Source organism: Cinclus cinclus, chromosome 6, assembly GCF_963662255.1.
Source record: "Cinclus cinclus chromosome 6, bCinCin1.1, whole genome shotgun sequence".
In the NCBI taxonomy this organism is placed as follows: domain Eukaryota; kingdom Metazoa; phylum Chordata; class Aves; order Passeriformes; family Cinclidae; genus Cinclus; species Cinclus cinclus.
In genome coordinates, this window is record NC_085051.1 from 4,196,989 (window position 1) to 4,341,167 (window position 144,179).

At 42.0% G+C, this 144,179-nt stretch overlaps 2 protein-coding genes across 10 annotated transcripts; one reads left to right on the forward strand and one right to left on the reverse strand.

The window, feature by feature from the left end:
• Positions 1-22,876: 22,876 nt before the first annotated feature.
• Positions 22,877-45,439, forward strand: DKK3 (dickkopf WNT signaling pathway inhibitor 3). The gene is made up of 7 exons (XM_062495009.1): positions 22,877-23,035; positions 24,939-25,076; positions 25,591-25,674; positions 39,778-39,870; positions 41,209-41,353; positions 43,365-43,521; positions 44,679-45,439. Exons 1-7 carry the CDS (start codon positions 22,877-22,879, stop codon positions 44,917-44,919), a joined length of 1,017 nt encoding a protein of 338 aa, XP_062350993.1. The 3' UTR covers positions 44,920-45,439.
• Positions 45,440-46,862: 1,423 nt separating this feature from the next.
• USP47 (ubiquitin specific peptidase 47) lies at positions 46,863-97,534 on the reverse strand. Of its 9 annotated transcripts, none has more exons than XM_062495564.1 (28): positions 97,304-97,534; positions 79,963-80,166; positions 78,992-79,105; positions 77,762-77,900; positions 76,242-76,338; positions 75,605-75,750; positions 74,742-74,821; positions 73,795-73,944; positions 67,671-67,766; positions 67,428-67,580; positions 65,890-66,057; positions 64,019-64,150; positions 63,266-63,342; positions 62,898-62,953; positions 62,244-62,356; positions 61,281-61,385; positions 60,076-60,283; positions 59,550-59,665; positions 58,529-58,648; positions 56,514-57,297; positions 54,615-54,790; positions 54,377-54,457; positions 53,241-53,356; positions 52,419-52,537; positions 50,836-50,966; positions 49,457-49,504; positions 49,238-49,368; positions 46,863-48,239 (listed from the first exon to the last, which is right to left on the reverse strand). In XM_062495564.1, the coding sequence occupies exons 1-28, from the start codon at positions 97,340-97,342 to the stop codon at positions 48,065-48,067; spliced, it is 4,074 nt and encodes a 1,357-aa protein (XP_062351548.1). In that variant the 5' UTR covers positions 97,343-97,534; the 3' UTR covers positions 46,863-48,064. The 9 variants fall into 9 exon arrangements, with proteins under 9 accessions (XP_062351548.1, XP_062351549.1, XP_062351547.1 ...); XM_062495565.1 differs by having other exon boundaries at positions 65,890-66,054; positions 78,992-79,108; XM_062495563.1 differs by having other exon boundaries at positions 78,992-79,108.
• Positions 97,535-144,179: the final 46,645 nt, after the last annotated feature.

The window sequence follows — 144,179 nt, forward strand, 5'->3', positions numbered from 1 at the left end:
GGCACTCCTGACTTTCACACAGGAAGCCCACATTTACACTAAGCCTGTTCACCCTTGAAAAAAAACAAGTAAGACACTGATAATCGGGCAAAATCAGAGCACAGAGCATGACAAATAATGTTGAACATTGAAAAGTCACAGCAGTATTTAATGTTTTATGAAGAATTTAAAATCTTCCAGTAGCTTGCAGTTAACATTCTGAAATCTTTTCTGGGTTAAGCTCTGCTCTTGTCCCACTGGTAGATTTTGTTTGTACACTTTATACAGGATGATCCAGTGGATTAGGAGTCACTGGTTATCCCCATGGGAGAAGATTCTTCACCTGGTTAAAGCTGATTCTTGTTCCCAGCACTGCTGGGCCAATAAGGCAGAGCTGTTGATGCGCACTGAGCAAACAAACACCAAGTTGTGACCAAAGCTGTTTGTGGAACAAGCAAACAGGACAGCTGTGGTGGCACATGTGACATGACAGAAGGATGGTTCTGCACAGCAACAGGACTGTGTCAGCTGGACAGCCTAAATTTATACCCAGCAGCATCAGGTTTCAGATATGCACCAAAACCACCTACATGTCAATATTTATTTGGCCTTTTGCATCTGTGGATATGTTTGAAAGGACGAAAAATGCTCAGGGACAGCAGATGCACCGAGTTTTAACCACAGGTCCTGTCTGGGTAAACTTGGCTTCTCCTCTCATCTTCAACAGGATGTAAAAGTTTTTAGAAATGTTTCTTCTCTGTGAGGAAGACTTTACTCATGTGATTAGTGGGTTAAGAGGTAAAGATTAATGACTGCAAAATGCTTTGAAATCCAAGATGAAAGGTAAAGGCATTGTGCAAGACTGATTATTTTACACCAGTTGATACCGTTTGTTCCTGATGATGTAACATAACGAGAAAGGAAGTACTCTTAAGCTAGACACCAAGGTCTGGCAAGGGAACTCGGATTTTGGCTGCCACAAAGCTTTCATGCCCCTATGCTACACAGCTACATCACAGACCCTGACCACAAAGGAGAAGTGATAAAAGGCTTTTTCCCCTAGTGTTTTTAGCAGAACTAATGTGTGTTTGTGATGGGTGTGAAAGTGCTTGGGTACACATGCACACCATGTAACACATCACAACAGGGCTAGCATCACATCAAACAAGACAACATCCTTTCTGGAGGTCTGAAATTAGTGGCAAACCTCATGGGGAAAAAGAAATACCCTTTTTTTTTTTTTTTTTTCCCTGCACAAAACGTCTTTCAGTCCAGCATGTTGCTTTCCTTTCCTGGGCCTTCAGCCTTTCTGGTGCAATAGCAGATTTGCAACACACAGATAAAGGACCCACCACAAGAAGAAGAGATTTGGGGTTTTTCTTGTCTAGGCTTCAAGCACCTGGTTCTCAGACATTCAGACCATCCCTGTCCCACTGCAGGTCACCCTGTGTCTCCTGCCAGCAGGTGAAAGAGAGCAGAGCCAGATCTCTGCCTGCATTACCCCAGTTCTGCTTGCTACAGCAGTGGAGCAGTGGGGAGGTCCTCCTGGTGCAAGCAGTGAGGTCAGGGGGAAGGATGCAGTGGATGGAGGTGGTCCCTCCCTGTCCCTGCAGCATGACCCACTTGTGCCAGACTGGCACTGGCAAACCCTGACACTTCTCCAGGGCACGGCCTCACACGCTGTGTGAGCAAATCCATCTCAGCACGTGTGTGCAGCCACACAGGGGAGATGGTTACACTGCCCTGCATTCGGATTGTGGAAGCATGAGCACAGGGAATGCTCCTGGAGGCACTGTAACCCATCAGAGGGTGTCAGCCCCAGCAGGGTCAGCTGCTTCCTGCAACGTGCCCTGGATGTGTCAGACACTGGACTGGGCTGGCAGGCAATCCATGCCTTCACTGGCTGCATCCTAATCTCCTTAGGATGGCTCTGATACACTGGTCACCAAAATCTAGGGCAGCCTTCTGAAGTGGCTGGGTCAGGCTCTAATACTCCTTTAGATCATAATCCTGCCAAGATTTAACATTTGCAAATAACTTTATCATGTGAGTGGTTAAATGGGGTGTTGGAGGGCCTGGGTCAGAACTGGAGCATTCAACAGATTCCAACTTTAGGTATATCTGTGAAGGGTGCAGCAGAAACAAAGGGAAAAAAGTCAGGGTGGCTGCTGAGAGAATCTGGCTCTCTTGAATATGCAGCATTTCAGGACTTGGGTATCAGCTTCAATTCACCCACAGCTATTCACTGCTATCAGCCTCAAAGGATTTTAATCAGCATGCACAGCTAAGTAAATCTGCAAGAGACAGGGACTGGGCCATAGCAGCCTTTCTTCTAACACAAATATTCTGCACTCTGCCCTGACCCAATGCCTATTTTAGTGTTTTACCATTCTTGTTTCTAAGCTTCCTTCTTTTTAAACCTTCCTCCTCCAAACTCAGCATGAAAATGCTGTGATGCTTTCACCTATGGCAACCGCCAAGATAAGGCTGGAAACAGGAGAGCTGAAAGAGAGAAGTTGCTCTTTAATTTAAAAGCTGAGCAATGAATGTTTGCAGCCCTCAGCTGAGCTAGGCTACCCTGCCCTTGCCACCTGAAAAATTCTGGCTGTGGTTTGGCCTCTTACCTTCTGTGCAAAGCACCGAAAATTTAATTTAAGGGAAAAGGAGTTGCATTTCTTGAACAAGTTTTGTGTGTTTATTTTGGAGGAGGGAGGGAGGGAAAGAGGGAACTGAGTGGAAAAAGGTGTCCAAACAAAATCTATTCTATTCTATAGGTGTGTCAGGTGAGAAGGGGTTTTTTTTGTTGTTGTTTTTGTTTGTTTGGTTGGTTGAGGGTTTTTTTGTCACTGCTAGGTTTGATATTGGATAATTAAGAAGGTTATCCAATTTTCCATGAATATTTCTCCCTGGGGATCTGCTACAGCCCTGCTGTGTTCAGGCTGGTGTTTGTCATTCAAAAATCTCTTCCCTGTTGCTTACACATCTTCTCTCACAGGGAGAATAAACACTCACAGAAAAAATAAAAGTATTCTGGAAAAAAAAAGAAAATAGGGAGAAAACAACTGCTTGGACCTGGAATCTGCTTTATTCAATTTATGTATGAAGGATGAATGCCAGGTATTACATTTTTTTTTCCACTGTAATATAAAATGAGCCCAGGGAAAAAACCAACAGTAATTAATGCTGGTTTTGTAGATCAGTGTGCAATTAAGGTTCAGGTACTTAGAGGAAGAAACACTGGGCAAGACCAGAGTATGAATAGTAAGTTTACAAATTCCTGCCTGTCTGAAAACTGTGTAATTGTTCAGATACTGAAGAGTGCAGTATGAAGGAACAAGCTTTAACATGCAATTAAAAATCTAACTTTGTTCAGAATCTGCCCTTTATTTACAATAAATAAATTTTTACATAAATAATAAATTACATAAATATACATAAATAAATATTTTTAATTAATTTGCAGCAAATAAATAAAGGTTCCCCTCCCCTGGTGGAGGGAACATTTGGTGCAGATGTTTCTTTAGCAGCCATCACTTCCCGTTGTCCTTCTGAGCACATTTCCAACCCTTGCATAAGAACTCAGCTCTTTTTGTGCAGGCTACAGAGATACAGGGCTTGTAAAACTGAGCTAGTGAAATGGGAACTGTTCCACAGCAGCATGTGAAATCTGATTTGAGTCCTGATAAACAAATAAAATCCCTCCCCTCTCATTACAGGGGGTTTGGTGCTAAATTAAAGGTTTTGAACAAACCTTCACATTAAAGTCGTTCATTCAAAGCTTCAATCCTAAGGTCCTGGAAAGCCACACAAGTCAGAAATGCAGGAGTAGAAGCTAAAAGCAAAAATGTCAGAATATAACAAAAGAGCTGACTTTGCTAAATTACATCTTAGAGTCCACCAAGATCCCACAGGTACTTCATTCCTTGCAGACTGAAGGTCTATAGTAATACTTCCCCAGTGCGTTAAAAAAACGCTCCTAAAATTTAGTTTAAACAAATGAAAAATCAAGGCACTAATCGAAGTATCTTTCTATACTTTCTGTCAGAAGAGAAGGAGATGTTACCATTATGTGCTGCACAGAATTCTGTGTCAGTTAGGTTAGAACTGAAAACCTGAGTGCAAAGTTATTTGTTTAAAATAAAGGTGACAGGGTATAAAAATAGGTTGCTGTTTTCAAGCCACACAACAGCTTGGAACAAAAAACAGAAACTCTGATCCAAGCAAAACAGTGAACATTAAGGGTTTTTTTACAATTCTATACATCATAAAAAAATTTTATTTTCAAAAAGCCATACAAACCCTATTTTTTCCAGTCATTCAAATACAGTGTTCATTGTCGGTGTTTCCCAGTAACTAGAGGCCACACTCATTAAGTAGCTCTGATATTCCTGGTTTAGAAAAATTAATAAGCAAGAGATCATCTCACCAGCCCATAAATACATTTGATTTTTATAGTCACTGGCTAAATTATTAGTCACATTCCAGATGTGACTACATGCGTTGGAAACTACCATGTACCTAAGACAGCACAGTCAGTATGTCTGAATAGTCATCAAATTCCTAATCCAAAATGTTTCAGTAATCCTGACGTGTTGCTTGTCTGCTAAAAAACAACAAGCAAGTGTGCATTAAATATCACTGCATTTTATAATTATGGCCCTAGTCTGAAGCTTTCTCACAAAAAATATGCCTCTAATTTGTTTTTCACATAAAATGGAGCAGGTTATTAAGCGCTTTTCAGCAACCACAACAGCTTAATAGGTAAGGTATTTTCATATTTATTTTAAGGTAAAAAAAAATCCAGAAGCTGGAGCTCAACAAAAAAAAAAAACAAAAACCACCAAAAATCACTCTCATGATATTGTGAAAAACTATTGATGAGACATGGAAAAATGAACTGATAGAAGGGCTTTAAAAAACCTGCTTATTTAGTTTAATCCTGGCATGGCAAATAGCCATTTTAGCAGGCATGATAAAAGGCTCTTTTATCAAAAGGAATTAAGGGAAGGCAGGCAGGCTGAACAACAGAGTCCTGAGACATCAGAAGGGAAAAGGAAACATTTTTTGCTGGCCTGCAGGAAAAAGAAAACCTCATCTAACTAAGCAGCTAGGAGAAAAGGCAGCACGTGGGGAGCTCGAAGGGTTCCATCCCTGGTACAATTTTATCAAATTGGTTTTATCAAATGGAACCTGGTTGGGCAGGTACATGGGGACAGGCAGCCACACTCTGTTCCTGCTGCAGGGAACAGCCCAGCAGCACCAGAGCTGAGCCAGGCACACCTGGTTTGGTAAAGCTGCAGTTTCCTCTCCCTGATCCCAAACAGCTTTGTGGATGTGACAGCAGCAGTGTTTGTCCTGGAATTCCTCCTTCTGCATCTCAATCGCCCTCCCTTGTGTGTGGCTGTGACAGCAGCAGTGCTTGTCCTGGATTTCTTCCTTGCTGCATCCCTGGCCATTGCTGTGAGACTCTCTGAGCTTCTCCAAGGCTCTGTGGGGAGCAGAACAAGGGGTTCTGTGGGGCTTTAAAGGATCTCCCCAATTCCCTGAGGAGCTGCTGTGAAGGTGAGCTGTGAATGCTCATCCAGCTGTGCTCCTCCCCACATTCACCACAGCTGGATTTCACAAGAGCCACTGGGGCAGAGTGCATCCCCTGGGTTTCAAAACACTTGCAGAATGTTTAGGTCTAATTCTTTAAGGAGGATTTAATTTTTTTAATGAGTCTGAGTAAAATCATTAGCTTCCAGAGTGGCACAGGGAATACTTTGGAAGATTTTAAGAGGTGTGCTCCAGCACAGCACAACAAAGTCACACTTGTTGGACACGTGATCTCAGAATAGAGAGACCTGTTCTTCTAATACCTCTACTGCACAGTGTGTTTTTAAAATATTGAGCAAACCAATCACACTGATCGATTTTGCTGCACCAGAAGTTATGCACAGATTTTTTTTTTTCTTTTCAATATAATTTATATTCCTTTTCATGTCATGATTTTACCATAAACACCCATACTAAAGTGCCTTCATGCCTGGAATCAAGTAAGGAATTACTCTGGAAAGTGGAAAAGTGGGAATCTTTAGCCTTTGGAGCCAGGTCCTTCTCAGTGTTCACTCAGTATATGTTGGAACCCTGGAAACTGGGAGTTTTGAACTTCCTGTGCTGTCAGGCACTGACCCCCAGGAAAGCACTGCTTTTGACCTGATTCCTTGGAGAAGGCTGCCAAAATTGAATAAGAAAACTGGGATTATGGGGCTGTAGCTTGAATAGAGGTGTGTAATATCACATGGTAAAGAACTTGGAATTTGGGGTTTTAGAATATAGTGATAGATACGGAGCAAGGTGGAGGTTTTAGGGTGGAGGTTTCTTTTCTTTTTCACTTTCTTCTTGGTTTCAGGTGATAGTTTTTGGTTGGATAAAAAATGCTGCACTACGGGTCCCGGGTGTTTGGTCATTGGGTCAAAAAAAAAAAAAATTTAGGTGTTAGTTTTTAATTGGACTGTTTAGCCTTAAAAGACCTTGTAACAAGAGAGATACATCACCATTTCTTCATTTTTAGCTTGTTAGCTAGAACTCCTATTGCACTCACTGTAATATGGATAAGAATTAATAAACATCTGAGTCCTGCTAATCCAATATCAAAAAGAATGAAAACAAACTGTGGCTGCAGCCAGTGGTGCACTACATTTTCTGTTCTCACCAGCACATTTTATAGGTCACTGTTTGGCCAATGAAACATAACATGCTGTTCCTTCACCACTTCCCCCTGCCCCCCCCTTTTTAAAATTGAAAACAGGTATCTTCTTCCAAGCTAAATACTTTTAACCACTGAACTTCACAGAAAAGGAAGGTCACAAGCTGACTCATCAGCAGGCTGGGCTCATCAAGAGCCTGGACAAGACATCAGGGCACTTAAGTGATAAATGCCAGGTACACAGACATTCAGCACCCAGGGAAACAGGTGTATGTGTTCCTAAGGTTTCCTGTGATTTATGAAGTAATAAACACATTATGCCAGGCCAAAATGTCCTGGGCCTGATCTTCCACTGCTTATGATCGTGTACATGTGTACACATCTACAGTCTGTGCCCGGAGTGAGCTCTCCAATAAACCAGAGCAGAGGGTTCATCTCCCTTGGTGTGAGGCATAAACACACAGCAGGTGACTTTGGGAAGCTGACCTGCTGAGCTCACTGACACTGAGAGAGACAGATGCTAAAAAGAGTCTAAGCCCTTAGCTAAACAATTTGTATTCCAAGCATTCAAACTACAGAAAAACTGTCCTTTGCAGTTACTATTTGGCACCACCAGCTGGATGCTCTAAGGAACTAAAATCAAGGGGTGTTTTTTTGTTTCTGTTTGTTTGTTCGTTTCTGCTTAAAACTGGAGATACCAGCAATGTGATCCTTTGTAGTTCGGTACTTTATTTTGCCTTGCTGGTAATGTATAAATGCCTTTATGCATGTCCCTTCTGCACAAGAGGGGGACCCTGCAAGAAACAGATGAAAAGATTCTGTTCAGACCCTGCAAGAACAGAGGAAAACTGTTATAAATCAACATATCAGCTCACAGGGGTTTTTACAAAGGCCAAAATTGTACTTTGTTACTGTTACAAGTACTCATAATTCATTTTGTTGGTGTGATATACAAGGTAAGCACAGTAGGAGCAGAGCACAGCATTCAATTTCTTTCTGTAGCAGAGGTGTGTGAGCTGAGGGATGCTCAGCCTCAGCCCTCAGCAAGGAGCAGTGCAAACACATCAGTGACCCAGCAGTGTTCTGCTGCCCTTGCCCCTCTGCCAGGGCTGCTGAATGCCGTGGAAGGACATAAAAAGGAAATAAAATAACCTCCTGCCAATCCAGAGCAGGTGTGGTGGTGGCAGCAGATTGCATCTCTGCTCCCAGTGCTGGGGGCAAAACTCCTGTGCACAAATGTCCATTGTGTCCAGAACTGCATCCTCCTCTGCTTGCAGGGTGAATGCTTCTGCTGCAGGCACTGCCAGGGAGGGTGAGCAGCTACATGAGACACCAAGTGTTGGAACCCAAATTCAGCCTGGGAGTTCAGAACTTTCTGTGCTTCCTGGCACTGACCCCCAGGAGAACACTGCTTTTGACCTCAGACCTTGGAGAGGGCTTCCAAAATAAAGTGACAGAGTTGGGATCACTGGTGTGTAGTTTGTGTAGAAGTGTGTGATATCACGTGGTGAAGGGTTTGGAATTTGGGGTTTTAGAATATAGCAATAAGGATGGGACAAGATGGAGGTTATTGGGAGTTGACTCTTCTTCCTTCTTGTTCCTTCTTCTTCTTGGTAGTGGTTGTAGTTTTTGGCTGGACAGAAAATCCCACAGTGCGGGTCACAGGTGTTTGGTCATTGGGTCAAAAGTGTAAATATTATAGATGTTAGCTTTTAATTGGACAGTTAGGCTTTAAAAGACCTTGTAACAAGCAAGATACAGCTCCATTTTCTTAGCTTGTTAGCTAGGGGTGCTGCAGAACTCACTGTACTATAGATAAGAATTAATAAACATCTGAGTCCAAATAAGAAAATCGTCTCTAGTGCTTCAATCCTAACTCTGAGCGAAGGCAGAGGAAAAAGAAACTAGCCACTAATATCCAAGTTTTATGTCCAGGGAGCTGGAAATGACCATCCCTCCTGCCAGGTGTGAACCTGGAGCTCCCAGACAATTTCCCTGCTGGGACTGAGCTGCTGTGCAGGCACACACAAAATGCAGCCCTCAGGAACCAGGTCAAGTGGCACAGTGACAAGAACTGGGGATGGAAAAGGCTTAGAGAGGCTGAGTCAGTCATCATAAGCAATGATTAACTTCGGGGCTCTCTGCTTCTGGCATTCAGATCATGCAGAATCCAGGGATTAGTGCAGTGCCGGGCAGCCTCTTTCTTGTCTGGGCCCTTCCCTTCATAGCAGGCACCAAGGAGAAGAGATCCAGCCAGCAGGGGGAAAGGTGAAAGCTGAAAATGCACAAAAGGTGCTCACGATAACTTCTGCCTCACTGTAAGCGCTGCTGTGGCTGCCAACAAATAAGGGATAAAATTTGGCACAAGAGGGGCCCAGGGCTGGAATGGCAGGAATGCTGCAGATCAGGATTGAGGTGCCCTGGCAGAGCTGCCCAGAGAAACAAGCCTGGCACCTGTCCCTGGGTGAGCTGGGGACAGAAATCCTCTGTCCCTCAGCCACAGCCTCCAGACCTGCAGTGTAGAACAGCACCCTGGGGACTGCAAACCCTCTGGAGGGAGATTTTCCTGCAAACCCTCTGGAGGGAGATTTTCCTGCAAACCCTCTGGAGGGAGATTTTCCTCAAAGGGAGAAACGTGCATGCACAGGACAAGCCAGCTGAGTAAGAAAGCAATATGTATTCATAAATGTGTTTGTGGGGAAGGATCTTTCCTGTTCTTAGGAATACGTGTATGTGTAGAACTAGGTGTGTTCTGTGTGTTGATAACAGGATCAGCATTAAAGGGTGTGACAAGAGAGATAAGGACTTGTTACAATTCCAGCCACCTGAGTTGCTGCATGGCTCATTCCAGAAAACCTTCTGACTTTCTACCTGGAGTGTGCTGCTGGATTTAGGGCAGAAATTCCCAGCCTGGATGGGATGATAAAGGACGTGAAACCTTTCTGACAAATATCAGCAGCAGGCATCTGATTAGTTAGATGTCATTATTCAACCATGCTTAAATAACCATTACATCATTGCAGCCACTACTCTTTTCTGAGGAAGACAAGTAAGAAAGCAGTAATTGTGTGACCATTGCATGAGGACTGTACTTGCTTTGGGACTGAATGTACTGCAGTTTTTGCCATGCTCTATTCCTTCCTGAAATATTCCTCACTAAGCCCCAACTTTGTTTTAATGTCAAAACTCCCACTGATTTAATGGGTCTAGGAAAAAAAAACTTTTTTCCCCCCAACAGCTAAGAACAGCTCCCTCAAAAGACAGGGGAGAGAGTAGATACAAGATTTTGTAGCCATGTTTCTCATGAGGGTAATACTGTATTTTCACCTTTTCACAATAATTTGTCTTGAAGACAGTAACAAGAAAGCAGAAACATGCCATCTCTCAAACCCTGATAAACTCCTTCTTCTTATGTAAAATATGTCCTAAGAAAAGCATTAATTGTGGGGAGGGTATGTCAAGCCTGAAAACTTTTCAGCATTTTTTATTTATTTTAAAACTAACTCAGAAAATTTCTGGACAAACCACCAGAGATGTTCTTGTGGGTTTTAGGGATAATGGACCCTGCAGTGAAAAAGGCAGATCAGTCTATAACGGAAGGTCCATATTAACTATCACACGTGGCTTTGGAACACCCATGTAAAACTGGAAATTATTTTACAGACTCTGGGAGGTTCCTAATTTCCTCTCTCTTGAGGAAAGTAATAGTTGTGCAAGTGCAGTTGAAGCAGAGGCCAGGCAGTGCCTCGATGTGTCCTCAACCCACTAGATGGGGACATTTCCATGGGACACTGCTGGCTCCTGGCAGGGCTCAGCCTGCACCAGCCCCAGCTCATTCACCCCTCACTCACATCCTCCACTTTTGGGCAGCATCAGCCTTAATTTGTCACAAATGCTAATTCAGGGCACTATCAGACAGTTTGGGGCAGGATTTCTGTTTAAAGAGCAGCCAATTCAAATACGTTTTTTTTACATGAGACCAGGTGAGCATGTTCCTATGCACACATAGATGTATCCAAGAGCCTGGATGGAGTGAAAACCCCATTGCTCCTTGGCTGGAGTAAGTTCTACACCCTTTGAAAGTCAAGCAGCTCAGATACGTGAGACTTCGGGCACAGACTAGTTTTTCAGTGGCCTTCTGGTTTCTGTTAAAACAAGATTTAAACTCAGTTGTGCATTTCAGAAGTGTTTGTGGAATACTTCTGAAGGGTTTGCTGGAAAATCAGAAACTTTCATTTGGTGTATGTGGAAAATCCTTTTCTGCAGCCCAGTATTTTTCAGTCTGTGAGAATCTGGTCTCTGTGCAATGGAAACAAGGCCTACATGGGGTAGTTATTCTGATAATAAGAAACTAGAGAAATGTTGGGTTTTATGAGGTCCTTTCTTCTTTACAGGTGCTAGCATCAGAACATGGAAATATGCCTTATTTTCACTCTGTGTTGCACAGTGTATTAGTTTGAAGGCAGGTGTTTGCTAAGGAAAGCAGAAGCCTCCCTTTGAACTGAAAAATGTGATCCCTCCTTCCTACAGATTATGATGATTTTGAAACTAAGGGAGCTTTCAGACACAGATATGGGGGTAGGAATAACAGTTCTTTACTAGTATATCTAACAAGACAAACAAGAACAACAGCAGCTATGAAATTACCCACAAACAGAACAGTAACTCAGTCCCAGTGTTTTTTGGCTGCAGGCACCTTTTCCCTGAGCTGCAGTTCCCGGTGCTGGGGGCGGGCAGGTCCCGCAGAGCTGCAGGAGGGCTGGGGGTGATGGCAGAGCTGTCCCAGGGGGAGAGAGAGATGGAGAGAGAGCCCTCCGCTCACGGTGTGGGTCCCAGTGCTCAGCAGAGTGCTGGATGGTGGCAGGTTCCAGCGAGAAGGCAGCAGGGCAGGGTCTGACAGCAGTGAGGATGGCTCCCGACGCTGGGATGGCAGGGATGGGGCTGAGGCACCGATCGTCCTTCTCGTCCCAACTCCAAGGGGGAAATGGGGAGAGCCAGAGCCTTCCGCTTCCTCTTCTGGATGTTTGGATATCGAGGGGTTTCCCTCTTCCCTCCCCTCCCCCTTGTCACCAGGGCCCACTCAACAGGTATCTTAGCATGACAATGGGGAAAATTCCACAGAGGGAAAAGGGAAAGAACCAACCCCCAACACACAGATTTGGAACCCTCATGTCAGGCAGTTCTAGAGAGCGATGAGGTCTCCCCTCACCCCCTTTTTTGTCCAGGCTGCACACATACAGTCACGATTTTAAAAGATTTATATCTTCTTTTACGAGCATTTCATCTGTGCTCTCTGCCCCTCTGCTCCTGATTTGCCATACCCAAAATAACTGGAGAACAAATTGTTTGCTATTTCTTGAAGTCACTTACACTTAAAATGGTCTTTCTTTCTGTGAGCCTCAGGGAAAACAGGTCCTACATGAGCTCCTGCATGAACCTCACACACTCCACAGCACAAAACAAATTCCACAGACCTCGGAAGTCACCACAAATACCATGGAGCTGAATCACTGCAGAAATGTTATCTTTGTTAACTATTTATTCCCTAATGTTATCTTTGTAACTATTTATTATTCCCTCTCACTACAAGCTGGATAAGAGCACAGGAACCCACACCTCACTATCAGCAGGGACACACTGCTCCGGTTTTTGGTCTCACCTCTTTTCCATCTTGCTGATAACTATGGATTTTTGCCAGCTGCAAGTAGTTCTTGGCTGGCATTTGAGAAAGAACTCATCTGGTGACTGGGGAAAGTATGTAGGGATGATCCACCAGAATAAATTAACTCCATGGTCTCTGCTGTATTTCTGTGACACCACTAGCTTTTCTTTTAGTATCAGGCGCAATTCAGATTGTCTGAAGTAGTTTCTTCTGTCCCCCTCTTAATTTGTTTTTTTCGAAGTATTCCAAGTGGCAAATTGGATGCATACTTTAGGTTAGAGTACGTATAAAAACTCCCAGCCCGCAGCCCCATCTCCATGCTGGTACCACAGCAGAAGTAAGAAAACTGACAATGCACCCACAGCCTGCAGTTTTTCTGAAATCATCAGTCAGTTATCAATGCAAGTTTAATTCTGGACAACTTCCCAGCATCAGTGCTATAACTGCCAGAAATCGCTGACCAAGACAAGCTAAATAAAATCTTTATTGTAAAGCAAGGTGCTGTCTGTAGCATCACGTTTGCAGAGGAGTGTTTGCCCCGTTTATTTTCATTTTTTATCAGCAAATTTCTGCTTCCTCAAACTGTAACATCCCATTCACTTAAAACAGAAAGTGCTGTGGGGACCACCTTATGTCTCAGTTGGATACACACCAGTGGAAGAAAAGAACCAGAAGCTCTGTTTTAAGGCTTTTCTCAATACTTCCATGCTCTTTTGCCTTCCAGCCCTGCAGAGCTGAAAAGAAAGTGGTGCACAGCAGCTGAGAACCAGCCAAATGAATTATAGACAGGAGTAAAGGCAGTCACCATGAGTCACTTTTAACACTGGCATTTACAAAAAAAATTATTGCTCGTTAGAAAATACCTTTGTTGCAGCTTTGTTGTGTTCCACACTGCAAATATGACCTTCCCTTATGCTACCAGTGTCATGGTTTGTGTTGTCCAACAGCATGTAGCACAGCTCCTTATCTCACAAGCATGTCTTGATCATTCCCACCACGGGGGAGAGAGGGAAACAGTTTCAATCAAACTCCTCAGAGCCTACAGCTGTTAGGAATGTCATTTAAAAGCCATTCTCACCAGCTGTGAATGACCAATGGCATCAGCCCAAGCAGAACTAGCTCTGGGCAGGTTTAGGCTCAGCACTGAGCTCAGTGGGTCAACCTGCAGCCCAGCCCTCCCAGCCTAACTTCAGTTATCCCAGAAGATAGCCCTCCCAGAGGGAGGCTGTGACTGCAATGGAAAAAGAAAAATCAGAATGGGTTCAGTATTACAGTGCTGAAAAGGCAGATCACTTAGGGTGAAACACTTCTTCCTTCATGACTGACCCAGTGCAGGCAGCAAATATATACTGACCCACTCACCTCTGTGAATTATGCATATTATTTTGCCAACAAAACCTTGAGATAGATGGCTGATTAAGCTATCTTTTGCCCCAAATGATGGCAATATTGCAGCCTTCTGGGAAATGAGACACAAAAGTGTCTGTCCCTTGCTATGTCTGCATCACAAGTACATCCCAGAAGGATGAGGGATGTAGCAGGATCAGAAACTGGGCTTAGCTTTGGCAGGACTTAGCAGATCAGTGATGGTGGAAGTGTTTGTCTGTCTGGGAGCAGTCAGTCAGAGATACAAGCAAGGCTGCAGTCTTGGGGAGTGGAGAAGCTGAATTGTGAAGGTTTTATTCCAGCTCAGTGACAGTGACATGTCCCCAGTGAGTTCCTGGCCATAGGGCTGCCTGCCTGAGGCTGGTTCAGCCTAGGGAAAAAGTGAGGAACCTTGCAAAATCATGAGCCTTGAAATATGGAAGGGTGTAAAAATCAGAGATTCCTTGTATGCCCAGAGTAATTTTCATTCTGATAAGGAGAGAACAGAAACTTCTGGTGGCAGCATTTACTTTATTACTCATTTATTTCTGCAGCAATATGTGTTTTCATGGCACATATATAACAGAATTGTCAGATGATATAGGCCAGCTTAAAGATTACCAAAACCCAAATAAATAAAACCTGTTTTTATTTCCTTCCCAGATTTTGTTCCAGAGTAGAGATGATAGCAAAAAAAAGAGAAAAAAAAAACAAACAAAAAAACCACCAAACAAAACAAAACAAAAAAGAAAAACCAAGGGAAAAAAAAACAACAAGAAAACAAAAAGAAAATTGTTCTTAACACAAAATTGTGCACTGCAGGAATTGTTTCCTGCCACCACCACCACCTTGGAGGTCAGTCAGCTCTCTGGGATCTGTGGTGCTGTCAGCCCACTTTGCTGGTGCCAAATGCCTTGTTGGGTCAGGACAGGCTCTGGCACAGTCAATATTCCATTGCTGCAAATGGAGAGGTAGCTAAAAGCTGAAGCATTCCCTGCAGCAAGCACAAAACCTTATGGTGAATGCACAGGTTTCACTCACGTGGTGTAGGAAACTTCCAACATGAAGCACTCCACAAGGGGCAAGGAACAGCAACCTGTTGATGTTCAGAAGCCCAGAAAGATGCTCAAAGATGCTAAAATAGAAAGTATATGAAAAGACTCTCAGAAGAACTAACACACCTCCAGAGGCCAGGGAAATCACACTATTCGAAAACAGAAAGCTCAGAACTCCCAAACTTCTAAATTCTAACATCTTCCTAGGTGAAAAGAATGTGCTTTGTGTCACTGGCCCAGAAAAGGGCTCAGTCCCCCTGGGCAAACCCTCAGTGCATGGTTGCACTGTCCTTGAGGAGAGGTCTCACACTGCTCTGCCCCCCTGATCTCATCCCCACAAAGTTGCCATGGCTGGTTTTGCTGCAGGCTGACAACCCTGTTGGTTCATTGGTTTATTTTGAAGAGTGACTGTGTTTGAATCAGTCACTGATTGCCTGACTGCTGTGTCATACATCATGTTCCCTCAGCTCCCCCAGATTCTCTCTCTTTTGAAAAAATGGTGATTTCTTTTACCCCACATTAATTTTTGAGCAAATCCTGGTGCTTCTTCCTGTCTTGAATAAACCCATAATAAAGTGGCCATTGTTAATGCTTTTGAGACGTTCTTGATGAATTTTCTTCTCTGATTAATTGCCTTCTCCCCACAACTTGTACTTCTTTCAGTTATTCCCTACAGCTGATGCATATCCTGCTTTTCAGCAGGCATTGTGATTCTAATGCTTTTTATTTGTTTAAAGTTCAGTCACATCATCAGCCTTTCTTTTATTCTTTCTGACAGCCTGTTTCTAATGGCAAATCTGGTGGCACAATGCAAACTCTTTCCAGCTGCCATTCATTTCCCTGTGCTTGCACAGGTATGAGATAAGCACCAGAACACATCTCCAGGCTGGCAGCCCTGTGTCTGTGGCTGAGATGAGCACCAGAACACATCTCCAGGCTGGCAGCCCTGTGTCTGTGGCTGGGATGAACACCAGAACACATCTCCAGGCTGGCAGCCCTGTGTTTGTGCTGAGATGAGCACCAGAACACATCTCCAGGCTGGCAGCCCTGTGTTTGTGCTGAGATGAACACCAGAACACATCTCCAGGCTGGCAGCCCTGTGTTTGTGCTGAGATGAACACCAGAACACATCTCCAGGCTGGCAGCCCTGTGTCTGTGGCTGGGATGAACACCAGAACACATCTCCAGGCTGGCAGCCCTGTGTCTGTGGCTGGGATGAACACCAGAACACATCTCCAGGCTGGCAGCCCTGTGTTTGTGCTGAGATGAACACCAGAACACATCTCCAGGCTGGCAGCCCTGTGTCTGTGGCTGGGATGAACACCAGAACACATCTCCAGGCTGGCAGCCCTGTGTTTGTGCTGAGATGAACACCAGAACACATCTCCAGGCTGGCAGCCCTGTGTTTGTGCTGAGATGAGCACCAGAACACATCTCCAGGCTGGCAGCCCTGTGTCTGTGGCTGAGATGAGCACCAGAACACATCTCCAGGCTGGCAGCCCTGTGTCTGTGGCTGGGATGAACACCAGAACACATCTCCAGGCTGGCAGCCCTGTGTTTGTGCTGAGATGAGCACCAGAACACATCTCCAGGCTGGCAGCCCTGTGTCTGTGGCTGAGATGAGCACCAGAACACATCTCCAGGCTGGCAGCCCTGTGTTTGTGCTGAGATGAGCACCAGAACACATCTCCAGGCTGGCAGCCCTGTGTTTGTGCTGAGATGAGCACCAGAACACATCTCCAGGCTGGCAGCCCTGTGTCTGTGGCTGGGATGAACACCAGAACACATCTCCAGCCTGGCAGCCCTGTGTCTGTGGCTGGATGCTGGTCCCCAGCAGCCTGTGACCCTCTCAGCTTTCACCATGCAGCCACATGTGTTCTGATAAATGTTCTGATAACATTTATGGCAAATCTCTTTGCCCTGCCCTGCCCTGCCCTGCATAGCTCCACCATCTGCTGCTAAACCCTCTCCTGGCAGTGCTTATCATTTTCAGCAGCATTTTAATGTCAATGACAACCTCCACATTGCAGGACCTTTTGCCAGATGGCTTTGGTGGCATCACTTGTTTATTTTCACAGTTCTTGCAGCAATTCTTATTTCATGCCACTCCTCCAGCCTATTTTATCTCTCCTTTGTGAAGTCAGTGTCACCTAGGTTTTGTTTTGCATGGGGCTGGCAGCCCCTGTTCTTTCACTGTGACCACAAAAATTCACTCCACAGCAGCACTTTGTGCTGCTTGTATCCAAGCATTTCAAAAGAACTTGTTTTAGTTTTCATAGATCCTTTCTGATTCTTAAACACAGGACTTAGGGCTCCATCAAAAGTGGAATCCACCCTTGTATTGAACTCTACAGAAATATTTTATTTTTAAAAAAATCAGTATGCTTATGAAAAACTTTCCCTGTAGAAGACTCAGTCTCAGTTCTGTTGTTTTAATAAATTTGTGGGATTTTTTTGTATAAACATTAAAAATTTGGTGTAGAAACCTTCAAAGAATACAACAGTCCATTGTTTTCAATTAAAAAAAAATCTCTGAATTTAAAAGAAAATACCTTAAAAATGTTTTTTGTGTGCAACAAACTTGTGCTAAAGTTAAAGAAGAACAACAGTTCCAATAGGTTGCAGATAATGTGAACTTACAGGGGGATGTGCTTCAGGGTTGGCTTTTTTGCAGATGATATTCCATATGGATTATGAACTTTGCCCTCCATATTTCAATAGGAACTTATGTAAGCATCTTGCCAGGAAAATATTGGGGAAAAAAAAGGTGGAAAAAGGTAGCCAAACACACAGCAAAGTGCTAAAGTAAAAAAAACATACGAATGAAAAAAATGGATTGTATAATGACTCACAAACTCAAGAAAGTCGAGATGGAGGGGGCAGCAAGATTTCCTTAATGAAATGCATTTCTTTGTTCTGAACCCTCCAGAAGAAAGGTTTTTTTTGACAAAGACCATGTGCAAGCTGAACAGCAGTGTGGCAGTGACTTTGGACTGGCTCTTGCAGCTCTGAAGATCCACAGTCAGCTGGGAGCAATGGCTTGTGCTGGCCTGAGCTAAGGGATGAGAGCATCTCTGGTTTATGGATTTTAAAAGCCAGATCTTTCCAAATGAAGGATTCCTGTGTTTTTGTAGCCTCAGGGAACCAGCCAGCTGGGACTGACTAACCTTTATTGTGGGATTTCTGTTCTCTTTCATGTGAGATACAAACTTACCATAACAACCACTAAAAACTCTGTGCCATGAAACAGTAAAAAAAAATTTAAAAAAAAGGCAGCAATACCCATCCTTGGAGGAATACTAATTCAAGCCAGCTTCAATTTCATAATGGAAAGATGTACAAAATACCATCATTCAGAATGGCAGGCAATTTTACCCTGGAAATGCTGGAGTTGTTCCTCTTACATGGGTATAAATAATGGCAAATCTGCTAAAATCTGTGAAAGTACAATGCCTAATTTTGGCTTGGATTCTGTTCTGGCTTCTGTGAAATTAACAGAATGTGATGTTAGATACACACACGATGAAATATATTCAAGACATTTAAAATACCAAGTGGGAAACCAGAGTATATGAATTACTTTTTTACAAGGTTTTATCACTTTGTGTGCATTTTTCTTTATTTTCAAATGGCAAGGATATTAAACTAAGTATTGACTATGTAATAAATAAGAAAATTTGAATAACAGCACTCACAGTGTATTAATTAGAAAGATCAATTTTTTTTTTTAGGCCTTAATGAAATGTAACTTGTTTTTTGATGATTTAATATATAATTTTCTATTCCTCCTGACTTCATAAACATTTACGATCAGGAGGTACAGCTTCTGTATTTCACTCTCAGTTTTCTTAACCACAAAGCCTTAAAAGCATGAAATACTACCACAGTCCTCACGAGGGTGTTTGTGGCTGTGCATTATCAGTGGAGACTCTCCCCCCTCTCCAGGAAAAACATGAGCACACTTCTGTAAAAAGAATTTACATTTTCATTCATCAGACAACACTTCCTGGGAAGTTGGAAAAAAAAGTGGCATGCAGGAATTTTAAAGTGCAAACTGACTGTATAGAACGACAGAATCATTGGGAAGGGAAAAGATCTTTAAGGTCATTTAGAGTCCACTAAATCACATCCCCAAGTGTCACAACCCCACTTCTGAGTGGACAATATATCTGAGAAGCAAAAAGATTCCTGTCCACGGATTTATGCATTACAAGTAAAAAGAAATACTTTCTTATACCTTTCAAAGCCTTGTTGCCACACCACGTTATTTTTAAATGGAGGCAAAGTGTAATAGTGGTGGCGTTTTGTATTATTTAATTAGTGGTTTGTTTGAAGTTTTATTTTCTTCTTATTTAGAGTCAGGATTAAAAAACATATGAAGGAAATGATTTTTTATTTTGTGTTTGGGTTTGGTTGTTTTTTAAATTTTATTTGAAGTATAGAAAGTTTAGTAACACTTCTGGCCATTAGCCATGAGCGAAATGGAGAGTGATTTAGTTAGTTATAAGGTGGTTTAAAACTAAATAGTTCAATAGAGAAATAATACTTATATTATTTATATTTTTAATTTAATAATAAAATTTCTGTGATTTTTAGTGCAGTATTAATTGTTTAATTAGAAATTCTTATTTGAAACTATGAAGAAGGAGGAAGAATACTGAATGAGATTACTTAAAATTTTTCATTTTGTTTCATATTTATTATTATATCATAAAAACTTTACATTTTAAACTTCTTACTATGTGAAATTATACACTTTTATTTAATCACACACTTGTGACTTTATTATTCAAATTTGGAAGCCTTTTTTAAGGCTTCAGGTCAAATGCAAGGCACACTAAGGAAAAAGCACTGGGGATTTGTTAGGTCTTCACCAGTTAAAACCTGGAGTACCTTGAAAGGAAAATGCAGTCCACAGAGCAATAAAAACGAAGTCAAAGTATATTCCTATTTGAGATGTATAGCTGCTACCTTGCTGAATAATGAGCTGTTAAAAGTGAACAATATCTGTATTTGCACAATTCTATTTTTCCTGAGTAAAGTACAGCTGCCACACGAGGGCTGTGTTTGAAGAAAATATCAAAGAGCTGCTGTGTGCTGGTAGGTCAGTGTTTAATGGCTCCCTCACACATAATAATCTAACTGCCAGGAAATTTTACACTACTCCAGTAACTCAAAGCTCTTGTCTCAGCATTTACAAGTTTCCATACTGCAAAGCCTCACGCGAGTAGAAAAGCATTCTTACAACATCTTGTTATTCTTTTATTTTCCTGCAGCTGATCAATTGATTGATTATCCACAGTAAAATTGTTGGAGAGGGTAGAGAACTGTTAATTAAATTGGTAAAAGCATGTGCAAAAGAACCCCGGATGTTTGAAAAACAGAAAGCAGAATATAATATACTGTGTCTAAATGAATAAACAATGTGTGGGAAAAAAATAAATCAAAGATGTACGGCCCCCTACCCTGCTGCTTTCAGGAACATGGTCTTTTGTCTCCAGGCTCATCCAGGCAGAAGGTGATTTCTATTCTCCAGAATCACTGATTCAGATGATGTCTTTGACAAGAGTGCATTCCCTGTGACAGGGGGCTGGTTCTGCTTCAAATCTGCCTCCAGGGGCTTGTGTGGACACTGATCTAAGTCTTACAAATCCCTTTTATGTAATGGCTATGAAATGTGCTTTTTCTAACTATGTGTGTATATATTCTAAGATTATCCTGTCTCATTATGCTATTTCTAAATTAATAAATTAAAGCCTAAGAATAAACTTTACCTTGGTGAAAAGATCATGTGTGGTTTTGTGTGATGTATGGGGTTTTTTTTGTGCTATATGTGAGGTGCTTTTTAGCTGCGGTAGTTTGCCTCAGAAAAAGTTCAGCTCTCTGGGCTGCACCTTACCTATAAAATTTTTTTATAGTCCAAAACGTTTTCTCTGACATCCTTTACCTACATCATTTTGGACAAGACTTTACTCCAGTGCAACATAAGAACCTACTATGCATTGTTTGCTTTTATACAGAAGCAGCATTTTCAATAGACATTACTTTATTTCCTACTGTAAAAAAAAAAAAAAAAAACAGGAAAGAGAGCCTGATTACAAGGGTTCCTTTATATTAAATAAAGATGAGTTTGGCTTTTTTTTTTCCTCTCTCTCCTTTTTTAAAAAAATTATTTATTTATTGGAGAGGTTGTCTCTGTTGCTTTAATCATACAAGATAAAAATAGTAGAACAAATGACCAGAAGAAATGATAATTACTACAAACTCCTCCTGACCCCCAGTCATCCTGTTTAGAGTGTAAGTCCCTCTGGAATTCATGGGAATTTGAGGCCCAAATTCGCAAAAACATTACAGAGAAATATCTAGCTTTTATCTCTCTGATGACCCTTGGGAATCTGGGCCTCAGGCATTTTATTAAATTTCTTCATTGTACCTGATCTAACATTTAGTTGCTGCTCAAAGCTGAGTTAAAATTCTAGCTGTTACCCAAATGTCACCTGTACATTGTCAATATTATTAAGCCGATTTGAGACAGAGGATGACCTGGAAACCTAACCACAAAGGCAGAGGTGGAAAAAAGAATACCTTGTCTAAATATTTCTCTGCCAATACAGTTCCATATTGGCCACTTCTCCTGCAATGTGATGGAACACAGCTGAACTTTTAATTGATAACAGTTCTTATTCCTTACATTGTGTGGTCCAAGAGGTTTGCATCTAAAAAAAAATATGTCAAACTTTTGTACTAATAAGCTAACATTCATGGTGTGTCCAGGACAAAACTTTGTGTGGTTTTGAACACTGAACAGAAACAGGACGTGTTCAGCTGGGAGACTGAGGAAAGGGTTTAATCCCCAGCTCTGCTGCATTTCTGCCGGCGTTCAGAGCTGCCTGAGGCTGCCTTAGCCTGCCGGGAGTGCTGGGTTTATACCGGTGATTATTGTAATAATGCACTGGCAGGACATTTTCAGGACTTCTAATAGTTTACTCACCATTGCCTCTCACCCAGGCTCCAAAATAAAGTGGGACTTACAGGACAGTTCTATCCTGGCACAGTATACTGGAGCTGTGAGCTGACTGCAGCAAAAAATGTCCTTGCAATTCTTGGGGTACAGCACAAGGAAGGAAAACGACGTGGAAACTGCGGGAGACACGCACAGATACAAAATTATGATGCTACCTGAATATTTTTTGAGAAAAATTGAAGGAAATCAGTCAGCCAGAGTGGGGTGCTGGCCAGCCAGACGCAGGTAACCACTGTCACCCCCCTGAGCCGAGGGCTGGAAATCAAAGCCTGTGACGGAGGTGCCAGCAGCTCTTCCCATTAAACCTATCCAAAAAACACCGAGACGACGAAGGTCTCGGGTCTGAACGGGAAACTCGCGCAGTTCCTTTCCCGCAGCATCTCCTCGCGTCTTTCAGCATCCTCCCCCTGGCAGGGCGGGGGCTGCTACTCCTCCCGCTCCATTCCCGCTCCATTCCCGCTCCTGTCCCTCTCCATTCCCGCTCCATCCCCTCTCCATTCCCGCTCCATCCCCTCTCCATTCCCGCTCCATTCCCTCTCCATTCCCGCTCCTGTCCCTCTCCTCCCGCTCCTGTCCCTCTCCATTCCCGCTCCTGTCCCTCTCCTCCCGCTCCTGTCCCTCTCCATTCCCGCTCCTGTCCCTCTCCTCCCGCTCCATTCCCGCTCTATTCCCGCTCCTGTCCCTCTCCATTCCCGCTCCATTCCCGCTCCTGTCCCTCTCCTCCCGCTCCATTCCCGCTCTATTCCCGCTCCTGTCCCTCTCCATTCCCGCTCCATTCCCGCTCCTGTCCCTCTCCATTCCCGCTCCATTCCTGCTCCTGTCCCTCTCCTCCCGCTCCTGTCCCTCTCCTCCCGCTCCATCCCCTCTCCTCCCGCTCCTGTCCCTCTCCTCCCGCTCCTGTCCCCCTCCTCTCGTTCCTCCCCTCTCGCTCCGCCCGCCTCGGACTCGCTCCTCCCGCCGGCGCTGTGCGCTCGGGGACAGCGGGAGCTCAGGGACAGCGGGAGCTCAGGGACAGCGGGAGCTCAGGGCCAGAGGGGGTCAGGGACAGCGGGAGCTCAGGGACAGCGGGAGCTCAGGGCCAGAGGGGGCTCGGGGCCAGCGGAATGCGGGGCTGGGCGCTGGTGGCCGCGCTGGTGGCCGCGCTGTGCGGGCCCGTGGCGAGCGGCGGGCGGCGGCGAGCGGCCAGCCTGGGAGAGATGCTGCGGGAGGTGGAGGCGCTGATGGAGGACACGCAGCACAAGCTGCGCAACGCCGTGCAGGAGGTGAGGGCAGCGGGGCTCTCTCTATTCCCCTGTCCCCTCTCCATCCCCCGGGCCGTGCAGGAGGTGAGGGCAGCGGGGCTCTCTCTATTCCCCTGTCCCCTCTCCATCCCCCGGGCCGTGCAGGAGGTGAGGGCAGCGGGGCTCTCTCTATTCCCCTGTCCCCTCTCCATCCCCCGGGCCGTGCAGGAGGTGAGGGCAGCGGGGCTCTCTCTATTCCCCTGTCCCCTCTCCATCCCCCGGGCCGTGCAGGAGGTGAGGGCAGCGGGACTCTCTCTATTCCCCTGTCCCCTCTCCATCCCCCGGGCCGTGCAGGAGGTGAGGGCAGCGGGGCTCTCTCTATTCCCCTGTCCCCTCTCCATCCCCCGGGCCGTGCAGGAGGTGAGGGCAGCGGGGCTCTCTCTATTCCCCTGTCCCCTCTCCATCCCCCGGGCCGTGCAGGAGGTGAGGGCAGCGGGGCTCTCTCTATTCCCCTGTCCCCTCTCCATCCCCCGGGCCGTGCAGGAGGTGAGGGCAGCGGGGCTCTCTCTATTCCCCTGTCCCCTCTCCATCCCCCGCTGGCCCCCGGCTCGGTGCCCGCTGGCCCCTGGGGTTCTCCCCGTGAGCATCCCGGGCCGGGAGAAGGTGCGGGACACGGTCCGGGTGGAGCCCAGAGTGAGACCGTGACAGTGCGTGTTGAGGGGAGGAGTGTAGGGAGAGTTAGGGTATCCCAAACCGGGATTCAGGGCTGCCAGTGTCCCGAAAAGCTTGCTCGTGATGTAATTGTGTGTTTTGTTCTCAAATTGCTGGCCCAGGAACTGAGACCAGACCCAAAGCCGTTGTCTCACATGGCTGTCAAAACACCTTGTCCCTGCACTCCCCTTTCTTGCATGCTTTTTATTCTCCTTCCTGTTAAGAATCTTCCTTTCAGGTTCTCTTTTCCTCTCATTCAAAAATACTTAGTCTACAAAAACCTGTGACTGACAACCTGCTGGAGAAACAGACCCTGGTTTACTCTAATTTGATAATTTCTGAACTTTTACTTTCATCTGGACCATTGCTGAAATCTACCTCTGTCACCCACTTGATTCAAACTGCAAACACATTGAGACAAACCATTCATTTCAATGCTGCAAAGATGTTCAAGGATGTAATCGGCATTTCTGCCTGTTTTACTCTGTAGTCAGTTCTTGATGAGGAATGATCTGTGTGCAGCACAAAGTGTGAATTGTTCGAGTAGAGTCTTAGGGGATAAATGGTTTGCTCTTAGAAAGATTTGCAGCTGTTACTTAAAATAAACAGACACTCCAAAAGGAGAGATTTTGTCTTAGGAAAAATCCTGTTGTTCATCCTGGTTGAACTCCTGGCCTCCTAGCTCTGTTACAGCACCTGCAAAAAAAAACCAAAAAGACACGATTTATTCTGGTGTGTTTACAAGATTCACACGCTTCCTCCTCCCACAAAGGCAGTAGGAACTGAAATAGAGAATTAAATTCTGGATAAATGTGCACCCTCTTCTATAGGGCTGCCTCTGTTGACTGCAGGGGGTTTTTGTTTCTCTCTCTTGCCAGGATATTTTCTCTCCTTTGTCTGAATGGAAAGTCTGCCTGAAGTTTCCAGCAGTTTCCAGTGAAGAGCAGGCAGCTGTGCTCTCACTGACCCCAGCCTGTGCAGGCACAAAATTGCCCGTGACCCTGCACACCTTTTCCCTTGCAGGGGCTGACTTTGGCTTCACCAGCCTGGAGCTCCAGGGTTTAGCTCAGCCCTGTTTTTCTGGCCCGTTGAAAGAGCTGCTGCAGGCAGTGTCTGTCACAAGAAGCGTGGTTTGGTCTCCTTGGTGACATTTTTGCTAATTTTCAGTTGTTTGTTTGTTGTGTTTTTGTTGTGGGTTTTTTATTTTATTTTATTTTATTTTTTACCTTGGAAGATGGAAGCTGAAGAGGAAGGGGCAAAAAAGCTGTCAGAAGTCAGCTTTGAAGACTTACCCCCCAACTACCACAATGAGTCCAACACAGAAACCAGAGTGGGCAACAGAACTTTTCACACTCATCAAGAAATTGATAAGGTATGAGGAAAATTTGTGCATGGTGAGCTCTCTATTCTTACACACCTTTTCTTCAAAAAACAACCCCCCCAGTGTTACATGTTTATTCACAAAATAATTTGGAGTGTAAATTTTCCTGATGATAATTACTGTGGGGTTTGATTGTTATCTTCTGTGCTTGACCAGTCACGGAGTTAAGGACACCTGTCATGAAAGGTTAGTGTGAAATAACAATTTCCTTTGAAAAAGGGACTGCTAAAAAATAGGACACAGCTCCAGCTCAATAGGTATCATGGGGCACAAAAACCTAACTGCTTCCTGCTCCGTTGGCTCCTTTACAGTGTCATTTTAAATAGACAAGGAGCTAGCTCTGTCATCTGCTTTCCCCCTCACAGTCGGGTTTATTAAGAGTGACAGCAAAATGGGGAAAAAAGGTGGGGGTGGGAGTGGGTTAATTATTGCAAGATGTAGGACTGAGAGTAACAAAGGACTAATAAGAACTGTAGTTTGATATTTTGTTCTTTTCCTGTATCAGGTTACAGATAACAAAACTGGAGCAACAGTTCTTTCTGAGACCGTCATTACATCCATAAGAGATGAAGAAAACAAAAGGAATCACGTAAGTGAGCACATTTCTTTCCTTTTGAAAATCAAACAAATACTTTGGGTTCCTTGTTCAGAAGACTGTGACAGAGTTCACCTAACAAAATTTTGGAATGTTTAGAAACACACAAACCATTGGGGTAAGCAGTCAAAACTGTTGGTATTTTTTAATCAGTTTAACTTAGGAATATTATGACTTAGAAACAAAGTGTCAGTGTTGTGGTTAATAGACATGTTAGAATATTCAATTTGTCTGTCAAATGTAAATGTTAAATAGCACAGACAGTTACACAGCCCTTTCCAGTGAATGTGGATAAATCCTTAGCATAACAGTGATCTTATCTTCCGTTAAAAAATCTGCTTCATGGATTTTAACAGTTGAAAATAAACCCAGATCATTTATTTGTGAGGAATCTTAGGAACAACATATGGCTTTATTTGCTTTTCAGCCTAACACAGTGATGGACAACTGATTATGAAATGTCACTTTGAGGAGAAGGGAGAGACATGGGACAATAAATCCCCCTCCCCTCAAAATATGGTTGTTTAAGGAATCTCAAAGGAGTTTAAAAGATCAAGAATATTCTTTACCGGAGTCTTGCAAGTACAGGTATATTTGCTAAACATCAGTAGTCACATGAGAAATTCAGCACACACCACTACTTTAAAAAACAGGGGGTTCTTTGGTTATGGCTTTCCAAAATGAACTCATTTTTTTTTCTGCTCTTACTAAGCCTGGGCTTGCCAGGTTTCCTTTGATAACTGGCTTCATCTGACTAATGGTTTGTGGTTTGATTTACTTCAACATGCCCTGGCTTTTTTTAGAGTAACTTACCCCCAGTTCTTTCACAGAAGCAGCTCTGTAACTATTTTATAAATATAACTATGGAAATTATTTTATACATACAATTATGGAAAAACTACGTCAGTAGTTCCAATTCTTAATGGACACAGAACCTGAAATTAGTGCCTCTTTTCTAAAGTTTTCCCTCTTGCAGCTCATGTTTTTGTACTGTTATTTAAGTTTGAAAATGGCAAGTAGCAAAATATAGCACACACAAGAAACTTTTTTTTGACTATTTGGCAAAGCCTGTAGCTTAATGAAAACTCGAGGCATGAAATAAATTGTAGCTATTCTAAACTACAGCTGATTTCATACAAAGTGTTAACATCCTACACAGCACTTTTTAATAATGACATTATGTGTGATGAAGGCAATCCAAATGGGGTTTTATTTTTCCAAGCAAACACGATCATCATCTTCAAACCCAGTGTACTTCTTAACCTTCTTAGCACTGCAGCACAACACCAGTGGTGTTTCATAAGATGTTTGCCTTGCCTGTGGTGTCTAAGAATTCTTCACAGCTGTAAAAATTATTTCTAAAACAACTTTCTCCAGGGTTCATGCAGAGTTCCTTATAAGCTTCATATGTCAAGGTACAGCTGCTTTTTCCACATGGGAAGTTTGCCTCACTGACCAAGTCCTGCTGCACCCAGAGCTCACACTGTTCTTGGTGCTCCAGCTGTGGGATTTGAGGGCTGGGTATGGATTTTTGTCAGGTTTGTGGTGGCAACCCAGATTTCCTGCAGCTCTGGAGCAGGAACAGCCTGAGCTGGTCCCACATCCAGAGCTCACACTGTTCTTGGTGCTCCAGCTGTGGGATTTGAGGGCTGGGTATGGATTTTTGTCAGGTTTGTCTCTGGAGCAGGAACAGCTTGAGCTGCTCCCAATACTCACCAACACCCCCTGGAACAGAGCTGCAGTTGCTAATGCTCATTCCCCCCTCACATCCATCCTAAGCTTTCAGCACACCCACAGTACAAACACCTGATTTAGAGGTTGCCAGCTTGGAGGAAAAGCAGCCCACAGATGTTCTTGGTCCTTATTTAAGGAGAGCGTGAAATTAATGTGACCCAGGGATGCATAACACCTCTAAATCTGGAAATGCTTGCAACCTTTAAACACTGAGGATTAATATGAATCCCTTTTGCTATTAGAAGGGCAAAGAAATGTGGCAGGAGTAATGCAATTAAGAATTGGGAGGTTTGTGTTATAGCAAGGAAAAAAAGTGGTGCTGTGGAGAGATCTGTGAAGCAGAAAGAAAATTTTGTCCAAATTAAAAGGCACAGATCTGTTGCTTAGATCTGTAAAGTTAAGGTATTATAAAGTATTGGGAAATGAGTTGCAGAAAGCTTTTGCACTGGGCCCTGAGTTGTTTTGATGTGCCCAAATTTTCATGCCTGGAGTTTGTGTGACGCTGTGACGTGTCCCAGTCATGCTGCAGACCACAGAACAACAGTGGTAGAAGAGTGACTGCACTGCTTTAACAGGCTCAGTTTATAGGCTTACCTTATGGAAGTTAAGGATTCCCACAGCTCCTGCCCTTTAGGTACAAATTTGGGCAGTAAAAAGAATTTTCCAAGCACTGTCAAAAACCACCTGCTCTGAAATTCAAACTCTGTATAATTTATTACTGCAGTAATTTGTGATAGCTGGAACCCTACACCTCCTCAGTCTACATTTATTTTCTGTGCTGAGTTGTAAGCCTCTGAAGTCACTGGAAGTTTTTCACGTGACGTTTTTGGGCTTTGAGAGATGGCACGAGAGCCTTCTCAGGAAGGCTAGGATGTGTCTTCATTGCAACAATAAATCCATTATTATTATCTATTATTGGCTGGAACGAGAAATCCAGCAGCTTAGTGAAAACAGGTTGTGCCTGCATTTTAAATTGCACTGCTTGCACCAATGCACACACAAATAGTGCGTGGAAATAAACGTGTACAAGTGTGTACCAGTACATAAAGTGCAGATATTGCAGAAATAGGAGGGAAAATCCTCCACACACACACACACACACACACACACAAGACTTTTCCTTCAGACCATTTCCCCCTGGCTGTGCACGGCAGCAGCATTCTCTGAGTGCTCTGGGTCTCTGCTGGCTCCTTGGGCAGTGCTTTTATGGTGTTTTGGTCTCCAGAAGGGGAGCTGGGCTCATGGCCATCCCTGGCAGTGCAGCCCAGCTCCTCAGAGGTGCTGCAGGGCTGGGAGGCCCCAGGACATTCCCAGACTCACACTCACTGTCCCAGATGTTGCTGGGGCCACCCCTGCAGATGTCAGGCTTCAGCCAGCAGCCTTGTGTCTCTACAGAGGCCAAAACAGGAGAAGGCAGCTGGATGGGCATCAAGCCTGTGGAGGGATTCACATCCATTTGTTCCTGGATTTGGGGCTCAAATACACTGTATTTTACTTCTCCAGGGAGCATTGGGGCGGTTGCAAATTAACAGAGTATTTTCAGTCAAAAGTTCAAGCACAGAGCGCAGTAAAAATAACAGCATTCCCCCATATCCTATGAAAATCAAAATCTTTGCTAGCTTGTTGGCTAGACTTGTTTCACTTGTGATACATTGGCCTAACCAAGGGAAAGCAAGGGTGAAAAATAAAAGGAAACAAACTGTGTACTGGTAAGGTTTGCTACATAAAGATTAGTTGCATTTCTTCTCACTTCCATTCAGAGCAGTATATTACTCTCTCTCTTCTAAGCTCTCTCTTCTAGTGTACCTGAGTTTTTTTCTTGTCTCTAGTAACATGACAAATAATTTTTAAAAGCAATGCCTCTTTTTAGCTAGGTTGTTTTTGTGTTTGCTTTCGTTTTGTTTTTTTTTTTTTTGTTCCAAGTTTTAATGGAAGTATATCTGTTAGCTTTCGATTCTCTCTTTTGGAAAGGATTTTTAATGATGCTGATGTCTGGGGAGAGTGAACCAGGGAACTGGGAGCATATAATGCATTTCTCAATTCCCTTTGGCACTGTGGAACAGATTCTTTTTGTTTGCTTGCCCTTGATGGCAGAGGCTGCTGAGGGCAGGGCTGTGCCTTCTCTTTGGTGACACAGTGCAGGTCAAAGTTTCTTTGTGAGAGGGTGAGGTGTGGCTCCGTGCTGGGCACACACCTTCTGCAAACACAGCAGCTACTCTCCCAGGGGTTCCAAGCACCAGCAGGTCCTCAGGAGGAGACCCTGGGATGCCCAGGGTCATTTCCCAGGCCCATTTCCATTTCATTTCCATGGTGAAGGCTGCTGTTTGCAGCCCTGGAGCTCTGGGCAGGCAGGTGTCATTGGGAAACAGCTTTTACAGGCTGACGTGGCAGGTTCTGGTTTACCTGTATAGACAGAATGGGTGGCATCCCTCTTGTAATAGCCTCATTTCAACCTTTTCTCAGCCTTTATCTATACAGTAGCAGTAAAGTAGTAAAAAGAGAGAAAACAGATCAGTTTTCCCCTTTTCTAGAGAAAAGCAGTGGTTTAGATGTGGAAGTTGCAGCTCTTCAAGCTCCCATTTCTCCACTGGTTTCCAGAACTGCCAAAGCAACCACTTAGTTCTTGTTTGGGCACCTTGTGTTTGATTTCACCAAACATGCGTTCAGCCACATGTGCTGGAGTTGCTCTCTCTCAGGCTCAAACTCCTCCAGGGAGAGGAGCTCCTACCAGTGCTCTGTAGGAAGGAAGATTTGGAAATTCAGAAGGAATTGAATGGAATTGAAATGGCAATTTTTCCATTAGCAGCACTGCAGGACAGGAGTCAATGGCAGAAATTTGAAAATGCAGCATCTTGGTGTTGACTTCTACTCACTGATGTCTCAGAGAGCACACTTGTTTTGGGCACACTTATATCTGGGTCCTGTTCCTTTGTTGATTTTTTCACAGAACTTTGGATCCCTGGTGACCTGCACTCAACAACCTCAAACTATCAATAGACACACTAAGTGCATTCCTGGGTTGAAATCCAGGCCTCTGTCTTGCCAAAAATCACGTAATATCCAAGTCTGGTAGGCTTTGTATATTCAATAATTTAATTCCCTGGTACTCTTAAGTTTGATTTTCTCTTAGCTGTCCAGCCTGCCCTGCTCCATTAATCATTGGCAGTCGTGCTCTACACAACACCCACCCTTTAGGTAATCCTTGGGGGAACTAGCAGGTAAGGCAAATTGTACTTGTTCTGGAGAGCCATGGCTCCTCAGGCAGGCGTGATTAGACATCCTCAACCAGTTCCTCCTGTTTCACCGACCCCCCTTTTCTTGGTTCCCTTTTCAGTTTTGGTCTTGGCAATGTAGAATATTCACACTTGGGGCAGGTGTGAATAGCTCATGAGGACAAGCAGCCTGTGTTTGTTAGAGTAGGAAATGATATGGAGAAGGGTGCAAAGGGAAAGAGGATTTAGCTGAAGACAAGAAGTATTGTTCAATCTGCCAGAAGGAGTTTGAAATTCAAGTGTCAGGTCTGATCCTGCACAGAAAAATTCCTCTGAGGAGGAAGGTGGGAAATGCCTGTGATTACCTGACACCTTCACACAGATCACCAGATCACCATCACAGATCACCATCACTTTGTTGTTGTTGTTTTTCCTCTTAAATGGTGTCTTAGATTTCCAGGCAAGCAAACTGATGCAACAGCAAAAGGGTTGCTCCTAATTAAAGGTATCAAGTCCTGCTCTCATTTGTATCAGTGGGATTCTGAAGCAGTTCAGATAACTTTAGTAAATTTACTTGGTTAGTAATGAAAAAAAATACTAAAAGAGTGACTAGGATTCCACTCATATTTTCTGTTTAGCTTTAAGTTGTTTGGGTTTTTTTGTTTTTTTGTTTTTTTTCTGTTGAGTTAAGGAAACAAAACTATGTAATACTAATAGATATTCCCAAAGTTTCCATTAGCAATTCCAGTCTATGCCTGTATTTTAGAATTGTTAAGAAACTTGCCAGATCCTCATGTGTTGTATTCTTATTCCTATTCCTATTCCTATTCCTATTCCTATTCCTATTCCTATTCCTATTCCTATTCCTATTCCTATTCCATTTCATTTCTATTCCAGCTAGACCCCAAAGAAAAAGAATATTTTTATCAAGATGGCTGAGAAGCCACCTCACCATTTTTGTCTCTCTGGACTATTACCCTTTGAGCAGCTAAATGCTGAATTTATCTTGTTGATAAATTTCCCCTCCCCAAGTATGAGCTCTGGCTGTAATACAGTGACAGTGGCCAGAACTGATCCCATGTTCTGGGCATGCTTAGTTAGAGCAGATTGTAAACCATCTTCTCTTTCAGGTAACATCCATTCAGGAGAGTGAATCTTTTGTGTGGGCTGGTGACAATTTCGTGATCTAGTGATGTCTGTTAAGAGATCATGGTATGGATTTTCTTTATTGAAGGTTTATCAGCAGTGTTTCTTTCCTCTTGCCATACACGTGTAGCAAATTAACCAGGAGAGGAAAAGCTTTAAAGCAAATGAGGATTCTTTTCCACTGGTTTTGATTACATGACTTAATCCATTGGCTCCAGCAGCTGCTTATTTGAGGTTTCAGCCAAAACCATGTTATCTAATTAAGCAGCAAGCCTTAGCTGGAAGGGTAACAACAGTAGCCAAGGCTTTAGAGAATACAGGCTACAGCAATGGATGGATAGCAGAGACATTTTGTCCTTTTGTTTTCTGTTTGCATCTGTTATAAGCTTGGAATGGTTGAAACAGATATAGGGGGTGCAGATAAATGGGTTAAAGCTGGTTGCACCTGTGTTGTCATAGGTAAGGTTGGCAGAATTGCTGTGGCTGGGAGGCTGGCCCAATAACTTAGATGTGCTGAGCCTGAGTCTTATCCAGCCTTTGCTGGGACTTGAGGATGGTTCGATTCTACAAAATCTGTGGAGTGATACTGGTTTTATACCAGTGGGTATGAGGAGAGAGAATGAACGTGATGGGTGATTGCTCAGCCTTCTGAGCACTTGTGGAGAGGCAGGAGGAGGTGTGAGATGTGACCAGTGTAGCTCCATGGTGTTCTGCACTATGATTTATTAAGCTGAACCATGGAAATGGAAGGAAAGTGGTGAATTTAAGTTGTTTCTGGTTAGTTCTGTTTCATCAGAGGTTTGGCAAATGTAAGAAAGAAACGAAAGAAGCTCTGTATAATGGTGGTTTGGAATGCAATGCCTGGAGAAATGAACTTCTGTGTCAGCTGAGTGAGGCTCCCTCCCGTGTGATTCACAAAAAGCATTTTTGGCTTCTTCTGATTGAGAATCTGCCTGGCCTGAGGGGCTGAGTCACTGGCAACACTGGGGGACACAACTGGTGACTGCATCCCCTGCCAGCTCCTGGTTCTCCCCCTCTGCAGCTGCACAGAGAGCCCCCCTCACCCCTCCTGCCTGTCCTGATCTTCCTTTCCTGCCTATCCTGATCTTCCCTGCCATCCTGCCTATCCTGATCCTCCTCTCCTGTCCTGATCTTCCTCTCCTGCCTGTCCTGATCCTCCCCTTCCCAGCAATGCCTTTCTGCCCTCCACCCAGCAGTGCATTGTAATACAGTAGGATTGCACTAAAGGTGCACAGGGTGGGTGGGAATTTTGGGGCTGTTTACTCCTTATTCTGTCTGGAAATGACTCAGAGCCTGAGTCATTTATTGAGGATTTATATCACATGAGGAATCCCTCAAACTTCTTCCTTTAGAAAGTCCAGGGGCAGAAGGAATATCTTAGGGTGTGTAGAGAGTTTGACATCTTGGTGTCAGGGAAAGGGCAGCCCTGTGGTTTCCTGAGTCCAAGAGATCTCACAGCTGTCAGCAAGAGACAGTTTTGGTCCCCTGGTAGGTGCTTGTCTTGGGCTTCACACGTGGTGGTAATCTGCAATACATTCATATGCTCGTGTCCCTTTTGGAAGGACAAAGAGTGTGCTGAAGACCCTTTTTAATTTCTTCCCCATTTGTGTTTGTTTAGGAAATGGGATGAATATTCATGAACAGTTATCCCCTCATGTGCTGATATCCTCTAGGCACATGATTTCAGATGAAAAATTAAATTAAGGGAATGACAAAATAAAAGAGGTTCTTTTGTAATCCCAACAAATGCCCCAGAGAGGAGGTCTTGACAAAGCTTCAAAGAGCCAACAGCTATGACCCAATGCCTGCTCCATCCTTAGGCAGACATGCATCTTGTGTTCACAAGATCCTTGAGTGCTGGAGATGATTTATTCCAATGCTGTTGCTGCAATTCAAACCCCTTCTTCTTCCATCTACAGCTCACAGAAAACAAACTATTCCATTCCTTCTGTAGTAAAAGCAGTCTTATACTGTCAACTCTGCCATGGGCAAAACCCCTTGAATGTGGATCCTCACCAATGTATTTCTGTTCCAGTATTATTATCTTTGGCAGGCACCTTAAACAGAATTAATATGTCTGTTGAAACCACAGACTACCAAAAAACCTACATTATATAGGAAGAATGCCCACAAGATTCAGTTCATAAGTTTGCAATCAGTTCAGTGAGGGATGGGGCACAGGCCAACATCCTCTTCTCAATGTGCTACTGCTCTTAATTTAGTGATGAAGATCAGCCAGCAGCTATTAACTTCAGAAATCTTGTATTCGGAGGCTCTTCTTTCCATCCAGCTGTTTCACATCCTCGCTGTGCACAGCTCCTCTGTTGTTTTGCTTTTAGGAATTGGCAGGGCTGACATAGTTCAGTGGTGAATCACAGGAGCTTTGTAGCTGCCAATTGTCAGAAGCAGCCTGGGTTCAAATCCAGTGCCCCAGAGCTGGGTCTGGGATCGCTGCTGCTCACAGATAATGGCACTTCAGACCTACAGAGGCTCCTGGAGCTCAGGGCATTTGGGATGGAACCCAGGATCTGTCACACCACAAGGGTTTGAACACATCTCCTGGTTATCACAGATCAAAGAGTTGCTGTTCTCCCATCAACACATCCACAGGTAAAAGCATCTCTCTCTTAGGACCATTAATTGTAAAATCACCAGGAAAACTTTATTTATAAACATGCATCAGTGTTTTAACCTCACATAAACAAACAAACACACAGATATTGACACAGTTCTTTTCTCCTTTCCTACATAGATAGCTTTTCATTTCCAGACTAAGTTAATTACTTGTCAGGTATATAATTTATGGGTTTTTCTACTAAATGTTAGTAGTTTTTACGTGCCCACCTTGATGCCATTGCAAAATAGGTTGAAATGAGTGCTTGGCACTGTGTTTCCTACCTGGGAGTGTTTGCAGAAGCTGCAGTCCTGCCAGGACCAGGCTATTGTTACTGAGAAAAGAAAAGGGTGAGGGAAGAAAATGAAGTGGCTGCTTCTGCAGAGTGACCTGCTGTTAAATTATTGCAAGGCTTAGAGAGAGATTTTTGACCAAGAGTAAACAGAGCATGATCTGAGAGAGCATCTAGGCATCATTTTTCTCATTATTCTGAGGCCTTTGCCAGGAATTTCTTTTGGTTTTGTTTCTTTGGGGTTTTTTGGATATAGTTTCTTCTTTCATTGGAGTCAGTCCGTTGAAGCTGTGGATAAGATGATATTTATTTCCTCCTGACATGGAGCATTAAGTGCATAAGGCTCTGGTCACCGAGAGGATCACAGTTTGTGTGGTGGGAATAAGCAGGGGGTGTAGGAAGGAATGCAGTTCTTACACTGGTGCTGAGCAGGTTGTGGGGTCACAGCCTGCCTTAGCAATTCTCTTTTTGACAGCATGTCAAGGCTAACCTGGCTGTGCTGCTTTGGGTACCTAAAGCCAAGCCCAAATGCCTTCAGGCCACCTTCAGTTGTGTCACGCACAGATATTTTACCTCTGTTTATTTTGTGTCACATGGAGAACCAGGAATGAAGTTTTCCCAAATAAAAGGTTTCTGGGAAACTGGGGAAAAGGAACGGGGTGAGATGAGCTCTGTGGAGGAGTTCAGGACAAAGCCAAGGCCTTGTGCTCTGCTGTTCATGAGTTGGGAGCTCAGCAGTCACATTCCTGTTGGACAGCCACCCAAAGAGCTGGGATGGGACCCCCAGCACAGCCTGCAGCTCGTGTCTGCTCCTTTTAGGATGTCTTTTTTTAACAGAAGTTCATCATTTTATGAGTGCTGTGTGCTTGGCAGGACAGCAGTGAGAGGTTTGCACTGGTGGAAAGTATTATAGAGGTTTTGAGCTATTTCAGGGCAAATTAATTCCTATCTCATTAAAGACAAATGCATTATGTGCTCTGTCTAGACAACTGAGAGATTAGGAACTGGAATGCTAGTGCATTTCAAATTAAGGCAGTAGTTTCCATAAAACAATATTCCATTCTATGTAATTCTGCCTTTTTTTAAGTACACATAGGATATAAAACAGGTTTTATGCTTCTTTATTTTCCCTGCTACTCAGCAGTTTTTGCCATCTGCTGCAGTAATGGAGGGCAGCCCTGCGTGAAACTTGCAGAAATTGAAACAAAACCTAGAGGGGGATTAGTAAATACAGAAATGTTAACTCTTAGCTGGCTGATTGCTGAGAGATGTCAGCTCCAGTGTGAACACGGCACTGCAGCCATGGGGTTGTTGTTATCTCATGGGTGAGCTCTGTGCTGCCTGGGGAGGATCTGCAGCTGTGCTTTGTGGAGGTTAACGCTGAGTTTTCCCTGAGTTACAGGTTTTTGAAAAGGGCATTGCTTTGAGTGAGGGGTTTTCAATAAACATGCGAAGGGGCTTTTGTTCAGAGAAGTTTTGGAGTGCAGTTGTCCTGAAATACATTGAGAGGTGCTCCCATTAATTTCCAAGGTTATCACTAAACATAATTTTCTAATTGTCACACCAATTGCTTTAGTGGCATTGCTTCCTGTGCTGGGCTCCTGCTGGGTTTGAGAGTGTCCTCACCTGTCCAGAATCATTGATTTTTGTCTTTATACCTGAAATGCACAGAGGGTTAGGAATGAACCCTTTTTGGAAGGGCTGTTCTGGCTTTCCAGCTGTGCAGAAAACAATCCTGCCTCTCCCCCTCAGCTCCTGCAGAAGTTTATTGGCACAGCCTGGATCACAATGACCCAGCAAACTGGGATTACATGTAGATTACACCAAGGGGAGAAGGGGTTCTCCTGCTTGAATCTCACTGCTCCCATGCCAGAGAACCACAGAAAAGCTGTGTATGAACTCATGACCCTGCCTTCCTCTGCTCTCTTGGGTTCTGAACTAAACTGTAAAGATCCCAGCAGAGAAAATCTCACTCCAGGCAGTCCCTGACAAATACTGTCTGAAGATATGAACAGTGAAGAGGGAACTTTGTGTAAAGTTTTCTTTGAAGAAGAGCTTTCTGAGAATGTGGAGGCAGGGCGAGTGTGAGTGGGGAAAGGGAATGGATAAATCAAATGCCAGTTGTGAATTTAAAATCAATGGGTCCTTTTTGAAGGTTAGACATCATTAGGATATTTTTAGTTTACCATTAGGGTTTTAATTAAGGATTAAGGGGAATAAGGACAAAGCAGAATGAATGTTATTTCAGGACATACTGTATCACCAGCAAAACAGCATTAAAAATACTGCCAGAGTGAGGTACAGAAAGCAGCTGGACACTGCCAGAGACAGGGGGTTTCTGTGTGAAAGCAGCTTAACCCTGGCCTTGCTGTCCTGCTTTCAGAACCTGAAATGGGGAATTCTTTGCTTGTCCCAGTTTTTCCTGCTGGGTGTGCTCTTTGGGCAGAGGGTGGGATGGAGGCACTGCCTGCAGGGCTGCCTGGGCACCTTCCAGCCCAGGGCTGCTGGGGCTGCAGGCTGGCACCTCACCCTGACACAAAACTCTTCTCTTTTGGGCCCTGTGCTTGTGTCAAAGCTTGTCCCAGCAGCTCTGACCAGCAGCACAGTCCTGCCCCACAGGACTGGGAGCTGCCACATCCAGCTACCACCAGCATCACTCACTGCTTTATTTGCAAATAAAATGGACACTCACTGTTCTATAGGAAAGCAATAATTTTTGCCATGATCTACCAAAGACAAGAAACCCGAATTTTCTTTCAGCAGCAATTGTTTCAGCATACTTAAGAACCTTTTCCGTGTTTTTAATTTTTTTTGTCGGGTGGGTTTTTGTTGGTGGTTTTTTTTCCCCTGTTGGTTTTGGAACAGATCCTAATGGCCAAATAGCTTCCAGGTGCTGCAGGATGTTCACTGCAGAGCACAGTATTATAGTAAGAGTCCACAGGATGCTGAATGTGTCCTTACAGGTACATGGCATGGGATTCTCCATCCTGGCCTCTGTGGTTGGTGGGTCCCAAGTACACCCACTAATAAACAGGCAGTGCTGCTTTCACTCTCTCTTGTTCTGTGAACTTCCAAACAGCAATTCCTCTGCCACAGCACTGGCTGGTGCCACCCCAAGATGGATTTCAGAGAGGTTACATCATTATCAGTGTGGCTAATTGTGCCTGTGACTTACCTGCCTGTGAACATACCTTGTATGCTCTGCTACACATCAAGCCAGCCCTCCTCTCCTCAGTTCACCCATCTGCTCCTGCAATGACAAAATATTCTGAGAAATAGCTTAGTTTGCACAATTCAAGTAAAAAATGGATTGTTCAGATTCTGTTTCAGCTGATGAAGATGTTCATATTTGCCCCTTGTCCAGCAACTATTCCATCCAAAGGCAGCTGAATTGGAAAAGTTCTGCTGCCTGATTAAGTAAGGAAAACCAAATAATAAACCAGTATGTGGTTACACATCTGCATGTAAGCACTACTGAGCCCTGCAGTAACTGTGGGTGTCTGGTGAGGTAAATTGGTGAGGAGTGGGGCACACAGTTTCACAGAGCACATATGAAAGGAAGCCTTGGCCATACCAGCAAAGAAAACCACAAAGAGATTTTTTTTTTCCCCTGACTGGAAATCCTCATTAAACTGAATATCTTAACTGCTGGGACACAATTCAGTAAGAGGAAAATGTTTTGTGGTGAGGGGCTCATTAATTCAGGAGAAAGCAGCAACTGGAGAATTGCAGCTTTGGTGTTAGGTGGTTTAGAGTAGAAAGAGAATTAATCCATGAGCTTAAAGCAGTCCTGGCTGGATTTCTCCTTTGTGGGGAAGGGCAGTTGGAAAACCTGAGTGCAGCCAGCCCTGGCTGTTTGCCTGAAAGAGGATGGATCAGGAATAAAACAGTATAGTCTGCTCTGGCATGGTTTACACAGGGCATTCATAAAAGCAGCTGACAAAGCCACAAACAGAGAGTTGGCCTGGAGGAGCATAGCTGCTGCAGAGAGGTGGCTGGCTGCTCACTTGGAGCCACAAAACCTCCAACATACTGTAGAACATTTGGATATTTGATCCACCTGATTATGTAGCAACAGAAAGGAAAAAAAATAACAAACAAAACCAACCAACCAACCAACCAACCAAACAAAAAAAACTGACCCAGAACACACACAGTACTGGGATAATGAAGTTGGAAAACATTGTGATCATTTATAGCAGCCTAGGCCTGGTGATACTAATTCCTTAAATCAGCTAAAATGACCTCTGAATTATAAACACACAACCTGAATGTTGAGGTGAGGATGTGAGAAGAGTCAGGCTCCAGAGTGTGTTTGACTTCTGTTCTGTGTTCTGGGCAATCAAACTGTGAGAACACCTGAGGTGGCCAGGATGGGGAGCTCAGACAGGGCTGATTCCTGCAGAGCAAGAACCCCCAAAATCTGAATCTGGACAGGGTCTGAAGAAAACAATGGGAACGTTCAGTAAGGGCTGCACAGATGATCTGCTCCAGCAAGTGAGATTAGTGTCTGCCAGAGAGCAGCCAAGTACTTACTTCAGAGAACTCAGGGATTCTTTTGTAATCCCTCTTCCTCTTCCTTTCCCTTTCCCTTTTTTCCTTTCCACTAACAATTGTACAAATCAGTGCTGGGGTGCAGGTGACTCAGAAGGGTGTTATGATTCATTCTTCTGTTGACTACATCCTTTCCAGCCTGGAGAAAAAACATAAAAAATGGCATTTTAGAGGAGAGGGTTGGTCACACAGTTTTTGAGAGGTGACCATTAGATGGGAAACACCCCCTCCCTGTGTGCAGACACATCGCTCTCAGTCTCTGTTCTCCTCACTGCCACAGGCTCAGGGGGTGAATTCACCCAGCAATTTGGGGCCAGGGGATTTAGATAAGCCAGGGAGAGGGCACTGCTCTGTTACAGAGCTGTGGTTGTACAAAGAACCCCAGCAAAAAAAAAAAAAAACAAAAAAAAAAACCACAACTTTTTGTCTTGGTTCCCAAATAAGAAATACGATCAATGAAGAGCCGCTGGTATTTCAAGGAGAGGCCTGAGTCTTGGCAAATCACACTTTTATCTTTCCTGCAGGAGTGTATCATTGATGAAGACTGTGAACCAGGGAAATACTGCCAGTTCTCCACCTTGGAATACAAATGTCAGCTGTGCAAGCCCCAGGACACAGTGAGTCCTGACTGAGATGGGGTTTCATGGGATCTTTGGAGACTCAGCACATTATTATTGCTAATGCCAGCAAGTCAGAATTGACAGAAAACAAGCTGCAAAGCTTTCTGCATGATGGTAAAACAATACTCATGTCAACATGGAGTAATTGAAAATCTAGATTGGGATGGCCCAACACCTACCCCCCTCCCCACATTTTCTTTGCAGCTCTCAGCGGAGCAGCTGTAGGATAAGGAAAGCAGAAACTGGATCCCAGCTACTCTTGTGCTGTGAAGTGAGCTCAGGCTGAAGGAGGTGGGATCAATTCCCTGATTGAGAACCTTAACAATTACAGAAAAAGAGCTTGTTTCTACTTAATTAGCAGGTGTTAGCAGTGCTTGTGGAGTCCCACTCCTTGCCCCGTGTTAGGCACTGCCTGCGGGATCCCCTGGAAAAGAAATTCAGGTTTTGTGTGGCTGCCCAGACAGGGCTTAACCCAGACAGGAAAAAGCTGCTGAAAGGCTGACCTGCTGGGACTCCTTAAGATTGTTAATCAAACAACCTGGAAAAGGAAACAAAGTGACACACATGGCTTTTATTAGGTTGATTTCTCGAGTGGGTGTAGTGGAAACACTGGAGCAATTGTCATACAAAGCAGCCTTCAGCTAGAGATCTGCATTTCTGATTTGAAAAAAAGATTTTTTTCAGAGAGACTTTTTTCAAAGATTCTTGGTTAACAATGAGGTGTGGTTCTTATTACAACTGAAAACAGATTTTAGTAAGACTTTTTATTTTGCTTTGCTCTTTGAAAACACTTCTTGTGATCGAATTGTAAATTCCTGACTGCATTTGACAGTGGAAAACATCAGTAATGTTCTCCACTGATGATGTTTCATTATTTAATTTTTGATTGCAGAAGAGAGAGCCCAGGGCAAGCTTAGAGCAGCATTTCCTGAATTACCAAAACGGGCTACAAGAGAGCTGGAGAGGGACACGCAAATGCACGTAGTGGTAGGATAAGGGGGAATGGCTTTAAACTGGAAGAGGGCAGGGCTGGATGGGATATTGGGCAGGAGTTGTCCCCTGGCACAGGGTGCCCAGAGCAGCTGTGGCTGCCCCTGGATCCCTGGCAGTGTCCCAGTAGATAGATGCTGCTGCTCTGCTGTGCGGGTTCCTGGCTGGCAAGAGTTCCACGTGTGTTTTCAGCTGGGAAGTGCAGCAGTTCTGCCCCAGCAGTGGGAACGTGACATGTTATTTAAATGTGTACTGCTGTGCTCAGGGTGCAGTGCTGGATGTGGCTATGTGACACCACGCCCTGAGTGCTCAGTGCCATTTCTGTGCCCTGCTTTGCCTTGGCAGCCCTGCTCCAGGGATGTGGAGTGCTGTGGGGAGCAGCTCTGTGTGTGGGGCCAGTGCAGCAGCTCCAAGGCCAGAGGGGAGAACGGCACCATCTGTGAGAGCCAGCACGACTGCCAGCCTGGGACCTGCTGTGCTTTCCACAAAGGTACCAGGGACACCTTCATCCCTTCAGCCTGTTCCTCCCAGCACTGATGCTGGGTTCTCCTTAGCCCAGGGGAAGTGGCTAAATCTGAACAGGATCAGCAACCTGTTCTCCCCTGGCCACTGGGACACCTCCACCAGAAAACCTGGATAGAATTAGGAGTGAGAAACAGCTTGATGGGTGCATGCTGAAAGCAAAGCCTCTTGCACACTAGACATGAGACCAAAAATGTGCATTTCTAAAGGGGACTCTCAGGCATTCACAAAAAATGGAGCTCTCAAATTTACACACAACAGAGCAAAAATGAGAGAATTAAAACTGTGCAGGAGCAACTAACGAGCTGGCTGAAAGTGGCTTCTCCTTCCTCCCAGCAAGCAGCCCATCAGAATCAGGCTGCAGATACATTCCATACTCTGAGTTCCAAGTGAGCCTTCCAGGGCATCCCACCATGCAGTGCTGCCCAAGAGACACAGGGGAACAATGTCCCAGATCGTGCCAGCCCACACGGGAATGAGAAACTTGATTTACAGAAGGAAGCACAGAGAAGTCTGAAATCCATCCCCAGTCCTGTCTGCTTGGAGTCCAGTTTCTTCCACGGCTTTGTACCCACCAAATTCCCTCTGCATTTATCACAGTTCACCTTCTTTCAGCAGTGACAGGACACAATTCCAGCCAGCTCCCTGCACCAGGTCCATACTTCCCCAGCTCTTTTTCTTGCTGTGAGCCAGAGCAGACCTCGTACTGATGGTTGGGCTTGTCCCACTTTCAGCCTGCTAGTGGATCAGGGAATCCCAGGAAAACAAAGCAGAAAGCACCAGCACCATTGCAAAGTGAAGAAGATCTGCTCAGCTTTCCCATGTGGATGTTGAGCCTTACATAGTGGACCTTCAGTGCTGAGTGAGTTTGGTTATGAAAGAAAAAGATATTGAGAAAATTATATAATGAATCAGTAGGTAAGAACATTGATGAATATTGACAGAATACTCTTATTAGAACATAAAATAGTGCTATTGATTAATCGCAATGAATTTTTTTTTACCCTATGGCTGTCTGCTTTAGCAGGGCTTTAGGCTTTTTGAGGTCAGGCCTTTCTGCAGCACTAGAGTATTGCAAATGATTGTCCTAATAAAGATGTGTATTTTTATATAAGACTGTAGTGAACTGTGGAGCATTTGCTGCTCAGTATATAATGTTTTGAAATTGGGAACTCATAGGTCATGTACACTAAAGCACATGTGTCTGTGCACACACACACATATATCTGTCTTTTGACCAAATCTAGTTAAAAAACTTAGATTTTGAATTCTTCTCATACCTTATCCTGCCTTATGAGGCGACTGAAGACAAGAGGAGGAAGGGAGGTTTTATAGGAACATCTGGAAGAGTTGAATTGCAGAGTGAGACTGGGAGTTAATGAGATGAGGAAACCCAAAGGACACAGCCTTCCTAAATAATTTCTTACATGGGCTGAAATTCAGCCCTGTGTAGAAATGAGGGTGCCAAGCCCTGGATGCCATCAGACAGCTTTGCCCACAGCAGAATTGATAAAATAAATTAAATGTCTGAGTTGTAGTTCTTGTAACCTCATTAGTTTCTGAACAGTTGCTCTGTGTCTGTAGCCTCTGCAAAGAAATAGAAAAACATAACAGAATTTAAGATAGAGAGGTATGTCTCTATTCAGGTTTCAAACCATTCATGCTAGCCATTGCAAAGGATTCCCTGTGATGTTAGTTTTGGGTTAGAAGGGTTTGGGATCTCCAAGGGCTGGAGCTGTGTTGTGCTGACTTGTCAGCACTCTCTGGGTGCCGCTGATCCTGCTCATTGAGGATGAATTTCAGATGTCCTACTCCCACCTAGTGGGAAAGACATGGCCATGGCTCCCTGTAATGTGAGGGGACTTGGAGAGAGACCAGTCCTGTTGTTTTATGTCCTGCATACAGAGCTGAGCACGGGCTCGCCCCAGCTGGGCAGACAGCTGAGGATTTCTCCTAAACTACCTCTCCTTGGCCTGCAGAGCTGCTGTTTCCTGTGTGCACACCCCTCCCTGACCAAGGGGAGCCCTGCCATGACCCTTCCAACAGGCTGCTCAACCTAATCAGCTGGGAACTGGAGCCCGATGGAGTGCTGGAGCAGTGCCCCTGTGCCAGTGGCTTGAGCTGCCAGCCCCAGAGGTGAGCACACACCTGGGCAGGAGAGCAGCCTGGAGCTTTGGGGTTCCGTTTCCGTGGTAAACAGCTGCACAACTCACAGATTCTGCCTCACTAGAAAGGGTTTGGACAGCTTTTCTCAGCAGCAGCAGCAGTGGAACCTCCTGCTTTGCCCCACACACTCTGACTAATTGAGTTTGGCAATACATTGGTGCAGTGTGAATGAAGTGTGTGGATTAATGAGGCTGCTACTGCATTTTAATCAGTCAGTGCTGCCAGCTGTTGAGATGAATCATTACAATTTCATTCTCTGCATACAGTCCCTGTCCACCAACTCTCTGTGTGAGACTGGCTTCTGTCAGAGTTTTGCTTGCTTTAGAATGTAAGATATCTTAAAGAAATTTTAATACAAGCTTTTCGTAGGTCATGCTTTTAATATTTATTTAAAAGAAGTTATGTGCATCATCAGCAGTTTCATTGGCAGAAAGTGAGATAATTTCAGTTCTGCTAAAAACATTTTCAGAAAACCTACATTCTCTATGAAATAGATTCTCCAAATTTGTTCCTACACTACCAGCATCATATTAAAGCCCAACAAGACATCACAGCTGGGATAGAGATGCAGATTAATATTTCTCTCTCCTGTGTCCGGCTCTATGGTTTTTCATGCTTGAAAAGGAATTGGGTCACATTTTGTTTCATAAATGTCATCTGAGGAAGCAAGCAGAGCTGATCACATCCTTTCAGCACCAAAATCTTTGCTAATGTGACATTAACCTCAGGAGCTCTGTTAGCAAATGTCAGGTCTAGTAAGAACATTTCAGATGAAGATACAGAAACACAGAAAGTAATTTGCGTGTGAATGTAGCCGAACTGCCCAGAATTTTCTAACTGAATTTTAAGATTCAAGTAACAGGTTTTTGTTACCTGTTTTTTTCGAGGGCCACTGCTCTCTCGTTTACCAAACATTTTGTGCTGTTAGGATGGCTGTATGTGGAAATCACATTAATAACCCTCCAGCTGTCAAGCATGTAAGAATGAGGTGCTTGTGAAGTTCAGCTAGGGTAGCTCCATGGTGCATTTAACATGTTTCCACATGGGGAGGGGAAGGAGAGCTCCACAGCCTGGCAGAAGAACACAGAATGATGTTCTGTATGACCAGATGTGCCTTTTCCCAACAGCCACAGCACTACATCTGTGTGTCAGCCGCCTGCCAATGAAACCCAAGACACTGAAAGAGAAGATCCCTTAGCCATGGATGAGATGCCCTTCCTCAGCCTGCTCCCCCAGGATCTCCTCTCTGACTACGAGGAGAGCAGTGTCATTCGGGAAGTGCGCAGAGAATTGGAAAGCCTGGAGGACCAAGCAGCCTTGAAGCCTGAGCCTGACTCAGCTCAGGAGCTGTTGGGAGATGAAATTTAAAGCCCAAGCGCCAGTTTAGTCAATTCTTTCTAGATTTTTTTTTTTTTTTTTGTTTAGTGTCTTGCTTCTCAGAACCCTGAACACACTGCTGGATAGAAGTGCAATAAACCAGGTCTTCAAGGAGCACCCTTCTCCGTGCACCAAACCTGCATGTCCCAGCTGCTGTGGCATTCATTCAGCCCTGGAGCAAACCTTCTGCCAAATGGGAACCATGGCAGTGCTCTTCTGGATCTATACTTTCCCCTTGTACGTCAGAAATAAACTTCCTAGTCCTTGTACTCATTAAAAAATACACACAAGCATAAATAATTTTAAGTTACTAGGAAGTGTAGAAGTGACCTTTGAGTAGGGACATTCAGAGCTGTTTTATTTCTGTAGGGTAAGAACCATCTACTCTGACACCGTTGCAGTCATAGATTTTTAAGGGATTTTTAAAGGCATTTTAGGGTTTTTTCTTTAGAATTGGTTTGTGCTTTTAACACACTTCATAGGCATAAAGCTGTGCATGTTACAAGATGTGATTATTCTTGCCATCTTAAAAGATCATTGATTTAAAAAATCAGTATCAAGCTAAGAGTAAAATCTGACCCCCCCAACTTCCCCAGCTGTCTTACCAGTTTGCTACTATGGCTCCTCCACTATTAAAGGTTTTCTGGCATATGGATTTCACCATCTGTTGTTGCACATGGTAAAACAAGATGTGAGGTTCTAGCCAATTTTTCATGGTGCTTCTTCCCAAATAATCCCTATTGCTCATGTCTAGGTTGGAAGAGCAGAGCACCAACAGCAGGAGCACCAACAACAGGTGTAGGACTGTGCTACCACTCTGCATATCTTTCATCACTTCTGGTGAATGAAGGCTTTTCAATAAATTCCTTGGGTACCAGAAGTACTAATTATTAGCCATTGTCATTATAAACAAGGAGGGTATTTCATGTAACTGTCTGAGTTTTGGTTTAAGGATTCTATGACCCGATCTCACACCAGCACACGCGTGCACACACACACACACACACACACACACACACACACACACACACGCACAGTGTCTCAGAGTTCACTGAGTCTCCCTCCCTTTCTATCCCTAATAAAATTATTGTGCTCTAGCTACAGCCCAATTACAGGAAGAGAAGGAATCAAGTGCCACAGCAATGTTCCTGTTTAGAAACACATCCAGGAGAGCAGTCATTGTCTGTAAATACTGCCCTCTTAAGGATAGTATTCTCCTTCCAAGGTCTTGGTGCTGCTACCCCCAGATTTAATCTCCACATTTTTGCCTTTCCAAAAGTCTGAGTTTGAAGAAAAGTCATGATCCATTTGGACAGGTAATTTCTTCTCTCTTCCAAAAGCTCCAAGGATGCTTTAGCAGTTTCTGTCTGCGGTAAATGGTAGTTTAATTAAGTACCCTACCTAAGGGATGGCATTTCCCTCTCTGCTCCCTTTGCCCCCACTTCCAACCTCACAGATTTTGGCCAAGAGGCAGCACAGAACAGGCAGAAGAGGAAGAATCAGGGAATGCCTGCAATGCCTCTGTGCAATGCCTGCTTTTCAGGCTGCCAGATTCCTCAGCATGTTTAGGTTGCTGCAGGCCAGCATGCAAGGAAGAACTGAAGGTTCTGTTATTGAACACCCCTTTCCCTCTGGAGCGAAATTTAGCTCCCAGTCATACTTGAGAACTTGAAGGTTTCACTGGTGAGAAGTTCAGTTCTGGAAAAGGAGACTCACAGTTGAAGAAAATACTGGTGTGAACATGAAGAGGAGCAGCAGCCAGGCTCTAAACCAGTTCCTGTAACACTCTGAACATGGAGGGGGTGTGCACATACACACCAACACACAGCCTTGCAACTCCACCACTGCCTTGGGGAAATCTGTATTTCCATGAAACAATTCCATACTTTTTAAAAATAAAAACCACAGCATTTAATGATTAAAATAACACAGCAGAATGAACAAATGTTTTATTGGCATGTTCATTGTTGTAAACAGCATCTGGCATGAAAAAGTTTACCAAAATCTTTTTGATTATTATAAATTAGGTGGTTTTTCCAAAAACTATGGAGAATTATTCTCTATTGATCTTTATGGACCAAAGCAAAGAATTGCTGTTCATAGGCTTTGCAATGAAATCATGTTGACTGCATCAGTCTTTGCACCACAGCCTGAACTACTGAGTTCATCGTTGAGGTGTTAAGAGGTTGCCCCAGTATTTGACTACACATAGCTATGGAATCAACTCTGGGAAAAACAAACTGACTTTTAGCAGGTGGAAAAGATGCAAACTTGTAATAGTCTTAAAAACAAAATGTACAAAAAGTAGCAGAACAGAACAAAAACTTCATTAACAAGGGGAAGTACAACCCTAAAGTACCCAGCATCGTCAAACATAAAATGAATACAAATTTAAATAGGCAACTCTGCTTCCAAATGTACACAACGCATGTTGATATGTGTAAAGAAATAGCATGGAAAATAGCTAACTGCAGTTCTGGTAAACGGACAGGGCAGATTTTATTTACACATCGAACGCAATACACTAGAGCTGCTCATCGGTAACCTATTCAAAACCACTCGACCTTACAACAGCACTTCTCAAACAACAGCAGCTGCCTGCCAGCAGCCTCCTGCAGACACCTCTCAGACCCCTGCTTTATGGAAGAGCTCTCTAAACCCCTACCCGTGCAGCACTCCACGCCCGGCCCTCCCCACTGCTCTCCTAGAACCGATGTGTTAACGTTTACTTCGGACTCTCTGATGAGGTAATGCGTGTATCAGTGAAACAAACAGAGAAAAGGATTCTTTCATGGCCTTTGCACAGCTTTTATTATTAAGCTATGGGTATCCTGTTGGAGGCTAGTTTCACTAGCTACTACGTGCACACTGTCCTCAACAATTTGCACTCGTTTCCCTCCCCACCCAGGTTTGAGCTCTAATCTTTGATTTGCACATCCCTTTTAGCTTTACAGTAACGTGACTCTAGTGCACGACATGATTGCAGTCCGGCAGTGCCCGCGGGCCGGCGCCGGCCGCCGTGCTGGTGCCAGCGCCTTACACCTAATGAATGTCCTGCCCCAAGGGCACTACGGTCCTACTGAACCTTCGGATTGGAAACAAAAGAAATTCCCCAGGGAAAATGCTGCAGCGAGTATCAGTCTTGAGTCAAATCTTTATTTGGTGCTCCATCCAGATAAATTTTTAGTGCTTTTTCTTTACGGGGGGAGTAGGTTACCCGGTGTCCAGTTTTCTGCAGTCTGCTGCTTTCTTTTTTCATCAGTTCATTTCTTTGCTCATCTGTTAATTCCATTAATTCTTCAGTTTTATCCCTAAAAATGTAAGCACAGGTTCAAATTCATATCAATACAGTAACCACAAGCAGACTTTTGATGTTTCTTTTGCTCAAGTTTTTTTGCTTTGTGATTTAGTAAAAGCCACAACTAAGCATACTACTTCTCAGGGATTGCTTTACTCTGCAGGAACGGGCAACGTGTCTAAATCTGCTTTTCCAGCAGAAACATTGAGTGTTCTGCCTGACTGCAGATCAGGGCAAGAAACAAGCCCACACTCCTCCATCTCTCATATTCCTCTTCTTTAGAGACAGCCACAGCTCTGCTCTGTTTTGGTCTCAGTGCCAGCAGCTGGAAGCTGTTACCAGTCAGTTGGAGGTGTCAGCCAGTCCTTACCAGATGTTCTCCCAAGCCATTTTCATCAGGACCAGCACATTATTAAACAGCTGTTTTGCCCCAGCTCAGGTGCCATTATGCAAAATGCCACAGCGATGTGTCCATGAGGTTTCCCCACCCACCAAGCTTAGGAGAAATGACAATACTCAAGTTCTCAGTCCTCAACTCCTGCCCTGGGCTACTGCCACCAGCTGATCAACCTTTTTCACATGAACAGATTTTTTAGCATAACAGGCTTTCTAGAAAGAATCCACACTAATTTCTCAAAGGAATAAACTTGGACAATAAAATCCTTGCTCTCCAAAACCTACAGCAAGACTCTCACTAAATCCATGTGGGACATGGCTCTATTTTAAGAAATTAAATCCAGATCCACACTCAAGCACAGCAGCTAGCTTTAATTTCAGTGGTTTGGGAGGGAAGATTGAGTAAAAAGGTGCAGTGCTCATTTTCTTAAAATCAATTAATATTCAGGCTTTTAGGAAGCTGAGGAGCACAAATATTTCAGCTGAATGTTTCAAACCTTTTCTTGAAGGTAAAAAAGAGTATTTTATGTTCCTGTCCATTACATCACTCCACAAATGTTAACCACAGCTTTTTTTTTTTTGGTGTGGTTTATTATACTGTAATGAAATACATACCTATAAAATATTACTGCACCATCATCACAAATGTACAGGGGCCAGACATTCAATGTAGATACTTTTGGATTCCAGTCCAAGTCTTGATGAATCTCTAGTATGGAAATGTCACATGGAAAGGTTCCTCTACCCTGAAAAAAGCAATTACTTAATGAATACAATAAAACTCATCATACATCTGTGCCATTAAAAGGTAAAAATACACAAATTCTTACTTACCTTTGCAAATTCGATGTTTTCTAAGGGTATTCCACTTATTTCACTTAGCTGTGAAGAGAAATGGTGGATTTAATACTGTTCCAAAGCAACATTACACAGTGCCTACATAAAATCAATAGTTGCCAAATCCAGAAGTCCAATTATCTGCAAGTCCTCCAGTGTACAAAATCACAGTGCCAAGTACACATTGTTAACATTTCTGAGGTTACCAGTGTGTGTCACAAGTGACGCTTGCTGTGACAGCATTTCATCACACTTCTCTTAACACCCAAGGAGAGACAAAGAAAGTTCATAGAAACAGTTCATTAATAACATTCAGGTTCCATGACAAAGAGACCAAGTGCCTTCTGTTAAACCCTGTGTGACATGGAAGGTGTTACCTAGCCACCCTGGGAGCAGGCACAGCTGGAAAATATGCATGACTAAGTCCCACCTCCACACATCTGTACTTCCTAGCAGAACTTCAAGAAATAAAATTGCTCCCTGCACACCAGGGAATTCTTAAGGCAAGAAAACAAGGGCAGTCAACTCTTTCTTCAGTTACAAGGGAGGAGGAATTCTTGACTACATGGAAGAACTGCAGTCGTAACTTTTTTCCTACCTGTGGAATGTAAGAAAGCAGCCCACAGCTTAACCTGTGTAAAACACAAACCCAGCCTGAGAACTAACACCCCATATTTACCTGTTCTCAGGGTCACCTACATCAGCACTTTTACTTGCCTCCTAACAACTGGGTATTGCCATGGTATAAATTAACATTTCTCCATGAGTGGAACCCTGTGATACACTGGATTAACAGAACAGTCTCAACAGGAGACACTCCTACTCCAGATTTCTGCTGGGATCACACAGGTCTGCTTACCCGTTAGAATACCCTGGCCTCAGGTAAAACCAAACCATACCACAGCCACGCTTCTTTCCAACCTAAACATACTTAAACCTACTTGGTACAGCAACACCACCCCTCAGCAACAGCTCTCAAATTCAAATAGAAGGAGGCTGAAAGGTTTCCTATTCTGGAATTACAAAACATTAGCTTGAAAAAACACCAAGAGGCAATAACTTAGCTTTTCTTTCATGTGTGTTTTTTGAGGATAAGGGACACAGGTACTATTAAGCTGCTTAAACTTCAAGATGTGACTTTTTCTGCTTGTATTCACCTGAATACTCTCAGACCAGACCATTGTTTGAAACTAAGAAGTAAAGTTTATAATTCATGTGGTTTGGTAATGGGATAGGATAGATTATCAATTCCTGGGGAAAAATAATAACCGTGAAACAAGATTTTTGGAGCTATGACATCTTTGTGCTTCCCACCACAGAACGTCAATAAGGCTCTTGGTCATCACAAGAAACTTGCATCATGTTACACATTTTACCTTCTCTTTTAATTCTTCAACACTGCTGCTTTCTAGTACTACTTCCTGGAAAGAATCTAATTTCATCTCTGATGGCCTCCACCGTCTCGATAAAACAGCAAGTTGTGACATGGATTTCATCTTTTCTACTCCTAGCAAAGAAAGAGAAATTTTTGTATTAACATCACAAAATATCCTATTTTAAATTAGGGTTTGTCCATAGCTCGAAGACACTCTAATATGGAAGACTGCCCTAGAGATACATGCACAAATTAAGTAACCCAGTGTGCTGCAAGCAGTTCACTTATTAAAAAGGGAAAGAGGAAAGGACTATGATTTAGTTGAAGTTTTCTGTTACCAGCTCCTTTAAAGGAATTTTTCATGGGCAGGATCTCCTTGAAAGCACAGGGCAGTTTTCCATAAGGCCCAGCTCAGTCACCCATAGCAGATCTACCCAGCCAGCCAGAGGCTGACTCCAGATCCAGCATCTACAGGAAACCTTCCTCAGCCATCCACTCTTTATTCGTGTGCTTCACTTCCTTCACCGAGTTAACTTCTACATTTCCCTCACCAACCCCACACTTGTAATTGAAATCTTCTTTCCACCCACCACCTTCAAAAGAGTTTAAGTATGGGCTGCCTCCAGCCTTTTTATGCCTTGCTCCAGGTTCCAGAGCTGTCTCTGGCTGACAGAGCAATACTGTTTCTAGTACAATTAGATAAGCAGAAGTGACATCCAAGGGCTGATTTTAATTTTAATTAGTCTATAATTTTATCACCTAGCATGCAGAATGTGTGGCTTAGACATTTATGTCTCACATTACAGGCTTGTTTTGCATGAAACTGTTGCAGAACACTTGGAATCTCTGTAATCTACAATCTATCTGTGAGTTAGGTGGGCTGCAGTGTCTAAAGCTGTATCTCCAAGACCTACTCACTACAAAAAAAGTATAGCAATTATCTAAATCTAATAATAAATAATCGAATAAACATTTTCAACTGCAAAGTCTGAACTGTAGGAGGAGCTGATACATATGTCCATAGGAATCTGCAGGCCTCTGCAATCTCCCAGGTTCATTTCAAATTTTGACACTTGCGTTGGCACAATTCTGTTAGAACTGAAAATAGCAGAACTGAACACAGCTGCCAAAATACTCAACTAACAGCTAAGTGAGACTTCTTAAACCAGGAATTCTTGGGAAGAAAATTCCTGAGTGAATGGAATTCACATTCTTCATCCACACATTAACTGCAGTATTTGTTAATCTAGAGGCCAGAGAGAGTGGCCTTTTTTTACCCATAAATTGTGCTTTTGCATTCAGGATCAAAATCTTAAGTGTATATACAAAGAAATACTTAAGAAATTGATTAATTTAAATGATATTTAAGCAGAATTTCAGAAACATTCTGCTAACATTTGATTCCAAAATTGTTTTGATGAACTAAAGTTTCTGTTCCAAATTCCTTCATGACAGAAGTGGTTTTTTTCAATCCTGTCTGAAAACTACTAAATGACTGAACTGCTTTGCCAACTTAAATTATACAAATATATTGTGTATCTGCACCTAGTCATCACCAACACTAACTCAAAAACAAATCATTACCATCAAGTATTTCCAAGAAGACCTCCCAGTTGCTGGAAATATTGATATCTTCTTCATAGATATGATAATCCAGAAACACAGTGCCTGGATTCTTCCAGGTTTTCTTTCGTAGGCGAAACCTATAAATTTATCACAATAACCCCCAGTGAATTTCTATCTGCACATGAACACTTAGCACTGGCAGAGATCAAAACAGTGTTTTCTGACAAAACTGAAATTCTACAGCTCATTGATTCAAGGCTCGGTGAAGTTTAACAGGAGCAAATTTAATGTTCTGAAACAGTCCTGACAGCAGGGTGCCACTGCTAGCTCAGTGATGAACCATTCATAAGCCCAAGGGAAACAAGTCTGTATTCCACTTGTTCAGTGCAGGAAATATGTAGGGATTTATAGGAAGAAAACTGTTTCCTAGTTAGGGATTACCCAATTATGGCAGAGGGCACAACCCAGACCAGTGCTGTACACGCACAGTGATGCTGTGCAAGCAGTTTGCTGCAGTGATCCATGCTGGGCTTGCATGTAGAGAGCAGGTGGCCCTTTTAAGAACTGATTTACTTAATGTTCCCTTTTCTGAAGGGAATCATCATTAGAGAGATCTGATGCTGCAGACATGTTGCACACAGGCAACTCCATGTAAACATTATCCCCTATAGCATTCATTCTGCATGAGATGAAAGCTAAGAATTGCTGAATTAGTGTTTGTATTGACAAACTGACTCAAAAACCACAGCAACTTATTTCTCTTTCTTTCATTACTTTCTTCCTCCACAAGAGGAAGGAAATCCCCAAACACATTTTAAAATGATATTTAATCAGGTTCACCTGTCAATTGTCAAGTCTAGGCCACACTGCTCTCGAAGCTGAGGAAGAAGTTCCTCTTTGGACTGTCGGACAGTCATTCCTTTAGCAAAAACTGCATCTAGAAGAAACTTGCATGGCTGTGAACATAAATAGAGAGAGATTAAACACAGAATTCTTTTGAACACAAAACTCTGGTTTTGCTCCGTTTGTGCTTTGTGACCTGTCCCATCCACCTGGCAACAAGATCAGTAGAAGGTTTCTCATTAACAAGGTGAATGAATTCATTAAAATGGGGTGTAACTAATTTGTGTGGCACAGCCCTTTGGCAGGGCACTCCAACTCTCTGCCTGCCTGTGCTGGGCTGCTAACATCACATTCACATTCCACACAATGGCAAAGGAGCTTTCCAATTAAATAAGCCACATTATCATAAAAATGCCACTTTCTTGGCTTTCATGGATCAGACACAGCTCCTTGACTCCATGAAAGTTGCTTTTAAATTTATCTTATTCCCCTGCTTTAGTAGTTCATCTTAGTCTCTTATCCATTATTAATACATATTCTGAAGTTCTGCCCAAAAAATAAAATTAAAGTGCATACAAAGTCAACTTCTAAAGACTGCAATCTATTCAGTTTACAGTCTATATACCCACTTCTGTATGTTTCATGTCCCAGAAGATGTAACGAGCTTATGAGCTGCTTTACTGCAAGAGAAGCACTTCTGTTTCAGGCTTGCCTTATGCAGAGGGGCCCGTTACCCAGATAACTCCCCTGACAAGCACAATCTGCAGCACATGAATGGGATGAATTAGATCAGTTCAGCATCACCGAAAACCAAAGCCACGAGCAAACAGTTTCTTCTTTGGAGAGAATGCTACGTGACTGTCATGCATTTAAGGGAAACAAAGAAACAATTCACTTGCACTCCATTTACACTACAGAAATAAAGACACTTGAGAGATAGTGGTAAGTCACACTCCAACTGCTTACTTGGAACACAAATCATCTCAAACTTCCTTTCTAAATCCAGAAAAACTTGCAGGGAAATGTGAAGAAAAGAAGGAGTTTCATTTTTTTCCAAGATTTCAAAGCAAAACTGTGGCCAAGACACATATTAATATTTTTGTGAATCAACCTTAAAACATTCAGTGCCTTACCTCAGGCTCATTTACCAAGAGCTGATAGACTTTAACTCTGTATTCACCCTTCTTAAGGGCTCTTCCAAGTCTAATAGTTATCTAGAATGCAAAAGGAATGTTAGAACTTGTATCAAAATCAGAACTGTACTTTGTAACATGCTACCAAGACCAAAATAATTATTTCACCTGCTGTAAATTAACTTTATCTATATTGTACCAATATACTTTCAGTGATTTAAAATAACTTCTAAATAACCTTATTGTCATCAGAAAATGACGAAAGGGTCTCATTCAGCCGAACACTCTCAAACTCTTGATTGCTGGCATAGACTCTAAAGACTTTGAAGTGAGAAGATGGAACTCCAACAAAAGGCTCCAAGTGTTGCTTGAAGGCAGACAGTGTAATTCTTTTATCAACATGCACCATCAGCCCTAAGCAAAAATAAAGATAAAAATGGTATGAAACACCTTGCTACCCAAAAAAAACCCAAAAAAAACAAAAAAAAAAAAAAAAAAAAAACAAACAAAAAAACAGTCTCACATACAATTTCCATTTATTCAGAGCAAGCACTTTGCATAATAGTACTGAAAAGGCAGAATTATGGTTAATGGCTACAGGTACATTTTATCTAATGATGTTATCCTAACATTTAGAAGCTCTGCTATATTTTAAGTATTTATGGGCAGGTATTTCTGGGGGACACTGCAGTTCCAAAAGCCTGGTTTGCATTCAGTGGCACAGGGCAGCAGAGCAGTATCTTGTCTGTTCAGAAAGAAAACAAACAGAATTCCATTGAGCAATTGCAGATAATCCCCCTACAGCTTTCCCTGCCTCAAGGGAGGGGGAATTGCCTTGGTGTTGGGACTGGCCAGGCACAGGCCACCCAAACCCTTCTGTCTTCCTTCTTGGCTTTCAGTACTGAAAAGCTCAATTACGTGTTATGGAAGGCCACAAGGTATCAAGACAAACTCAAATCCAGATTAAGAGACTTTTTAATGGAATAATGTTGCAATTAAGGAAAAACTGTCATAACATGAAATTCTGAGAAGTAAAGGGAATTGTTTATCTTCAGAAATCATGTTTCTTAACACATGCAATTTGTACTACACCACAAGCTATGTCATGATTATATAACGTCATGACACTATAATAAACTATTCCGAAAACTGAAGTGAACAAATAAATTATTTGAATTACACTAAAAATAAATAAAAGCTTTCCCCTCAGGATAACGGTTCACGCAGTATACTATGATAACATCAGAATTACTGCAAACAAATAATTCCTGAATCCAACTAGCCCTACCAAAACAAAACAGGGAAAAATGAAAGCAGTTCAGAGTTAGCCCCAAAGAAAGACCATTCCAAGCCAAAGGAGTAATTTTATCATCAAAGCTTTAGTAGATGCAAATAAATTTCTCTGAGTGAAATTCTTCTTTCTCTATACTATTAAAATCAGCATTTCTGGATCGACATGAAAGCTTTGCCTTTCAAAATATTTATCTTGTATCTTGCTATTCTTTAATTCTTATTTGCTAGTTACAAAGCACATGCAGGTATGGAGCATTAATGAAATTATTTATTTTTATGACAATTATACACCACTTAGGCTCTTACACTGAACTTGTTTGGACACTTTTGTGTCAGTCATATGCCTCTCTGAACCCAGTGTATTTCAGTTAGTGAATTAAACTGTCAATATCAAGTATATTTGAATTTTCTTTACAGTCAAATGACTAGGGCTTTTCAGATTTGTTAGTCAAAGTGGTAACAGAAATGTGCTGTTTTAACCACATCAAATCAGTGCATTTTGAAACAGGTGAATCAGCAGCAGCAGATGCAACTATGATCCTTTCACTGGAAGACAACTCAGCTGGATCTCCAGGGAGCACTATCAATACACATAACTAAGTAGAAGTTCATTTTCTTGGAAACAAAAGAGCAAGACACTTTTCAAATATCTAATCACTTATTACAAGATCAAAATTAGGCTAGATTTTTGCTGCACATCACATCCTGTCTGCACTTTTGCTAGCTTTAATTTGACATTATAATCAAGCTTTTCAATACTGCCATCAGACTTTTTAACACAGCATAAGAATTAAGCAGTAAAACCCACAGAATTATTTTAAGGCACTTCAAAAAGAATACGTACATTTTTGCCCTTCCCCTGAACCTTCCTCTGCAGTGTAGGGCTCTGATTTGAAGTACATGTACTGTGCTTCTCCTCTGCTCTTGCCACTTTCATCATATTCACTGTCTGTTCCAGAATCCTCCTCTGCTGTGTCCCAGGTTTCCTTCTTGCCCTGGTTGGCCTTTGATCGCCTGCTGCTGGTGATGCTGTGAGAATCCAGCCCGTTGGCCAGGGGGAGGGGGGCACTGTCCACGTTGCACAAAGTGTCACTGCTGTGGCTGGAGCTGAGGATGTCACTGTCCACAGAACTCGTACTTCTGTCGTTATTGACATCCGAGTCCGACCGCTCCTCCGACTGCAGATTCTCTGGGTCAGAAATCTGAATCTGGTTGTCAAGTTCTCTGTTTTCTGCTGATGCTGAAGAGTCTATTTCATTTAAAGGTGACTCAATGTTTTCAAAATCACTGGCTTCTGTGCTTTTGCTGCTGTCTCCATTATCTCCTTCCTGCTGCTGCTGTTGCTGCAGGGACAAGCTTTTAAGTTTTTCAGTGCTTTCTTCCAAAATTGCCTCTACAGATTTCGTATTGCCTATAGGTCCTTTTAATCTTTCACAAGGTTCCTCCACGTTACCTGCAGCCCCACCAGACTTCTGATAAAGCACCCGCCTGAGCTGAGACCCAGGAGCTTGCTCTGGCAAGGAGACATACAGCCTGATGGTGTTAGCGTGACGATCCAAGAGCTTCCACAGCTGAGAGTCTGTGTACGTCACATGGCGGTCCAGAGACTCCGAGCTTTCCACAAACACCTGGACAGGAAAAGTGTTGTATCATGGAGTCTTCTTTAACATAAATGCAACAACAGCAGACACAGGACCGAGCACACATTAGAAATAATGCCATCAGAAAACACCACCTTTTAACAGAGTGTTGAAATACATGCTTAGAAAAAGAGACTGAGGAGTTTGCAGTATAATAGTGATTTCTCTTTTCCTTGTTTTCACAACCATGTTAAGACTGGAGTGAACTGTAAGCAGACTGACCACCTGCTGGAACCCATTCAGAAATGGATTCATAAATCACTCCACGTGCACCCTTCATCTGTGCAGAGCACAGATAGCAGTGAGCCCCACCACTGCAGCAGATGCTTTTTATTTTCTAGTACAGGCATAAGGAAGTTTTAAACGTATACACTTAAAATGTATATATAAAATGTATATGTGCAAGCAATAGTGCAAATCAAATGTCTCTCTTCCCATTGTCAAAGGGCTCAAAAGGTCTCTAAATGGCACTCAATGCCATTGTTTTGCCCAGCTGTGAGCCACCAAAGCCTTCCTTACTCTTTCTTCATCAAGATTTAACATTGAGCTTCAACTTCAGAGGCAGAGGATGTGTAAAATGTACTAAAAGATTTGCTATTTCTCCTGTAGTAAAAAAGGGCTATGTATGCATTTAAAATGTTAGTTATTTGAGGACTAAGCTACTCTTACTCTGAATGCATTACACAATTATTATTGGAAATACTTATTAGAAGTATATTTATTTTTTGAAAAAATAATGTAAATTGTCCAGGGGGACTCTTCATAGTGAAAACTACTGAATTTAAGATAAAAACCCACCAAAAACTTGCTTTTAGTTTTGATACTTGTTTCTTAGCATGTTTAATACTGACAGCAGGTACAATTGTTCAGGTGGTTTAGCAAACACATCCAGGCAGGCTTCATAGCAATACATCAATCTTTGCTCCCTGAGAATGCTTGACTGTTAACAGTTTTCATCATGAGCTCAGCATCCTCTGAACCAGAGTAACAAACAGCCAGATGTCTGGTTCTCAATCCACTCTCCTATGTATAGTTGGTTTCACACACAGCCTGGAGTATTCATCAGCACCACTGCACTGGGCCGAGAAACCCCACACACTACAGAGCAAAACACATGACATTTAGCTTGTGTCAACTCCATACCTCTTCCATGCATTTTACAACACAGCAGGCAAACACAAACACAAGGAGTGAAGGATTTAAAACCCAGAGCATGTACCTTGTTGCTTCTAAAGAAGCCTTCAGCTTTCAGTGTTTTGCTGGACACGTTGAGCAGGCGCAGGTCATTGTAGCAGCGCTCCAACACCAACCGCATGGTCTCAGCAGGCAGGTGTGTGGCCTGAAACAGGACAGGGAGATCACACGTGCATCTCACACACCTCCAAAACTGAAAAAAGTGCTTCCTTTCTGGGACTGATCACAGGGAAAGCAGCAGGCTTGTTTATCAACTTTGAAATTGCAAAAGGGAACGCAGTGGGGCGCCTCCCAAACCTGTTCAGTACCACCCAGTGCCTTTCCTCCACCCTTTAACATGTAGCAAGTGTCAATTCTTCAAAAAGGTCAGAGGCATGAAATGGTCTGGCTTCGCAGAGAACTGGAAAACCTTTTATGACAATGGTCTTATCTTTGATGTATGAACCAACCAAAAAATAAAAATATTCTTGAACAACAGGTTCTGCACACCGTTCACTTAATTCTTAGACTGAACTCAATTGCTGGAATCATATTTTATAACAAATATTATGAAGTTACACCAACTACTGAATTATTTTACACAGGAATGAGCAAATGTAATCTCTGTCTTCCAATGCAATGGAAGCAGCAATGTCCCTTAGTTTAAAGCCATGTAAAAATCAATTTGCATCTTAGTAACAAATGGCTGCTGGGATGAAAAGGAGAGATTGTACAAAGAATGTGGACAGCTTTGGATGTTAGGTGTCAAATACTAAAGCTGGGGGGGAAGTTACACTTTGGTTCAGTTGTATGGTAACAGCTCACTAGTTCTCAGGTTGTTCAAGATACTAACTCTAGATGGAAGCAAGAAGCAGCCTGCTGCTTTCAGGAGGAGTGAGCAGGTGGACAAACTCAACTGTAGCATCTAACTGAACCCTACTGGACAGGACTCACAGCATGATCTGCAAAAGGTGCAGGCTCTCATTTATGTATATAAATTATGACACATTTCACAGTCACAAAGAATGAAAACTCTTTAATACAGATCCTTAAGGACTGCAAATTACCTTTGAAATTAGCTGTTTAAACTCTGAAACTGTTTGATTCAAATAAGCTCGCACACTTATTGGAGGAGCAACAGATTCAGTCTTCAAGTTGACTACGTGAACCTTTACCATGACCTCTGCAGGGAGAAGAAAAAAGGCAGTCACATATATACACAGAGAAAATTCAACAGGCAAAGAAAACACACGTATACTTGTCTGATGCAAAAATTACGGGGCTGCATTAAATACAAACAATAATAACTTGAAAAGCAGCCCAATTTCAGAATTATATTTTCCGACCAAATTTAATGTCAAAAAAGAAAAAAAAAAAAAAACCTTCCAGTTTGACAAATTTTAGTATACCTTTGACCTGCTTCAACTAGAAGCAAGTCAGTAGCACAGCACATACGTAGTTCTGAATACTGACTGTAAAATCTAGGTTTTCTTCTTTCGACACCTCATACTGAAGCTGTTTTACAGCTCCGTGCTTGTGCACCACACAATACAGAGGACAAACTAAAACCACGTACGTAACTACATGTCTCACCCCCAGGTTTATAGCACTGGAAGATTTGGTCAGGCTTCCTTGTTTCCAGCAGCAAGTCGAACATGTAGGTTGACTTGACCCCTCCGAGTACCAAACCCATGGGGGTATCCTCCTCTCCTTCGTACGAGCGCTCCAGGTAGTCGTGGAACTCGTCGTACTTGACGAGGCGACAGCAGTCCAAGGGAACAGCCTCCTCCAAATCCATCAGCTAAACGTGCACACACAGAGCCCCCAGCATTAGTAATGCTCTCAGCTTAGCTGTGCCTTGCCAGCTAGAAATACCTCACTGTGTGCACATTCAGGAACCCCTTCAATTCAATTTTCAATTCAAAACACAGCACGGATATTTTATACACATGCAATATAAGGACATGTTTCCAAATTCAAATAGAAGCCTGCATGAAAATACAGAAGAGAGGGAATTCTGGAAAGTATGTACACAGGCACATGAAGACAGGTCCCAGAAGTATCCTCACAGGAATACGTTGCCTATCACTTATACCAGATGGCATCTTAGAGGCCTGAGGCAGTCATGTCCACTAATTACTTTCTGTGCATCTCAAGGAGATACTAGCACATCCCAAATCTCTAAGTCCCTTGCTGGTCCTCTCCCAGCCAAAAACATATGGCAAGAAACAAACAGCACAACAGGTGAGCAAGAATTGTTATCTTCAGCTCCCACCTGTTCGTGCAAGGCAGAGATCAACAGATGCCTTGGTGTTCACTCCTGTTACTGAATTAGCACCCAGGGAGATTCTCAAGAACTCTGTCATTACGTATCTAATACAAGGTTTTTACTGCCACACAAATGAAAGTGTTCAGAATTCTTTCAATTTGCTGAGGCCATGGTGAGTCTAACAGCAGCGCACAGTCTGATTTTAAAATAAGGGTGTGCCAGATCATACTGCCTTTTGCAAGGGCAGGCTGCATCACTCCACCCATCAGTTGATGGCTACTGGCAGAAAACTTAAGCAACAATGGCAAACTAAACTAGAACATCTTTAAAAAAAAAACCAGAACAAAATATAATATGCCATCACACAGAGCCTCCCAAGAACAAGCCCCCAAAACCAACGCCCCATAAAACCCCACAGCAAAGCCCTCTAAAACACTCCCACAGTATCACCAATTTAAAATCTGAAGACATACAGATAGTAGAAAACACTACATCAAACAATTTAACTATCCTGTAATGCATGGCATACCTTGTAAGCTATTTCTACAGCTTCCTTCAGTGTTCTGTCCTTATGAACCTCCAATTTGTTCTCCATCATTATTTGCTTTGTAGGATGCATGCAGAATAATTTAATCTACGAAATACAAAAGGAAGAAAAATTATCATGAAGGCATTTTTCTTTGCTTTTAAGTTGCAAACCCCATATTCAAGCAATTAATATGAAATACACCTTTAGCTCTGCTTCAGCTGCGAGATGGTTTCCTTCCAGCTGCAGAGAGACAACTGCAGACAGAAAATGTCAAAGGCACACGAGGCATATGTGTATACCTGAATATTTCTCCCAGCTAGGGTACAGCTTCTATAACCAGACCATCTTGTAGCCACAGGCAGGGAGCAAATGCTCCAAAGCAAAATGCACATATGAACAATAAATGCGAAATTCCTTTTTCACATAATGCTACACATTTTGCAATGAGAGAACTTCCTCATAAAATCACTTGGTTCACAGACAGAGCAGCTGACTGCCATGCTTGTAAGGCACTGAGGTCCTATTTTGTTTGTAACTATTGAATCCAGGGTTGGAAAAAATTCTGCTTTTTCCGCTATTTAGAATTAGTTTAAGAAACACCATTGCACAAAGTCAAGGGTCACAATATGAAAAGATTTAACAGTACAAAACACCTAACATGCAGCATTACACATTCTTTGGAAGTAATTTTGCTGGAAATAAGTGATGCCAGATGAACTGGTTTTGTTTTGATTTTAATACCAATTCAAATCCACACGGAATACATGAATTCAACAAAAATGCCTGGTGAATACCTCGCCTACACTATATACATTTTTCCAACAGGTGTGCAATTCATTTAAAAGAACGGTTAGTGCACACGTTTATCACAAAGGAGTCCTTGTACTGTAGTAAAAAAACCTGTTTACTGCAGAGACATTTCCCACTAGCAGTGCATTGTCACTCAGTCCAGCAGAAATTCACCTTGCATGTGTTGCGTTCAATTTCACGTTGCCTCTTTTCTTGTTCTTCTAATTCTCTCTCTTTCTGGACCAATTGTTTAATGTGCTCTGGATATTCATGTGCTTCAAGAAACTCTGCCAGTAAAAACAAAGCAATAGTTTAAATAAATGCAGGTTTTTTTGCAGCTGGCAACCCTTTAGGCATTACAGATATATTTGAGTTACCTTTCTTGCCTTTTCACCTCTTTCTTTTTTTCCGCACAAATTTCCCACTATACCATGCCCTGTTCTCTCTTTCATTATTTAAATTAAACTGAAGTCAGCCTCTTACTCCCCTTACTTAATGTTATCAGCAACACAAGAAAGTGATAGTAACAGAAGATTTCAGTATCAGTATGCAAAGCTTTGCTGTCTGTAGTAAAGAAATACACTAAAGCTAATGACTGCATTGATCCTGTTTTTACAATAAACGCAAATACTCTTCTAGAAAGTGAATTAGTTGATAACAAAAGTCTCAAGATATCACCTATATTGTGAAAAAATAAATATTGCACTTCATGCAAATTAATGTGCTTTATGACATTGTTTCATACCAAGAAACAAAACCTCAACACGCAACACTTAAGTTAAAAAAAAAAAAAATCCCAACTTTTACAAATCCACATGTCTGACTTACTTGCATTTCTTGCTGGATCTTTCAGTCTGTATATCAGCATGTAAGCATTTGTGGAGCTAGGGGGAGAAAAGAGACAGCTGAATTTATCACTCAGGAGACAATATTGGTTTCAAAAGCTGTTCTGGTTTCTTTATCTTCCAGTAAGAAGCTATGTCATATCTGAGTAATACACGAACCAAGAAGGATTTTCAAAAACAAGTATCACATTATTTTCATGATCTGAAACAGCAGTCAGGGTAGTTCTTACAACTATCTGAAGCACCTGCTATGAATTTTAAGGTAACATGTTAGGCACATGCACCTTGGCCATTCATTTGATTACACTAAAATACTACTAGAAAGAAAAGTAACATTACAGTACTACTAACCTAGCAAAAGCACTGGAATAATAGCCTCTGCTTCCAGAAGATCCTCCGTATGTTTTCTTAATATCTTCCTGAGTTATCTAACAGAAAATCAATGTAATGATTATTTGACAAACTTGCACTAATCCAGATGCATTTATTTTCATCAGGGAACATAGCATTACACAACACACTATATTAATAATTCCAATTTTAAAATATTTCTGCTTATTTTCTGACTTCCAAAAACAATTTCAGAATGATTTGCTTCTCCATTTCACAATGAATGCAATCATACTTTTTTTAGTTTTCAAAGCAAGAACTTCTTTAGAAAAAGAGAAGGGTTCCCAATGGCAAGAAGTGATTGCTATGGATGACAGCTGGGACACCTCCATCAGCTGCACAGTCTAACAGCACAGGCTGGGCTGTAGCACATCTACAAACACTTCACATGCTCTTCACATGTACAGAAGGCAAAACGCTACATCCAGCTTGGTCTGTACATGAATAAAGGTTTCTTTAGGAACCACCCCACCAGCACTGCCAAGGACAAACACTCCCTTCCCCACCACACAAAAATACATAGACAAATAAATAAAAATCCTCCAAACCCCTCTAAGTCAGTTAAGCTAATGAGTGAAATGTTAAAATTACATTAAGGCGAGATGATGAAATCAAGGAAGTACATATAATGAAGCTGGAAAGTGGAAAACCACAAAACAGAAACCTATTAGTCCATTTATGAGTAGAAAACATAACTAAAAATACTATTTTTACCTTGCTAACATGCTGATCATTAAAGCTGTACCACTGATCATCACTAAAAGATTTTATACAAGCATAATAATGGCCACCAGCAGCACTTCCAGAATGAACCATAACAGAAAAGAGCTCATACAGTAAAGAACTCTGTGGAGAGAAGAAAAAGCTGTGATACGTATCCAGTGAAGAAAAGCTAAGCAAATGGTAATTAAAAAAAGTTTTAAAACGAGGACACAAACCCAGGTATGTAAATAGCTGGATGCAAAGAGTGGATTTGTGTAACAGAAATTACTTAATGCAACAGGCACTGAACAAAACCACAGCTCTGCTAGGCTGAACTTTATACAGGAGTTTGAGGTTGTAGCTGCAAAGCTTAGGTCCATTTGCTATCACCCTCCTCCACATTTGCTGTCATACACTTTTCTTTTCATAGAGAAATGGATGGAAATACAAGGCACTAAGCACATGCCTTCAAAATAAAATTGAACCATACTGACTCACAAGTGTTACAAGGATATTTTTAGACTATGTAGAAGAAAGACTATGTTCTCAGCATATCCCACATCCATTACTAAGATATCCAAACCAAAAGCTTGGCTTGACAGCTTGTTTGCCTTGAGAACAAGTAGTATGAAATAACAGGCCAAAGCTACTGTCAATACTTGGGACATCTCACTTGCATTACAGACACATTAAAATATTCTGGTCTTGTTCTAGTCAAGGGACTGGAATCAATTTTTTTATCATTTCCAACTCAGACTGATAGTATTCAGAACATATACCAAAAATACCCTCTCAGAAGGTAATACAAACAGTAGAGATGTGGTGACTAACATGCAAGTCAGCCTTTAAAACTCTTACTCTACAAAAGTACCAGCTGAAGCCAAACAGCTTCCTAACAAGGCTGGATGGAAGCTACTGGCCTAATTTAACACAAGTTCACTGAAAAACAATACATGAAGTACATATTTTAGACATTACCATGAAGTATAAGATTTCTGATGAAAACTCAACCAAGTTGGTCCATGATCTCTACCAACTCTGATGTCCCAGGTAGGATGGCTGCTGGCCTGGACTGACTTGCTATTTAATCCATTTACATTAAGACAACCGAAGGAATATTTAATGCTTAGACCCTTGGCTTCATCCATACCACTGATCAAAATTTCCTAATCTTCTCCTACTAATCTGCAAGATGCTTCAGCAGCTAAATCTAGTAGGCCTTTGGCAGCTGGCCACAAGTGAAAACACTGCTCACAAGACAGGACAGGTGTTCAGTTTGAGGGTCTGCTGCCACAACAAGTTGCTGGATATTCTCAGTCTGACAAGCTGGGAAGACTTTTATTCTCAGGTGACCTCCAAATCAGTTGAATCCTTTCCTTTGTCAAAATGTCAGTTTTTTAAAATTTCAATAAACTCACACACTCCCAACCTCTCACCTCACCTCCAACGTCAGAATTAATCATATTTCTATAATTTACACTTGTGGTGGGTTGACCCTGGCCAAGAACAAAGCATCCCTCCAACCAGCCAGTCACTACTCCCCTCAAGTGGGATAGTGAAGAAAATAAGAAGAGCAAAAGTGGGAACACTTGCGGTTAGAGACAATGGCAGTTTAATTGATAAAGGAAACCAAAAAAATTAATAGTGCAGTGATGCAAAGGCATTACTCACCACCCCACCCCCCAGCAGACCAATGCCCAGCCAGCCTCTGAGCAACAGCAACTTTGCAAAGCCCCCAGTTTTTCCTGCTGAGCAAGATGGTGCACAGCAGGCAAGTGTGGCATGGAATGGCCTGGTGGTGAATCCAAGTCAGTCCTGCCAGCTGTGTCCCTCCTTCCAGCCTCCTGCCCACCCTTCTCACAACCCAGTCAGTGTTGTCATACCTTTTCACTGCCAGCTTTAGAGATCCTCTCTGCTGCACTATTGCTTTCAAGGCAGATTCCTTCATCAACTCCATCATCATTAGAAAAGTCATTGCTCATCTGATCACTGTGACAACTGCCTTCATTTTCAGCTCCACTATCAGTGCAACTCTCGGTCTGAGGAGACTTCTTAAAAGTAAGACATACACACTAACATTATGCACCATTAAAAGTTACATGGAACAAGAAGTAACAGTGTTTGTGAAATGAAAAAGACCACTCTATGAAGCAGTTAAATTCATTAAAAAACTAGAGACCCCTGCAATTCAGTACCAAGAACAGACTTGTTTCTGTTGGTGTCTTCAGTCCACTTCTTCACTATTCCTGGACTCTGTGTGCAACTGAGGGGCAATTAGCAGCTTTAAGACTTAGCAAGGTTATATTTGTTACTAGCCTGTTCCATGCACTAGCTATCTCAATTCAATACCTGGAAGTCTGATACCAAGCACCAAATCTGTTGTAACATGGTCCTGTTTAATCAGAACTGACTGAAAATATTTTCAATCACAATCAAGTCTTTTTTTATCATTTTGACTCACTGGACCGAGCCAAGCTATTAAGAAAGACTGACCAGTGTCCTCTTAACACCATGTTGTCACCAACACTGTGAATGCAGCTCACTCAGTATATTCATCTATCACCTGATCCTCTTGCCTCTGGATAATTGTTTTGATTTTCTGACAGTTGTTAAATTTTATCCGAGTTCTATTCTCCCAGATGAATCTTCCTTGTAATTTATCCCCTGTGTCCACAGACACTTTGAGAGGTATCAAATTGTCTACATGGCATCCTTCTCAAGACAAGGGTTTGTGGAGAGCCAGAAAAGCCTTTCCATAAGCACATCTAGGCAGTATTTCTCTGATACCAGTGCAAGCTGGCAAATGTTTTCAGAATGAAATGAGGGGAATTACTCTGGTCTTCAATGCAAAAGGCATAGTAAATACTTATTGGTGACTGTAACTGCACAACATGAACTTTGGTTAAAACCCAAAAAGTAAAAAGCCAGAAGATGGATGGGAAAAAATAAATTTTTTAAAATCTTATTTCTAAAGTATACACTACATGGTGATTCAGAGGGAAGGAATTCATTACTAGTGATTTCTGGACTAACTTCAGTATTCAGAGTTTTGAAGCTTTACATCACCTCTTATGACCAACACGATTCAGACACGAGTCCCAACTGAATCTTCCATTCTGGAATTGTAGTATTTATGTAGAAGCCTTAAGACTCGTGTCTTTAAATCTGTCATCTGAGTGATGATGTATGAAATCCGAAACAGCTTCTTTATGGAAGCAGGAAGCCCAACTACAGAGAATGTGTTTTGTTTGCAATATTAAAAAAAAATAAATCCACGTGGACAGATTTAAAATCTTCAAATTCTAGCACTAGCATGGCAAAAGAACATTTTATGTAGATGAATAATGTCGTTAAAATGGGTTTATAAGACTGGAATTTTGATTTTTTAAATGAGAAACTTGAAGGAAGTCAAATACTTTACCTCATCTTCAACATCAATAAAGACACTCATGTCCAACTCCTCAGGAAAAGTCATGCGATCATTGAGTTTAATTCTGTGCATTGTGGTGTAATCAAAGTCAAATCTCTTCAGCTGCAATGTCAGCAGGTACGGAAAATGCAAGAACCGCAGACCCTGAATGAAACAAGCACAACATTATGCCTCTGTTATCAGTGATGGTGTTCATTAAAAGAAATTTTTGCAAAATTTCTGATCAGTCTTTACCTTCCTTGCATCACATTTCTTCTTACATCGCTCACAAAAGTACTGGTTTGGGCCATCCAGGATCTCAGGCTGAATGAAAGCATGCAGTGCTTCTTCCTAAGAATAAAAACATGTTACCCCATTTTTAAAGAGTGTTTACTATGCAGGTAGAAACTTACAATGAGATTGCAAGCACATAAAAATACTTCATTTAAATCTACCACCAAAATATGATTGAAAAACTTTGGTACAGATACAACATTCAGGCAAACAGGACCAGAAATCAATCTTTCTACCCAGCCTGAGGTAGAGTAAATCCACAATTACTGTTAACTGTATCTCATTCAGTATTTGATGAATCCCAATTGTCTTTGATTTAATAATTACATTTACTCCTGTTACCTTGCACATCACATTTAGTCATGACTGTAGAGTCATCTGCTGTGAAAATGAGCTTATTTTTAAACCCTGCCTAGTCCTTGCTCTTCCAGAATTTCGAGATGGTTCTTCTGCATTTCTAAAGGGGTTTTTCTCAAGAGATCCAATCCAATATTTAGCGGGGGAAAGAGGAAGTGGCAGAAAAAAATAATGTTACTTGGTTTCTCATTGCCCTGCATGAAGACAGCCTTAGTCCCATTGTACCAAGGGTCTTAGCAAACTGCATTTGAAGACCCTATTTTTAAGTGAAAGCTGGGGAAAGGACAGAGGGAAGAGCATTTGAGTTTTGCTCCCAAAGGAGTGAGAATCAGATATTCTCCTATAAAGCAGAAGTAGTTTCCTAGCTAAACCTTATGAGCAACTAAGCAATAAACTGGAATTTTGTTTTCTGACAGCTGCCTAGTTTGGGGCAGCTCAAAAATCCCCAAAAGTTCTGTTACTAATGCTTATACCTGGGACTTCAATGATTTCTACTTTGCTCCTTCCTACAGAAAGCAACATTCAAAATACAACCAAATTGATCATTACTCCTCTCCCTAACACAATTTGCAGCAATGACACTGCACATTAGGGTGTAAATACGGAAGAACAAACTTGTTCAAACAGAATTCACTAAGAATATTGAGATAGGCTCTCTGAAGAATTTTACCCAGAGGTTTTCCAAGTTAAAACCTGTAACCCAGTCAGCTAGCAAGCCAATAGGCTCCAGGTTGCTGAACTCCAAGTGGAAGCCAGAAATTCTCTGTTCACCCATGGAGATGAAAACAAATACAACTTGCAACAAGGTTTTTAAAGTCATCATTTCTTAAGGAAGGGCCCTGGCTGTTCCCCCGAAGTCTAAGTAAGAAAGAAGGGGCTTCACTGGGCAGGGTAAACTCAGCAGTCATAACATGGCTGGCAAAGAACTTAAGATTGGCAACTAAATCATGGTGTTTGGCAAAACCCACTTTGGGAACAAACCAAGGATATGCCAAGTTCTTCACAAAAGCCCCCAGTTCTTCCCTTCTCTCTTTCCAAGAATGGAGGCAAACAGCAAGAACAACAAAGCAAGTATTTTACAAAAGCTCTGTTGCCGTTGTAGGAGAAAGGACTTTTAAAAAAGGACTATTCCAGGCGACAATTATTCACAAATGAAAGAGCTGCCAACACCACAGAAAAACTGTATAGTGAAGGCAGTCATCTCAATTTCCCATTTTATGAGCCAGCTATAAAGACCCTTGAACAGCCCTGAAATCACAGCTCTCGGGCAGAGATTCTCCAGACACGTGAAAACCTTTTAGAGTCTGAATTGAACTGCTGTCTGTATTTTTACTTCCTAAATGCTACAAAGGCTGACTTGTTTTTAATGCCAGGGCCACAGACAGCTAATGTTATTATGTACTGAAATGTGAGGAATCTCATTCTAAAATATAAGGAAAAAAATTAAACAAGTTAGAACCTGCTTTAAAAGAAAGCAGAAGAAATGCATTGCTGTATTTTGACTATTATTCAGAACTGTTTCAGGGAAAGCAAAAAAGTTAATGGCTAACACAGAAAACATGCATCAGGAAACATCACATAATGACATCATAATCACAGTGACAGAACTCTCCCTTGTGAGCCAAATGCCAATTAAGGCAAGAAAAATGTATTTCAAGTGTGAGAAAAGAGTTGCAGCTCGTGTATCAGCATGAATATAAACGGGAATACATGAAGGCTGGGACACAAACAATGGTGCAATGCTCACGCAGACTCATGTGATGTGCAATTTAACAAGGAAACACCCTACAGATTTTTACATAAGGCAAGAAGTGATGATGCTTTGGACACCTGAGAAGGAAATGAAGCATTATTACATCACTCTTGAGGTTTCACTGCCTACCACACATAGTGAACTGTGCTTTGGAAGGCCTGATTGCAGCTCTTGGGACCTCCACAACTTCTGAACTATATAGCCATATATTTTTCAGTCCTTGGATAATGACCAGGCTGACTCCTTTGCCTCCTACACGATCTTTACAGCAAGGTTAGTTCTGCTGATTAGGAGGTTTCTTAATCCAACTCCTATTCTAGTGCAGCTCAGTGCTCTCTGCTCTGACAGTTTACTCAGCAAAAGCAGGGACAAAGCTGCCAAGCTGCACAGACTGTCACAGCACACACCCCATGCCCTGCAGTGCCACCAGAAGCCACTGTTACCTTAGGAGTTACCTTCCAAGTGCCAGATGTTATCTACCCTTGGAGTTACTGAACATTTCCAAAATCCCCTACACGCACTTCCAAATAAAGCATAAGTGATCAAGCTACAGATTAGGATGACAAAAACTCTTTAAATGTCTTTCTAGTTCCAAGAATCAAAATAACAATACAGGCTGAAAGAAATCATCTGGAGATCATCTGATCCTAATCCCCTGCTCATACCAGGTCCAACTTTAAGCATACTGCTCAGAGCCTTGTCCAGCCAAGTTCTAAGTGCATCCAGTTTTTAATACTCAGATTTCTATCACTTAGCACACTAAAATGCTCTAACAATTCAACCTAATTATCGTCTGGCTCAAGAGAGACACTGCAGGGAACTTTCTCTCCATAAAATGCATTATGATCTAGCTCAGTAGTTTGACAGGAGCCACACTGCAAGCAATGTACATGTGTACATTTGTAAAACCTCTGAGTAGGAGCAGCAGAACCTTTATGAAAAGCTACACAACAAATGGCATTTAGGCAAAACTGCTCTTGGAAAAAGCTAGAAACTAACTGCCATCTCAGGTTTTCAGAGCTCATCAGTTTCCCTGTGTTCTAAGAGTATGTTCAATGATAAGTACAAGTACTTGTTTCTGATCTAGCTTTAAAAACAAAAAGGAATTATCACATCATCCATATTCTGCCTTCAACAGTTTGGCAAGGACACCACGAAGTAAGTTCACATAAAGTTCAAATTAATTTCTGCCCTAAGAAGGACTACTTGTACACATACTTACACTCTCTAAAGAAAAGCTATGGTACAAAAGATCTTGAAAACTAAGAGCACTTAACAAAACACAACTGTATTTGCTACACCTCCAGAATACTTGGATCATTATTAGTTTTCTGGTGTTATAGATCAACTCTCACTGTGTATTCTAGAAACGTAATTTCAAAATCATTGCTAGTTCCTAGTTGCATCTATCTTTCTCTCCACTGTTCATCCTGCAAACTATTTTCTTTTTACTGCAAAACATTTCACTGTATGCCTAGTGCTGTTAAATTCAGGCACCTATACAAAAGACACTAGTACCTACAAAAATCAGAATGCGAACTGCTGCTCATGTTTACCTCCCTGAAATAAGCCAAATGTTTTTATGCCTAGATTTCTAATGACCTCAAGAAAAGCCTGATTCAGGCTTTTTTTTTGACACCATACTCTTGAACTCTGCAGATACATAAAACTTTTTCAGATACCATCTTGAATTACACACTGACAACACTGATAACATCCCAGAGCTGTCCTAGTGAGTTGGCAGCTATGCCACGTGGAGCTGGGGGATAGAGTAGGCAATCAGAAAAATTCCAAATGCAAACCTTACAACCACAATGAAGAATTTCAGAATTAGTTCACAATAGGAAATGAAGAAAGCATGACATTATCCTTCCCAGTTCATCAGTGTTCCCATGTATTGAGAAGTAATATAAACGAATGCAGCATTTCAAGTGTCTGTGATTCTTTGGTAGTACACAATGTCAAACAGTGAGATAATGCTTTTTAAATGGCATTCTACAGATTCACTTTACTTGAGGGTCATCCATCCATCCTCTCTCATTTGAAAGCAATGGAAAATCACTTACCTCTAACTAGAGTTCTTTGAAGGTAGTATCCTCCTTAGATCCCCTATCTTGGGTTGTGTCGCCTGCTGCAAGTTCCCTCAGGAGCTGACTAGCAAGGTCTAAAAAGTTTTCCATTCCCTTCCATAAGCCCTATTAGCGCATGTGTGAAGGTTTTCATCTCTCAGACCCTTTTGCCTACACCTACTAAATCACATCTATGGATCAATGGAGGATACTACCTTCAGAGAATTCCATTTAGAAACAGGCGATTTTTCCCTTCTCCAAAAGCAAGTATCCTCCATATCTCCCCACTGCTGCAGACTACAGAACTAAAAATTACATCTGCTATCCACCATACATATGCAGGGAGGAGAATCAACTGAATGTAATCAGAGTAAGAATTGAAAAAGCTCAAAAACTGAAGCATCAATATAAGCTGCAACCATGTAAGTTTGTGTAATAAAAATCTTGAACTATTTTCCTCAATGCAGTAAATCCAGCAAATGCTGACTGAAAGGAAAAATATCAAATACTATTAAAAGTAATCTGATATTTATGTCCTTATTAATTCAAGTTTTCTGTTTTTACAAATAGACAAAGTCTTTTTTTAGCATTGCTCTACAGACTTGTCCACTAAGAAAAAAAATTTTTCATCTAAGACACACGAACAATGCATTCTAAATGCAGAATTAAACTATGTGAACTGAACAGTTTTCATTTAATAGATCAGAAAAATCTAGTAATTGAATAAAATAACACAACAAATAAAATTTGGTTCAGGGAATACTGCTAGAAATTAGGGTTAAAAGGTGTAAAGGGAAGTCATCTGTATAAAACATCATTCTGTACTGACAGCTTCAATTAACTGGACAGTTCCAGAAAATCTTATTGCACTCTTAAAAAGAATTCAAAGGATGTTACTAACTTGAATCCCTTTTGCAAGATCAATGTCCCTCACCTTTACTACTTCTCGAGATCGGTATTTAAAGTTTCAAAGTATGAAGCACTTTGAAGCCATACTGCAGTTTAAATGTATTCTAACAATTCTTAACAGAATTACCATTAAGAATTATGGACTATTAGTGCTTTAAAAAATCTTGCCAGCACACTAAATAGAGAAGGAAAAATACTTAGCCTATGATCAACAAGCCAATTACACAAGTGCTTGTTTAGAACAACCTTCACTGAAAGACTTGTTTGATTTATTCTTACTCCACCTCAACTCCATCCACAGTATACTGTGGAATTTGACAGTTTGTAATCTTTTCAGGGGGTGGAAAAACTCAAACAAAAGAACTTCCACAGATTTACTGAGCAATAGTTATGCCTGCCAGCATCAGTAAAGCTGGAGCAAAAGAGACCACGAACACTGGATGTAGAACAGAATTTTTGAATCATCACCAAATTGCTTATTAAAAGGATATGGTATTTAAGAAGTGATCTTTTAAAAGCACAGCAACAACATGGCAATTAAAATAAAATTTTTATGTCAAATGTTCTCTTCTTTCACTAAGACTTTCATTTATGCTATGGAAATTTAGCGAATGTGCCAATAAAAAGAACAACCCAAATAAAACTTTGTGATCTCATAAAAATCTCAAGTAAATGCTGAAGGTTTTATCAGGAAGAAAATAATTGATTACTGCAGCCCTAAGGCAATAAAATTGCATTTCCCCTCCCCTTATACATGCACCAGTAGGACTCATTGAAGGGCAAAAGAAAAAAAAAATCAAACCAAAAAATAAACCAAAAAGCCAAAAAAACCAAAAGAAAAATCTTCTAGAACTTGCTAGCTGGTTCACTGCACAAAGACGAACACCCCAAGATGGAGTATCTAGGATGATACTTACCAGGGAACCAATCCTACCACTGGGGCATTATGTACTCTATGTGTGTATGGATGCACTATTAGGACCATAATAGTACACACCACGCTAGCAAAGGCCTGGCTGGAGCCATAGGGCCGGATGACCAGAGGGATATCCAGGTACGTGTCGATTCTCCAGCCTTCATAGCCACACTCCAGGCACCTCACATAGTCCTTCAGTTTGCCTTGGTACAGCTGGTTTATGAGATCAGCCTGAAACAAACAGATTCAGCAACGGGGATTTTTTAAAAAAAATCACCAACACCATATTTCTTTAGTTTTACAAAGAAATACTTTTTGTCAATTAAGTCTTAATTGCCTGGCTACACATTTAAAATACCATTCCTAAGCAGACCACCCATCCCAATTTCTTATTTTCCCCTGCCCAAAGCATGTATCAAAGGAGTATCTGAAACCAAGTTACATAAACTGCAGTGTCCTTTAGTCATGCCGTAAGTGACTACAAAAACACCAAACTGAAGTTCTAAAATGAGCCTGACCTCACAGACACTGTTAACAGACTGACCCTGCACTTCTCCTGTGTGATCAGAGACAACTTCCCAGTTACTCCTATTTACCCAAACTGGCCCCCAAGAAGATGGCCACTTATCAGAACATATCCCATGCCATGAATACATTCCAAACTTTCTCCTACAATAAGGGGGAGCTTGAGCTTCAAGAGGCCACAACTATGCCTAATAAATATTGACAGCAAGGAAGTTACTGTGGGAGTTAAACAATCACTTTATGTGCCTCAAATAAAGAATGAGTATCCAGAGTGCAGAATACTCCACTTTTAACTGGGGGAGGAAAACAGACACAGCACACTCTTGGAAGTCATGTATTACAGTAGCTTAACAACTGCATCCAACAAGAAAGCTGGAAACTACCACAGATTTTCAATAAGGTGGTATTTAAAATTCAGTAAATGATTTTTACAATCCTTAGAAAGTCCAAAAAACAGCCATAATACTTACACCACCAAATTAAGACCATTTTTCCAAGCTTACCTGCTCTGTTTGCTTCCATTTCTGCTCCAAAGCATCAAACATGACTCTACAAAGCTCCTGCACATCATGCTGCTGCCATGCTGTTAGAAAGTGAAACTATTATTAGTTAAAGCAGGACATGTTATTAGTCCCAATACTGACTGTAGCCTGAGAATGCTTCCTTAAAAACTACTCATTAGTTTAAGTGTGTACCTTCATTATTCACTACTGGGCCAATGTTCAATTCCACAGGCAGCTGCCTCTCAATGTAGTCAGAAAAATAAGCAGGCAGCTTACTCATAATGTTTTTGCATAAACAAGAACTGTGTACACAAGCAAAACTATGTGAAAAATACCAAACTGCTAACATACACTGGTATAAAACAAACTGCTTCTGATTTCTGTCCTACTTTGTGCTGATTCTCCAAAACCCAACTTCCAACTCCTTATCATAATGTGATAATGGAAAAATCAACAGGTTATGGGGCAAGATTACACCACACAAGTGTAATAAAGACACACACTGCTTGATTTGAAGTAAGACAATAATAAGGGTAATTTTATAAATGTAACATGGGCATTTGACATCTGTGATTCAAAACTGAAGCAAGTTTCCTATAGAAACAATTAACATGTGTAATGACAGTTTAATTACAAAAATTCAACGCTTTTTGCTTTAACAGCCTAAAAGGCACAGATGCCATCTCTTTCCCATCAGACACACCCCACAACATAGTATCCACGTAGGCTATTTTGCTTCCATTGAAAAAGTGGATTCTATTAATGACTCAGAATTATTCTGGTGTTTTCCCCCCAGCCCAGCCCTTTAGCCCCTGCCAGCAGCAGCTGAAGCAAAGCAGAGCAGTTTCACAGCTGCACGTTACCTTCACTGCTGTCCCATCCAAAACTCCTGGTGACATCTGTTGTTTCAATTGCTCTTTTTTTGCTGGTCTGCAGTAAAACAAACAGTCTTTGAAGCTGGTAAGGGATACTCCTCTCAGGATCTTCTTCAGATTCCTCAAATTCCCACCTATTTGCAACACAAGACATTGGACAAATAAAACTGCTTTGCAAACATTACTCAAAAAAGCATTAAATCAACATTTACTACATTTCAGGTCTGCCATGTCACAGGTGAACTGCACCTCTGTTTCTTGGCAGAAGTCAAATGCAGTTGCTTTCTGTTTCTGCAGTAAATGGCAATTACACTCTTCCAATGTATAAACATGAAAACAAATGACAATTCTGAAGCCATTCACTGTACAGACAGGAACTGCACTTAGCATCAAATTTAACCTTGATGTTTTCAAGATTCTTTAAAAAACTTGTCCATGCCACAACCAGTAACTTATATTTTACTGCAAAGCTGAAGCTTTTAAGCAGATACAATTTATAAGTCCATCCAGCTCGACTTCCATTACGATTTCCGGTATCCGAACAAGGACGTTTTGAAATTCAAAAGGGTCTCATACCAATATGAACCAGCACAAATTTAAGAAGTTTTTTATTCCATATACTCACTTATACAATGCATTTCTAAATTCAGGAGTCATGAAAAGTGTTTGCAGAAGGCTGTTCAAGTAGCAAGTCATTGCTTGATTTACCAGCCCCACATAACCTAAAAATATGAGAATAATGAAATGGAAGTAATGCAAAAAGAGTTAAAACACTTGAAAAGAAAACAATTCTGTGATAGTGTTTCAGAACTGCATTCAACTATTGTTATTTACACTATAAATGGAGGGAATATTATAATTTCTGAGAGCAATAAAGAATAACAGTTTATATAACACAAATAATTCTCCTGAATGACATGAAGCTGTTTTTTTTTGATCACGACAAAAAGTAATATTTAATGCTGAATACTATACCAATGGGGATGCAGGTGACTATAAATATTCTTAATAGCAGATTTAAATATTTTACAGAATAAACTAGAATTTTCTAAGAAGCAACTGTATCAGCTTACTTATTGCTTGATGTCTGCTAAAAGTATCCCAATAATAATGTTAATATAATTTGTATCTGCACTGGTTTTATTACTGTTTTCAAATCTGAAATAAAAAAAAAATAAGTCTCAAGTGCCCACACAATACTACTATTCTAAACCCTTCCCCCTTAAATAACTAATTAAAAAAACTAATTGAACTACTAGAACGCTGTCATTTTTACTCACTGAAAATGAAATTATTTAATTATTAAAATCACAGCTTAGATTAATATATTTTCTCCAAAATACGCAATATTAGCAACAACTGATAAGCAAGGAGCATATACTGAAGCGTAGTATAATAAATTAAAAATGCCTATTTATATTCCAAAAATTATTGAAAAAAAATAATCTCAGTACCACACTAGTAATGAAAAGGCAGCTAGTCCACACACAGGCATTTTCTGTGAAGTGACTGAGTCAGAATATTTGTACTTTATTTATTACTCTACACTAGGTAGATCATCTTCTCAGTTATATGAAATAACGAAAAAGGCAGACAAACTTTCTGATTTGTCAAAAAGCCTTCAGCAGGTGAGAAGTGGTGCAAGGCAAGTGCCAGCTCTGTGGCTGCTCAGCACCCTCCTCTGAGCAGTTTCTCTGGCTGTCTCCTCCTGCCCTGCTGAGCAGCCTCCAGCACCCCGGGCACTCCCTTCCCCAGGGAGGCCCTGCTGGCTGGGGCGTGCAGGAGAAGTGCAGCCCCTGGCAGCAATTTCCAGGCCAAGCAGAGATGTGGCAGGAGCCCCCCAGAACAAGGTATCCAGTCCCCCTTCAGCTGGGAGTGAGCACAGCCTGAGCTGGGCACTCTGCTGATCCAACCCTGACAGAGGCTAAGTTACCCTGTCTCAAGTAAGGAAAGGATACAATACAGTTCTTCCATTTCTAAAATAACAGAATATAATAAAAAACATGGGAAAAAATGTAGCAGTCATGTGGCTGTTTTTAAAATAAACTGCCGTTTATTTTTTAAAAAACCCTGAGGTGCTGCTATTTGAAAATGTGCTAAAATAATTACAAACTAGTATTGCCTTGACAAGAGAGAACACAATACCTGTCTCTGATTTGCTCAGGACTGAAGAGTAAGAATAGCTTTGACTGACATAGTCATTGGTACATCCCATGGAGCCTTCTCTGGGAAGAGGGCCTATAAACCTCTCCTGTGCACCGTCCTCTGCTGTACCTGCCTCCTCCTGGAAACACAAACACACCCCCCGTGTGCAGGGTTACACAACAGGCACAGGCTGGACTGAAGTACCTGTGAGATTCATTCTTCTCTCATGGCTAAGAAGCCAATTTTGCTAGGCACATCACACAATTTTTTCAAAATTGCAGATACACAGTGAAACTTTAGTTCTGCCCTCCAAATTCTCAAGCCCTTGACACACTGCAGTTAGGAAAGGTCCTTTAGAACACTGCACAACCAAATACAATATTACTGTTCACACAACAAGCAAGCTGACAGTTTAGCATCTCCTGTGTGTCAAGTTTTCTGCATTGAAAAAGAGAGTAAGATTTTTTTCCAGCCATATAAATTTTACTCCATTACTCTTTCCAGAATTATTCTTAAATTTTGATCTTGAGCACAAGTATTTGCACGTGGGGTTTTTTCTCCCTTTTCAGGTAATTAAACTCCACAACAAAGGCTAAGTAAGCCAGCATTATGCTGATATAAGAGCTAAGTAATAAAACTTAATATATCACTAGGCTATCCAATCCTTGATTTGAATATATTGCAGCTGCGTGTATCGTGTATTTGAGAAACAGAAAATTTCAAACTCTTTGTTATGGCAAACAGTGGCTTCTAGCAACACAGCCAACTCTTCTTTTATATTTCTTTACTTTCCCATAAAGGTAAATATGGAAGCAGTTAACTGCTGTCAATGCAGGGCTGCCATTTCTGAGAGTTCTGCCAGAAAGGCCTAATATTGCTTTCAAACATCCAGAGGAAAGGGACTGGATATATGATTAAATATGTATTCTTAAGACTTATCTCTGAATGTGTTAAAGATTAATTATATAACCTTAGAAAATCCCTTGCAGCAAACATCACATAAATATTTGATGAGCATGAACAGAATGACAGCAAATCATTACAAATGGAATTGGTCCCACTCAGGAGAAATGTGAATACAGATGTAAATATAGTCGGGTTTCCAAAGAAGCTTAGGATGAAATACTCAGCCCAGTTTCATTTCAAGTTCTGATCTTACACAAGCACTACAAAGAACAAACACCTCTCCTCCAACAGTGGCTTATGTAGCTGAGTGAAGATTTTACTCACTTGCATTACGTGAGGCTGCTCACCATCCTTGTCTGTCAAATGCAGAAAGTTCTTCTTCCCTGGCTCAAAACCAGCATCAAGAATGGTTTTGTCACTGTTCTGATCTATTGGAGTCTGCTAAAGAGTAAAAACAACAGAAACAACACTTTCTAGAAACAGATCTATATGCAACTAATAGATTCCATCCAAGTACATTGCTTGATGTGGTTGCTGACACAGTAAGGCCACATAAAAACAAATAATTATCCAGCAAACAAAACACACATCATCAGTACTGAAATAACTTGGGAACAGTTTAAGAAACATTACAGTCTAATGCAGTTATCTTAACAGTTGGTTAATCTACTCAGGAGTCAGACACTGATCTCTAAGTTTGTTGTGAACATCACATCATCCAGTGTCCTCTAGAGCCACCACAGACACCTTGTTTTTTTAAAAGAAAAGAACATTACTTTCAACAGGCATAAACATGACTTGAACTAAACTAACGTCTCCTTCTTAACAAATCTTACAAAGTTTGCTTGGTGCATCTACGGAAATAATATTAACTAAATTCAATGCTGATTTACAATAAAGCATAGGAGTGATGTTAATAATTTTTTGAAATATAATATATTCAAATAGGTCTAAAAAACATCAGGACTCACACAACATACTGCTGCTGAGAAGAAAATGTTTCTCAAACAAGACCACAGGAAACAGACTATTTGTCATGGGTATTATTATTAAAAATACATACTGATAACAAAAACTAACACTGCATCTGAACGATATTAGTTTTTGCTTAATGATTAAACAGATGTATCATTAGAGAACACACTTGGTGACCAAAATTCAGCCAAATCAAGCCAATGGCATCAGCCTGCTGTGGTGCACCCAGCACAGTTACAGGAAATAGGTGAGCCTGCGGGACACAGGAGGAGGATCTCCATGCTGTGAGTGCCTGCTGCGCAGAGAACAGCGCTGCCTACCGTGTCGGTGGCACTGTCCCCGTTGCCCCAGAGCAGCTCAAAGGAGCCGTTCTCGTAGCCCACTTTGGCAGCCACGTCCTCGAAGAGCCGTCGCAGCGGGGTGGAGGCCGGCAGGTTCAGGGTCACGCGCTCGTTCACCGTCTTGGCACTGGTGGTGTCCTGGATTATGCACAGCACCCGGGGCTCCTCAGCAGCACACTCTGCCTGCAAGGACAGACACAGCCATCCAGGAGCACCAGGAGGAACAGCAGGAACGAGTTTCACCGAAAAACCAAAACAAAACCTCACCAAGAGAGTGTAGCACACTTTTAAAACCCAAGGTTCCTAAAACTCGACTTCTTTTTCCAAAGCAAGCAAGGAAAAAAGTTAAAAAAGAGAAAATTAAGAACCTGCCACTTTTGAAAAACCTCTAAAAACAAGCTCCATTTTTATAGAACAAGAAGGAATTTGTACGGGTGTGGGGACAGTGAAAACATTCAGGCTCTGCACAGAATCTCAGCCAGCAAACAGACAGACTGATTCAAAATTGGGAACAGACTTCCAAGTCATCGCTCCCAGCTCATATTTTGCTTTGACACAATCAGAAATCCTGCTGAGGCAGAATATACCTTTTGTGACTTTCAGGAATGCAACCCAGAAAACTTGCAAGCTCCCAAGCAATCTTGGAAGCTGACCACTAAACAAAAAAGTTTTATAATCAAGCCACTAACTCCATTGCCGTCAGAGATGCAGGAGATATTCCACTGCCAGAACCAAGTAAGAAAATTAGCATGGACAAATGGCAACTGGACAAAGTAAAGAGAGTCTAAACAGAAACTTCAGTTATCTGAAATCAGAACAATAATGATCTTGAGTGAAAGTGGCAATGGAATAATGATAAAATTTTCTGGACACAGATAAGTCAAGAAAAATGGCATTTTCCCAACACTAAAAACCCAGGAATTCAAAGATGTAAGCACAATCAATTAATTCTCTTAATTATCCCAAACTGCAGAACAAGAAGGAATAACTGATATTTAAATACACATCTTATAGGAAAAGATCAGGTAAGTAAAAGGAATTAGTCCTTCAGGGACTCAGCCTTTTCAAGCTGTAACACATAGAAGCATTAGTAAAATGCATTGTCAGAGTGCTCAAATCTCAGTTCATGGATAAAAGCCACAGCATTCAAAAAGGCAAAACCCACATGCAGTGCTATGATGACTCTCAGTGGAGAAGAACAACAGATGGCAACAATTATGTTCATGCTCAAACTCTCAGCCACATGACAAGCAGCTTCTAGAGAATACAGAACTACAGAGAAATCTGAACACCTTCAGCAGCCCCTGTATTTCTATACAACCAGCCTCACAGCACAGACGAGCACCAAAGTGCTACAGCCCCTTTTGAGAGCTCTTACATCATCAAACCCTTGGACAAGGAACACAGCATTCCTTCATGCCTTCATTACAGGGGCTTGCTGGCGGTGTTCACACAAGGGTAGAATAAAAAGCTAGTTGACTGCAGCATCTATTCCTATCAGCATCACAAAAAAGTTGTTACAGAAGGGCAAATTAAACCACCCTCAACCCACTCTGTATGGCATTACTTTGCTTTTGACTGGGATTTTTTTTAACACTTCGGAGCCCAATTTCTTTAGGTTTATCAAATGAAATATCCTGTGCGGAAGCCTTCATTGACTGCACGCTCAAAAAGATTCAAAGCACCATTTGCAGCAAATCCCTAACACTTCATACATTTCATCTTTAGGGGAGAATTTTACATTTATGAACTACTTTCCAAGAAGACACGCAGAACTATTCCTGAAACATTAACCACTCATTAAGAAAAAAATACAATTTGGAAGTCAAAGTAATTTTGATGTACTATATGCTCACTTTCATCTACAGCATCCACAGAGACACAAACGGCTGTACCTAAATAGACTAAAATTAAATTTTACCAGTGATTACTTCTCCTTGGCTCTTTCCTTGAAATTTCTCAGCACAGCATCTTTTTTTGTTTTCTTTTTATTTCTTTTTGGGGGTCTTTTGTTTGTGCTATTTTTTGTTTATTTTTTGGGGTTTTTTCCCTTTTTCTGCTGAAAAAGCAAGTTCTCTCTTTCACTGTGTGATTAAGAAAGAGAAGGTAAAGCTTGTTCAGTGGTCATCTTTCACGATTTTCTTTTTTTTTTTTTTTGAGAAGGTGAGCAGCAGCTAAGACCCTTGTAAGATCAAGACACATTTACACTCAGGTCCCTCAGCAGCAGTAAAATGTTGCTCTGGGTGGGAGCCTGCCCTCCTCTACAGAACCCTGCAGGGAGGTTAAGAGACATTTGCTACTGATTCCCAAAGGTTCATCTCGGCAAACACTAGTGAATTTGGATTTAATTATCCCCACAATGGTTTTGTATTGATGTGTAACTTCATGGGCTGCTGTGCATGACCACTCATGAGCAGTGCTCCTCGGACACTCAATTCCTGCTGATGCCTTGACATAACCAACACTGACTCCTCTCCTCCCTGCAGGAGTTCCCTGCAAAGCCAACTCCTCCCACTTCACTTTCCCTGCTACCTGGGAAGGGGAAGCAGCTCTGAGTAGTATTAGAGCTGCTACTGAAAATAATTCGGCACACAGTATCTGAGGGATGGAAATAACACGAAGGGAACAAATTACAGACTGTTACAGAGGATTGATTGCTGGTTGGGTTGCTGGATGCTGCACGTCACACAAATGCTCTCTTCCTTGTTCACAGGTGTAATTCTGACAGACTGAACTGGTTTAACTCAGGGCCAGTATAGCAAAGGGCATTAAGCTGTCATTCATTCACACTGCCACCACTTCAAGTTGTGAGCAGTAAATAGATAAAGCAAAAATAACCTCAGCCCAACTCTACTCATGGAGAGCATTCACACACGCCAGTTAACTAGGACACAACAATCCAACACCTTGTCTGGGGCTACTTTACTGCACAAATAGTGTGAAAAACAAGACAGGTCAGTGAGAGATCCCTCAGCTACTCTGACAGGCTGCTACCAAACCCAGTCCACCACAGAAACACAGAAATTAATTTTAATCATTACATAATCTGCTACATCATGAGAGCAGAACAATTCCTTTTTTTAATGCAGAGGTAGAGAGCCAAAGCCTCACAAACCAGTGTAAAAGCATAAAAACACACACTCAATCTGAAGCTACCATTAAGACTGAATTTAATATGTACATCATCTTTGTATTCAAGAACATGCACAGAGAGTTCAATGCCAATAGGTCATGCTCATGTTAAAATAAACACAAGCTACAACATCATGCTCTTATTATGTTTCTTGGTTATCGTTTCATAAAGTTGATTTCATCTGTCTACCTGTGAAAATTTCTTCTTCATTTCAGCAAAGATACTCTGTCTGCAACTCCAAAACATATCCTACAGTATATGAAAACAAAATTAACAAGTCATAATAATTGGAAGTTGTGATTGTCTTTTATTTTATATAAAGTCAGTTTTATAGTATAAAAAATATTATTACCGAGTTTGGAAACACCATTCACAGAATAACCCGAGAAGGAATAGCCTGTTTTAATATTTAAATTATCATAGGAGCACTGTTACAGACAATGTCAGTTAAGCTGTAATACACAGAGCTACATTTCACAGAGTAAGAAGGGAATGGATAAGAAAATGTAAATAACAATTCAAGATATAAATTCATACTAACAGTTTCCTTGATTATCTTTAAAACCTGCCACAGACATACGTAAATATTTTACCTCACATGGTTCAATGGTAGGATTAGCATATAATCCTGTAATTCAATTTATTATTATATTTATAAATTATGAAGCTGTCCAGCTTCATGTGAAACTATTCCTTCATGCCTGAATTATTTCCTGTAGGGAAGTTATATTAACATGAGCCCATTTTGAAGAATGCAGCTGAAGGCAGTAAAGAGATGAAGTTACTGACTTTATTTCTACCACTCTTAAAAGAAAGCTTGCCTGATGTATCATTAAAAACTCAACAACAAACATTAAGCGCACAAAATTGTTTTCTGACTAAACATCAAATTAACCAGTTTCTGAACCTCAAGTGTTGCACTTTGTAGTCTTCCAGAAAGGAAAAACAAAAAAGAAAAAAGGAAGTGACAATGAAGATGCTCATAGCATCGCTGCTCTTCTCCAAATTCCTTCAACTGTGCTCTCAGTACAGATTATCAAAACAAAAACCACTGACACGATCTCTACTGACGTGCCTTATTTGCCCCACCAAATGACCTACAAAAATAGCCCAAATTAGACTACTGCATTTAATTTCCCAGCAGAACGACATGTAAGGCAAAATTTTTTTTCTTTGTGTACTGAGAAATGAAGATCCAGTTTGGAAGTTTTAATATGACAAGACTGTGTCTAGAAGTTTCCTTTATACACCAGTCTGTAATTTCAGATTTGAGAGATTTCAGATTTAAATCACACAATTTAAATGCTTGCTGCTTACTGGTTTTACCTGCTCTTAATTGAAAGTCATGTACATTTTGTTAAAATGACCCAAAGGTTAATGTAGCCCCACAACCACAAATCTGAAACTGCTGATTTGTAATATTATCGTTATCAAATACACTGCTCTGTGCAATGCAAGATGTAACCAGAGGTATGTATCCTATCACCAGCTGTTACATCCAGGTGGGGCAGAGTTCTTGATCTCTCCCCGGACCCATCCTTCCTCCAGGAGAGATCATGTTCATAGGCCACTGAGTCTCACTACGTAATTGATAAAATTGCTCCCAGGGGGAGGAGCCAAGCATTTCTACCTGGATATAATCTGAGATTTGGAACACCACAGGTGGCCTTTTTCCACTGGATTCCCAGAGGAAGATCAGACCCTTCCACACCACCACTGGAGCTTCAGAGGAAAATTGCACCCTTCTCCAGGAGCACTGCTCCAACAGAACCACATCAGTCACTGCAGGAGGATGCAGCCACCATTTATTGGGACTGCTCCAACACCCTGACTTGACTGATGGGGTGACAGCTTGGATTCTGACTCTGCCAGTGTTTTGGGTTTTGTTTATTTTTTTGTACTACTGGATTTTATTTGAAGTTTCCTATTAAGTTGTAGGGGGTTTTTATTATTATCTGTACATACTACTAAAGAATTGTTATTCCTATCCTCATATCTTTGCCTGAGAGCCCTTAATTTCAAAATCATAGTAATTCAGAAGGAAAGGGTTTACATTTTCCATTCCAAGAGAGGCCCCTGCCTTCCTTAGCAGACACCTGTATTTTCAAACCAAAACACTGTGTCAAAGACTTATTTAGTACTTCCAATTTTCCTCCTAATCAGGGACCCTAACTTTAGCCTGAATGCCTTCTCTTCAGAGACAGGCAAGCCAAGTCTGGTACACGCAGGGGCACGTGTAATTTTGTAGTGTGCTATTCCACTTGGTGCACACAGTGCAGGGTGGAAGGGGAGGACAGGCTCCAGATATCACCTGCACAGAACTATCTACAGGTTGCTTCTTTTATAAAAATATTTCTGCACTGGCTTCTCAGCTCTTATTTTTTTTTTTCAGTTAAGGTCTGTTCGAAGCTTTTCAAGAGCTACTTCACTAAACAAATTCCATGTAATAGATCAAACAAATCAGATTTACAAATGATACTGTTTATACGATGTTCAGAAATTTCAGAAATAACTGAGAGCTTCTCTGACAAGAAAAATCACAAGTCACAGAATCACAAAACCACTTAAGTTGGAAAAGACATCCAAGGTCATTAAGTCCAACCTTTACCTGACCATTACCATGTCAACTAGGCCATGGCACTACATCTACTTGTTTCATGAACACCTGCAGGGATGGGGACTGCAGCACCTCCGCTTAACAATCCTTTCTGTGAGGAAATTCCTCCTGATGTCCAGCCTGACCCTCCCCTGGCACGGCTTGAGGCCGTGTCCTCTCATCCTGTGGCTGCTTCCTGGGAGAAGAGGCCGATTCCCCCCCAGCTGCCCCCTCCTGCCAGGCAGTTCCAGAGGGATGAGCTCTCTCTGCCCTGAGCCTGCTCTAGTCCAGGCTGAACGCCCCCAGCTCCCTCAGATGCTCCTCACAGGGCTTTGACCTCCAGCCCCTCCCAGCTCTGTTCCCTCCTCTGGGCTCGCTCCAGCCCCTCCATGTCCTTCCTGAGCTGAGGGGCCCAGAGCTGGACACAGCACTGGAGACGTGACCCCAGCAGTGCCCAGCACAGGGGACAGGCACTGTCCTGCTCCTGCTGGCCACACCATGGCTGATACAGGCCAGGGGGTCATGGGCCTCCTTGGCCACTTTCAGCTGCTGCCAATCAGCACCCCCAGGTCCTTTTCCACTGGGCCCCATTCCAGCCACTCTTCCCCAGACTTTAGCAAAGCACAGGGCTGTTGTGGCCCAAGTGCAGGACGCACCACCTGGCTTTGTTGAAATCACAAGGATGTGTCCATCTCTCAAATGCAGCCTTCTCTACTTCTCAATTACACTGTTCACACTAATGCTCCAAATAAACTGTATAACAAACACTAGTGCAATGCTACATTTTACAAAAAGCTCCTCACATCATGGAAACGTACTTAAGGTACAATTAAGAGACCAAAGGTCTTTTACAAGGTTCCTTAATATTACCCTGATAAAATTTACTCTGGAGTGCACCAAGCCAAATATTTATTACACCTCACAAAATCAACAGGCACAAGAACTACAATGTTCAAGTCTTTCAAATTAACATACACTATTCACATGCAAACGCAGAAATATCTTACTGCCTTTTCCTCGGAAGAAATAAGAGCAACTACTCAGGTAGCAAGGACATCTATCCAGTACTTGGGAGAAGTCCTCAAAGCTCCATGCTGCTACTTTGTCAAAGTGTGACATAGTACACCAGTACTTCCAGGCTTAGGAAAACAAGCTGCAGACCCTCAACTGCATAAGCACCTAAAAGGCAAATGCAGACAGCTAATTAAGGCTACAGTTCACAAAAATCATCCTACAATTATTTTAGCACGGAAGCCCTCTCAGGCTAGTATTTTCGTCAACAGATATTTGAAATTGTAATTTCAGCTGCCAGCTGTAACTTAAAAAAAATATTGAAACACTGACCCTTTCATCCCAAGTCACTCCATCTTGCTGAAGGTGGGAATCCCATGGGATGAAGAGCACCCTCAGCAAGCCTGCTGATGACAATAAGGTGTGTGCTCCTGTCAACATGTTGGATGGCAGAGATGCCATCCTGAGGGACTCTGACAGCTTGAGAGGTGGGGCTGTGTGACCCCGGTGAAGTCCAACAAAGCAAAGTGCAAGGTCCTGCACCTGGGCTGGGACAATGCCAAACACACCTACAGGCTGTGCAGAGCAGTGACTGAGAGCAGGCCTCAGGAGAAGCACCCGGGGGTGATGGCTGATGAAAATCTCACCAAGAGCCAGCAGTGTGAGCCACCAGCCCAGAAAGCCAAGTATGTCCTGGGCTGCATCAAATGGAGTATGACCAACAGATCAGGGGATCGGATTCTGCTCCTCCACTCTGCTCTCATGAGCCCCCACCCCAAGTGCTGGGGACATTCCCCGTGCCCACAGCATAAGGAGGACGTGGAACTGTTGGGGCAAGTGCAGAGCAGGGACGTGAAGTTGATCAGGGGACTGGAGTATCTCTCCTGCAGAGACAGCCTGGCAGATCTGGGGCTGTTCAGCCTGCAGAAGAAAAAGCTGCACGGACACCTCACAGCAGCAGTATCTGAAGGGCCTACAAGGAAGCCAGAGAGCAACTGTTCATCAGGAACTGCAGTGGCCAGACAAGGAGTAATGAGTTCACACTGAAAGGGGACATTTAGACTAGACATATGGAAGAAGTTCTTTACTTGGGGTGGTGAGGCACTGGCACAGCTTGGCCAGGGAAGTTGTGGAATGCCCCATCCCTGGAAGTGTTCACAGCCAGGCTGGATGGGGCTCTGAGAGACCAGCTCTAGTGGAGGGGGTGGAACTGGATGGTCCTAAAGGTCCCTCCCAACCCAAACCATTCTGTGGCCCTTTACATTGTTCCATTTCTACAAAGGTGATGATATAAACCTGCATGTAGAAGATTTTCAACTGTTAGAGCAGACTTAGAAAAGACTCTTTACAATACAAACATGCAGTCACACAGGGTCGACATGGCTAGGGTCCATGGTAGGATCATGCAACACAAGAATTTACACCCCGTGTACCTTTCTAAAAAATATTTAATCTTGCTTCCTTGGAAGATCTGCACCTGCAAGTTGCAGAGCATAAAGCATGCTGTTGCACTGAAGCAATTCAAGCTGTGTTTCTGTATATACAAAGGCACCATTGTTATTAGTGCCATCTGCAAGACAGACATTTGCTTTGACCATACAGGTTCTGTATTTGTTGAAAATAAAGGAACAATAAAAATACAGTGCCACTAGATCTGTCACAATAAATGTAGAACTGCAGTGGTTTTAACATTGCATTTAGACGAGGCTTGGTATTTTTCAGCCTTGAATCGCTGAGTTAATTAAAATTCTATAGCAGCATTTCACTATTTTAACTCCTGCTTCATTTTTATAAAATTATTTTCAGAGATTGAAAGCAAAACCTAAAGCTAAGGTCAAACGTCATACAGATTCTCCCAATATTTCCAAATTCCAGGCCAAGAGTTCAACCAACAGATATGTGAAGTCTTTCTGCCAAGTAAGGCTGATGGTCTGTTGAGACTTAAAAGGTTCACCACTAGAAAAGATTCTGCATGTCCACACCCTGTAAATAATTCTCACAAATCACTGCAGTACAGAAGAAAGACAGAGATCAGCAGCAACCAGCAGACCTCAGGCTCACATCCACAGAGCTCTTGGATGAATAAGCCTAAGATAGCAGTTCTCAAACCTAATGCAGCTTCAGCAACTTCAGACTCCCATAGGAAGTGCACTCAAGTGACTACTGCCTGTCACTCACCGCTGGCCAAACTCCGGGGTGCACATTCCAGCTCTGTGGAAGTGACTGCATGCACATTTCCAGCAATTACAAGGATAAGTGAAATCTGGGGCTCCTACGACATCCAAGTAGTCTGCATCTGTACCCTGTACTCCTGAAATATCATCACATAGCTGAAAGAAGCTTCTGTCCAGTTGAACCATTGCCAGTGTCTGACTGTTTCTTTCTCTCTCAGCAATAACAAACCACTGTCAAACCAGCTCCTTGACAATCTATATTACAGGAATTCTTTCACCTATTTCAAGAGGCCAAATCCATTAAATGCCACACTGGATACATGTTGACAGCACTGCTTTTTGCAGAAAATGCAAAGATCAAAGCTCTTTCCAAAAGACACTGAATAAGGGGAGAACAGTCAGTGAACACTGGGGTACCATTTCTACCCCTTCCACCCTGTGCCTTTGAACCATGGACTCCAGAGAGTCCTTACAACTCACGACCCCCTTTTAAGGGGATGTCCATAAGGACACCCATGCCAAGTGAACCCTACAAATGTTCTCCTATGGGGAATGATGCCCTGATTCAGGGACGAGGCACAAAATCAGCTCTGTAGCAGAGCCTCTGTGATCTTGTTCCCTTTAGAAAATGGGGTGTATATTTTATTCTCTGCCTTGTGCAGATTATCATTGTTTTCAAAGGTACCTTCTCAGAAATGCTTCCTTAGTAACAAAATTTTAGTTAAAATAGTTGGAAGTGTCACCTGACTGAACCAGCTGCATGCCAGCTGTCATCTGTCACTCCTGGAAAATGCACAGGGACAAATTATTTTTATAATACATATGCACTTCAAAGTCTACTATTTTCAACTTTCCAAACACATCCAAAAATAACCCTATGCCTCAGAAATAAAGAGTGTGTTATGAGGCTAGTGTTTCCCTTCAAGAGTTTGTTCCTACTGCTGTGTATTACCAGAACATTAGTGAAAAATACTAACAAAAGAATAGGAATGACAAAGAAAAGTTGGGATGGGGCCAGAAATAAGTACAAGCCTGGAGGCTGCTCCAAAGTCTATAGAAAAAGATATAGTGTGAGAGGACACACGTCTGGGGAAAACTCAACTAGAGACCAAAATATCCACTTTCCAGTTTTACAGAAGGTACTTTACATATTTTAGAGGATTTTAAATATGTCTAACTAAGAACATCCTGAAGAACCAGTCTTCTCACACTTCTCTCCTTACGGCCTTTCAAATACAGTAAGTTAAGGTGATTCAAGATTAATTACTTCCCTTTAAAAAAGTCAAACAAAGCAGCTGTCAATAACAAAAGAGTGCAAATATTTCCTGGTCATGCCTGCAGATCACACAAGAACTAACAAAGTTTCCTTCACGGGTAACAAAGAATAGTTTCAATATCTCTAGTTACCACTTAACCACTGGACATTGTATTTCACTGTCTTAAAAGTTTTAATTTCAGATGATCCTAATTTCTTCCCTCCTCTGACCCAATGCTGTTGAACTTGAAAAGGGATTTGTAACCACACTAAAATAATTGTGAGAATTAAGTGTCAGTGAAGTTCTGTACATTCACAAACTATCTGCCCAGACTCTGCATTCATTACAGTAAAACCTTTACATTCTGATCTGAAATGGCCTCATCTTCACACAGTTTCCTTTGCTTGTAACTTCTCTCCACACTCCTAATCAGCATGCCCTTAGGCTCTTCTTAAAAAAAAAAAAAAAAAAAAAAAAACAAAAAAAAACACTCCATAAAAACTACAAAAGGGTATATGAGAACACCACAAGACACTTACTACAATTTTATATATTACTCAACACTTGCAACACTTGTCTCCTACGGAGAGTCACAGAAGTAGTGGATAGACTTGCCCTCCTTTTCTTCAAGTATGAATTTTATGGAAACATTTTCCTTTGCTGCTCCTGTTCTGAAGAACTTTCGGCTGGACTGAATTACAAATGCAACATTAACATAAAAAGAAATTAAGAGTCTGAGCAAAACCAGCACTCAGAAGAGTTTTCTCTTCATGGACAATTTTGAAATGAAGGTTTACTTTCCTACAAAATCACCAACAGACATGTATGCTAAAAAATTAAAATCCTGTACAGTTCAGACATTAAAACATGACCACAGGCATAGTTTTTAATTCTTTAACAACTCTCTAATTTTAAAGCATCCAGCTGCTGCTGGGGAAGGAAAAAGAGAAGCTGCACAGTGAGGTGCACTAGCAGAGATTCCTTGTGCAGCAGTCTGGGAATTCTGCACATCAGGAAGGGTCCAGTTCAGAGTGGAAGCACCTGGGCATAAGCTCTGCCTGCTGCCACTGCCACGAAGGGCTCCAGGGAGAACACAGAACTCTGGAGCCATGTCCCCACAGAAGGAACAGGGAGGACAATGCCTGTGAAAGAAAGGACCTAGACAATTTTTCCACACATAAACTGATGGAAGCATTTTATTTACAAAGACCAGGTACTATGTAGGAGTTTCTGTATGTGCTATTCTTTTCCTTCACTGTCACTAATCTCAAGCCAATACCTACACAAATCAGTGAGCATGACTGCCACCATTCCTTTAGCTCCTGTAGTACGCTGACAAACTTCTTCAGAAAATGCTATTTACATGTTCAGACACTATTTACTGGGAAACTTCCACACTACATCAAATCTATTTCTCACGAAGCTCTGAAAGCAGATCATTCACCAATCCTCAGGAATTCAGGCACACTGGCTCATGTTACTGAGGCAGCTTTCCTCACATGTGCTTATGGAGAAGCTACACCTGAACTGCAGCATGATAACCAGCTTTAAGCTATTCAAAGAAATGCCAATCTAAAAATAATCTGTTGCCATTTTTTCAGAAGCACCTAAGGCATCCTTGTGATCACAATCTCAACAATTATATTCAATCGAGTGATCTGTACCACTTTCACCCCCTAGTATTTTTAGAACATGCAAAACATCCTTTTTAGAAATCATTTCATCTTCCAATGCTGTGCAAGAGCATTTGCTCAGTGCAAGCTGGCTACATGCCAAGCATTGCAAAAACCAAAGAAAACAGAAATCCTGGCATTTCACAGTGCCTGAAACTGTGGTCAAGTTCACTGTTATTTTATCAGAATTCCACAAAAAAAATTATATGACTTACTAGTAGTCACAATTATCAATTCTTTAGTAACTAGTGGCATTGTTTTGAGAATACTTCATACAAGACAAGAAAAATAACAAAATGCTAAATGGCAGCTCACCCAAAGGTACACCATATTAAATCTTGAAGGGCAAAGTGTAAAACAGCAGTTTTAAATGTTCACAAAGGAATTAAAAACTTTTTTTCAAACTGAATAAAAAGGCTGAATACGTACGTTGAACTCAATCACTCCATTTTCTACAGACATAACTTTCGCCTTTATTTTCTTAGATAAAACCCAATATATTTTCAAACATAGCAAAAAGAGTGAAGCTGTGACTGGGTATATGAACATTTGTGCATAATACAGTGCAGTGCAGTACCAGTAGTAATGTACTGGGGGGAAAAACTTAGAATAAAACTCCGCCCCACTCCCATTTAATTCTGACAAGATTAAAACATGCAATTTAAAGGTAGCACGAATTCAAGGCACTGGTTTATTTCAGTAAATCTCCACAAGTTTTCATGTTATATTGATATCAATACACTCTATCAAAAAGAGGCAGCAGAGTAATAATTTTCATCAGTATATGTGTGTTTGTACAACTAACATTTTAAAACTGGGATGCAAAGCTGCACTGATTATATCCACAGGTTTTAAAACTAACAGAAAATGGCATTTGGGTACTTTATTTCATAATGCAAACAAACAAAACACTGGAAACTTTTTTGTTGCATAGCAATACTCTGAGCTCAAAAGAGTGCAGAATGTAACACTAACAAATCTCTGAAGTACTCTCTGTTCAGGAAAACGTTCACTACTGCGCTGAGAAAGAGAGTATACCTACACCAAAAAAAAAAAAAATTAGGGATTATACTTTACTACTGATGTTTTTGATTCCAAAATTGTAATCACCAGCGACACACAAAACAGTAGAGAAAATGACACTTATTGTTTGTGCTGATGTTCAAAAGGTATCACTGCAGGCAAAGAAAGGTGTTTAGTTATTATTTGTCAGATTCTTCTCCTGAGTAGTAACTCTTCCAACAGCATTTACAGTCTGAGGCTCCAGCACCAAGCACTGCCCATCAGGCAGCTGGTACTTCCTAGGTAAAAACATTTCATCATGATCTGAAGGTGCTGATACTTCATTAGTGTGATCACCTTTACATGCTGCAGACTAAATACCCAGATGATAGCAAGGGAAAGTAAATGGGAACGGGGAAGCCCAATGGCTGGAAAAAAGCAGGGGAAGCTCTTGAATTCTACTCCTAAGCTTTACTCACCAAACTCAATAACTACATAAACATCCTTCAGAAAATGTCTGCTCACAATGAACAAATTATTTGGTGGAATTCCATGAGGATTTTCTATTTGTTTCCTAAATTTGATTTCCAAAATACCTTCTCAGTCAATGAATTAGTCAGTTTCTCTAGCTGTCACAATCATACCTTTACATTTTCTAATGGAGCACACCAGAAGAAAAGCAGGAAAAACTGATAAATTTTGCAAGCTGTAACCACCTGTAGAATCTTTTAATACACGGGAATAAGAAAACAAGGATGTCATTAACATTGAAGAGAACAGCATCCCTTTACTTAAGAGAATTGCAAAATATGATAATCAGATTCCTCTCTCCTAATGAGGAAGTCAGAATGCTGTCCATCAAGAAACACATTTGATTTGTTCAGTGCAGAAGATGAAAATGGATTCATGAGTGTAGGGGTGAAAAGACTCATATGAGCTGAGAGAGAACTCACACCACCCTGCTTGATTTAATGGCAGCAAGAATATATTTCTATACATGTTTATTCTGACAGGTATACTTTGGATGGCTCATGCCAGAACATGTTGAAAAAGCATCTGCACAGCATTTTTTTAATCAGTAGCACAAACACTTCAGAAACCTCATACCAGAACATATTTCTCATATTCTGACCCATACTCAGTTCTCAAACATCTTGATTTTCAAGATAAGTCTTTGCAAAGTTCATTTATATTACCATTAAGCACACACAGTCATCTTTCTCACCATGTTGATAAGAATATTTTATTATTTTCTATTTGAGGCAGATTTTCCCAAAATAAGTTTCAAGTCAACTTTTCCTGTTAGAAACACTGAAAGCTATATAAATGTTTTCCCTTCTGATAGCATAATTTTCTTCTTATTTCCATAATTATCTTACTCATACTATTCACCCTCCCTTCCCAGCGTTACTGGGTAAAAATCCACACTCATTAATATAGCAATTTTTAAAGAATATGCTCAAATTTTGCTACCAGGGTGCAGCAATGAACTGTTTTACTCAGTGCCTTCTGTTTATTGGATATAAAAGAAAACTGAACTGAATCTTTTCATCTTTTAGACAAAGAAAGCGAAGTAATTGAGGATTGGAAGGAAAAGGAACAGGGACTAGTTTACACTGAACCCCAGCTCCAGTGAACAGGGACTCTCACAGCCCCCACCAGAAGGAATTACTGGTCACACTCCTAACAGGAACAGCTGAGAAAGCATCAGACAGTAAGGATGAAAGAACGAACCTACTAAGTGCCTGCATAGCCCAGGCAAAAACCTTCATGCAAAAAGAAATCCCAACATTGGTTTATTAGAAACTGCTTTAATATATACTTCCAAAGGAAAAATAACTTTGTCCCCAAGTTACAAGCAAGAAAAAAATAACAAGGCCTTGATTACCTGGACTTCAGAGATGCAGCTGAAGCTATGCAATGTCCAAAAGAAAAGTTTTCATAAGAGACTAATAAAAGAGATTTGAAGTGCAGCGGTGAAACTTTGTATCCACTTTGTAGCCATGAAAACATGGTATTACTCCTTACAAAAGCTAATGAAAAAATCCAAGCAATTCTACTTTGCAAACAGCAATCTGAGCTCCTGTTAACATATACAAAAACAAACACAGACTGAAGACATCATGAACTTAATACCCATCCTGCCACTCCACCACACACAGGCTGGTAGTGTTAGAGACACTTCCTACCACTTATCTACCAAGGCATCACGGACTTGTAGACAAGAACCAAAACCCTTTGCCCATCCACTCTTTCAGATGATTAGTCATGCCCTAAAGCAGCCTAAAGCAAACACCATTCCATTTCCTCTTGTTCTTTCTCACTGGAATGCCAAGGAAGACCTGACTGTGTGCTCATCTTCAGCAGGCTGGTTCAGAGCCCAGCTGAAATCCCTGAAGTGATACCTCCCAGCCCACCGGGAGGGACAAAACCCTGAGCTGTGCTCCTTTATCCATCCCCAGAGGCCACAGGTGAAACTCCAAAAGACCTGCTTTGCCTCCAGCTGCTCTTAGGGGCATAAGAGGAATATCTAGGAGCAGGCTGTTGAGAACTCAGAGACCTGGAGAATTCTGTTTACCCACAACTCCGTGTTTTCTGCAATGGGACTATTAATGAATCTCAGAAGGACTTAAATGGGAATGCTGCAGTGTAACAGCCATTAAAACTCCCTACCACTTAAAAAAAAAAAAAAAGAGAGAATATACTGAAAAATATTGGAAAAGACAAACTTCTGTTACAACATATATATAGATATAACCAGATGGGCTTAAGAGAAATAGTTCATCTGTTTTCCTTCTCAATTTGATTTCATTAATATCCTGTTCAGTTTCACTCACTTTGCATAGAGACACAATAAAGAACTTGAAAAAACAACTCCCGCCAGCATTATCAATGTACAAAGTTTCTAGATTTCATGCTGGTTGTTTAAGATAACCATATCTCTAATCATATATTCATCTTCCTTTCCCCATACTTCCCTCCTACAGATAAAAGTGCATTCAAAAGCCTCGTCCAACGAGTCAGTTAAAAATACACATCTGAATCATAAGTATATTCTGAATACAACTCTAAAGCCAAGGGGGATACTATTAATACATATAACTAAAGACACAGCCTTGGCTAGCTACTTTTATTAATACCTTGTCTAACCCTATGTAACTACAGCTACTGCCACAATCCCTTATCAGTATGTTTCTTTGGTTTTAAAAGAAAAATCTTTATCAGCTATTCCATCTTCTGTCCCTGGTTTTATATTTTTGAAGATTTTTGTTAAGAACTAATATTTAATCATGTTAGCTACTACACTCCATCTCTTCTTCAAAGTTTCTGGAGATTTCACTTTCCTGTAAAAATGAAAAAAGGTAGTCCTTCAAACCTTACTATCTTAAGAAAGGAAATGAGGTAAAGTTCTCCTTTTCCTACATATATCCTGTGTTTACATGCACAAAAAATTGTTTCTAATATTCAGTGCTGTTATTTGCTTCCCAGATCTACTCAAGAACACCATTTATGGATCAGCACCTCATTTTGCTAAACTTCACAAAAACGAAGCCCTTGCCTGACACACAAGAGGTAAAATGTAACACTGACGTCTGACGAAAAACAACTGAAGGGGGTAATTTATCAGAACTGCAAAACCGTCAGAAAAGTTGGCAAAATAGGTAAGTGTACCTGCTCAGGAAACAAAGTTTCTGCTGACACTACTCTACCGGTAGCTGTTTCCAAGCATTCCATGCCATCACTCGAACTCCTTCCCCTGCACAGTACCGCTCCGACTTGACACGTGTCATTCGCCTATCGCTGCAGGACAGAGGCTTCGCCTTCCTCTTTCACCCGGGCTCTTATCTCTAGCCTATGGCCAAAAACAAGCCTTTCCCCTTCTCCCTACAACAGGGGAGAGATGAGGGGCCTAGAATAAAGGACACAAGCCGCTGCTCAACCCATTCCGTCCGGCACACACCGCGGGTACTGCCGCCCGTTCTACGGCGCTCCCGGAGCCGGCCCGCACCCGGCTCCGGCCTCTACCCCCGGGCCGAGACCCGCCTGGCGGCCGGGGCTGGGGCCGCCTTCCTGCTGTGTCCCTCGGCGCGGGGCCTCGGCCGCAGCCCCGCGGGCCGGCAGGAGCGGCCGCGCTGCCTCCAGCCCCGTGACACCAGAGCGGCCCGGCCCGGCCCCGTCGCGCAGGCCGGGCTGCCCGCATACCAGGGCACGGACAGGTGCGGCCTTCGGGCCGCCCGGGCTCGGGCTCAGCCCCGGCCGGCCCCGTCACCCGCGCACCACCATCACACCCCCGGGCCCCGCACAAAGACGGGCCCGGCCCGCCGGGCCGCGCAGGGAGCGAGCGGAGCCAAGCCAGGCCACGGCAGACCAGGCCGGGCCGGGCCGGGCCGGGCCAGGCCAGGCCAGGCCTCCTCCACTCCCTCCTCGGCCGGCGTCCCGGGCCTGCCACCCGCCGCCTCCGCCTCCCGCCTCACCTCTTTAGGGACGAGCTGGTTCTCCTCGCTGGGCACCATGGCCGGTGGCGCGGCGCGGAGCCCGCAGCAGGCTGAACCGAGCGCCGTCGTCAGCAGCAGCGGGAGGCGGGGGGACGCCCGCGGCTCATCCTCCCCCTTCTCCACCTCCTTTTCCTCCTCTTCCTCTTCTTCTTCTTCCTCTTCCACCTCCTCGTCCTCTTCCACCTCCTCCGCTCCCGCGGGCAGTGCCGCGGCTCCGCCCCGCCGCCAATCCATAGCAAAATGGCCGCCGGCGCGGTTCTCGCGAGAGCCGCCCCACCCCGGGCTCGCTGCGTGCGGCTGTGCTCATCACCTTGGGCCCGGCCGTGGGCCGGGCTGGGCCGAACCGCACCGAACCGAACGTCACCGAACCGAACCGCGCGGTGCTCACCGAGCACTGAGGGGCGGTGTCGGAGCCGCAGCGCGGAACCTGGGCGGGCGGCCGGGCGGGCCAGAGCCGCCCCGCGCGCGGGGTGTCCGTGGCGGCGGGCCGCCGCTCCCCGTGCCGTTATCCTGCCCTGGGGAACGGCCGAGCCTGCGGGGCAGCGGGCGTCAATGAACGCACCGGGCACCGTCTGCGGGCCTGTTCAGGGAGAGACTGGATGCGCCACGGTGGCGTTCTGGCGTGGGGCGGACTACGCGATCGCAGAGGTGTTTTCGAAGCTAACTTGAGTCCGTGCAAATGGAGCAGCGGGAGGCGAGCGGGGAGGCAGCGCGCCCGGGGCGCTGCCGGTGGTGCGGCTCGGGGCTCCCGAGCGCCCGGCCGTGGGTGCGCTCGGAGCGGCGCTCGGGGCCCATTAGTGACCGGCCCTGGAACGCCAGGCCCCGCCGCCCTTCCCCAGCCCCGGGCCGCGGGGACGCGCTCGCCGCTCCGCGGTGCCGGTGACCAGGCTGCAGCGGTCCCTTGTCCTGTGAGCCCTTCCTGGTGCTCAGGAGCTGTTCCTTGGAGTCGTGCGATGACGTTCCGTGTGCGCTCGCTGTAAATCGAGATGAACGGCGCGTTTCTAAACGGAGTGCGAGGTTATTTTTGCGGCGTTGCTTAATTGTTGATTTTTGCCCGGCACAAGCTGAACTGTATCTGTTTTTTGGGGTTTTTTTTGTGCCAGCTGAAACACAATGAAAACCAAATCAGTAGGATGATTAAAACGCAGGCTAGAGGAAAAGTAGTCAATGCCTATTTCAGCGCAAAATAGTTTGTAAGTGAAAAGCGTTCTACTTGGCTAATGAATGATGCTGTATGGTAGCTGTACATTTCTGCACGCTTTTTCTTGCTATTTTGGTGTCCCCTCGTGGAAAAAATGCAGTACTGAGGAAAGTTTTTTAGTTTTGCATCCATTAAGTTTTGGGGTTTGGGGTAATTCTTGAAATCCATTGTACTGGAGGCTACTGAAGAGGTGGTAAAATGATCTCTTCCCTCTTCATATTCAGAGTATGTAACTTCTCAGGATCCTCTCTGCTTTCTCAGAGATAAGTGGCAGCTTTTGGAATCAGGATATCCTATTGCTGTTTCTATTAGCATAGTACATTTATGCTTTGAAAGGCTTCAAAATGGTCATTTTTTGTAAATAACATTAGTGGTTTTATTCTCATCTTTCAAGTACGCTATGGAAATGCTGTTTCTGGCTTTGTTGTGGTTGACTTATTTTCAGGTTTTTTAAAAATTTTTGCTCCTTGAATCAAGCACAGAAATCCTCTCATTGAAAAGCTTAAAGCAGTTTTTAAGTGTATTTCTAATCTGTGTTGCATTATATAACTTAATGGGTTCAAGTTATTTATCTTGTAAAGGTCAGAGGGTTCTTTGGCACAGGAGCTCTTGCCCTTTGGGTTTGAAATATTTTTCACCTGAAAGCCCCTCATCTTAGACCTTTGAGCTCTAACCTGATAAAATCAAGTACTGAGACAGGAACCTGCAAGTCCCTTGCTGTTAATGTTAACTTTATGTTAAGCACACGGCTTTGTAGAGCTACCCCTCTACAAGAGGAAGAAAAATATCTAAAATAGTGGGGTTTTTAATAGGAAAGGCAGTTTGAAATGGATGAACTCCTGTCTTTCTGAAGAGAGGTGTTTACTCACACTTATCACCTGTGTTGTGCATTAAAAGATTTGGAATTTAGTTGGGTTTTTTTTGAGGGGGACTGTTGTAAGCATCTAGGTGTGAGAGAAAGTATAACTGCAGGAGAAGTGAGAAATTATGTCAACTTGTGTAGATACTTGAAGGATACTTTCAGAGATGTTACTCTGGAAAGTTCTTTTGACTCTCTAAAATGTTATGTTCTTACAGGTTGTATTTTGCTGCCGTTTGTGCATAACAAGGGGAAAAGCTACAGAGCCCAATGACTTTATTTGAAATATATTGTTCTCTTAGGATTAAGAGGTAGGTACCACAAATATGTGCCTACTAGATAAGAATCAGGAGTTTGCTTTTTAAATAAATACTTTGTTAGATCCTCCTGCCAACCTTTAAAACTGTGCAAATATCCAGTGTAGCATGTGTGCATAAAACATCTTTAATGGAGTTATAATCTCTAGTTAATAATTAAATCTCCAGGAGCTTTTGTAAATTGTGGATGCTCCAGTACTTAATGTCTTTATGTGAGACTTCTTAAAGAGGAATCAGTCAGTCACTCATTTGAGTTTCATGAAGGGAATCCTGGCCTTACATAAAGGCTGATTTAAAACAGCACAGGTTTAACTTGTTTTTAGTGTGAAGGAAAAAAACTGATGTCTCAGGCTACAGTTGATGCTGGGTTTGCAGGGACAGGTAAACTTGTTGGGCTATTGATTGTGAAACGTGCTCAGAGATAAATTAGTGAGAGCCACAAGTGCTGCAGTGTATCAGTTTTTAGTCAGTACAGTGCTGGTCACACTAATGTATGCACTGGGTTAATGGAAATATATTTATGCACTGTCAGTGTGCTATAGGAAACAGCAAACCTCTATTTTAAAGGATGCTGAACTTTTAAATTAGTCTGTAGGAATGGGCTACCTCTTGGAAGGTTGTGCTCTAATAATTCCTCCTTCTCTGTAAGGAGTCACTGAATCCTGTTCCAGGATTTGACAAATCATGAATAAAGTTTTGGAGAAAGTTCTAAGAATGAAATGGAGTGCTGCCATCTTGCTCTTTCATATGTGCAGTTAGATGCTGTAAATGGATGTCTTTCCTGAAGTCTTGTTATCCTACCTGTTTGAAATGGAAAACCTAAGGAAAGAGGATGGTGTAGATTAATGCCATGGATTTGGGATGTCTGCTCTGAAACTTGATTGCTCTGAAATTTGATTTTTTCAAATAGGCTGTTGGTAGGGGATCCATGTCCTGTTTCAGAGGCAGAGCCAGCATTGCAGTGCTTCTTTTTTTTTTTTCCTGTATTGTCCTATTAAAAACACCCAAGGGAACAAAACCACAAAAAAAAAAAAAAAATCAAAACAAAAAAACCCCCAGCCCTTCCACCAACCAACTAAAAAAAAAACCCCAAAAATCCTCAGAGCCCCTAAAGCTGAAGTTTGCAGTCCTTGGCAAGTTGCTGACCATTATTATTCAGATGTCTCAGCACTGTGTGTTTGCCAGCAGTGGAGTCAGTGGCTCAGAGCTCACCTGCACTGGCAGCACACTCAGAAGACACAGCTCAAGGCTCTTCCCTTTTTCCATCTTTGGCATTTCCACATCCACTGAATGAGGGGGAGGTAGGTGTGTGAAAGGTCAGGATATCACAATCCAGCAGGTCACTGTGCTGCTGGCTGCTTTGCTGTTTGAGCCTCCTCAGGGAACTCTTCCCCAGTTGCACAGCAAATTTTGGAGTATTTCTCTGAAAATCTGCCTGCATCATCCAGTCCATTTAATAAGGAAAGTTAAAAAAAAAATAAAAATCAGTAATTTCAGTCTTTATATGGATGCGGGGGAGAACTAATAGGAAGAACAAATAGAATTAGTAAAAGTAAAAAAGAGAAAAATTCTAGAATTCTGCATCTTTAAATGCCCTTTTTACTAGAAATATCCTCTTTGATCTTAGCTCCTTAAGTTTGAAACAGATCAATAAAACACTAAAGAGCAAATTAAGGTATTTGAAAAAAGAACACTGATTATTTTTAATTCTTCTGTATCTGTTAAGAGGCTTTTATATTTTAGTATTTTAGACTGTTTCTTGAATGTGTTAAGCACTGGAATCAAGATACTAATATGAAGATAAAAAGCTTTAAAATTATTTTCTATGATAGCTATTTTAAAACCCCCATATTGATTTTTTTGTGTCTGAAGATACATATATTTTGAAGCAGAATTTTAGAAAGTAAATAATTAATTTCAAAGAGTCAGCAATAGTACGGAAAATTAAAACATTAAATGAGAGATATACTATGGAAAAAGTATTATTTTGCTTTAGAGGGACCAATGTTGTGGCTGTAATACGTAGGTAAACAGCCCTGTGAAGTTAAAGGTAATGAGACTAGGGGAAAAATTGTTTATTTTCAGTGCTAAACGTTGTCTTCTGTGATTCTTCAGCAGTGTTTTCTGCCATAATCTTTATGAGTGGGCAAGTGCTTTTCTCTCCTCTGCCATGGTGTTTCATGCCAAGATCTTTTTGATCAAAACCGGGAGGGGATTATTTTAATTAATTATAAATCAGCAGCCAAGGTTCATCGATGTTTTTGTTAAAGATTATCTTATTACTGTTTCAAGACGAGAGTCCAGATACTACCTTAGGAAGTCAGTTTTCTTTTGCACGGTAGCACTAATCTTATGTATGAATTCCCACAGGAGTTTAGAGCTCACATTACAATTAAAATGGAGAAGTACTGCAGAGAGTTTTGCGGGATCGTGTATTCCTTTATTAACACTGAATTCTTTTACCAGCTTGGCTTAACAATTTCAGCATTGTGTGCTTGTGTCTGCAGAGCAGTTTCTGGCATTAGTAGCCTAAACAAAACACAGTTCCAGGGTGTTTGACCTCTTGATGCACTTGTCAAAACCTTCCTGGTGCCACTGGGAGCAAAATGTGTCGTGGTGGCAGGCCAAGTTTGGAAAGAGATGTGGGCTGGTGTCAGGTGGGGTTGGTGAGTTCCAAGTGCATCTCACACGGAGATTGCCGGCTTGGCCACAGGGCCAGGCTGGCACTGCTGGACCTAAAACACGTGCAGCAGCTTGGAAATCTGCTGTCTTTTGGAGCGTGCAGTCTGGTGGAGTGCATTCCTCTCTGGAATGTGGGCTCCCACGTTATCCAAGGCTGGGAGGTGGCAGGGGGTGAGCCATCTCTGCACAGCAGCACAGCAAAGCCCGTGGGAAAGCAGGAGGGAAGGAGAGCTGCCTTGAATGCATACTATGACTAATGAAGTCACCAACATGGCTCAGTTACTTCGGAGGTTCAGAAAGAGCTGGCTGTGACGTAGCCAGTGCGTTAAAAACACTGAATTAACACTCTTGCACGTGGGGAATTGCTGATGCCTGGTCAGCTGGGGAGCACAAAGGCAGCAGTGAACAAGAGGCTGTCCAGTGCAGGAGTAACAGAGCACCCTGGACTCAGGACATCCTCAGGAGCTCTCAGTAATGGACAGCCAAGGCGTATACAGCTGCCCTTGGCTCCTGGGCAGTTTAACACTTTGGTTTGCACCAGGGGTTCCCAGTGACCCTTCAGATTACAGCTGGTGATGTTTAGTATTTGACTGAGTGCTCATTATGCTGCTTGCAGCTCTTTGGGCAAGCAGGAAGTGGTTTCCCATCCTCAGCATGCCCTAGCACATAGAAAACATTCCATCCCTCCCACATTTAAGTTCCTAAGTGGCCTTCCACTGGATGAAATTTGTTTTCTTTACCTTTTCTTTGTAAGGTGTCACGGTAATCGGTGAAAAGAGGTAGCTCACAGCTGCCTGGGCTCCACCCCATCCTCCACTGAAAGGAGGGAAGAAAAGGCACCTTTGAATGTCTCAAATCCCAAGGCATGGAGTACCAGGACAGTAGGTGCAGCAGGATCTTGATGCGATCTGCCTTCGGGCTTGGCAGACCTGCCAGCCTCTCCTGGGCAGGGCTGGCAAGCAGGACAGCACTGTCACCATCTCCCCGTTTCTGCTTGCTTGGTGCTTGCTCTCAGTGCTTGACACCCCTCTCTGCTTTGCTCTGTGCTCTCGGGTCATTTTCTTCCACTGGTGATTGGAGGAACTTTGTATTTTGAGGGGTTCTGGTCTGGACCCAGTTATTTTATAGCTGGTTTAGGACTGCTGAGGTCAAGGGAGGTGCTCTTCACCTGCCATCATTCCTTGTGCCAGGGCCCAGAGCTGGGACCTTCCTAAGGCAGCTTTTAGGCAGTCTGGGCAGAGCTGGGGGAGGCTTGCTCTGAGCCCAGCTGCTGGCTCCGCCGTTCTCCGGGCTCAACCTTGTCCTTGTTTTGCAACGTGCTGTGTCCTGAACATTGCAGCCTTCTGGGGCTTTAAGGGCCATTCTGCTGGGGGGTGTTGCTGAGCTCTTTCTTGCATTAATGACTGCAGCTTTACCTTTGACAGCAGCCAAGGGAGCTGCCAGAGGTCTTACATAGCATTTGAAATGTCAGCTGCTGGCCCTGGAGCTTTGGCAGGGGGAATGTTGTCACAGGACAAATGCGGGAATGCCAGTGTGGACACAGTGTGAGTCAGGCAGGGCAGGGACTTGTGTACAGAGTATCCTGACGTGGGTGAAATTCCCCCTGGAAATCTCCCAGCAAGTTGGCTCCTGTGTGGCTTGGGTCATATATAAGGAAATGCTGCTGGCTCCTGGCTGCTGTGGTTTGTATTCAGCCCTGACTGTGAGTAGTTGTCAGAGTGTGGGGTGTGCACTGATAAAATAATCCTGTGGTGCTAGGAGTCTCTCTTCTGGGTGAAAGAGTAGGGCAAAGCACCGGTGGTAAGACTGTTGAGAGAATGCAGTTCCTAAATGCAATAATTTTGGTCACGTGTATCTCATTTTAATTCTTTTTAAAGGACTTACTCTTTCAAGTGCTTGTAATTTATCTGTTGATTGAACTGAATTAACCTGGGATAAATAATAAAAATATTTGTAACTACTGTCCTTGCTTGTCATCATTGCCTTTGTCAATAGATGCGTCTGCAGCAGTTGCTTCTTCAACACTTTGATTAGAAGGCTTGGCTGCACAATTTGAATCTCGTATTTGCAATTAGTATGGGAAGTAGATTTCTTTCAATATTGTTACTTCTTTGTAATGAATTGTGCCAGTTGTTTTGAGTTAGGTGCATACCCATTTAACTCTAACCTGTGATTTAAGCCAGGCTTCCTAATTGGGCCTGTTGGATGTGAGTACATCTTCCAGAGGTGTCCACATAGGTAGGGACAAGTTCCAGATCATCTGCACTGAATCCAAACCCTTTCCAGAGACTGAAGTCTCCAAGCAGAACGTTCTTTTGTCCACAGCTGTTAAAGGAAGAGGCTCCTTGGGTGCTGGGGTTGGGCTGGCTGGTTACTAACAAGGTGTGCATCCATGGAATGCAGGGTTGCATGATTCAGCAGGGTCTCGGTGCCAGCTCAGGGATGCCATCACAGGCTGCCCACTGCAGGATTTATCACAGTGCTTTCCAGATGGAACTGTCTATGCCCTTCCTTGTGCTGGAAATGTGTGGCTTTGCATAGGTGCTGGCTTTGTGTTCCTCATGGCAGCAAAAGATTGGTGTTGAGCAGCCCAGACAAATTTTAAATTCCTACAGGCACATAGAGCTGTGCTTTAGATACCACCAGCAATGGAAATACTTACAGGAAGCCAACTTCCAGACTTGCTGATGGGAATGCTCTTTACTAGGATATGAACCATCCATAAACTTTTTGATGTTCTGGGTTTGTTTGCACCTACAAGAAAACTTGCATACACAATAAAGCTCCTGTCCTGCTCTGTACCCCTGGGCTCTGTGGCAGATGTCTCCTTTTTTCAGTCTGGTAGGGTTTCTCAAGTGGGGAGAATGCAAGCCTCAGACCATCAGGGGCTTATTGTCCCTCTTCCCTAAGAAGTTACAAAAATGGATAATCAAAGCAGTTTTATTTGTCTTTTAGGGTTTTTATCTCTTCTGACCTCTGAATTCTAAGAAAAATGAAAGCATGATGGTAACATGCTTTTCTAACTGCAAATTTTCTGCTGATACCCTGGCCATTCTTCAGTCTATTCCTCTTTATTCTATGGCTATTATTGTGGCTTATTCTATTCTATCCCTCAGCCTCTTCCTTCAGAACCAGGCTGAAAAGGTAGTTTGTCTTTTGTTTATCTGCTTTTTGTATCCCCGTGCTGTTTATTTTCATATCTTTCTATTTACCCAGGATGGCACTCGTGTAGTACACGTGTTTCAGGCATGAAGAGGTTAATGAAGCTTGCACTGACTGCCTCATGATAACATGCATGTTCTTGGCAGCCTCGGGATGATGGTTCCTGTTATGTGCAAGGACTTTTATCCCCTTTGAGTGCTACATTTCTGTGCAACCAAAGTAGATTTGGCAGTCTTCAGGGGAGTCCTTTTGTATGGTCCTTGGCTGTGGCAGCTCTTTTATAATGCCTCTTGAGAACTGAAAGGGCAGCTTTTCCTGAACAGGTAATGAAACCAAGAATTCATATGTTGAAATTAATAAAAATAACATTTGTGCAATGGTGTTTTGAAGCTGCTTTTGTGGTTTAATGTTTGGCAATATATTTGTAGTGTGAGAAATGATTCTCAAAGCCTCGCTGCTAGTCTGATGCTGGTGCTTTGGCTGCTTAAACCATGGCACTACCCATTTAGCTGGGTTTTTTTCTTTTTAATTGAGGAAGGGGGGAACTGAAAGCACATAGAATTAAAGCAGGTGTGCAGTTTTTTAAAAAAATCTCCAATCGAAGTGATTATTTATGGAGATTTCAGAGTAGTTACTAGTGCTGCGCTGGCTATTTAAAGTCCTTCATATGACTGAGACTGGTACCACTCAGTGCACTTGATTTGCTAAATGCCTTTTTTTCTGGGCCCTGCTGTGTTGTAAAACTGTAGTTAGGTAAGGTGGTGTTTCAACCACCAGAGTTAGTTTGGTACTAATATACAGTGTGAAGAAATCTGGTTAAAACTGTAATACCTGAGGACATTCACAGACAGAAGTAAAAAGAATATGAAATACAAACCCAAGGTGTTTTCTTCTGCAGTACTCACCTCATCTGTCTAAAGCTTCGAAGTGTGAGCAGTTTGATTTTGAATCCATGGTTATGTTTGGTCCTGTTATTCCCTTGTCTATTTGCTTCAGTACTTGTCAGCAGTCTGCAATTTACTGGTTAGGTACACGAGATGTTTTCAGTGTATCTAAGTGTTGCTGCAGATTTGAATCTTGGAAATAGCTGAGGTTTGTTATTTGGAACTATCCACTTACATTTCATTAGCAATTCTGCTTTTATTTATTATTTTTTATTTAATTTTTTAAAAAATTTCTGAAAGAGAAGTGCCTTAACTTATTTGCATTATTTATTTCTACTTAGCAAGCATGGAAGTCCACACTGTTACAGGTGAAATAGTTATAGCTGAGCTTAAAGTTTTGTATCCAGTATACAAGTCCTGAGATAATCAGTGATGAGTGCTGTTCTTTTGAACCCAGAGAAGGAAATTTCTGGTTTTGAAAACTGAGAGTAACCCAGGCAATTTCTTCTGCTGTACACTGGATGTACATTAGAAGAAGTTAGACATTAGAATCCTTTTGTGAAATGTTAACTGCGGGTTGATGTTCTTTCTTCTTTGAATTTATAACATGCCTTAACTTCATTTGAAAAACAGCAGCTTAAGGTTTTCTTGAGAGCCCAATTAGACCTTCCTCTATCACTATGCTAAGAAGGTTGATGTGAACAGATTCGCATCTCTTAGGGTCTGCAGGGAGACTGTTTTTATTTTAATGGCATGTTCTAAGAGCATATTAGCTGTTTCCTTGTGCTCAGTGATCATATAGTCAGAAAGCACATGAAAGAATATAGAAATTTCAAGTGTGGCAAGTGTGGGAAAAGCATGGCATAGATGCATGTAAACATTAGTCTTTACCATGCATGATGCAACTTGTGACACTTCCCAATATATACTAGATATTTTTCACAATAATTTCAAGACTTCTTTCTTTTCCTGAGCTCTCCCAGCTTAACCTGGAAGAAGGAACAAAACTTGCTTAAATTATGTAAATTTGAAGGTTAGTGTGATGATAAAGAGCTTCCTGGAAAAGGACGTGGCAAGGTAAAAGGCAAATCCAAAAGGGTTGGAAAATGAGAGACAAAGTGAGAGAAAGAGAAAATGAAATGTGATCTCTACAAATAAAACCTGTGTGCCTGGGGAGATACATGGATAGCCATGGTGTTGATCACAGAAGGAATATCCTCTTTAAAAGAGCAGGCATGACACTGTCCAGCTGCTTTTTGGTTTTGTTTTTGTACCCAAAGACATTCTGGGAAGAAACAAAACATTCCCCCAGGTGCTTTTATAGGACAGAAGGCAAAAGCAATAAAGCTGCTTCCCAGTACTGCACTAGGCATGATAATTGAGAGAGCTTGATTAAAAAAATCTATTGTAAAAGGCTTCCAGATTTGAGTGATGGAGTTAGAATCACAGGTGCATAGTTGAATAGAAGTGTGTAATATCACATGGTGAAGGGTCTGGAATTTGGGGTTTTAGAATATAGCAATAGGTATGGGACAAGATGGAGGTTTTTGGGCATTGTCTTTTTCTTCATTCTTGTTCCTCCTTCTTCTTAGTTTTAGTAGTACTTTTTTAATTGGAAAAACAATCCCGCTGTGCAGGCCACAAGTGTTTAGTCATTAGGTCAAAAACACAAATGATATAGATGTTAGTTTTTAATTAAATGATTAAACTTTAAAAAAAACCTTGTAACTAAATCCACCAATATTTTCTCACTTTTAGCTTGTTATCTAGAAGTGCTGAAAAACTCTCTGTACTTTAAATAAAAAATAATAAACAACTGAGTCCAAACACAAAAATTCGTCTCTTGTACTTCAATCCTAACTCTAAGTAACAGCAAAAAAAGAACCCCAAACTAAACAACTAATAAGGTGTTTTACTTCACACAATTATAAAAAAAACTTTTAAAAATAAACATATATATATAATTAGCATAATAATAATATTTATACCTTATCTACTTCAATATATCCAACAAAAATTAACAAAATTATTAACACAATAATCATAATTCAAACAAAAAAAAAAAGAGTCAGGTCTCTCACTGCTCCTGACAGTGAGATGGGGAAGGGAAATTGCTCAGCAGGAGTGTGAGCAATGCAAACAGAGACCTGTCACAGTCCTCCAGCCTCAGCCACCTCCTCATTGAGCAGGGGAATGCCTGCAGTGACTCAGTGAGCAGCCTCAGTTTGCCTTGCAGAATTAGAAGTGATGATAATGAGTGCTTTCCTCACTAGAAGCTACTGGTGACATTCTCACCTGTTTTCTAAGCATATGTAAATATTTGGACCAGTTAAACATCTTGCAGGTGTAGCATTTTCACACGAAAGGGAAGATTTTGATTTCACCAACTAATAAATATTTAACATTATGATCAGATACTGCTACATTAGTCTTCTTTCTTTACAGTCAAAGGTGATGCAGATGCTGAGTTTTCCAAAACACGGGGCGTTAATCCAGTGCCAGAAAACAAGGTGAAAAAAAAACAGCAAACCCACCAGGAATTTAATAAGACTAAAATATCCTTGTGTTTCATTGCTGAGCAAACCACAAGGGATGTATTTACATGGATTCACTGGCAGCTGTTAGGACTGTTTTATTTCTGTGTAGTAGAATGTAGTGAGTGGATTGAAAAGGAGTGTGCCCTTATATTGAAATTTTTACACCTCTAGCAGAGATAAAGAATGCTTGATTTATCTTACTGAGGTCTGTGTTCTCCCCAGGCCTTCTGCACAATAACATCCAGGCACCTCTGTGCTCCATGGTACAACCATCAGCCAGTTTGATGTCTTACAAGAATACATATTTTTCTGATTTCTGAGCTGGGAATAGTTCAGTTGGGTTCTAGCTGAGTAACTCAAGCTCAACAACCATGCATGTCTCAATGTTAATGTTAGGTTCTGTAATTGGAGAGAAAGGTCAGCTAAACAGGGAAGGATCTTGTCAGCATTGCAGAAAACCTCTGTGCTGTTCTTTTCTGATACTGCAGGAATTGTCCTTGGAACCATGGCATGTGTTCATCCTGGGCATCTGTGAAGTCCTGCAAAAACTTACTGTAGGTTATAGTCAGACTGTTTTGAAAATGTGTTTATTTTCAAGGTACACCTAACAAACCTCTGTTTGTGCAGTTGGCTGTGTTGGGAAAGGAGAAAAAGAGAGGCAGGAGGTTGAACTGAACATTGGATTTGGGTCTATTAAATTGAAAGGAATTCGGAGTAGGTAAAAAAAATGCTGTGTGTTGTGGCTATTAAAAATAACACTAGTCCAAAAATAACATAAATGTATTATGAAAATATTTTAATTGTCTTGATAATATTTTTTGGCAAATTATTTTATTTTTCATCAAAAGAATTCTTACTAGGTTTTGATTTAAATAATGCAGTTATTTAAATAGAGTTCTTTAGTCCTGCTTGTGTATTTTCTAGAAAATTAAGTTAAAATTCAGTATTGCATTTGTGTGCAGGGAACGTGATCCTTCTTCATCTAGCAATCTGCACCACCTATATATTCTTTTTTAAACCTTCAGATGTAACCGCCTTAAACATTTAGGGCACCCCTCCAAGAGAACAGTGGCAGGCTGCTCTTCTCTTAACTTTGCCCCCTCTTTTCTAGGTCTTAATGAACTGCTCAAAGTGCTTTACTTTTCACTGAAGAACTTGGTATTCAGATATCTAGAAAACACCAGAAGACCTCAGCACTGCTGCTTGGGTCTCCAGACCTTCTGCTGGATGCTTTCCTGCTGTTACAGAGAAGTTCTGCAAGTGATATCCTGCATTCCCCAGAATTCCAAGTCACTTGGGATTCCTTTTTCCTTTATTTCTGTGGTGAAAGGTTTCATTAACTTTTGACTCCTCTGTGATTATTTCACTGTGTATATTGTCCTGTGTTTGCTTGCTGTCTATAAACAATTACTGCAGCCAGGAATGGTAACCAAGAAGAAATTAATAAAGAGAAAGTAGCTTATAACCAGCTTAAGCATGATGAATAGTTGAGGTGAAGGTAATTTATTCTAGGAATCAATGTTTTTAAGCAGCCTAGTGCTTAAAAAAATTGTCTAGATATGGTAATTGTGCTTTGTATTTTGTTTTCTTTAATACCTGTTACTTTTCTTAAATCTCATTTTGGACAATAATGTTCTTTTAAGTAGTGATACTGGTTGTGTGTAGCATTGACAAGTGTGGACTTTATAATGGAAAATATCTCTTTTGAAACCTCAGTTCACGTAAGTAGTCATTCTTTAATTGATGTTTGCAATGCATTAAGCTATACCTGCAAGGTGAAGCACTTAGTATTTTGGTTTAATTTTTTGAGGGAGGGCCACCTGTACCCTGCATAGGTCCAAATCCTTACCTTCAGGAAATAACATTTTTTCCAGAAACTGTCCTGGAAATTCTTACAACTCTGTATCCCTTACCATACTGGTATAAACAGCTAGAAACAGTTTCATAATGTATAATTCATCAGATAATAAATGCATAGAAAGTTTTTACCACAGTACTCTCAAGATGTGCTCTGTGAATCAGATGGAACAAGATATCTCCTATTTAGTCATGGTTTGGCTGAGCAGGGAGCTATATCTTAACTTATATTGATATTTTTGTTGCTGAATTGCATTAGTCAAAAATGCTTAGAAACATTCTCATCCTAAACTTTTTTTTTGTGTGTAAGAACTCCTCCAGTTTGAGAAAGTGATCTTTCATTCTGCTGACAGAACTTTTGCATAAAGAAGTTCAGTTATAATATGACCCAGGCAGTTAAAATCTGAATATTCATGATGGTTGCAGATACTGAGAATGATCATCTCCCTGCAGGTATGTTGGATGCTTGGCTCAGCTCAGCTGCAGATGTTTTTGTAGATCTTCCCCATGAACATGTAGCCATGACTGACACTCCTTCAAAAGAAGAAAGGAAAAAAAGGCTTTGAAGGAAAAAAAAAAAAAAAGTATGTAGAATTTTGTAACTCTGGAAGTACCTTAGTCTTTTCTGCCCCTTTAAACTTCAAAGAGAGTTGTGAATGTTCAATGCTTGCCAAGAAGAAGTTTTGTGAATGGGAGTTCTTATAGGAAGCCCAGATCAGCTCGGGGTTCAGACCTCATGGTTCTTGTTGTGGTGCCCAAATTTGTGGAATTGTTTGGAGCAGAATTTGGGTTGTCCAGGTCATCAGAGCTGTTCCTGGCCCTTGTAGGAGGCTGCTGGGTGTGGCTGTCTGGGTCCCCAGGGGACTCTGTCACTGAGTCCCCACTGGGCATTTGCTGACTCTGGAGTTGTCCTTCCTTGCTCAGCTGGATGGGTGTTTTGGCTTTCCATGTTTTGGAGGAAGAACAGTGTGTACACACCATCCTTGCAAACATGTCCTCTCTGCTCCACAGTTCTAACGCATCTGGTTAGTTTTTTTAATAGGTCCAAGGCAGCAAATAAATTCAGGTGTGTAGGAGAGAAAAAATACCTGAGAGCACACTAACATTCTGAAGTGAGATAGAGAGAGAAATCACATTAAAACCAAAGCCCCTTAGCTTTGAAGGGGCATTTGAATGCTGGCAGTGAAAAGCTGTTTTCCAAGTGGAATAGGTGCATCTCCTGAGTCCATTTTTCAAAGAGTTCTCAGACTCCAGCAAATTAAAAAGCTCCATTTGTTGGCTGGGTAACAGTACCAGGAAACACAACGAGCTGGTTTTGCCTGTACATGTGGGTCCCATCATCCTTTCCTTTCCCCTGTTCATGTGGGTCCCATCATCCTTTCCTTTCCCCTGTACATGTGGGTCACACCATCCTTTCCCTTGTTCATGTGGGTCCCATCATCCTTTCCTTTCCCCTGTTCATGTGGGTCCCATCATCCTTTCCCTTTACATGTGGGTCACACAATCCTTTCCTTTTCCCTTTACATGTGGGTCACATCATCCTTTCCTTTCCCCTTTACATGTGGGTCCCATCATCCTTTCCCTTCCCCTGTACATGTGGGTCACATCATCCTTTCCCTTGTTCATGTGGGTCCCATCATCCTTTCCCTTCCCCTGTTCATGTGGGTCACATCATCCTTTCCCTTGTTCATGTGGGTCCCATCATCCTTTCCCTTCCCCTGTTCATGTGGGTCACATCATCCTTTCCCTTGTTCATGTGGGTCCCATCATCCTTTCCCTTCCCCTGTACATGTGGGTCACATCATCCTTTCCTTTCCTTTCCCCTGTACATGTGGGTCCCATCATCCTTTCCTTTCCCCTGTTCATGTGGGTCACATCATCCTTAACTTTCCCTTATTCATGTGGGTCACATCATCCTTTCCTTTCCCCTGTTCATGTGGGTCACATCATCCTTAACTTTCCCTTATTCATGTGGGTCCCATCATCCTTTCCCCTGTTCATGTGGGTCCCATCATCCTTTCCCCTGTTCATGTGGGTCACACCATCCTTTCCCTTGTTCATGTGGGTCCCATCATCCTTTCCCTTCCCCTGTTCATGTGGGTCACATCATCCTTTCCCCTGTACATGTGGGTCCCATCATCCTTTCCTTTCCCCTGTACATGTGGGTCACACCATCCTTTCCCTTCCCTTGCCTGCTCCTCTCTCAGCCAGAAACAGTCATCTTTGCAGGAATTAACATGGGCATGTGCAGCACCAAAGGATCCAGAGGCTGTTGCCCACGAGCCTGCAACAGTTTTGCAGACGGACAAGAAGTGCAACGCTTTCTAGACTTTGCTTAAACACAGGTTTTTTTAGGCTGTGATTTCAGATTAAGTAACTGAATATAGAGTTTGGAGACTCCAGGCTTTCTAAGTATATTGAATTAAACATAAAATTCAGGGCCACTGTTTTTGTGCATACAAGGCAATGTGTTTTTCAGAGGAGGCAATAGAATATATCTCTTGATTCAGTGCCCTCCAAGTAATTCCAAAGAGCAGATCTTGCTGGTAAACCAAGCAAGAAACACATTTTATAATTATATAGGGCCAGATTGTTTGCTTTACAGTTTCCCAGTGTAGAACTGTTTCTTTAGAAAGCCTGGGTTAGAATTGCCCCCTTTCTGAAGGGGCAGGGAAAGAGAAAAACGTGTTCTTGGCTCACACAGGTATGCTGGGGTGGTGATGCAAGCTGATAAATATGTCACACATAGTTTGCAACTGGTAAGTGCCAAAAAGTCTGATAATTGAGGCTGTGGTCCTTTCCTTCAGTGATATCAAAACATTTGACTTTTGTGTGAATAGCTGTGCCAGTCAAAGGCAGGGCACGATGGTGGTTTATCCTCCCTTTCCAAAGGAATTAATAAGAGCCAGAGCTGTGGCAGACTGTGACAGGGCAAGAATAAAATCTAGCAGCAATGGTGGGCACTGTCTCCTCACCACCTGCTACAGCTGCAAAGTAACAGATTAATTCTAGTAACACCTGGAATGAAGGGATTATTAAAATAACTTCTTGTAGCATAACAAATTTGCACACTGGCAGAGCAGAGAGGTCACTGCTTACAGCTGCAGCTCAAAACCGAAATAGCAGGAGGCTGTTTCTTATGTGAGGGGCTTGCAGGAAGATGTGGATTTTGCAGCCAGGAAGAGCAGGTGATTTTTTCTTTTTTTCCTAGCAACAAGAAACCTTTAGGCATGCTAATAAAATTAATTTTAGGATATCTCTCAGTACTCCCATGTGGAAACTGAATGTGCACAGATTCTAGAATACCATATATTTTCTAATTGCTTTCAAGAGATGAAATATTATAAAATTGCATTTTCTGCATTATGTATTATAAATGTGGAAATAGAAGGTTTAAATATTCCATTCACAATTATGATGTCAGAATATTTTGATCATATTAAAGCTACTTTATTCCTTTTCCAAAATAGATTCATGCTGAGTGCATGCAGCATTTGAGGTGGCATTTTCAGCTGTAAAAGCATTGTTGAAAAATTTCACTCTAGATTTAATAGCACTCAGTGTTTCTTTAGCCCATGGTATTAAATTCAATCCTTCTTTACGTGGTCCTATTTCTTGTCTTGAAATCTGGTGTGTGTGCATTAGGAAGAGAGTATGGAGAATTAAAAAATAGAGATTTAGAAGAATGTACGGTATTATATTGGAATTAGAATGACAATTGGAATGTTATATAATTATATTAATTATATTAATACTATTATTATTATTCTATTAATGTCTAGTCTGCTATTTGGTGAAAAAAATCAATAAATTACTTTGTTGCCTTTAGCTGTACTCTGTACCTTGATCCCTAATGTCAAGGACTGATGGATGGATGTATGTAATATCTAGCCATGCAAAATGCATATTTTTAATTGGTTGGGTTTTCCAATCTAGCACCACAAGGCACCAGCTGCATAGTGGGATTTAGAGGAAAGTCGGAGTTGGAGTTCACCGACTTTTAGCATGAATTGCCTGTGGTTCCTTTGCTTCCATTTCCACCTGAAATGCAAGTTTCCCTCAGTTCTGAATGTCCCACTGCAACATGAATGTTCTGCTGCACTGAGGGTGAGCTTGCTCTGAAGAATTCCAAATTCTGGGATTCTGAAACAGGGTTCACTGTCCTCTGCACTCAGTGTCCAGAGAGCTGGGTTTGGGGAGGGAGAGCAGAAGTCCAGCTCCCATCCCTGGCCATGTCTGACATGTGTGTCCCAGACCTCCAGGCACTGTGGATACTTCTCGGGAACAAAAATAAAAGTGGATTTAAGCCTTTCCGTCACAAGATGGCAGCATCACTTCAGGGAATAACATTACCTGCACCTGCCAGGAGGCCCTGGACATCGGAGTATTTCCATTTTATCCAGTATGAGAAAGAACTCTGGACACCGGAGTATTTCCATTTTATCCAGTATGAGAAAGAACTCTGGATATCGGAGTATTTCCATTTTATCCAGTATGAGAAAGAACTCTGGACATCGGAGGTTATGGACATCTGAGTATTTCTATTTTATCCAGTATGTGAAAGAACTCTGGACATCGGAGGTTATGGACATCTGAGTATTTCTATTTTATCCAGTATGTGAAAGAACTCTGGACATCGGAGCATTTCCATTTTATCCAGTATGAGAAAGAACTCTGGACATCGGAGCATTTCCATTTTATCCAGTATGAGAAAGAACTCTGGACATCGGAGCATTTCCATTTTATCCAGTATGAGAAAGAACTCTGGACATCTGAGGTTATGGACATCTGAGTATTTCTATTTTATCCAGTATGTGAAAGAAGCTCAGGGAGCTGTGTTCATTTGTGTTGCCTGAACTTGCAGATCTGCATCAGGCACAGGGCTGGATGGGTTCCATTCACCTGCTGCCCTGTTTGCCATGAAAATTGAGTTGTGTTGAAACTGTGTCATTATTTTTGTGGCTCTAGTTAATACTGCAGTTGCATTCCTGAGATTTCAGCAGCAACATTTGATTGTTTCAAATGCACTAAGCAGAAGTATCTTACAGAAATTGAGTTTCAGACACCCACAGGTTTCCATCCGTATCCACTGAGCGGTTTTGTTCATTCAAGGCTTGATCCTCCTCACCCTGAGGTCAGTGTCTGAGTCAGAGTTTCAGGGTAAGGACATAGAAACAGCAGAAAAGAAATGTTATTAAAGTGGGGGTTTTTAATATTTTTACCTCCCCACATAAATAATCAGGAATGCTGAAAGAGCTGCTGTTTGAGCAATTAGAAGCATTGGCCTTCAGTTAAGTCTGGGCAACACCTTCATTTTATTTCAGGGCAGCACTGATGAACTGCTAACAGAATTGCATCAGGTTTGTTTCTGATTCTAAAAACAGGTCTACCAATTTGGCCTTACCCATCAGGAATATAAAGCTTGGAAACACAGGAATCCTCACTGTGTTGTTTGGATGAAATTGAGCTTCCCAAGCATACAGATACTTTTTTGTTTATTTTTTTTAATTACTGTTCTAATTTTGATTTTACAGCATGAGTTGTGAGCTAAAGAGTAATACTTTCTAATTCATATGATTGTTTTGTAACTTTTTTCAGATATTCCACTAACAAGACCATTTTAATTTTTAAGTCAGAAAAGCATTTTTCATGATTGCCTGGAGAAATGTCTCTATACTTGTAGTAATGAAGATGTACTTTACTATTCTGGGTAACAACTGTTATTATTTCAAGGAAATACTGGCTAGTGTGCAATAAAACTTTAAGAAGAAAAATATTTAAAGTCTTGTATTTTAACTTTCTTGAAAGTTTTTATGCTGGTAAAAAAAAAAATTAAAATCTTACCTTTTCTTTCAATTTCTGAAAATCCACCATGCTTAAGATACGGTTTTACTGATGGGTGGTCACTTTTTTTGTACTTCCAGGATCAAGGCAGGTTTAGTCTGCAAGTGTAACTTTCTAACAGCTCAAGGTATTAGACTTAATGTTCAGAAATATTAAAATTCTTATGTTTAAACTTTACCAAACTGGAATGCGCGACCTGTGTATTTAATTTGTTTTTTAATGTACCTAGGGATTCTTACTGGCGCAGTTCTCCTCATCTTCAGCAGTTCACAGTAACACGAGCTTACTTGCCATCAGTATTGCTTACTTTGGAGCCTTTGAGCACATTTTCTAAAGCTGCTGAAGGAAGGAAGCCGTGGGTATAAATGATCTTGGGAGTTCAGGTGAAGCCAGGTGATGATAAGGGCTGGACCCTGCTCTCTCCTCCCTGTGCAGCATGGATTGCAAGGGAACAAAAGCAAAGCAGCTGCTTTGTTCAGTGGCAGAGGCTGGTGTCCCCAGTTTAACACACGCTCTGGGATGTTGGGAGGATGAGCTGCAGCACAGGGCCAGCAGCGTGCCACAGCTCCAGAAAGGCAGCTTCAAACCCTGCAGGTTGTTTTGGCTACTGCAGGTCAGCACACGCCCAGCATTGCTTCTGTCCTTGGTTAAAAAAAGAGACAGAGCGTGGCTCTCACCTCCTGCTCACCCAGAGCCTGGGATGTTCTCCAGGAGCCTCCTCCCTCGCTCATCCTGGCAGCACACACAAGCCTGGCTTCCGAAGGACAGTGAAAGACAACCTGCTTTAAAGAGGAAGATAATTCAAGGGCTAGCCTGTAGCAGAAAATTGAGAGGTTGATTAAGGAAATGAAATAATCCAGGTTATTGGTGATGAAATGTGCTATTGATCGCATTCAAATCCCACCCACGCTGTTAAGAGGCAGAAGCTATTTTTTCACTAGGCTGTATGGAATTATTTTCTCCTCTTCCTAGTGGATGAGGATTCTGGTTATAAGTGGGTCTTGCTGGTTTAATCAGCAGTGATCCTATTTGTGGGTCACTATCCTTTAATCTACAAGTGTTAACGCTCATGTTAACTCAATTTATTTTTCCAGAAAACGTTTAAAAAGGGTTTGGCTTTTACTATGTTTCAGGGCTAGTTGTAAGCACACTTGAAAGACACAGGGGAATGAGGTAAGACAAATACAAAACTTCCATGATGCAGCTTTTATCATGTGTTAATTCAATAAACATTTGTGTCCACCTGACCCACGAACAAATGGACTTCATTTGTAAGGACTTGAAAGCCAGTACTTTTCACGCATGCTAAATACAAAGCAATAAAAAAAGAAGAGAGGTAACATTATTCCCCCTGGTTGTTCAGAGGATGCAATAGAAAAGCAGGTAATGAGGGCAATACAGGTCTCAGGTGGTTTAAGGAAATGCTGAATTTTTGCTTTATACTTGTTTTTAGCATGGCCTATATATTTTAATTGCAAGACTAATACTAATCCAAGTTTATATTATGATCCATATGTGCAATTTTCATAGAATATCTTGGTAGTTGCTTGGCTTTTGAAAGCCATGTTGATTGACTAGAAATTTTCAGAAGAAACAGAAATAATTCGGAACATTTCCTTTTTCAATACCTCGCTTCAGTCATGGAAGAATTTACAGACACTGTTGACTTTGACCAGATTACAATTTACTTCTCCCTCAAAAATTTACTTCTCCCTCAAAACCACTGAAATGTTCTGTTTCAAATTCCCATCCCAATTTACTTCTCCATGCTCTAAGGATTTCTGTCAGACTTACAAGGATAGACAGAGGTGAACATTTAAATTTCAATTTATTCATATTCTGAGAAAGGTGCACCACTGGAAAATAGATTCTTCAAAAGCATACATAATGTTGGAATGTTGGAAAATAATACAAATGATTTTGAGTAGCTGAGTACTGCTCAAAATCATTGGATGGGTCTGTATGTGGCTCCCATTTTACTGCAAATAAGAGAAATTGAAATCCCAAACTTTTAATTAAAGTTTCTGACCATTATATAATGCAAATGTGTCAAAAATCCCCAAACTTACTCTGAGAAGGATAACTAGACATATGGCCAAAATGTCATTAATACTTTAGCTCAAAAACATAATTAGAGGAACATATGTTTTATGGTGAATAACATTGTTTCTCCTAATAAAGAAAAGGATTTATTAGAAGTAGTCCTTGGGCCAGATTCCACATTCTCTTTCTGCTATAACGGATGTGGTATAAACTTGAAGCAGAAAAACACCAGAAAAACACAAGCTAGTTTTTGCAAAGATTTGATACTGGCACATTTGAGATTTGTGTCTGTTCCATTAGCTGTAAATGAATTTTTAAGTGGAAATACGTGTGGTAATTACAATACATATTACCTAGTCCCAAGCTTTGTCTATTGTATTTACTTGGCTGGGAAGTAGCACCATAAATTAATAAATGTTATGCTTTACACAGTATTGCTAGGAAGAAATTTGGTAATATTCTGCCATTTGGAGATGGGGGAGAGTTAAATAAAACCCCAAAGCAGTAGTATTACGGTAAAATGTTAAAGTAGAAGAACATGTAAGTCAATTCTCTTTTTAAGTTCTCAGATCTTTGCATTGCTTATTCAGGAATGATTTGTAACAAATTAAGCAAAACAGAGGTTTGTGGGCTGTGGAAGAGTTTTTCAGGAAATGTGGGCTGTTACTTGATACAGCAGCTCCAAGCCTGGCTAACAGACCAACTTCTTTATGCTGCATGCCTTGCTGTATCACAGCTGTGAAACCAGACAGCATTTAAGGTTACAAGTGCTATGTTTTATATATTATTATATAAATCGTTCCTTTATAGAATATACATCTATTAACTATTTATTAAATACAATATATTGTATGCATTATAAAATAATTATATATAATTTTATAAGTATACATATAATTATATTACATATATAATTCATATATTAATAATATTAATATAAATAACATGCTATATAAAATATGTTTTATATATTTAAATAATATATGTTAATTATATATGAAATATTTCTTTAGAGTTCATCACACCTGACAGGTGGAAGATTGTCAGTGCATGAGTTCCACTTCATTGTTGAAGAAGATGTAGGAAAGAGAAAATAAAAACCAGATGAACTAAAGTAACTTCAGAGACATTGGACAAGAAGCTGAAGGGTCTTAGAGTAAAAAAGGAAGGCAAATTAAAAGTTGTAAAGGAGTTTGCAGATAAAAATGAAGCCAGGAGAAAGGCTGGGTGAAGACAGGAACATCTGCAGGAATCCCGAGTAATGGAAAGAGTGGACAGAATATATGGGAATATGGGACAGGAAATTTAGGAAGCTTTCAGCCTTCTGAATGTAAACTTAACTGGGAGAAGTTAACATCCCCTAATCCATACAGGCTGTTTGGGACTCCATACAGCCCTGGGGAAGAGCAGATTCTTCTGTTCCACTTGCATGGAGCAGGAGCTGCACATTTGAATGCAATGTTTCCATTGTCTATGGCTGGGCTGTTACAGAAAGGCAGGATTATAAATATGCTTGTCGGGGAAAGATACTTGCAGTGGATTTTCTCACAGGTAACAAAATGGAGATAAAGCACCCGACAGTACCCTAACACTTCATATATATAAGTGGGCTGAAAAAAGAATGTGCATTTCAGTGTTCTGGGGGCAGTTCCTTCGTTTCTTTGTGAAAGCCCTGTGCAAGAGTAGAAGCTGAAAGGCAGAACTGACTGGGAGTGTTTGCAGCAGCAGGAGCAGCCAGAAGAGAAAAGGATGTTTGTGTCCTGCACTGGGGGTGGAAGGCTGTGTCATTTCCACCATTACTAACAGCAAGCTCACGTACCCAGATGGCACTGAAAGTTATTGAAACCAAAATGAGGTGTGGGCTCTGAAAACTTCTCTGCAAGACACAGAGCTGTGCTTCATAGGCAGGGAGAGCTTCTCTAATTCCAGTCTCACAGAGGAAGAAAGAGAGATGTGTACAACTGATGTGTATTGATGGCACTGCCAGCAGCAAAAGCTGGCAGGTAGCAGGTTTTGTGGAGAGTATTTGAAGTAAAATTGGAAGAACAATCAGCTGAGAAATGGAAGCCTTGACTGTGTTTTAAAAACAAGCACTAAAACAGCTGCTGCGAGCCTAAAGCCCTTAAGTGTGTTTTTCTGAAAGACTAAAATCTCCCCAGACCACCCAGTATCTGAAATAACTTGCAGTGTGACAGCCTGGGATGAGCAGATACCTCCCACTCACAAACTGCCTTCATGACTTTGAGAGGTGCTGCTGCAGAGCTGCAGGTGCATGGCCCAGTGTAGGCTTGGAATAATTTTTGTGCCAGCTTAGTCCCTTCCTAAACAATGGATGGGTATAGGAAGACTGCATCACATTTGTGATTTCTCTTGAATGAGGAACATGCAGTGGGGAAAGGTATGGGTGGCTTCAGCTCAGAGATTGCTCCAGGAAATCCCCAGTATCTTTTGCAATATAATAACCTGAAATTCTGTCTCAACGCTAACACACTGAATTAAGATTCACTAGCAGGGTCCTGATAAAAGGCACTTGATATTTACATGGGATACAAAGAGGTGTTCTTTAACCATCCAGTGTTTCTGAAGGTATTTTCCATGTGTTTGCCATGTTAGTTCAGTTCTGAAATGTGCTGCTCAGTGGCATTGAATTATGTTCTGAGTTGTTCCTTTTCAGGTGAAATACACCTTCAAGCTAACCAGAAATACTGTGGCACAACCAAAAACCCAGCTTAGTTCTTCTAAGTTTGTTTCAAAGACTTTGCTGACTGCATTCTGCCTTCGTAGCAAATCTTGCCTTTTGCAAATCTTGTTGTCAAACTTCAGGTGAGTGAGACAGTATTTGTTAAGCATCTGAAATGAGCAGGGCAGGGACTTTGCAGGACATGGCTCGTGTATTACAGAGTTCATGTTTCTAACTGTGGAGACAGTAGCTTAACAAAGATGGTGTGAGTGTTTCTGGTTTGGTTCAGGCCAGCTGCAGATGGGACACCACCAAATATATTGTTTAAACAAGCTATTAAAAAAGCCTTGCTAAATCTGGGCAGCGTGACGATTCCAGCCAGCTCACTGAAATGAGTTGATTTTGGCAGGAAGGAAAGAAGATAGGACTTGGGAAGTGCACTGAGAACCTAATTTTCTCTTTATTTAGGGAGAAGGAAATGAGAAGCAACACTACAGCTGAGGGTAAAGCTAGCATAAAACAATGGGGATGGAAAACTGAGATAAAACTGACCTCTTGGGGGGCAGAAGTCAGGGCAGAAGTCAGCTATGTCTGGCTGGCCTGGTGGGGAAGGCATGATGGGAGAGTTTGGGGTTTTTTGGGTTGGACTGATGTCTGAAAAAGACAACCAGTGAGGTTCTTTCCTATATAACATTCTGTGCTTTCTGAGGTGCCTTTTTAGAGTATTTTTCCATATAGCATTTTTAGTCCTGTCTCCTTGTGTTTGGAAACCATGTGTGAAATCCTGACAATAATGAAATGCCTCTCATTAATTTGTAAAATGATGATAATAAAGTTTATAGATTTCCACTATTCTCTGCTATTGAATGTTCTTAAACTACGTCATTAGTAACGATGACAGGGGTGGGATTCTGTGCTCTGTCCAGTGTCTTCATGGCAAGTTCAGGACTGCAACTGAATTTGTACACAGGACAGCTGAAGTGATGAAATTAACTTTGAAGCAGAGCAAAAGGCTGAAGAGCACAGGATTTGAAAACAGATCTTGGTAAATTCAAGGAAGGAACCTCCCTAGGAGGTTCTTGAATATTTAAATGGATTAGGAAGAATTGTTAAAATTTTGGTTTTAATCAATTATCTTAGTTGAGGATTGTCACTAATTACCCAAAGGATTAAATAATAATTCTTTTCCCTGTCTTTCCACTATCCATTCTCTTTTTTTCATCATTACATTTGTTGGGTTTGTTAGTTTGTTTGCTTCTTTGCTAGGAACTAAAGATGGGAGTCTGAACATGCCACACTGCTATTCCTATGGGAAATCCTAATGATCCTCTTTATGTTTTCCACCCAAGCCTGGCAATGCCATCTGGTGTGCACTTGCCAGATTTGAGGGGAGGAAGGAATTCTCTTTCTTCCCACCCTCTCATCTTTGTTTACACTGGCAGAGGCTGTTGGGATCTTTATTTTTCCGTGCTCTTCTGTTTTATGGAGTAGAGTTCACTTCCTGGGCTCAGTTCAGCTTCTTCCCTGTGGCTCCCTGGCAATGTGAGACCTATAGTGCTGCTAAATGTATTTGCTCTGTATTTCTGTGGGATGCCTGAAGGGGTTTTTATCTTTTGTACCAAAGAGACACATTTCAGGGTAGGAGTGTATTTCAGCTGCTGTGTGTGTATGTCTGGATAGAACGGGTGTTGTTCCCTATTCTAATTTAACAAATACGACATAGTTTAGGACTCCGGGGTGACCAAGGTAGTCCCCTCCCATCATTTACATCCCTGTTCTGCTAGGAAATGTCTCTGCTGCTGTCACACAAACAGCAAAATCAACACTGTGCTTTAACCCTGACTGCATTTAAAATTTTGCTCTGAAAACCTCATTGTTTCCGACTATTCCTTTGCTCTTCCTTTTCTCTAGGCTGTACACATTCAGTCTGGTCCCTAGGACTGCACCAGGAATAGAATCAAACTGTTTAAAATCCCATTTCTCAGTGAAGGATCTAGAGTTTTCAGGGAGGAAAAAAGAGGATCTGTGATCTTAGAATCATTGCCCAAAAGGTGTTGAATATCTAACAATTCTAACACTTCAATTTTTCAACAAGATCAGAGTATTCCCAGCCTTTCAAATACCTTTCCATGTGACTTAGAAAGCAAAGATTAATATGCAAATTTGAGGCTTTGAGCTACTTGAATATTAATTACTTTTAGAATCTGCTTCTATTGAGATGGTTGAACATTGAGGACAGTGAACATTACATAATTGATAAGAATGGCTCATTAGTTAAAACAGAGTTTATGTGACTGTTGATGAATGGCTTGAAGTCCTATTAATTTGTTAATGGTCTGTGTCAGTGCAGAGTTAATTTTTGAGGTGTGAGGAGGTATTTGAGCGTTGGCTAAGAGACTGCGGAACACTGACAGGGCAACAGCAGCTCTGCCAGTCTTGCTGCCTTCAAGCATGGTGTAATTTAGGCAGACACAGAGGAAAGAAGTGATACATTGTGCTCTCCATTCAGCAGTTTTATTTCTGTTTCTACACTCTGCATTAATTCTCTTTATGAAAGTCATAAATGGTATGGTCTGAGAAACTTCTGACATGCACTGTATCTGCTCAGGGAGCAGCTTTGCCCTGCAGGGCAGCCCTGAGCAGGACACAAGGCTGGATTTGTTCATGCAGGACACAAAATCCTGACACTGCTCTGGCTCCCTGAAGCCACCCTGTGGCACCTGGAGCCTGAGGAGAACCCGTGCTGCAGCAGCAAAAATGTCTCTGCTCCAAAACTTGGGTGAGAGCATGAAGCTGAGCTGACCAGCAGTGAATAGTAAAATGGGGACTTCAGTGACTTGCTCTCCAAAAACAATAAACATCAATATGTTTCCAGGCTCAGGGACAAAATGAGTAGGAAGAACCTGTGCTGCAGATCAGGTGTAATTGATTTCTCTGTAATTAAGTCAGAGTAATTGCTGTTGGAATGGGTGCCTGGAGTGTGAGGAATTGCAAGCTCTTCTCTGAAGAGCTGTGAGATGTAGGGAGGGAACTGGAAATGTGATTGATGGCAGAGTGAGGAGATAACTGCTGTCACTGGCCTAGAGGGGCCATCCCCATGTGAAATACATGTACACAGGGTACCTCAGAGCAGGGATGCATTTACAAGAGAAAACTATTAAATCACAGATCTGTGATGTGAGTCAGATCCATTGGTGGGCACCAGCAGGGAACAAAGGAACCAGGGATACCCAGGACCCCAGGAACTGATGAGAGCCACGAGGGAAGAGCCCAGTTATATGTGAAGCAGCTGCATAAACTAAAACCTGCACTGTCAGAAGTTTGGGATCAAACTCGTGTTCCATGGGAGTGCCCAGGTGTGGGGTGTGAAAGCACAGAAGCAGAAATCAGTGTGCAATTCCTGCTGAAGTGGTGGAAGGGTAGAGCAGCCCCACAGCCCACCTGAGAGAGAGCACAGGGAGATAGAAGCTGCTTCCTTCCATGCCATCAGAAGACACAGATTATAGGCAGGCAGGAATCAAATGTTTCTCAGCCATTTCCCTGGCAAAACAGAGAAGTTGTTTTGACTTACCTACCAAAACCCCTGTCTCTGAGAATGTTACTTTAAACATGTTTGAACTGCACCACTGCAATTCATTTTGAATGTGCAGCTTGCAGCAATCTCTGTATATTATTTATATATATATATAATCTCTGTAGATGCAGAAAAGGATTCCATTCTTGAGCCCCTTTATTGCTTTTATCTGTGATGTTGCATTAGAAAGAAATGGGATAGTGTAGACATGCTTCTGTAATAAATGACTACATCAAAATACAAGGTAAAGCTGGGAGATAACGTGAGGATTCAGAGCAGGAGGACTCAGAAAAATGCATAGCATGTGTAGGGCATACTGTGATGGGACCCAGATGTTTTCCTTGCTTCCTATTTCAGACTAAATGAACTAAAAATCCTCCTCTGAACCAGGTAAGAATACAATGCTAATGCTGTGCAGCTGTCCTTACTGAAGGATGGCCTTTGTCTCCCATAATTGCACTCTCAGTTGTATTACAATGGAGCTGTGTGCTGATGGGATGCTCTGGCCATAAACCCAGAAGCCAGCTGGAATACTGGGGGTGTCCTGTGTGTCTTCCTGTGCACTGCCTGCTCACCATCTGCAAGGAGGCCAGCTAGATGCAAGTCAACTTTTGTGGGAAAATAGGAGCCTAACCTGTAAGGGTCACACTGCCATGTAAAATAAGCATGGATTTATCTGGGGAGTCATTACCAGCACACCTCAGTGTTGCTGTTTGCCTCAGTGTGTGCACCAGCTCAAGTGGAAAACCAAAGGACAGGTTAATGCTCTGCATTAGCAAAACCCCTGTGAGAGGAGCAGACACTGCTGCCCATAAATACAAACCTTTCAAGAGGTTAAGGTGGGTGAAGGTGAAACAAATATTACAGCACTGAACAACAAACTGCTCTTCCCCCTGGAAGTCAGTTCTGAAACTTCTATTTGCCTTAGTGGGAGCAGGCTTGGCCTGTTCCTGATCTGTACAGGTGCTGTACAAAGAGCTCTTCATTCTTCTAATAAAAATTTTAAACTGAAAAAAAAAAATTAAAAACCCAAACAAGCCAACAAACAAAAAGACCCACAAAAACAAAACCAACCAAACAAAAAATCCAGCACTCCCCCCAAAAAACCAATCAAAACCCTAACAATAAAATACCACAAATTACCTACACACCATTTCCAAAGCACGGTAATGACATGGGTATTAGAATCAGAAGGGGCGGGGGGAGGCTTGTTGATATTTATTTAAATTTTTATTAAAATGTTTATCCCTGCAGGAGAAGCCATTCAGTGGAAATGGTGAATTCTGACAGCTGGCCTTGGTGCACTGTCATCATGGTGAGCTGCAAACAATTCCCCTCTGCATTCTGGTGGGTTTGTGCCCTTGCTGAAGTTAGCACTGTTACTGAGTGGATTACTGAGCTCAGAATTCCTGCCTTGGATTTTGTTGGTAGCAGAATTCTGGGACTAAAGTTTCAGTCTCTGAATGGCTGGTTCCTGATAATGCAGTTTGAGGTGATTTCCTGTGTTTAACTAAGCTCCTCTGGAAGGTGTGAAATGTACCAAACACAGGAAATGGAAAAGAGCCTCTGGCATTCCATGAGATTTTTGAGTGTTCCTGACTGTTTGCCAAGGCTTATTCAAAGTAAATTGCAAAGGTTACTTCCTAATAGTTTATGGGCAGTGACTCACATAAGAAAATCTTCTGCAACTGCACTTGCTTCACTTATCTAAAAGAATTTTTTGGAAAAGGGCCTGCTAGAAACAGATTATGCACATTGTATTTATATTTGCTGCTTTCTTGCCATCAGATAACTCTTCTGGGTGGGAGAGATAACCAGATAAGGTTTGGTCTTCTGTTGTTGGACAGAGGAATCAGGATCTGAGCTGGAGAGCATTAATCCACAAAGATGCAATTAAAGGTAGAAAACAGGAGCTGTCCATACAAAGAAAGGAAAAAATGGAAGCAATGAAACAGTTGATCTGTTCTAGGACTGGAATCGGGCTGCCAGACAAAAATCCAATCTGGAAAACAGCTGGACACATCTCAGATTATAGGTTAAGGCACAAACTTTAATCCCTGAGAGAAATACAGGAGTTAGTCCTGAGGGAGCTGTCCAGACTGGCTGCACATCCAGTTGATAAGTGCAGTGGAGTTGCAAATAACAGTGAATTTCACAGAGCTGTTCAGTTTGGGTTTATTGTGGGTGGATTTCCCGTAGCCCTTGCAGATGCAAGAACAACTCAAATGTCCTTCAGCTCCTTCCACGGGATGTGGTGCCACGTGGACTTGGAGAAAACACTGAATTTCTGACAGATCCATGGAAGGATGTGCTGTGCTCCTGTTCCTGGTCATTCCGTGTCACTGTGGAGAAAATGAGCTCTGACTCAAATGTTTGTGTGGCACAGGTTGGAAATCAATTAATAACACGCTGCAGTAATTGGCTCTTTAGGGCTTCAAAGTGGGAATAAAAGAACAGGTTTTGGCTAGGTAAGCTCTTGATATGGTGAGGAAGCAGAGATGTGAGGGAAATAATACGTCCTTGCTGAACAGAATTTTGTCTGCTCTTTAACTGTTTGTTCTACATGATTGTAGGCAAGCTTTTCATTTCTTTACACAATACAGAATGGTGTTGGCTGTTTCCTTATCTCTTTCCTAGGCAGAAGGGGCACATTTTTTTCATAGTAAAATATTTAGGATATCATAAATAACTTCTCAGCAATGCATAGTTGCCTGCATTAAAATGGAACTATGTCAGTAATGAATGTTGACTTGGAATGACAGCCAGTGTGGTAATGAAATAAAGCCCCATTAGATTTAAGTAATTTGCAAACTGAGGTTGTTATCAGTTAATAATGATATCCCTGGCTGATGTGAGGAAAGGGTGCTACTCAATCAAATAGGAAGTAGGACTTGTAAACAGATGTAAACAAGCATGAATGTTAAATTATGGATTAATTCCATGAATACATTGCAGTAAATCCCCACTAGCAGACAGCTGTCAAGACTGCCTAGAAAACTTGGCTACATTTATTTTCAGTGTGATCATTCCCCAGCTCTTGTTCTACTTCTAGGAAAGCTCTAAGTTATTATTTTTGTGTGAATTACAGCAGTACATCAGTTTATCAGAGTGCTTGTGTATGCCATAAATATTTGTAATTAACCACAAATTATTCAGGTGCTTAAATAGGTGCATCAGCTTCTGGGTCACTTTTGACTGTCTTAACTAGAGCCTTTACAAAAGATCGGGCATGATAAATCCTGTCTGAAAGAAGAATCACCCAGGAATCCCTAGATTTTATCCCTGAAGTTTTAGCAAATGTGTATTGTTACCTGAAGGGGTTGCAGGGGGATCAGTCTGCATCACCAACCCCTGTGAACCCGCAGTGTTTCCCCCCTCTGTGTAATTCTGGATGTGTGCTGCCCAACACAAGGCCAAGGTTTTATTGCCCCTGGGTTTCCTCTGGCAGGGGCTTTGACCAGGGACCTGTGTGACTGCAGAGCATCCGGGCTATTCCCTCACCTCCCTTAATTCAAATCCTTAATTCTTAATTGTTAGGAAACACTGTAGGAAACCTAGAGGCACCAAAAGGGAACCTGCAACAGAGAAACTCACTGCAACACTCTGGAAACTTGGAAGCTCAAAACAGTGAAAATCTCTGCAGTTGCGGCAAAGCGGAGTGTCAAAGAACAACAAAGTCTGACCCTGACTGGTCAGTAATTTGCAAGTAGCTACAAATAAAACCTGGATTCTCTTATTGTGTAAACTGGGGTCCAGTGAATAATTTTATTTTCCAGATAGAAATTTATCCTATAGAATGATTGATTAAATATACCAGTCAAATAGCTTCTCAAATAAGAAATAATTAACTATTCTTTGTCTCTTTCCGTAGCTGTGATGTTTTAAAAATTTTTTTTGTTCTGTCTACATTTCCCCCAGGAATGACATGATGTGAATGGTAAAAGGTTTGGTTGAATCAGAGTGCTGCAGAGCTGTCTGAGGATATGGGATGGGTGTCATAAAGGCTCCCTACTGCTGTACCAGTCTCAGTTATCATTAACTACATGCTCGATATATTATAATAGTCAAGGATGACTGCTGCTAACCATTCTTCTTATGCTTCCTTTCATATAGTATACGAAAAACTTGCCCAAACTCTATTTTAAATTATTAATATGAGATTAGATGACCAAGCAGTTCCTCCTTTTCTCTCATGCCTGAGCTTACTAACCTGGCAGCAAGACAGGTAGCTGAGAACTACAGTGATGAAGGAAGCTTGGTCAGGGTCAAGAGGTCAGCTGGAGTAAATTTAGACAAATAACCAGGGCTCAAGGAGATGCTGAAATGAACAGCACAGTTTGCACTATCTGTTGGCAGCTTTTTTCCAGATGCATAAAGCACAGAGTCCACTATGTCCTAATTTTGCAGGGATAGGCTGTAAAGATCAAAAATTCTGTGAAAGGGTCAGACTCTTAATTTACAGGTCTGATTCAAAGCTTGCTGAGGTCAATGAAAACCTCTTCTATTAAGTTTAGTAGGGTTTGGATCATATCTTAAGGGGAAAAAAAGGTGCATTGAGAGAGTGCTAAGATTAAATGAGAGTAGCAGAAGTTTTCCCAGGATAAATGCACTTTTCATCTACCTATCACTGAAACAGGAAAGAACCTGTTTATGACTGATAGAGTCTCACAGTTCCATTTTAATTTATTTCAAAATACAGTGAGCCTAATGAGTGAAGTTATTATTCACTACCTGCTGTTATACGGTAAATGGAAATGCACCTTTTCCTCAGGGATGCAGGTGAATAGTGGATTTGGGAAGATGTCTCCTGCCAGAATGTCCTTCTCAGAACAGAATCAACTAGTAGTGTTGGAATTATTTAGTCCATTGAATAGACAATCCTGGAGCTATCCTCTGGCTAAAAGCACAGGATTGCATCTTCTGCTGGTGGAAATGAGAGCTGCTCCAGTGACACTTTGAGCCACATCACCACGTTCTGCAGAGAACTTGGTCTGGTTTTCTCTGCTGCAAAGATCTCACCAGGACTTGGGCTTTTTGTCATGCAGAACCAGTGGTGAGATGGCTGTGAGGAAAAGCACTGTACCAGCCATTAATGCTGCTCTGTATCAGCTGCCTTACACAGGAGAAGTGGTCCTTCAATCAAGCACCAAGATCCTTTTAAAAGAAGGAAAAATGGCCAGTTTCCAGTATGCTCTTTTGCAGCAAATTAGAAATTTCAGTGTTCCTACAATCTTAGGCCAGCCCAGGCTGTGGTGAGGCTAATGGGACATAAGAGCCTTTTATTTTGCTGTGAGGGACAGTGAATTGTACAGCTGTCAAGTTGTGGCACATCCTAAGTGCTGTGTGAAACCTTTGCTGGAGTGATGGGATTAGTGTGCCAGAGCAGAGGGAAGGATGCACATCCATCAGGGGAGCCTGCTACAGCCCTGAAGCAGGTCTGAACTAGGTGCCCTGGCCATCTGCTGAGGGTATGTGTGGACATAACTCTGTGCACAGAGCTGCTGTCATTCCATCTTTTATAAAAACGCCTCAGTTTGCAGGATGTTTGCATCTTAAGAGAGCAGCTCCTCCCTCCCTCCCTCCAAAGGAGCAGCTCCTCCCTCCAAAGCCCATGCTCTTGAAAAAGCCCTGTGTTTTTTTACTTCCTAGATCCAAGCAATCTGGTTTATTTGAGGTGCTCCCATTGTGTGTAAGGAGCTCCATCCAGACTGTCCTGCAGAGGAAGCTGGAACCCCTTGCAGTTTAGCACTGCTGATACACCTCAGAGCTTATTGCACAAGTACCAAGATACTCTGGGCTGTGAGGATGATCCCAGAGCTTTGCTCTTGTGGTTTGTATCACTGGAAGCTATGGCAGGATAAAACCAGTGTTTCCTGGCTGTCTGTGCATTACTTTTATTACAGAAAAAGGAGTGTGCACTTAGATCATGGGGAGTGTTGCTGCCCCTTCCAGGGCATGTCAGGGCTGCAGAAGCCACAGAGAGGTCGATCTGCAGATAAGATTTAATAGAACCTAATGAAGGCTGTGGACGTTTTTGTGTGCTCACAAAACAGATATACTTTAATGCTCAGACATACCTTAATGGACGATTTTAAGTATTTAAATTAACAAGTGGTAGCAGTAAATTCTATTCACCATTTTAAAGCAGGGATCTTTTCACTCCAGCTTCCTTAGCACAGATGCAGTTCTAGGTAGAAGCTCAGTTTCACCTGGTAGGAATAAAAAGTAAAGATCCTATGCCTGGTCTCTGTCATGTGATTGACTGTTTCTGAGCACAGAGGATTTGGAGATTGTTCCCAGTTGCTGGTTTTGTTACAGCATCTTTGCTTGTTTGTGATTTGCATAAAGAGAAAAACTAAAGAGACAATGGTTAACAACTGAAAGAGCATTGTTTATCTCACACACGTCTGCATTTACATTTCACATTTCTGTTACTCAGGTGATGAGCTTTGGTCTCCATTTTTCTTTCTTTTGGAGTAGAACATCTATCTGCAGAGGCTGAGGGTTTTCAAAAACAGATCCATTGTAAGCACAGGAAATCTATAAAGAAGTGTTTATAGAAGAAAATTATATGGCTGGAGAAAATGTCTGGGATCACTCTGAGATAAATATTCAGGGATTTTCTATTTTACTGTCTTACCAGATTTGGCTAGTGTCACTTTATGTTTAAGCCATATGATTGTATCAATTTAGCTTGCTAAAAGGCTAATTATATGTATAGATAGATGCATAAAATCTAAAATCATCGAACCATTTCTCCCAAGATTCAAAAGTGAGCCAAGAAGGCAATGACCTAAGACTCCCTTTCCCCCCACAGGTTTATTTTTGTTTTCTTGACATTTGTGTTTGAGGTTTCACTAGAAGCTGTTCTCCCAGTTCTTGAAGAGCTCCAAATACCACATATGTACTTCACAGCATACCTGAGTTATAGGGAAATGCATTTCATGCTTGACATACTCTTTGTCACCAGGTGCAGAGCCAGCTGGAGTCCCTGCCTGGATGGGAAAATACATCCCTACATCTAGCTCCAGTGCTGGGAGCACAGGCTGTGCTGGATGGGAAGGAGAGGGTCCAAACTTTTCCTGGAGCTCCCCCTGGTCAGGCTCTGCCTGGTTGTATTGCTCAGTCATGGCCAGGTTGGAGACACATTTCTGACTTCCAGACTGCATCTTGTTTTTTTCAATATTCAGGCAGTTCATATTTAGCAGCTTTTCTTCGTCATTAACTCTTTCAGAAACCCTTCCCGATATCTAAATGAACTGAATTCTGCTTCCAGTCCTGTTCTTCAGCTTCCCAGAATACCACCTTTATTAAAACCCAGGAAATAAACTCTGGAAAGGTTTGCCCTGCTTCACAGAGGCAAAGACCTCTTATGCAGGCTGATTGTCAGCTGCTTAGAAAGGACCTCTTCAACCCCTTGCAGAACATCATTTGTTGTTTGTCCTTGGGGATGCTGCACCACTGGACTGTAAGTCAAGTGTTGCATATAGATGGGTTCCTCACTCTAAGACACACCTGCCAATTGTTCTACTCTTGGTATAGAACTGGGGAGGAAGCCTTTCAGTCTGATCCAACCTGACTTAAATATAAAAAATACTACAAGTCTCTCACTAGTCGCTGTCTAGAATTATTTTTCTTTGTGCTGCTGATGGTGACCAGAATCTTTTTCAAGACTCGCCTTCTTTTCTGTTCTGGTTAAAGCTGTATTTAAAGACCATGTTTAATACCCCAGCATGTTCTGTATTTATAGCTATTAACTGTGCCATCATTCCAAGCTCTGTTTTAAGATAACTTTCGTTCAGTGGTTGTGTGATGCTCCAATTACCCTGTCCTCCCAGTGCAATGGGGGATTCTGTTCCTCTGCTATATGGTAACTTTTGTTTTAAGCTCCCTGTGAAAGCTCAGCAGATGCATATTTATCATATGGGGGATTATCTGACATTGTTGAATAATTGCATCTTTTAATGTTTAGAAGCTAAAGCTGCTCACCAGGCTTGTTGGTATTGCATTTCCTCTTGTTGCTCCTTTAAGAGATGATGCCTTGCTTCTGCAATTGTTTCTAGCACTTTGGTATTTGGCTTCTCTTATTTTTCATCTCAGCTTCCCCAAGAGATAAAGATGGCATCTTTTTATCTAAGATAGATCCCAACAGCTTGCTGATGAGGTTGTGGTGTGTATGTTTATGCCTTTGCACAGGGACTGGTTTTGAGCTAGAGGTTTTCGGATCAGCTTACAGAGCAGACTCCAGATGGTCAGGAACCCTTCTTTAGCAATCCATAGCTAATCAAACATTCAGCACAAACAACTCCTCTTTTAAAGCTGACTTTTAAAGTCTTTCAGAAGAGCAGCATATTGATCTTTAGCTTTACTTTTCATAATTTCTTCTGTTTCATTACTTGGTGTTTTTCATTGCGCTTATTTTGTTGTGTGGCTTGGGCGCTGAGAGGTGCCTTGTGTCATACATTTCAATCAATAATGGAAATTAATAAGGCCCTTGTGGGCCATAGGTTTTTGTTTTCCTGAGTTACTGTGAAGGGGAGGAAATCAGGTTGTGCTGTGGCCTGTATGTGTAGCAACCTCTACTTGCAGTGGATCTCGTGGAACAAGACAAAGAGAGGTGAACAGGTTGGGAGAACAGAATTCCTTTTGTTTCCACGGGGCTGATTTGAGGTAAAATCTAACTGAGCTGAATGCTGGCTTGGACTGAGCAGTATTATTTTTGTGTCCCAGTGCAAACAGCACAGTTAGTGCAGAGACTATTCCTGGCCACCTGCAGTCTGAGAAACACATCAAGGAGCAAACTCATCTCCAAGGAGAGCAGATTCTGTTCCTTAAGGAATAGGAGCAAACTGAGATTTTTCTGTCATGCATGCAAATAAGGATTAAGTGTTATCCATTGTTTATTAAATGGTGGGAATTATTAAATGCTGAGCAATATTCATTCCATTCTGGAAGCATTGTTACAGGAATGTTTCTTCACTATTCTAGAGCTGAGGGGCCACAGCATTGTGAGAATATTTGTACAGAGCAAAACCAGGCAAATATCAGTTAAAGGTAGCAATAACTTTTTCTGCTTCTTATATACCCAAAGACTGTCATTACTGTAAATCCTTGAATAAAGTTTGGCTCAGATTAATTCTAGATTTGATTCATTAAAACAGTTTCAGGCTTCTTGGACAAAGCTGGGACCATGCTTATGAAATATTTTGCTGATTAAAAGCCAGCATATGTTATTATTACAGGTATATTTACTCAGTATTCAGGTGATATAATCTGGATTTTAAAAAGTGCATAGGAATTATCGTTAAAAGACCTTAACATATGAAAAAATATATTCCTTATGAATGTGAAAATTAAATTGTGGGGATTTTTTTGATCGTTTAATAGAGCTTTGTTTCTAGAGGCCTTTCTTGGTTTAGTTTGAATTCCCCGGCCAATGCACCAAAAACGCCATAGTTTGGGTTTGCCAATTTTATTATTTTCACCTTCTGTCATGAAATAGAATTAGGAGCAAAAGCAAAGCAGGCCTAAAACTTAAAAGGGTATAAAGAAAAACTTTATTAACAACACAAAGAAAATAATAATAAATTCAGATTAGATCTTCAGACTGCTTCCTCCTCTCCCTTTGCACACTTTAACAACATACAGAGACACTTCAGTCTCTGTTTCTCTGTTACTTTTATTACTTAAATAATCATTTTAAGTTCACTTTAAGGAGAGGAGTTTCCTCTTTTTCAGCTATAGGGGTCTTTTTCAAGAGAGGACATAACCAGTTCTCTCCTGACGTCACCATTTTCAGGAATAGCATCCTCCCAGGAATGTGCAATTGTGAAACTGCTCCCACCTTCACAGCCTTCCCAGAGCTGTGCTTGTGGGCCATGTCAAACTCATGGTGTATTACTTTTAAGGATGAGCTGCTCAAAGGCAAAAGTTCTCTTTAGCTTTCTTCTCTCTGTTCATACTTCATTCCCAGAACAAAGATTCCCTTTTTTTCCCTCGGGGCAAAGGATTTTCCAAACACTTCACACCGCACCCCACCCCCCTTTGTCTTTTTCTATGGTTTAAAGGAATTTTTTAGTGTAGTACAGTCCACCCCTATAACTTACAAAAAAAGATTTTTCAGCCAACCTTCATGGCGTCTCCTCATTCTCCTTTCATCTAGAAACTTAGCTTTTGCTTCATTGATTTTGGTGCATCCTTTCTGTTCCTTTTCCCCTCACCCAAGGAAGGATGGAAGGTCTGTAAGTCTTGTCTGAGAACTGGAAAAGTTAAAACCTCCCACAGAAGTTGCAGGGGCTGTGCCAGGCCATGCCGGAGCTGTGTCAGGATCTCAGGCTGCCCGGGGGGGGCAGGACGAGAACTGCAAAGTCCATGCAGAGGAGAAATGGGTGCCAAGGCCGTGTGTCCACGGCTTTCCCCCGGCGCTGCCCGCCCCCAGCTCCAGCCGCAGCCCGGGGGTTCTCCCTCTGCCCTGCCCAGCACACAAAGCCCTGGGGGCTCTCCCGAACCGGGCCCGGCTGCCTCCCCCCAGCCCGTGAGGGCGGCCGGGCGGGCTCGGCCACCCCAGGGCTGCTCCGAGCCGGGGCAGGGCAGGGCAGGGCAGGGCCCCCCGAGCCACGGACACACCGGGGGAGGGCGAGGGCGAGCATTTTAACAACGGGCTTTTCTTCTTCTTTCTTCTTCTTCTTCTTCTTCTTCTTCTTCTTCTTCTTCTTCTTCTTCTTGGCTGTCGGGGACCTGGTTGGAAACGGGGCCCAACAGCTCCCCAGCCCAGCCCTGCCTGCCCTGGGCCACATGTGAGGGGCCCGGGCCAGGTCGGTGTTACCTTGTGAGGGGCTGGAAATGAAGAAGTGTTTTCCCAGGGTTTACTTGCTCCATATGTGATTCACGGAGCGAACCGACATTCTCCATTTGGTTTCTCGGGCTGTCAACAACTAAACCAGCCTCCAACTGGTCCCATCAATTCACAGAGGAAGTTCTCATGGAGAAAACCTTCCTAGTGTGCCCTCCCCACCAGGTGCCTTCAAGGCATAACCAGCACAAGGCCTATGGCCACAGTGACAAATGAAGTTATCTATCAACACTCCTGGGCTGTTCCAGGATCTGATGCAAAAGGTATTAAAGACAGTGGGACTTCAGAGACTTCATGCTGCTCTGGGACTTCTTTCAGGTTTGAATGTGAGAGTGAATTTACTTACTGGAAGAAAAGAGAAGTCCGTGAGTAACTGGAGGCAAATTCAGCCATATATAGAAATATGTAGTGCTCTGTTTTTAGTATAAATGAATGGAAGCTGGACTTCTGTAAGAGATGGTCTGAAGTTTCCCTCATTTGCCTCACAACTGTCACAAGGAGACCCTGGTGAACCCCACTCACTCCACACAGGAGTTTTCTGGCCTGGTTGGCTTTGGACAGGAGTTCTGGCCCGGCCAAGGTAGATGTTTACCAAATACCTGTGCGCAGGTGTGCTGTGCGTGTTGTGCTGTATCATCATGGTACACCACTCTGGAGCAGACAACAGCCCGGTCATGTCAGCACCTGCTTCTCTGAGCACACAATGGTCCACAAATCTCCCTACCTCTTGGCCAGGCATCACTCGCTTTGAGACAAGACTATAAAAAGGTGACTCTTTGGAGAAGCCTCTTGAGATCTCCCCACGGAAGGAAGACCCATCTATTGGCCAAAGACCACAAAGACGCCATCCCATCCGTTGGTAGCTATTTCCCTTCCCTTCATTTCCCCTCTTTTCTCTATCTCTTTGTTTCCTTAAACTCTCCCTTCTATCGCATAACTGAGTTGTTAGCATCAAATAAAGTGTTCTGCTGTGAGTATTCTGAAGTATACTGTTGTCCCCCTGCTGTGTCTTTTGTCCCTCGAGATCAAAACAAACCACCACGACCCCCACCTGTATTGGCGGATCGTGACAACTTCACAAAGTTTCTGGAGTTTTCAAGTTATTGCAGTTGAATTATTTTAAAATAAAAATTTAATGTACTTAACATCTTAAAACTCAGTGGATGAGATCTGAAAATTTATGACCTTAGCCTACAGCATATTTTAATCACTAGTCTCTGGAACAAAACCTGCTGCAAATAAAACATTGCAGTGATATATTATCAAGGCAGAAAAACTTTTTTCTGTAGCAGTGCACTAATGACATTTAAATAATCTTTTTTGTTACTGAAATGGGTTCTCTCTTTGCTCAGGAAATGTGTGAAGAACTTGTGATTGGATCACAGAGTGAAGCCAGCGAAGGATTCTCTGGGGTATCAAGTGCTGGAGAAACATTCTGTGTGCATGCAAGCAAGGAAGGGTGCTCAGTTAAACTGTGTGGGTGTCAGAGACCAGGACGTACTGCACCAAACACAGGTGCAGGATTTACTGCATCAAACACGTGGTGCAGGATTTACTGCATCAAACATGTCTTGCAGGATTTACTGCATCCAAACACGTGGTGCAGGATTTACTGCATCCAACACGTGGCGCAGGATTTACTGCATCCAAACACGTGGTGCAGGATTTACTGCATCCAACACATGGTGCAGGATTTACTGCATCCAACACATGGTGCAGGATTTACTGCATCCAACACATGGTGCAGGATTTACTGCATCCAAACACGTGGTGCAGGATTTACTGCATCCAACACATGGTGCAGGATTTACTGCATCCGACACATGGTGCAGGATTTACTGCATCAAACAGAGGGTGCAGGATTTGGTGCATCAAACACATGTGCTGAACACACAGGAACAGCAGCACCAACTGGCTCAGTTGAAATTGTCCAACTGCTTTGTGTTTAGGAACCAGAAAGGGGATTTGAGGGCAGGCAGAAAAGGGACATTTCTCTTTTGCAATCTATTTGCTTTCCACCATGTCCACACATGTCAAGAAACACATAGTATTTTCTTGGGGAAAAAAAAATAAATCCCAGGATTTGAAGCATTTCTCCATCTTCAGGTCCCAGAAAGGCCAGAGATGAAGCTAGGAGAACTAGAACAACAACTTTCAAAATAAAATGGGGACAGATAAAGTTCTCAAGCTGACTCAGGGAAGTTTGGTTCAATGTGCTGCACTGCTTACCAGCCCAGATCTAATTTATTGTTCATATTGCTTGCAGAAGCCAATCAGCATCCTGTAGGTCTGTGTGCAGGTGATAACTGATTCCTAAATGAACACTTGCTTTTCTATGTACCCTGCAAATACCCAAATACACTTTAGGTGTGTGGTGAAACCTGATGCCCCAGCTCACAAATGGGATACCTCCAGGATTTATTTTTAACTTTTACGAGTAAAGGAAAATTATAAGAGATGTGGACAGGTGAGTTAGGTAAGTGGCTTCAAAAGGGAGCAGCAAAAAAGCAATTTCTTGGATTAGTGCTTAAATTAATGTTGCTTTCCAGACATCTCTAGTTGGACTGGACTTTAGTATCAGGTGGTTTACTTCTGCCTCATGTTCATATTTCTACTATTTTTGTGTGCAAGGAAAAAGCCTTAGTGTTAGATTTGCAATGTGTAATGCTGATGAGTACCATGAGGAGAAACATTACAAGTTTACATCATATTGGTTAACATGATGGGAATTACTGGTGAAAATTGCAGACTGGGATATTTGTAAGTAAAACTTCCCTTCCCATGGCTGCTGGAATATCAGTGTACAGGGTATGGAATATCAGTGTATGGGGTAAATCTTAGTGAGCCTGAAAATCAGCAGCTCAGGGTGGTGTGACGTGCTTGCAAGGAATCTTGTCATCTGTAAATCCCAGTTCCCTCTCCTAAAGGTCACAACTGCCAGGGCTTGCTGGTGCACCTGGGTATTAACTTTCATTTTTTCTACTGGCATTGAAAGAGGATACAAACCATGTAGTGTTTCCAAAATTAGGCACAGTAATTAGAGTCTCTGCCAGGTGCTGAGTCTCTCCTATGAGTCATTTCTCCAGGGTGTGTTCCAGCTCAGTTTAGTACAAACAGAGCCTGGGCTTGCATCCCCTTCCTGATGAGAATGAGAAGCTGAATTAGACACCAAGGGTGTCTTGGCACTTCCATCCCCTGAGCCCAGCCTTGGGGAGCAGTGGCTCCGCAGAACTCCCTCTGCCAGACCATCACACACCTGCTGCTCACCTGCAGAGGGGCTGAGCTGCTCTGGCTGAGCTGTAACTTCATCCCAGTGATCAGAGCTGTGTCCTCCTCACTTCACAGAAAAAGGCTGAATCACCAAATTCCACTCTTATGAATGAAGTTGGGTTGTTGTTCACTGAAAATCCTGACTTCTTCTCCACTTCATTAGCCCTCAGTTTGAATATTGCTCCTGTAAGTCCTGAACACCTAAAGACAATGTTGTCCTCCCCTTGAAAACCCTGAGGTGCTGCCTGGTGTGTCACACACCATTCATGAAAGCTTCACTGTTATCATTCCTGTGTGGAGAGCAACCCATGGATAACAAATGCATTATTTCAGTTGATATGTTCATTGTAATATTTATCAACTTCGCAATATCAGCTTAATAATTATCTACTTAAAGCTGGGTGGTTATGTGAAAAGTAAAAGGAGCATCACCAGTGCTGTTTTGCAGGTTAATATAACATTGTTCTATAGAAAGTTTTTTGAAAGTTATTTCCTTTGCACACCACCCACAGGATTTTGTGGTATATTCTGATTTGATTGTGGGATTTTTGGAGCACACTGGGCAAAATAAGGTGTACACAATATTGCTGATCTGACGAGGCATAAACACTCTATTACTGATGCACAGAAACATATTGCTGTTCTGTCTTCATAGTTAATACTTCAACGATCAGATCACAGAATTGTTTCATGGAATGGTTTGTGTTGGGAGGGACTTTAAAGGTCATCTAGTTCCAGCACATTGCCACCTTTCACTAGCCCCATCCAGTCTGGCCTTGGGCACTTCCAGAGATCCAGGGCAAGTCACAGCTTCTCTGGGCCTCTTAACAGCTCATCCAGAAACTCAGCAAAAATACAATTTCACTTACGATGTTGAAGACTGAGAAAAAAGCACATGGGTGCTTTTCCCAATGACATCCCTTCTGCAGTTGTTAGGGAAAAAGCCCCCACAAATCCCAATGCTGTCTCTTTATGGTAGTTTCGTGTAACTTTATATTAGTAATTCCTACTGTTCCCTAGGCGTGAACACCTATTTGGCTTTTATGAGCCAAATAATTGAACATAAAACTGAGCTCAGGTTGCTGAACTTTGCTTGCCCTGGACCTGACTTCACTGATTATCACTAGGATGAATGTTTTCTGCTTCTGAGAATGTTAAATAAGTTCTGAGCCTGCCCAAGTGAGGTTCACTGGGATGACCCTGAGGCTTTGCATTGGATGAAGTGAACAGACCTGACAGCTTTAGCTGTTCTTTTCCAGGTCCTGAAAAGCCCCAAACTTCAGTAGTGCAGAGGTGCATTGGTAGAGCACTCTGTTACAGCTGCCCCAGTCTGAAATGGGGAATTAAATAAATAAATAAATAAATTTAATGTATTAGTTAAATTTGCTAGTTTTAATTATAAATTAATAATTTATAATTTACTAAAAGTTAAATTAATTGCCTTACATTTTTTATATAGTATGAAGTGCACTCTAAGTCACAGCTCTTTTAAGAATATGTTCCAGCACATTTCCTTAAAAATCAAAAACCTCAACCATGTAAAACCTCAGTTCCATCATTTTTGGGTGTTTGTTTGCTAATGGTTTTGTGGTGTTTTTTTCTAAATCTGGATTACCCTGAAGTTTGGAGCATAAATCAACCCCCACTATTGCTGATAGTGCTGCAGTGAAAGGGGAGGTTTTGGAGGCAGCTCTAATCTTCAAAGCTAAACAAAGCAGGAAAAAGTTGTAATGAAAATAAATTAATTTACCCCTTAGCTGAGACCTTTTTATACTGAGCTTTAGCCTGGAGCACATTTTTACAGGCTAGTTATAAGCCTGTTAAACAATGTTTCTTGTAAAGCAGAGCCAATGATCTATGGTAGTTGAAAGCAGACTTTATGGTCTAAAACATCCCAGAAATTGTTTGAAATACTTAATGCATCCTTCAAACACATAAATTCCAGAGCTATGTGAAGTTCTGCTGGCTGTTTGATTCTGTGGGGGACATGTTTTGGGTGACTGATGACTATTTATTAAGGTCAGCAAAAATTAATTCAGCTCATAAGAAAAACATTTCTGGTGAGAGACTCTGGAGTCACCTTTAAAGAAGCACTGTTCTTTAAATAAAAGGGGAGCCTTTTAGTTAAAATGCAAGCTAGTCACAAACCACCATCTCACTATCACATCACAGAAATTTTGGAGTTGGAGAGGTCCTTGTCTGCTATGCAGCTCATGTTCTTCCTTGTGCATCTGTCAGCTATATTTATTAGTGTTAATATAAATGCATTTTTTATGTAAAAGCTTCTGATATTTAAATCACTGTTAATTTTTTAATTGCTGTTTATTAAAAAGTAGCTTCAAATGCATGTATAAACCAAGGCCTTGTCCTGCTTTAGCTTGGACAGCTTCTTCCCTTGGGCAGATCTCCCACCAAAACCAGCTCAGTTGTGCCAGGCTCAGCTCAAACTCAGGTTAGCTTGAGCAGTGGGGGCAAACCCATGTCCTGTCCTAGGAAAGCTGCTCTCCTGCTCCATAATGACATTGGCTGGCAAAGACTGTGAAGCCAAAAATCTAATTTTTGTGGTATTTTGCTGGGAAAAAATAAGGGGCAGGGAACCTCTCCTCCCACTTGCCTTCCCAAGGCAGGAAGGAACATCGAGGACATCTCTCTCCAGGGAATTCCTTACATTGGTGACCAGTGAGGACAGGAGGGGAAGGACGCACGCCAAAAAATCAGCTCCACACCAAAATCCACCTGGGCAGTGCCAGGGAGCCAGGCAAGGTGCTGCCAGCGAGCCCCATGTCCTGCTGAGCCAGAGGAGCATTCCCTGCATGGCTGGGAGCAGGAAGGTGCCAGGGAAGGTGCCAGGGAAGGAATGATCCTGTCAGTGGCTGTTAATAAAGCTCTTCTTCAGAGTCAGATCAGAGTTGCAAACCCAGAGATGACACTGCCAGCTGACAGGGCTGTGCCTCCAAATGCAATATTGTACCAGGTGAGTTTTCTGTGACATTCCCTACCTCAGGCTGCTGGCACATTAAGCAAACCATCTCTGCTGCTGTTGTTACTGATGCAGGATTGTTTGCCCCTCACATCCTCCCTGTGCCTTGCCAGTAAGAGCTGTGATAATTCCCTTCACAGGCACCAGAGGTGATTCCAGAGGATGCTGAGTCATTTTTCCTGCTCTCAGGGACCAGGACACTGCCCTGGTGCCAAGCAGGGCTGTCACAGGCTCTGCCTGGGCTGCACACAACTGGAACAGCAGGGGACAGCAGGCAAAAATCCATCTTCCTGTCTGTATTCTTTACACTCAATGTATTAACCAAATGCCCACAAGTCTGTGAATTTTGTTTTTAAAGTGCGCTTTATTCCACTTTGTGATAAATGAAGAGAAACTTTAGTGAGGAAGATTTTTGAGCATTTTTAAAGAAGTTCCAGTGAGCAGTGGGGCAAAATGAGATCGTGACACAATCAATACCAAGGAACATTCTCTTGAAATTAAACAGAAAGGACTTGAAAATGTGGAATTCCCAGCCCTAGCATGAAAAGGACCTTAGAGGGAGGAAACAGCTCAAGATACATCCTTGCCCATGGCTGTTTTTCAGAGACTGAAGAGGATAACTCCTGCAATGGCTCATGCCAGCTCTAATTCCAGCCCTGACATGAGGAACATATGGCAGTGTAGGAAAAACAAAAGTTCACATGTGAGAAGGGTTTGTGAGATGGAATTCTCTGTTCCACAGCCATTTCCCAGGGCCTGGAAATGGGTGCTGGGAAGAAAAGTATGAGCTAGAAGCCTTTGTCAAAATCTGGGGAAAAGCAGCCTGAGGAGCACAGAGGGACTTTCAGAATCTCTTTTCTCTTGCTTGGTGTCAGTGCTGGGCTACAATTCCTTACCCAAATGCAATTGCAAACTGAGCTGCTTTCATTGACAGCTGGAAGCTAATTTTGCACATCTTCATTGGCACAAAGAGTTTCCAAGATGGATAACAGGGATGGATAAATATGTTATTTCTGTACTCTGTTTGAGGGTTTCCAGTTTCCTCTGTGTTCTGTGGCAGGCACTGAACTCTCCAGAACAAAACCTGGGAGAATGAATCTGTCATAACATGGCACAAGAGAACCCTGGCACCTGTGTCTGAGCATTATTCTCCAGGAAAAAGGGAGTGCATGAAAGGAGCCTTGTTTGTGGGGTGTCCCTGACAATCCTCCTATTCCTAGGGAGCCATTAAGGATGGTGATGAACCATGCATTTACCAGCAGAAAAGGAATTATGAGCCCTGGTAAATACACGATTATGTGGCCATTAGGTATCAGTTCTAAAACTGCTTAATGTCTGCATGATTCCTTGTAAATGGATTTGGGAAGCAGCTAAATTGGTTATTTATTGCCTGTACTGAACAGCATTATCTATTGGCTTGGCTCAGTAGGTTTGATTTTTCAAGCTAAAATGAGATTTTAAGTTTGTGATGAGCTAACCAGGGTGTAAATCGATTCAGGAAAGTTATATTTTTCTGAAAAAGTGCTGGATTTAATGGTAAATATGATTCTAGAATTACCTGGGTTTCTTTTTCCTTTCAAGTTCATGAATTAATTACTTTAAATGTGCTTCTGAGAAGAAAGTCTGAGAAACTAGGGAATTTAATACAAGTTGTATTGAGATGCTGATTCCAAGTGGCCCTCTAAGTCAGCAGCTCCCTGCTTGGCAGATCCTTTGCTGTACCAACACTTCAAAATTTGCTGCTACTATACTTTAGAAGGCTGAAGCAAGTAAGTAAGTTTAATTTCATGGGATGTAGTCTTCTCACTGAAGTTGATCCTATTTTTCTCCCCTGTGTAAAAACTAATTTTTGGCTGATTATTTTCTACCAAAGAAAGTCTGGGGGCCCAGCCTGCTGATTGAATTCTAAGGAAGAAAGGCAAAGAAAAACACTGAGGCAAAGTCAGCAAGTGCCAGGGTGCAAGGTTTGGTCCTCCAGTAATATTTAATATTAAAGACTTAATCCAACAGACAGACATTGCTGAACCTCCAAGAGTATTTGGTTTTTGCTGGCTGCATTTGCCAGTTCTCAGTGAAAGATGGAATACAGGTCTGTCACACTTAGAACAATCAG

Bases quoted from the DNA above. Each gene is read 5' to 3' on its own strand.
- DKK3 (XM_062495009.1), top strand. From the start codon at position 22,877: ATGCGGGGCTGGGCGCTGGTGGCCGCGCTGGTGGCCGCGCTGTGCGGG. The intron at 25,077-25,590 runs GTATGAGGAAAA...TTCCTGTATCAG, and splicing joins CTCATCAAGAAATTGATAAG to GTTACAGATAACAAAACTGG. The intron at 25,675-39,777 runs GTAAGTGAGCAC...TCTTTCCTGCAG, and splicing joins AAGAAAACAAAAGGAATCAC to GAGTGTATCATTGATGAAGA.
- USP47 (XM_062495563.1), bottom strand. From the start codon at position 97,342: ATGGTGCCCAGCGAGGAGAACCAGCTCGTCCCTAAAGAG. The intron at 77,901-78,991 runs GTGAGTAAAATC...TTGTGTTTCCAG, and splicing joins AGCAGCCTCACGTAATGCAA to GAGGAGGCAGGTACAGCAGA. The intron at 60,284-61,280 runs GTATGCCATGCA...GTGCACGTTTAG, and splicing joins CTGTAGAAATAGCTTACAAG to CTGATGGATTTGGAGGAGGC.